The 117,854-nt window shown below is 45.3% G+C and overlaps 1 protein-coding gene across 10 annotated transcripts; it reads right to left on the reverse strand.

The window, feature by feature from the left end:
• Nucleotides 1-1,983: 1,983 nt before the first annotated feature.
• Nucleotides 1,984-117,036, reverse strand: LOC118638425 (BTG3 associated nuclear protein). 10 transcript variants are annotated; one of them, XM_036274236.1, is made up of 16 exons: nt 93,569-93,613; nt 92,563-92,658; nt 89,786-89,880; nt 88,228-88,366; nt 82,666-82,757; nt 79,075-79,274; nt 60,938-61,054; nt 59,313-59,405; nt 59,037-59,212; nt 44,183-44,422; nt 37,705-37,872; nt 35,135-35,265; nt 33,347-33,418; nt 30,382-30,420; nt 5,545-5,688; nt 1,984-2,343 (listed from the first exon to the last, which is right to left on the reverse strand). In XM_036274236.1, exons 4-16 carry the CDS (start codon nt 88,295-88,297, stop codon nt 2,272-2,274), a joined length of 1,614 nt encoding a protein of 537 aa, XP_036130129.1. In that variant the 5' UTR covers nt 88,298-88,366; nt 89,786-89,880; nt 92,563-92,658; nt 93,569-93,613; the 3' UTR covers nt 1,984-2,271. The 10 variants fall into 10 exon arrangements, with proteins under 10 accessions (XP_036130129.1, XP_036130132.1, XP_036130128.1 ...); XM_036274239.1 differs by lacking the exon at nt 89,786-89,880 and having other exon boundaries at nt 33,347-33,409; XM_036274235.1 differs by lacking the exon at nt 89,786-89,880.
• Nucleotides 117,037-117,854: the final 818 nt, after the last annotated feature.

Below are 117,854 nucleotides of genomic sequence, written 5' to 3' on the forward strand. Positions count from 1 at the left end.
GTGAGACAGTTTTATGCAGAGCACTCCGACGTATCTGTGTGTTTATTGTTCTAGGTGTTCACTCCTTCCTGCTCAGAACCTCCTCCTGGAATCTGTACTCTTCCTCTTGAAAATTCCTTACCACTTCCCTTTTTGAGGGACTCATCTGTAGGTTACACCCTCCTTCTTGTTGACTTTTAGTGAATTTACAGAGTTGTGCCAACATTAACACTCATTCTAAAACATTTTCAAAAAGAAACCCCATCTCCCCATTTCTCCATCCTCCAAGCCCTTGGCAACCACTGATCTGCGTTCTGTCTCTACAGATTTGCCTCTTCTGAACATTTCATAGGCCTGTCATATCCGGCTTCTTTCACTCAGAATGTTGTTTTCAAGGTTCATCCGTGTTATACCAGGTATCGGAGATTTATTTCTGCTTATGGCCGAATGACATTCCACAAATGGACCACATTTTATTTATCCATTCCTCTTTTGATGGACACCTGGTTCTCTCCATTTTTTGGCCATTGTGAATAGTGCCGCTATGAACATTCACATACAAGTTTACATGTGGACCTATGTTTCAATTCTCTTGCATGTACATCCAGGAATGGAACTATGGGGTCACATGATGATGGCTCCAGCATCCTTGACCCAATTCTGTGTAGAGAATTGTTCTCTCTCAACGCCTCATTGGTATTACCCTCTGCTTCTGACGTCCAGAGGTTGTTGAGAAGTCTGCCGTGATTCCTTCATTCCGCTATGGGTGGTCTGGCTTTCTTCTCTGGCTGCTTTCTGAATTATTTTTGTCTTTAATGTTCTGTGTGTATCCGGACATAGATTTATTTTATTTCTACTTGGGATCTATTCTGCTTCCCGAATCCTCTAAATGTTATCTTTCTTCGGTTCTCTCCACTCCTTCTATCTGCGATTCCAGATGAGTGTTAATGAGACGCCTGCTTCTTGTACCGTGACTGGTCTTTCTTCCCATATCCATCTCCTGGAGACCAACCTCTCTCAGGTTACTGTCCAGGGAGGTCCGGAGGCCTCATCTCATGATGCCCATCCTTGGAGAATGAATGGAGGCACGGGCTGTAGACACGCCGTCCCACTGTCGTGAGCTGCTCCCTACCCCCACCTTCACCCCTCAGCATGCCGTGGTGTAAACTGCCCAGCCTAGGAACCCCATGGGGTGGAGGGGAAGAGGCAGGACTGTTTGAAATGGCAACTTTTAATGCTTCCCAGGAAAAGCATTGAGCAGGCATAGTCTAAGTCTGTGAATATAATTTTGTTGTGAATTTCAAAAACCCCATTAATGTAATAGTCAAAACAGGCCTCACACACTGGCCATGTGAAACCACTTCTGCGCTTATGTTTGGAACTGTTTTTTAAGTTTAGAAGATGAGGCAGGCTCCTCTGGACACGACTTTCTCTAAGGAGCCCTGGAGCTGTAACCGTCTGGAGCTACGGGTTACTGGTGGGAACACCTCCGACACTGAAGCAGGCTCCCACTGTCTCGGGGTGCCTGTGTCCAAGAGGGGACGCTCCACCAGGCAGTGCTGTGTGTCTGGGGAGAGTGACACTCCAGGCCCGTTACAGGGGACTGACAGAAACAGCCACGCCCCTTCCTTTGCAAGAACCCCCCAACTACAGTCAGCACAGCTGAAGGGCTGATGGGGTGATCCTCGGGCACCCCGCGGGAGGGAGGCTGGCTTCAGCAAACCATCTCTTCACAGGAAGTAACATTGGAGCTGCTGTGGTCATAAATACATTTTATTTCATTAGAAATGCTTAATTACAGTGTTGAGAGCATTTCCCCCTAGAAAAGTAGGTAAGCAATATTTCCATCAAAATTATTAGTTGTCTTTGCAAATACCTATTTTCATTTCACTGAACAGAGCACACAGCAAAAGGCTTCTGCTACTCCTTTTTTTTTTCAATTTTCTTTTTTGTTATAAACACCATAGCAAATTAAAAAAAGCTGTTTAAACAGAGAAAAATATGGTAGTTCTTGATTTCCTGCGTGTACTTAACGCAGTCCACACTGCTTCCCCACGCTTTCTCGAGACACCAACAGTGCGGCTCAAACGAGGGGTCTTCTGGCAGGGGCGCGGCTGGCCATCTGTCCAGTGCTCCGCACCCTCCCCTGTGGACGAGGCTCCGGTGCACTTCCACAGAGCACGTGCAGTCACCGTGCGAAGCCGTGGGGCCAGGGCGCCTGCAGAAGTGGGTGGCTGGCTGGAGCCGGTGCCCCACCTTGGGTCCTGCCGTGGTTGGGTGGCCCACCCTGCATCACTGGATCTGGATGGCTCCGTGCTCGAGCTGCATTTCGGGCTGCAGGGTGGGCTGCAGGGTCTCGGCCGTCTGCAAGAGGGGAGAGAGGAGGGCTTTTCTATAAAAGTACCCACCAACTCGAGTCCAGGACACTCACTGGTCACAAAACACCAATCCATGCACAGAGCAAACACACACAGGAGAGCTGGAAGGAGCTGGGTCCTAAGTTCACCTGGCTTTGAGCGATGGCTCCCAGAACCAGAGCCGCTGCGCAGTAGCTATGAGTCCAGGCTGCGGGCCCTCCTTGCGGGGCCTCCTGCTTGCCCAGGTCCCAACTGACCCTCCCACACAAGCTGCAGGGCTCCTAAAGCCTGTGGTGCTGATTTCCTATTCCCACCCCTGCTTCTCGCTGGGGACACTCTCAAAGCGGTTAACACATCCTGCACCTGATATATGTGCCTAGAATTTCAGTTACCATTCTGCCTTTTCTTATGGCAACTGTTCCAATGTTCCATAAAAGCATTTTAGGGACAGCCACCTTTCTCCCCTTAAGGACATGAGTTCTAAACAATGAGTTACAAATATTAACAGGATTTCAAGTACATGTTCACAGCTTTAAGATATGTCAAAGGGAAAAATACAATCTTAAAATAAGTCACCAATCATCCATCTCAGCCATGCACGGACCTGGCCCCCAGGTGGAGATTTGGGGATCTTTAGGTCCCCTAAGTTGCCTGTCAAAGGCGATGTCACAAAGACCAGGCCCTCAGCGGTGGGCTCCCTGGAGGGGCCTGGCATGGAGACTGAGAAGAAAGAGACAAGAAAGCCACGAGCCCGGAAGGCGGCAGCGCCTGGGCGTGGGGCTGGCGCTACAACTCCGCCGCAGGGGGCTGCACTTCTGGGAGGCAAAGCAAACATCCAACGGCACTCGACAGAGCTTCCCTTCGGTTCAGGGAAAGGACCCGCACAGGCATCGTCTGCACAGTCTACAGAGCCCAGAGTGGCTGGGCAAGAGCAACAGAAAAGGGACCAACTGACAGACGGGTGGGGCTTCCCCACAGTTTCTGGACGAGGAAGGTGGATGGACAGTGCTGGTGGCTGCAGGCGGAGCGGGAGGAGGGAGGCTCTGGGCTGGGCAGTCAGCAAGCGTCTCATTCTCTGCTGTCGCTATCTGTCCTAACTGAATGGAACTCGAGACCTGACCAGGTGGCAAGGGGCTAATAGGACCACAAACATATAAGCCAGGAAGATGACCCACCACGCAGCCCCCAGACCTGAAGAAAGTGTACTGTGCGGCCTTTCTGAGCCCGCCCAGCAGCAGGGAGTGAACAGCCTTACACACGACCCTTTCACAAGAGCGGGGGTGCCAGGCACCATCACCCAGCGTGGGCCGAGGTGGCCCGCACGAGCTTTCTTCCAGGACAAGTTCATTTTCAAACCACAACAAAAGCTGGTCGGGGTGAATTCATCTTCCCACACGCACACACCCCTCCCGGGCTGCAGGCCAAGCCTCATCCTTCCCAGTCGGTCTCCAGGGTGCAGAGGCCTCTGTGGTCACTGCTGTGTGAAAGCCCAACACCACTCAGGGTGGATGTGCCTGGGCGTGGGAGCGGCTGGGGAGGGCTAAGGGGTGGGGACACACCTTCCCAAACTCTGGGCCAACTGGGCCAGAGTGAATCAGGAGAGTAAGAATTTAAGTCCTCAAGACTGCTGAGTTCACCCAGCTGGACACCTGGTCACCTTGGGCGACCTCCTGGGCTCCACCAGGCCCTGCTCCTCAGCAACCAGCTCACACGGCTGCAAGCGAACCCAACGAGAATCTCCTCTTCTCCAGGGGCAGTGGGAGCACCCAGCGCCTTGCACAGTGCAGAGCAGAGTATGGGAGGGAAGAACCACCTGGGAACGCGGGGCTGTAATTCTCAAGGTCAAAGGCTGGCGGCATGGAGACACGGGCTCATCCGTGCTGGGCCACGGAAAGGAGAGGAGCAGGCCCAGAGAGGACGAAGGCCCGTGCGGGGGGTGGGGCAGGAGCCGACACCTGGCAGGCTGGAACAGAGCCCGACAGGGTCCTGTGGGCAGGGGGCTCTGAGGCCGTCCTGGGCCAAGCCTGCTCAGATGCATGGCCTTCCCCTGCCTCACAATGGCGCTGGTCTGGATCTCAGCAGTAAAGTGAGCGAGCTGACCCACGGCCTGAGCAGTGTGCGAATGCAGGCACCCAGCACCAGCAGCCCGTGCTGTGCTCCAGCGATCTGCCCTCCAGGACCAATCCTGTGGCTGCTCTCCTAAAGCAGGGACACACACTGACTTTAGGACTGGTTGTTCTGAACACAGACGACTGACCATAGGGAACACACTCACTGTCCCCTGAAGGGGCTCCTGCCAGCTCCCTCTGCTAGTATGAGGGGTGCAGGGGCAGGCCTGGGTCCCTCACACCCAGGCGGACTCTAGAGAGGCCGCGGTGCTCACTCCACCAAGCACATTCACCATGGGCCAGCTCCACGAACACCTCAAATATCTACAGAAGCGAGCCTCTCATCTGCCATCTCAGGAAGTGCCCGAGCAGAGGGTGAACGCTGGAGTCTCTAGTGCTCCCAGGAGGCAGGGAGAAGGGGCCGCTCAGGGGAGATCCAGCAGAACCAGACGAGAGGCTCCGTGGGCAGCATCGGCATTCAATCAGACATGCTGAACGAGCACGTAACAAACACAGGTGGGCCTCACAGATGTGGCGTTCCCGACAAGGCCATCAGACTGCGATGCTGGAAGTATGGTGTGGGAAGCCGGAAACCCGGCCAAATGGTGCCCCCAGGCACCACAGCTAGCTGGGCCACCCTGCATTTCCACCTCAAAGCAGCAGGGGCCAGAGGCAGGTGCCCTGTCCACCTGGCCCTGGGAAACTGGTGGCGGCTGAGGGCCGGGCCTGCAGGAGTGCTGACCCTGGGCCGGGTGCCCACACAGAGGGGCAGCAAAGTCTCAGGTCAATGGGGACCCCTCATTTGTGAAGGAGAATTAAGCAGAATTTAATTTTTGCCTCTGAATTTATAGACAAACATTTGCACAAGACACAATAGCTCGAGAATCAGTTTAAGACGGGCACCTGGGCCAGGATCTAACTTCTCACCCACACGTTTTCAGGCACTTATAAAAATGTACCATTCCAAGTGAGTGCCTGCATTCAAAGAATGCATCTTTCAACGGTAATCACCTTCCTCCCAGAAGAACGTCAGAAGAAGAAAAACCCAAGCTGTGTTCACACCTGCAGAAGACCTGTCCACACAGAGAGGCAGGACCCACCTGAGCTGCCGTGGTGTGGTCAGTCACTGGGGCCAGCTGGACGTACTGGACCTGGATGTCGCTGCCCTGGAGAGGTGACCCATCCACCCCTGTAGCAGTAGGATCCGAAGAGGCCACAGCTATTAGCTGGGCCCCCTGCAGCACCTGGAAAGAAAGAGCAGACACCGTCAGCACCGTCATGGGCACGAGGGAGGAACTGAGTGCCATGCAGGCAGACCACCATGACCCGGCCTGCACTCCACACTGCAGTAACACCTGGCTGGCGGCTGTGTGTGTGCTGTGAGCATGTGTGAGTACATGCATGTGTGATCAGGCTGTTCCACAGCATCTGCAAGGGGCCTCCCTCAAACATCCACGTATTAGACAGAAAGGTGGCTTTTTAAGCCTTGTAGGAAAAAAGCCACCGGCTCGAGTTTCTGAAGAATGAGTGCGGGGACATGGCCAAGGGCATGCCTGAGAACACTGGGAGGGAGAGACGGCAGGGCAACGAAGCAGGCGGTTACAGCACGCGAAGACCTCCCAGAAATCACTGCTGCTTCAGGTTCACGGGGCAGGGAGACATGGAGGGCAGCTAGGAGGGACAGGAGAGAGCAGCATGTCCTCAACCTATAGGCAAGACCCATTTTCTGGCTCTTCTTGAAGCCCCCAGAGCATCTGCAAGTCAGGGGGAATGAAGAAGTCTCCCAAGAGTTGACCATCGGGCAGCCAGGGCACAGCAGAGCGTGGGGGTGTCCCCACAGCACACCACGGCCCTCGGCGCTCAGAGCTGAGACTCCCTCAGTCCCCTCTGCAGCCTGGAGGGCCTCTGCTGGTGTCAGTTTCCTCATGGCTCGGGAAAGATCACAGTTTCTAAGAAAGGGCAGCGAGACCCTGGAGGGCTCCTTAGGTCCCCTCCGGCAAGCACTCTCTATTCCACAAACTCCCAGCACGGACAGAAGGTCAAAGGACCCTAATCCAGAAAAACCATCTGGGACCTGAAAAGGGGACAGGAAGCTGTTTTAGGAGTCTCTGTCCATCAAATGGGAGGGGGGGGAGTGGTTTTATTTTTTGGCATGAAAGACAAAACCATCAAAGCCCATTCAGAAATCACATGTCAAATGTCACATTTCCTTAACCTGAGCAAACAGAATTGATGTCTCTGCTCCGACTGTTACAATCCACACAACGCCGCAAGGCCCCCCAGGACCAGTCGTGCAGGTGACTACGGTGGGGGCAAGGCTGTGAGAGGCTCACAGGGAAGGCCCGCCGACGCACACCCCAAGCCGAGCTGGCAGCCCCACTGCAGACTCACCCCCTCTCCACTGCCCGGGGCCTGGTGGCCTGCCCTGTGTCCAGCCTGGTTGACCTCTGCCTCCCTCTCCTCTGCTCTTCCTCCCCCTGCTTCCCTCTCTGCTGCTGACCTTCTTCCTCCAAGAAAAAGGGGACCCCCTGCTTCCCACCCGGCCCACTGTGGCTCTCTCTGGAGCCCTGGCCACCTGCGGTGCATCTTGCTCCCTTATCTGTCCCCAGTCGCCACCCTCCTCCCCCGCCCCTCTCCCCAAATCAGGACTAGAAGCTCCAGGGTGGCACAGGGTGGCGGTGGGCGGAGGTGTCTGGCACCGTAACTGACACTCAATAAATATCTGTTAAATAAATGAAAAGGAAGCTGACGGGATGAGAAAGACTAAGAATGAGAAACAGGTGAGAAAACAGGGGCCCGTCAGACGGGACTGCCGTGAAGGACGAAGGAGCATGCACACGCATCGGTATTTCCCCGCCGGCTCTCCTGGCGCCTGTCTAGGGGTTGACGTGGCTACTCCTGAGCCAGGCCCTTCCAGGGAAAGCTCAGGAGACTCGAATGGTGATTTTCAGGAGAAGACGTGAAGGGGTAGGAACAGTTCAGAAGATTCCTTGGTAAACGGGAATATAAAAAGGCATGTGAGGGACGACTTTCTTGGAAACACAACATCCCCTGACATGTGAGTGGAGCAGAGCGCAGAGGACAGGCCAGACGGGAAGGATGGGAGTAACAGACGTGATAGGAAATCCTCAAAAACCACACGGCACCTGCCCTTCCGGGGGTGAAAAAGGAAGAGGGGTACAGGCTATGACGCCATGGCTGCCCTAACTCAGCACCGGTTTCTGAGATACGGGACTAACCTTATAAAAACCTAGGCAATGTTTTCTAAATTGTTAGGTATTTTAATGTAGTCACAATTTTGTAATTGATGTATATTTTTAAAGATCCCTCTATAAGTGAATTTAAGGTCAAATCGTACAACCATATTTTAAGGAAACTTATAAAATCATGGAACTTATTTCCGAGAAGGTTCTGCCTGTACTCTGGTTTTGGCAACGAGCCACTACCCCCTACAAACAGGAGGCACTTTATGGTATCCTGAGAGAGACTTTTTCCCTGTCAGCATTGCCAATAAAGTGACTTTTCACATGATCTAGCTGATTACATCTTAAGAATTACAATGTCAGAAACCCCCGAATCTAAATGTGCAGAATTATAATAGCGAAGGTAGGCACGTTACCAGCCTGGCTGGTAAGTGAAAATAAAAATAGGAAAATGCTCTCCATTGGAAGTCATTCAAAATGCTATGCCTTTTAAATGTTTCCACATTGGTTTGGTTTTGCTAAGTGATGCAGAAATGAGTTAAACACTTAACATGCATACTGCTGGAGGAAAAGCCCTTCCAGCCACTCAGTTATCATTTTTCCCTTCCTCGTACCCCAGACCTTGCAGGTAAAACCTGCCCAGGGGGACCTCCCGCATGACAAGGCCTCAGCAGCGGCCCTATGCTGCCCCAGCTCCGACACCTTGACTCCAGCGCTGGGGGGAGGATGGGCAGCCCAGCACCTCAGCCTGCCCCCTCCCTATCACCCCCAGTCCCACCTTCTGAGGACAAACCTCACCTGGATGAATTCCCACTCATTTCCCCAAAACGAGCTTTCAGCTCCTGCTTCATTCTTCCTGCTCATTGCTGTTTGGTGCCTTTTCCAAACAGGCTCCGGAAAGTAGAAAAGCTACCTGGAACGCAGTGAGTTCTCAGGCCAAGAGCCAGCGGCACGACCTCCGGACGTGATCCTGTGGCTGCACTTAGAAGGGGGCTACCCAAAGGGCAGTGCATCGTCCATAAGGCTTTCAGGGCTGGGGTGCAGGCATGGGCTTGTGTCCCAGCTTCATTCAGAGGGTTCCTCTGTACATTTCTGAAGCATAGCCAATTATTTTCAGACAAAAGAAAAATGGCCCGGGGTATGGATACAAAGCAGCCTACTAAGGGGATCCTGGATCTAAGAGCGCTGCTTTGTGGGGCGCACACATCTGGTTTTCCTCTCTGCATTGCCAATTCTGAAACTCTGTTCAATACGCAACTGATAGCATGCAAAACTGGTGCAGAACCGAAAATAAATGTAAGAAGCCCAAGGACTGTTCAGTAATAGTTAGCTATAAAATCCCAAATCCAACCAAGAATCCACCCAGATGCAAAAAAAGAAAAAGAAGACCTACCCCTTCCAAATAAACCAACAAAAATCCCTCAATGCACTCACAAGATCTGCTTGTAACTGGGAACAGGACCATAATCCCAAGACCTCCCAGAAACAAATCATTTACTTGTTTTGTGTTTATGTTTAAATTGAACTCGTGGCTCAGTTGGTTGGACGTTGTCCCGTCCACCAAAAAAGGTTGCTGGTCAGAGCACATGCCTGGATTTCTGGCTCAATCCCCGGTAGGGGGGTACAGGAGGCAGCTGATCAATGTTTCCCTCTCACATTGATGTTTCTCTCTCTCCCTCTCCCTGTCTCTAAAAATATTTTTTAAAAAACCTTCAAACTGAAATTGTTAAGGTAATACAATCAACCAACCAGGCTTTCTCAAAAGTGTTAATTCAAGGAGTAGCTTTCTTGTGATAGAAGAATGAGGAGCTGAGAGGAAGACATTTGCCCTAAGGATGCTCCCAAACCCACTGGCCAGGAGATCTACCAGCCAGAAATCTTTTCTGTACATTTGTACAGCAAATGCCAGAAACAAATCATCATTCTTAAGCCTTTAACCCCTCCAACGGACCGCTGGTATGTTTCCCTAGGTTCCATTTTGAGTACTTTCATAAACCACATCGTCACGAGTAGATGGTCAGAAAGCAGAATGAACAGCAAGGCTCCTCTGGGATCGTTTCTCAACAAGATCCAGCACTGAGACCTCGCAGCCCTCAGGGTTCTAGCCAACTGATGCAACATTTTAGAAAAGCATCCTACACCTGGCAAGGCTACACTTGCAAGGCTAATAGGCTAGCGCTGGTCAGTGTGCTCAGTGGTTAGAGCCCCAACCCACCCACTGAAGGGTCGTGGGTTCAATTCCTGGTCAAGGGCATGTACCTAGGTTGCAGGTTGATCCCCAGCCCTGGTTGGGGCTTATGCGGGAGGCAACCAATTGATGTGTCTCTCTCACATTGATATTTCTCCCCCCCCCACCCCCGCCATCCCCTTCCTCCCACCCTAGATAAAAATCAATGGAAAAAATATCCTAGAGTGAGGATTAACACACAAAAAAGCTAACAGTCTAACAGCCATAAGCCAGATGTACAGCTCACAGCCCCGAGCCGATGGGAAAATGCCCCTGGGAACCAAGGTCCAGATTCTGTGCACACAAAGATGCCGTGTGGCAAGCAGTAATAAAAAGCAGGTTCTGCTGTATGTGCCGTGGCTCGTTCCAGCACTGGAGCATGAATATCAAACACAATCTAGGAGAAAGCAAAACAAAACTTAAAAAAAGAAATAAAGCAGAAACGGAAGTCTGGAGATACTTGGTATTCATCCCCCATCTTTCCAGATAGGCCAGCCTTCCTAGGAACAAATCTTAACAATGTGTCTTAAAACTTCCCAGCTGATTGAGGCTGGGGGTTGGGGCAGTTGAATAACTCAGCCAGAGTAAAATCCAAGGCCTCTACTTTTTCCCAGGGGTCCAGGCCTCTGACTGCTAGAAAAAAGGGGTGGACGGATGGGTGGGCAGTGGGTGAGACAGAACAAGAACAAATAGAAAAGGTTTATTTTAATTATGCGTGTTAAGTGATACATCATATCACTGTAGTGCCATTCAGACTGTGAAGTGTAACAATGTGCTAGCCTGCCAGCATCAAACCTCATGACTGCGATGAGCTGGGATGCCCAACCATGGAGGTGACCATCGCAAGCTGTCGTCCTGACTGATAATGAGAGCAAAGTGGCCACTACCTCACAGAACAGAGACTGTGCAAACACTGTGCTCAGGGCTACTTCCTCTCACTGTCCTGTGACAGGTCCTCATGGCTCTGACCATTTTTTGTTGTTGTTAATCCTTACCCAAGGATATTTTTCTATTGATTTTTAGACAGAGTAGAAGGGAAGGAAGGAGGGAGGAAAAGAGAAACATCGATGTGAAGGAGACACACTGATTGGTTGCCTCCCACATGACCCCAACTGGGGCTGGGGATCGAACTTGCAACCCCAGTACGTGCCCTTGACTGGGAATCAAACCCGAGACCCTTCAGTCCCCGGGCCGACACTCTGATCACAGAGCCAAAGTGGCCAGGGCTGACCATTTCTTTATTTAACTCAGAAAATTCACTGCACAGAACAGCAAAAATTATCGTTGTGTTCACTGTGATGGGGGAGAAAAACCTACAAAGATGTGATGCAACTTTCCTATTGAGTTCAATTCAGTAGGAAGCATTAATAATGTACCACTTTATAAATGTCTGTGCTTTATTGGGTGATATGAGTGTCAACTGATGTTCCCTCCTAATTGGAATGGGAAAAATGATTCAGTCTTCAAATTCTCACCTACAACCCAGATTGCATGAGTGGTCAGAAAGTAATTAGCAGACCACCGACCACCCTGCGAAAGACCAAGGGTGTCCTATGGCAGGTGCTCCCCCAGAGAAAACACAGAAAGGAGAACCCATGGGAACACTGAAGCAGAGGATGGAGTGATGTAGTCACAAGCCAAGAATTATCGGAGGCTGGAAGAGACAAGGAAGGATCTACCTGTAGAACCTCTGGAGGGAGTGCTACCCTGCTGACCATGATTTTGGACTTCTGGCCTCCAGAGCTGGGAGAAGATACATTTCTGGCTGTTTTAAGTGACCCAACAGAGGTCACTGGTCTAGGATGATGGCCCAGGAACAGTCTGCACTCGCTGACCTTCAGCTAGAATGCATACCCAGAGCCACCTGGTCAACTGTTTTTAATCAACAAAGATTCAGGCCTTTTGCTTCCTGAGAACATCCTGACGGCTCCTCTCCTCTCCCTAATCTTTGTCAGCTCCTCATAGGTGGGTCTTTCCAGATGAACTCAAAAGGGCAGCTTGCCCCTCCCCTCAGCCCTTTCAAAGGAGTAACCAACAGTCTTCTCCCAAATTGTTGGGCCTCAGGCTTCCTGGACACCCTAACAAGTGTGGGAGCAGGTCTGCGTTGGGTCCAGTGCAGGCAGGTCCTGAGCCCAGCACAGCCAGGACAAGAGTGATGCCACCTGGCAAGGCACACAGGTAAGAACACAGCAGGGGAGCTGCAGACAAGAGCAGCCAGAATGTTAAGCTGCTCCTGTTGCTTAAAGACCATCGTAAGAAAGCTGCCAAAATTCAGAAGACACAAGCTGACGGTCCCTTAAAAAAACAGATTCCAGCCCCGGCTGGGTGGCTTAGTCAGTTGAAGCATTATCCCGTACACCAAAAAGCTGTGGGTTCAATCCCCAGTCAGGGTACATATGGGAGGCGGCTGGCCGATGTTTCTCTCTCACATTGATATCTGTCTGTCTGTCTGTCTCCCTCCCTCCCTCCTTCCCTCCCTCTCTCTCTCCAAAAAAAAAACAAAACCAAAAAACAAAAAAACCAACAATCAACATATCTTTAGGTGAGGATTAAAATAAATAAATAACCAGATTCCAATTTCCCACTGAGAAGAACTGGCCACCTTCAGAATGGTTTCTAGTTAACCTGCAGGAGAAGGGGCACCTCTTTCTACATGCTCACAATGCGTCCCTTGCCCGAAGCAGTGCTGGGCAGGGGCAGCTCTCGTGACCACTCAGTCCCCTCACTAAGACCCACAATGCACACGGCCACTGGGACCCAACTGCACTTGGGCCAAGAACTCTCCACGGTGCACACGGCCACTGGGACCCAACTGCACCTGGGCCAAGAACTCTCCACGGTGCACACGGCCACTGGGATCCAACTCCACCTGGGCCAAGAACTCTCCACGGTGCACACGGCCACTGGGACCCAACTGCACCTGGGCCAAGAACTCTCCACGGTGCACACGGCCACTGGGATCCAACTCTACCTGCGCCAAGAACTCTCCACGGTGCACACGGCCACTGGGATCCAACTCCACCTGCACCAAGAACTCTCCACGGTGCACACGGCCACTGGGACCCAACTGCACCTGGGCCAAGAACTCTCCATGGTGCACACGGCCACTGGGACCCAACTCCACCTGCACCAAGAACTCTCCACGGTGCACACGGCCACTGGGACCCAACTGCACCTGGGCCAAGAACTCTCCATGGTGCACACGGCCACTGGGATCCAACTCCACCTGCGCCAAGAACTCTTCACAGTGCACACGGCCACTGGGATGCAACTTCACATGTGCCAAGAACTCTCCACGGTGCACACGGCCACTAGGATCCAACTCTACCTGCGCCAAGAACTCTCCATGGTGCACACGGCCACTGGGATCCAACTCTACCTGCGCCAAGAACTCTCCACGGTGCACACGGCCACTGGGATCCAACTCTACCTGCGCCAAGAACTCTCCACGGTGCACACGGCCACTGGGATCCAACTCTACCTGCGCCAAGAACTCTCCACGGTGCACACGGCCACTGGGATGCAACTTCACATGCGCCAAGAACTCTCCACGGTGCACACGGCCACTGGGATCCAACTCTACCTGCGCCAAGAACTCTCCATGGTGCACACGGCCACTGGGATCCAACTCTACCTGCGCCAAGAACTCTCCATGGTGCACACGGCCACTGGGATCCAACTCTACCTGCGCCAAGAACTCTCCACGGTGCACACGGCCACTGGGATCCAACTCTACCTGCGCCAAGAACTCTCCATGGTGCACACGGCCACTGGGATCCAACTCTACCTGCGCCAAGAACTCTCCACGGTGCACACGGCCACTGGGATCCAACTCTACCTGCGCCAAGAACTCTCCACGGTGCACACGGCCACTGGGATCCAACTCTACCTGCGCCAAGAACTCTCCACGGTGCACACGGCCACTGGGATCCAACTCTACCTGCGCCAAGAACTCTCCATGGTGCACACGGCCACTGGGACCCAACTCCACCTGGGCCAAGAACTCTCCACGGTGCACACGGCCACTGGGATCCAACTCTACCTGCGCCAAGAACTCTCCATGGTGCACACGGCCACTGGGACCCAACTCCACCTGGGCCAAGAACTCTCCACGGTGCACACGGCCACTGGGACCCAACTCCACCTGGGCCAAGAACTCTCCACGGTGCACACGGCCACTGGGACCCAACTCCACGTGGGCCAAGAACTCTCCAGGAGTGCTCAGAAAATTCCACGTTGAGGTCAGACAGTGAGATTACTGTCTGGTCACGGTCTCTAGGACCAAGTAGCCACAAATATTTTCAGGCCCAAACCCCTTTCTGCGTCCATTGCAGAGCTCAGTCACAACTTCCCAGATCCTCTCTAGGAATAGACAGGGTGCTCTGGACTAGATGTCTGTGACCCCTCCCCCCACAAAATCCATATGTTGAAGCCCTAATTCCCTGATGTGATGGTGTTCGGAGGTGGGCCTCTGGGAGGCGGTTAAGATCAGATGAAGCCAGGAGGGCGGGGCCCTATGACGGGATCAGTGCCCTGCTGAGAGAAGAGGGAGCACAGGCACCCTGTCCCTGCATGCACCAAGGAAAGCCACAGGAGGACACAACCAGGGAGAGGGGCCCGCGTAAGAACCCGGCTGTGCTGGCAGCCTGATGTCTGACTGCCAGCCCCCAGAGCTGTGAGGAAAAGCTGTCTATTATTTAAGCCCCCAGTCTATGGAGTTCTGTGACAACTGCCTGAACTCAGCAGAGGGAGACGGTATATAAACATCAACCTCTTCCTTCTCATGAGGTGGAACCAGTTTGGTGAGGCTAGGAGGGCACACCACTGTGAAAGAAAAACCCCACTAATGAACCCACAGACATCTCTAATAGATCAACCTTGGATTTAAAATCCACTGTTCACTTATGTAGGACTTGCAAATGAAGGGCCATTGTTATACAACAGTGTTATTTATCTTCAATGGTTCGCTGAGACTCAGTTGACATACTTTTTGAGTTCAGTATAAGAAGTCCATGGAGCCTCTCTCTGGGAGTGTTTTGAATATGGGGACTTCATGGTGCGCTCACCTCTGCCCCCTGACACTAAGACTATGTCTCTCACCTCTAGGGTTCAGAAGGAGGGAAATGTGAGAAAGGCAAGGCTGATGGCCTCCTCAGTGTGCCCGCCTCTGAAGGGCTCCCAGCTGTGAAGCAGGCCAGCACCCTGTCCTCTCTCCTGTGCGCCCTTCCGAGGGGACCAGGGGGCGTCCGCATGGTTGAAGTGCGACCTGCTGCTCATAAACGCACTTCGCCAACACAGGAAGCCTGGCTTGGATGTGACAGCGGCTTGCTCTCACTGCGTCGCCCACTCCACAGTCAGGTCACTGACACCAGGAGTCAGCAACGATGCAAACGTTTAACTTTAGGTGTGAAACATTTCTTTAAACTTTGTTCAAGTGAAAAACACTCGAAATGCAACACTTCACACTCAGCCAATGGCAGGCCACCTCTGGGAAAAAGAGTGTGGGCTGCTCAGGAAGAGGGGGTTCACACTTTACAGTGTGCTTCTATGTCATACCCAGTGTTGGGGTGTTCATGCCACCTATCACTCATGCACTGAAAATGAGAAACCACCACCACAATAATTCCAAATGAGAGAGACAGAAGAAAGGAGGGAGGAAGAGGAAGCTTCCCTTGGAAGGTGACTCCACCTCAGAAAACACCATTTTGCAGATAGGGAGTTTGAGCTACATTTTCAAGCTGTGCCGGGGTGAGGGTGCAGCCAGGCCACGGTCCAGGGCAGAATAGTGAAATGAAGGCCTGGAGCTCGGGGCTCCCTCCTCCTGAGTCCCCACTGGCCAAACCAAAGAGGAAAGCCAGTAAGCGAGGGAGCCTAGAGAAGACTGAGCCAAGAGAGCAAGGATTCATATGAGAGAGGCCAGTCACAGGCTGGGTATCCCTGCGTCCTGCTCCACCACCCGGCGTGTCTTTGGGGCATGGCCTGGCTGTGTTGATGGCAGCCAGTGTCAGGATCACACGTGCTATTCTGGTCATCAGGAGAGCCCCTGTCGATCACCATTCAGCCTGAACGTGAGCAGACAGGACCCGAGCCCTGGATGGTGGGCAGGACCACAGGGCAGTGAGTTTACATGGGAGCAGCGGGACTGGCTGTGGTCCCGGGATCTTGGCTGCACACTGGGCATTCAACACAGATGCCATCTTGTTTGTTATCATTAGTTCCACTTTGCCAGGGGGAAATGGGGCCTCAGAGGCTAACTTATGTGCCCAGGATCACAGGCCAGTAAAAATACAACCAAACAGAAGAGGCTTTGAATGCAGTTGTGGCAACTCCTTTGGGCTGCTCCCGTGGTACCACACGGCCTGAGCCAATCGAGTGTGTGACTGAGATGGGTTAGAAACAGTGAAAAGAATGGCTACACAGCACATCCTACGAGGAATCCTCAAGAGCCTCGTTTGACTTTGAAAATAATTTCCCTGTAAAACAAAGAAAATGATTTATGTGAAATCCCCTCTACTTCAGCCTTAGTCAAGAAGAGAAAACAGATACAGAGCCTTCACTCAGTTTCTTTTTGGCCAACTTGTCTCTTGGCTGAACACCTGCCAGTCGCAGATTATTCAGCCTCGGTGTATTCTCCAACTCTGGAGGGGCTTTTGGGAATTCAACTCAGGTGCCAATGGAGCATCATCCCGAATGGAAGATCATTCTCTCGAAGATGTGCCCACTGTTTACATCATAAGGACCGACTTTTAAGGAGCTACATTTTCTCATCCTATTTCAGTGAGCCATCCATTAACTGGCCCCATTTTACGCCACCTGTTTTCCACTGAATGCGATGAACCCACCAGTGGCCTGGGGTTGGTGGCCCATATCTGGGCGTGTGACCTAGGAGGGCTCATGTTTCACTGCTCGGGCACCGCCTGCCCCACTCCTGGGGAGGTGATGCCTCCATTCCCGGACAGTAGCATCAATAACTGGATCGCTGGCCCACACCATCCTATTCTAAGAGCTTCCATTTCCAAGTCATCTGTATAAATCATGTTCACCTTTCGCCAGCTGGAACACCATCCTCGGAGCTTAGACCAGCCTTCAGTAGTAAGCGCAGGGCGTATTTCGGTGGACTACACCTCACACCAAGTGCATGGCACAACCACAGTTAAGGGCACGGAGGACGATCTGCCGATTTTATACGCATGGACTGGTCAGAGCCCCTAGATTTGCACAAGGGAAAGCCAGGGCCTGAAGAGAATGAAATGTTTGAATAGGTACCTTCCAGTCCCAATGTCTCCGTCTATGAAGAAGTGAGACATCTGGAGCTAAGGCCAGAGTTCCAAGAGGCATTCCTGCTTCTGAGATGTCACCTCGCGCTCACCTTCTCTCCACAAGCCAGAATTTCAGAAGTTAAGTTCCTGGTACAGAAGCGGTAACTTTGCTTCCTTTCAACAGTAGCCACTGCTCTGACAGCTTATAGAATAGAATTCTTGAGTCTGAAGAGTCCTTTACACATTCCTCAGATGCTCTGCACGACCACGCAAACCAGGAGGCACACTGGCCTGGCCCCAGAGGTGGGCTCAGGCTGCCCACAAGTCAGGTGACAGCTCCTACCCGTGACACAGCAGGCCAGCTAGCAGGCAACACAGTTAAATGATTGTGATGGAAAAGTTTCAGAACAGCCCAAAGAAACCACCAAACTTCCTTATGCAAAACAAATTCTACAACTTGATCCCACTAAAAAGAAAACTGGAATTACTCAGGGGTCACAATTATTCAGCTATTGAGCTATAGATTTAAGTTCTCTTGGACACATTTCCAGGTTCTCACTCATGATTAAAATTACCGATGAATAGATACTACATTTTTAATGGCTTAAAAATGAAAGAGTGTTTCAAAATGTCTTCAATCAGCCTATGTATCTTATAATTAACTAAGTGCTAATTTGTAATAATTACTATTGTATTCATTCATTAATCATTATTGATATTTTGGTACTACCCCAGGTACTGCATGGAATAGAAATGAATAAAATTTGGATCTAACTGTATTAAAACTACTTAATTTAACCTTTTAAATACATATTTGACAATAACGAAATTGATTGAAAGATTCTGGAATTCTAAGGCCTGCCACCCATCCTTGACTGCCTGCAGACAGAAGACTGATGTGGAACTCAACCAAAGGGGCTCAGGGTGGCTGTGAGCACAGTGACCAGTGTGCAGTGTGTCCAAATCACTGGAAATTGTCGCTGGGGTTTTATTACACAGCTACTTTAGCCTATGCTAATAAGAGTCCCTTCAAGGCATCATTTCAACTACCTAAATACTGCAACTTCCTTCCTCACCGCTTAGGAGAGACCAAACAGCTACAGCACAGTGAGTTCTCGGATCTTCTGTGCCCACTAGCATCTGGTCTGTTTTGCTTCATATAACAAGACTCTGTTGGGGACCAAAAGGATTCCTGAGAAATTAGAGCCAGCAGCAGGAAATCCCGTGGGCCCCGTCCCGGCCAGCCGCCTCAGACAGGGTGACGAGCCACAGCGTCTCGCTCGGCCCAGAGCTGCTGGTGGGCCAGGTTCCTCAACCAGGCAGCAGGAGACCCACCGTCACTTCTGCGACTTTTCTAGGATGTTTTTGCAAGTAGTCAACTCCGCTCTGACCTTCAATGGCTTAATTATATTTCCAACCATTTCTGGTATGGAAAGCTTTTCTGTAGGGATGAACTCCCTGAGCTACCTAGGTTCTCTCCAAGATTTCTGTTTGTGTTTTGGCGTGCAATGCAAGAACATATTTCCTTGAAGGGAACATTTTTTATTAGAAGTGAAGTGATCAGTGTATACCATCTGGGAGGCTGATATGGTTCTCCCCAGTGTGACAAACCATTAAAGGTAGACTAAAGCTTCCCAGAAATAGAGGAGACATTTTACTGTTACAGCTGAAGGCACCCTACATGTGCATGCATGCACACACACATACATGTGCACACCCTATACACACACACTTTTCTCATGCACTCTAAAACAGTCCTACACATAAAATGTTGGATACTTCTCATTTCTTCAAATCTTTTTCCTAGCTGGGTTTAGAGGCCTCATTTCATGGAAAAAATTCTGAAAGTGACTGAAATTTACCTTAAAGCAAAGTATAAGGAGGCACACAAATGCCAAAGAAGTCACGAGAGGTTTAAACGTTTGAAGAATGCCCAAGCTGTTATTAGTTGGTTTTTGGTAAAGTTATCTCACCAATACACGGTGAGATTAGATTAACCTGCATTTATCACTGTGCTGCTTAACTTTGCTTGATACATAGGTATCCCTTCTGTGCTCGGGGTATTACAAAGGTGGGTTTACCAGCACACAATCTCCCTGATTACCAAGTGATCTGACATTGTTTAGCCTATAGACAGACAGTATATAAACTTTTCATACACATCTTAGGTGACGTTGGCTACAACTGTACGGAGAAGACCTATCGGTATCAAAGTGTGCCTCGAGCGCAGTGGCACTAAACCCTTCTGTGATTCATGACCTAAGACGCCTGACTACAGCTCAGGTCTTCCAAGATTTCCTTAGTGGCCAGAAATCTCCCCAAATACAGAGAAATAACTGGCCCATATTTGAGTGTTTCTATAGGTATAATATTGCCTAGCAGCAGAGTTTGGTACAAAGCGAGTGTTCACGTCTTACTAAACCTCAGTCTGTGGGGTTCAAATTCCACACGTGTGCAGCCTGGATCTGGAAGCACACTGTGCTTCTCCCTGGTTCTCGGCACACCGAGGTGCTTACTGATCACATACTGAAACAAGGCAGGAAACAGCTCCCACAGATTTGTCCCTTACTTTACTTTTTTTGTACACTTTCATAGTTTCAGTTACCTTGCACCCTACAAAATTCCTATAAGTTCGGCAACGAAAGCACTATCATTTCAGTCTCAACAGAAAGAGGCAAAGAAGGCAGCAAGTAGAGAAGACAGATTACAACACAGCTCAAGAACATTAAAAAATGCATTCGATCCCTTGGTGGTGGTGGGGATAACGATGGTGGTGGTAGCAATGATGGTGATAACAATAGTGATGATGATGTTCGAGACCTGGAGCTAGTTAGTCTAGAGCTTCAGGAGTCATGAGAGTTGGGTTCTGGGTCCACCCCGACTTCCCCTCCCCTCCACAATCCTGGAAGCTACTATTGTCCCATCCCATAGTTCCTGAATTTGTCTCATTTCCTCTACAGAATACTACCAAAGAGATTGTGACATAGGAGGAAGCACGTGCCCTGCTCCAGACAGGGAAGCCTGAGTCACTGCAGGCTGACGGCTAGCTCCCAGCAATGTTTTGGAAAGAAAGGCATCTTTCAGCATCTGAAGATAATTTTATATGATGGAGAAACTTCGTATGTTACATCGAGGTTAAAGGGACCTCTGACTTGTTCTTCTTGGTTGTGTTAGATCTTTAATAGCAACTTAATATTAACTAAAACAACGAATGCAAGCACCCTCTTGGGAACGGGTGCCTGTCCTTGGGTGTTGAAGAGCCCAGGGAGCAGAGAGGAGCGGCAGACATGGTGCTCCAAGAGGAATCTGAGGTCAGCCAGCAGTGGCTGCCAATTATCCAAAAACAGACTGCTTTTGGAGCACTGTTTCTCAGTCACATGAATAAATGTTTAGGTCTTTTGTTTTCTTAAACTCTCCAAAGAAAACAAGATGGATGGAAAGCATAAGAATCGCAGAAATTGTATAAATCTGTATTTTAAAAATCTAATTTTTTAAAAAAGCAAAATAATTTTTAAAAACTGTTTCGACAATTCAAAAATTACTTGGAGTGGTGAACACACAATACAATATACAGATGATGTATTATGGAAGTTTACACCTGAACTCTATGTAATTTTATTAATCAATGTCATCCCAATAAATTCAGTTGGGGTAAAAAAATACAATTTGCCCTGGCCAATTTGGCTCAGCAGTTAGAACGTTGACCTGCAGACCAAAGATTTGCGGGTTCAATTCCAGTCAAGGGCAGGTACCTCAGTTACTGTTCAGTCCCTGGCCCTGGTCAGGGTCATGCGGGAGACAAGAAATCAATGTGTCTCTCTCATATAGATGTGTATCTCTCTCTCTCTCTCTCTCCCTCTCTCTCTCTCTCTCTCTCTCTTCCTCCCTCCCTTTCTCCCACTCTATCTGAAGATAAATGAAAATATATCCTCGAGTGAGGATTTAAAAATAAATAAATAAACAAACAATCCAATAATTAACAATGTATAATTATGAAAATGTGACCAATTTCATCATTAGCCAAGATACCCCAATAAAGCACACAGTCAATCAATCAATCATGTAGTTTCTCGGTGTGGATTTTATGCCACACAGGTGGGCTGGTGTCTGCCTGAGGTCACGACACTAGTGTTGACAGACTAACCCCCCCACCCATCAGCCTGAACAGGGAAGGTCATTTCGGGGCTGCAGTGCAGGTTTGCCCAGTACGTGTCCCTGTGGAGATAGGTCCGTCCTCTAACTGCAGTGGTGCCTCGCCTTAGAATCACCGAACTCTGGTGCAGCCCGCGCTTCCTGCCTGCCTTCTGTGCACTCGGACAGGGCACGGGCCTGCCTTAAAGAAATGAGAGCCACAGGCAATCCCACGCCTCATCTTCCCAGTTCAAGATTCTGGCATAGATGTCCCACACCAGCCCTCCGGGAAAACAGTCACCATGGGGGCTTGCAGGGCCCACAGCCTCAGCTCTTAAATGCTGCTTACATCCCCTCTTGGAATCCTGCCCCCCTACTGAGAGGGCCCAGGCCACGTGGAAGCCTGCACAGAGGAGAACTCAGGGGCTCAGGCAGCAGCCCAGCTGAGCTCCTAGCTATAGGCCACACACTCCAACCCCAGGAGCAAGCTCCCTGCAGGGCAGCCTGCTGCACCTCCAAAAGAGCCCAGATGATCCCAGAGACACCAGTTGGGGCAGAACAATCACCTGCTGAGCCAAATAAACTCAGAATCATGAAAGATAATAAATGGTCATCATCTTCAGCCCTATGTTTGGGGGTGGTTTGTCTAAATACAGCAAGAGGTAACTGAAACAAGATAATTAACTGCCTATGTAGGGAAGTGTCCTTGTGCTTACAAGTTCTATGGTCAAGTTTTGACATCTGCAAGTTACTATCAGTTTAAAATATGACACACACACACACACACACACGCACGCATCCATCCATACTTGGACAAATGTATGGATTTCTGGTGTTTGTACTTTTATGCAATTGAATCGGGACTCATTCACGACTGGTTCTAATTCAGGCAGATTGAGGACTAGAATCCTCTGTATTGCAATGCCAATGTCAATTAATGTCTGCGATTTTTACGGACACGGTAACTTCTTGTTCAGCCATCATTTCCACTTACATGCCTATGTGGATCAAACCATTTTACTCAGTTCATTGGCAACTCAGATGCTCAAAGCAATCAACAAGTGTAGAGGTCACAAAGGCAGTACATACACTAAATGCAAAGTGCCTTGTCTATGTTTAACTGCACTTACCCAGTTGACCTTGCCTGAAATATTCGAATTAACCCCCAAGAGAAGGATTCGCATCCTTGTTAATGTGACTGAAATGCTCAGCTGGCAAAGGGCTGGGAACTAAGCCCACATGCCCGTTCACTCCTAAACAATGTTCTTAATTTGAGGAGTATTACACGATGCTCTAATTAAAACAACACACTTCCTATTTATGCAATCTAAACCCCCCAAGAAAACAATTATCTTTGGAGAAGTAAGGGGCGGGGGGAATAAAGCATTTCCATTTCAGCTCACTTAAATGAGTTACAGGACATGTCTGGTTTTGATAAGAAGTCATGTGACGTCATGTGGCTGGAGCTTCATGTCACTGGTGTATGACCTTGGAGCACTCCTGCACCCATTGGGGTGCTAAAGCCAGGCCCGGGCCCTATGTTGGCTCCAGAACGCCCCCACAGAGCAGGGCACACCTCACCGCTTCAAATCCACCATCTCCCCCACCTGTCACACAGATATAAACTTTAATACCTTATACGCTCACATTGTGACTTATTTTGTGGAAGTCAGTTCCACCCTGAGGATATTTTTAGAATAATGTCCTTTCTTTTTGGCCCCTTCTTTCCTCCACCACTCAAATTTAACCTAATCTCTGTACTTCCAGGTTTAATTCCATAATTGCAATGCTTTCTCCTAAACTGAACCAGACTGCTCGGTTGTTTCTCCAGCTGATTACATACTTCTGGAAAATTATTTTGAGTTGGTTGTGTGTTCAATTACATCAAATTAATCAGAACCAAAGCACGCACCTCTGCTATCTAAACTGAGTCTCCAAATATTCCCTATAAGAACTTAGGAACTTTTGATCCCAAAGTCATCATTTCAATTGGAAAACTGTAATGACAAGCTCGCAGTCAGCTGTTTGAGTTGCACGTGATTTCTCAGAGGCAGGTGTGTGCTGTGATTAACTACATCGGAGCCTGCCCCATTGTCTGTGCTCTCGAGGTTTACAAGCGTCATCCATCCGCTTCTTCTCACCTTCCTAAGGGTTAGCCCCTAAGCCCACAGTATGCTTCTGCCGGCACCTGGGGACACTGCTAACTGGGATCAAACTTAGATAACAGCCTTGAAATTATTTAATTACAGGACATAGTCCTAGCCATGTAAATAGAAAGCATCTGCAGAGCTAACATTTTAGTGTATTACTGCAAAGTGCACACACACAGCGGCAATGAGTTCGTGAAGCACTGCAAAATCAGGCCACGGGCGCTTTAAAGGCTCGGAGTGAAGCAGAAACCCTCTGTGGACAGAACAGAGTTGTGAGAGTTTCAGTGATGTCCAGGGGAAGGTGGGAATCTGGATGGGCTGGAATGCACGATCACTACTCCCATTTAGAACAGCAGGGGAGAAAGCCCCGCGTGCTGAAGTCTTGCTGTCCAGGGCGCTCTGGAAGAGCAGGGATCTGAAGAGTGCATGTGCCTCGCTAGGGCCAAACTCTGACTCGCCCCCACGGGAGTTCATCTCTGAGCTCTAACAAGGGCTCACATAACAGAGACCCCACAACATGCAGGCTTCGCATACCGAGGTGGCGTTACCTGTCCCACAGGTGAGGCAGGACGAGTACAGAGCTCACTGAGCAACCCCAGGCTCTGCGTGTCCTCCTCCCTGTCCTGAGGGGAGCCCTGCCTATCTCCCCCTCCTCACCTGAAAAGGCTCTCCTGGCAAACCACAAGGTGTGAGAGCACCGGGCCAACCGAGCACCTTCCTGAGCTCACCGAGCGAGCGCAGGAGCCCTGGACGCCAGGTCTGAGCGCTGCTCTGCTGTACTCTGGGGACTGTTTGTGGCGGGCCTCACTCTTGAGGCTCAAATCTAAATCTTAAAGGTTAAAAGGGGTTTCAGAGATCCTCTTAGTTTTCCCAGGAAGAGTTAGACTCTAAAGTAGCACTTTCTATGTCCACCAAGTGCCTTGGGCTCCTGTCGTCCCAGCCAACAGAGGCAGGAAGCACACGCGACTGCCAGCCCAGGCCACAGGCTCTGCTTCCTAACACACTGACTCACAGGAAAGGCCCTCGTGTCAGAAAACCAATGTGTTCTCGCTCCTCCGTAACATCTGCATGTTAATCCTCACTTTCCCCTAAAGAACAGCCAGTGTCACCAGGAGCAGAACCATTGGGCTGGCCCGGCACGGGAGGCAATGGGACTCCTGGACAGCGAAGTGCAAACCACCATGTGACTTTATGGGCCATGACCGAAGAAGTTCCAGCAAAAGGACAGCAACAGTTACATGGACACAGGCACGATTAATCAGAATTTGAGGGCTGCTCCCAAAACATATTTTTAATCTCATTATTCTTCATCAATGCTCAAAACCGGGCCAGATGCTAGTCATTTAAAAGTGTTTTTTTTTTTTAATGTCTTGCCAAAGTTAAAATGTCCACATAACTTTGCAAGTATTTTCTACATACAAAGGAGCAAGACCGAAAAAACATGGTCACCAAAGTCAACCCAAACTGGCTTTGCTGCCTTGACCTTCCAGGTGACCTGAGTGTTTTGTAGAACTGTTCTGTTCCTGTTGGACCCAACTCAACTTCCTGGTTCAAGGCAAGGAACCAATTCACCGAAACACATGAAAAGGCTGCCATGACCCAGATGTCCCTCCTGCCTAAGGGAGTTTGGTAAGACTGTGTCTGGCAGCTTTCCCCGGGGAATCAGAACAGGCACCCTCAGCCCTTTTCCAGCCCCGCATCCTGCATGGTTACACGCCAGCCAAGTCCAAACCTTGGCAGCACCGTAAACCGTAATCTGGGAGTTTTCATAACACAAACATAATGCCTCATGCCATTCCACGTGCTAACCGTTCCCTAAGATTATTAAAACATGTTTATATTATATTTGGCATTTCTTTAACAAATAATTTTAATTCATTTTTAAAAAGTCAAATCTAATCTAAACTGCTTCACAGTGATGAGGCTCAGATGATCTGCCTTCCTTGAAAGATCCATTCAGGGCCATAATTTTAACAAGAAAGGGAACATTTCCCAATTAATGCTTTAAGTATATAATTTTCTAAACAATGTTTCTAAAAATCACACACACACACACACACACACACTCTCTCTCTCCCTCTCCCGCCCCCTCTAAAACTAAAAGGATGTTTTCCGCCAGACTCTACATCTAGAATTTCAAAGGATCACAGTCCAGTGACATCCCTTAAGAACAGATTTTACTTTTTTAAGTGTATAAAAGTAAAAACTTCTCTCTTCAGAGCCTATTCATCACCCTCATGCCATGCCTGCATGGTCAGTTTCTGGAGGTTTGGACAAACGCACCCACTATCCCAGAGAGGTGGCGTGTGGACAACTGAGCATCTACCGGGGCCAACCAGATACCAGGCTGAGCACTGGTCAGCCTTCTGCACCTGGGGAAGCAGGTCTCATTTCAGTGCTGCGGAAACCCAAGCAGAAAGAAGTGAAGTCTCTGCCCCAAACCTGACGGAGTGGCAGCACCAAGGCTTGGACCCCAATTATGACTCTCCCACCAACCTGGCTCTCTTCCAAACAATATCCCACCCCAAAGCTGGGCCTCCTCTGTGGCCAAACAAGGGTCTCCGGAATTAGCACCATGGGAGTGCACAGATGTGGCCAGCAGGGTGAGAGCTCTGAATGGGTGCTTCACCTCTCACCCCTCGCGCCCATCCTAGAGCCTACCAGGGGCGGGGGACCCCTCAACCCTAACTTTCTCTGACAGAGAGTAAATGGGAGATTCAGGTGCATTTGGGCCACCATGGCTGCAGGGCCCTATGGAGAAAGGCCTCTGTTTCTGGCAGAAGCTAGTTCGACGTCCCAGGCTGCTCCCAGCAAGGCCTCCTAGCACAGAGCTGCGCAGCTGACTCTCCAGGACGGGGATCCTTCTCTCCTTAATCTTCCCCACAAGGATGACGTGAAGAAGACACATAGTGAATAATTAATTTAAAAATACTCACTGAGTAAGAAAGGAGATAGTTGCATGTAGTAGTATAAGAAGTCACCTACACTCCAATAGTACCTATGGTCAGAGAAATCAGCAGTTTGAATTCATTTACTAATGTGACTTTTAACACCACCACCATCTGGAACAAAGCCGCAAACGCATGTGACGATCTGAAGGACACACCTCAGGCCCGTGCATCTTTCTCCAAGGAAGTGCCCTTGTCCAGAACCCATGACCAGAATTAGTGACAGCATCTTAATTTCAACCCTATCAAAGTTGGCCATCTGGCTTCCCCAAAAACCAGATTAGATGAAGGACGAGGAGTGATCACTACCAGAAGAAAACAGAGGGACGAGAACAGGAAACAGCCGAGTATAGCACAGGGCCCGGTGCTGCCTCGAACATGCTCACAGCCGCAGTCATCCCTTGATATGCAGCTTCCAACTAAACCCCCGGTTCTCCAGTCTGCAAGTTGGTCATCTTTCCAGATCCTTCCTTCCCACATGTGGGGAGCACTAGGCACTGCTACCCTAAGCCCCCATGTCTGCAAAGTACCAGGCACTCACATGCTCTCATCAAACCCGAAGTGGACGCCCCAGGTGCCACACCCCTACCTGGGACAGGACTAGGATCTCTCAATATTTAATCTGAAGAAAATATACGACTCGAAAGAGGGTAGTCCACTGTCAGAACCATGTTACACGATTACGTAAACACAGTATAATAAACTCCACACAACACAAAGGTATCAGATCTCTCTCCAGGACATAAGTTCCCTGTGGACTTGACCTTACACTCCTAGCGGCAGCGGCGGCAGCGGCAGTGACTGGCACAGCACACACTTCCCTCCCGCCTCCTGCCAGGTAACAAAGGGAGAGGTGTTTTCACAGAAGCTCTGCACTGACTTAGAAAGCACTCAGCCAACACAGCAAGACCAGCAACACACACCTTCGAAGTAGAAATGAGAAAGCCCGTGATAAACATGGCTGTATCATGTTTATCATGACACGGGAACAGACGTGGGAAGGAGCTCAGTGGCCTCAGCATCAGGAAGAAAGTATCCCTAGTCACCAGCCCTGAGTGGTATTTAACTGCTCTGTAAGGGTGTTGAGTGTTGCTGCTTTATCAGCCTTAAATAGCACTTACACCCACTGAGTAAGAATTAACATGAAGCTCATGAGATACTTAGTGGATCTATGAACTCAAAAAGACATATGCAATTTTGCGTATATCATGCCATTTTTACCCAATTTTTAAATTATGTCAATAACACATAAATTTCTTTGTGCGCTTCCATAACTCAGGAGGATTTTCCATTTCCCAGAGTGGAGGTAGTTATTCAACACCCTTCTGCCCCATAAAACTACAGTGAACCTGATGTTGTCAGTCTTCAGTAGATCAACACCAACATTCACACCAGGACTGCGGACTGGAAGTAGCTGCCTGGAGTGTTATGGACGGAAGCTTCTAAGGCCATGTCTGGCTAAAGGGGAAAGAGCCCTTACTGCCCAGCGCGGAGAGACTGAGAGAGAGAGACTGGGGGAGGAGGCGAGAGATGAGAGGAGAGGTGCTCCTGCCTCCTGCACTGCTGTGTGTCTCAGACACTGCGTTGAGGGGGGTGTTTTGTATCTTTCAAAACATCATTCTGTTTCACAACTTGGTCTATTTAGAAGACAAAGCTATTATCAGAAGGATAACTTAATAAGAACAAGAACTGGATACATGATAAAATAACAACAACAAACCATTTCCACAATGGAAAACAAAGGATTAGCTAAACAAATGCTTAACAGAAAAGGGCAGCTGCTTCTTGTGCACACAGTTTATTTAAATCAGGAAACAGTTTCCTCTAGAAAAGAAAAAGGTTCCAGGCTCCAAAACTAACCCCAGTCACCATCAGCGTCAGTCCTGCCTTTCCTTAAGCTCTGTCTTTGACCGGAAGTCCCACAAGCGAGACCAACAAGGAGAATCAGGTGGAGGTGGGAAGGCAGCATGAGATTTTACAGGCAAAAAAACTCAGATGACTAATTAAATCATTACTTATGTGACACAGAAAGTAATCAATGCAGTAGGTCTATGTCTTTTGCAGTGAAGTTGCTGAGACAGTTCATGGGAACCTGGAGGAAGACATACTTGAACAGACATAAATCAGCAGTAAATCCCGACTGCTCGCATAAACAGGCCAAGGAGACAGGGACACGAACTTAGGCGAGGCAGCAGCACTGATGAGTGTGCAGAACGGGAGAGCACAGAAGACACTAAAACACTTGTTCGGGGAAGTTTCAGAAGGCGGCTCTTCGGCCGTGAACTCCAGCACTCCTTCCTGATCGATAGTTGTGGGCAGAGCTCGTGAGCGTGCTACACCTGTCCACAAAGGTGGGGTCCTCTGCCTGCAAGATTTGTTTGCAATGGTGCTGCCTGATTATACACCATGACACAACCGGAACAGAATATAACAACCTGATTATATTTCAAAATTCCTAGTGGAATTTTGCTCAGGAATAGAGGCAGAAACAACAGGAAAATTAAAAGCAACTGACTTACTTTTCTCATCAATTAAAGGGCAGCAACATTTTTTAAAAATCCTCACCCAAGGATATTTTTCCATTCATCTTCAGATAGAGTGGGAGGGAGGGAGAGAGAAAGAAAGAGAGAAACATCGATGTGAGAGAGACACATCGACTAGTTGCTTCCCGCATGATCCCAACCAGGGCTGGGGACCGAACTGTAACTGAGCTCTGTGCCCTTGACCAGAATCGAACCGCTGACTCGTTGGTCCACAGGCCAATGCTCTAACCACTGAGCCAAACCAGCCAGGGTGTGCAGCAACATTTTAATTAGGATCAAATTTCACTCCCGGTATGAATACAAATCACTAACTTGTCAAAAACGAAGAGATAAACTACTGATAGTAACCCATCTTCTCCTTCCTCAGCCCGGACATCTCTTGCCTGACCAAGAGAAACATCAAATTGAAGCTTCTGAGAACCGACTTCTAGTGAGCCTGGCCCACAACATGATCACCAAGACTGCTCAAAGAAACAATTGTGGGTTTTTGTTTTTGTTTTTTAATTTTGCATTTCTTTGGCTTTCTGGCTGTTTTCCACAGCGGCTATGTTATATTTATATATTAATACTGCTTCAGGACACTGATTGAAACCTCATGTGTATATTCAAGAAGAAACTTTCAAATCAAGAAACTCCAATTTAAACAAATGCTCTAAGGTCTGTTGCAATTCTCCCAAGGCGCTCTGGGGGTGCAAGACAAAATCCGAGGGGTGGAATCCTCTCACTTCCCAGCATCACGAGTTCTCCACGACCCGCTTGTGGCAGACATCAGGCCCTCACTGATGACAACGGGAAAACAGGTGTTTCCAAGGGGCGTGCGCTTGGTTTTGAGAATAACAAGTATTACTATCTTGACAGTAAATGAGTTCTGTGTTTATGGTTCATATGTTTTATTTAAAAAGGAAGATTATCCAGACTCTTTGTCATAATTATTCAGAAGTTACAAACATTACTTAAAAGAAACTCTTCAGAAGGACATGAACATTTTAATCCTCGAATTCACTAGCAATTTCACTAGATCTTAGAAAGCAAATCACTTCCTAGAAACCCTCAGTCAGCACACTTCACTCTGTAAAGGCAATTCATATCGTGTGCTCAGTGGCTGTCTCTGTCACTTTTTGTCCAAGATTAGGAGAAAGGCATGGATACTGACAGCAATATCCATGAACAAAACCTACCTTGTTCTAGTATATAGCTACTGTACAAACACGGTGATGAACAACATTCATGTCAGTTTATAGAAAACAATGCTAAACAGATGGGGATTTCATCCGTAAGACAAAGAGTTACCTGAAACCCCACGCTGCAGCCCGGAGCCCAACAGTTCACGTCCTTCAGGGCAGACATCCTTAGCCACCAGGAGTAAAGCCAGTGTTTCTCTGGGGCTCACCCCCCTTCGCCCCCTCCCTGTGGCAACGTGGTGTCCAGCAATCGCCCACAGCAAGCAGTATGCAGTGAAGACAGGTGAACACTTACCTGCCCGTCCTGTCCCACGTGGTGTATCTGTAGATTGCCCTGCAAAATGGATAAAAAAAAGAGATCAAGTACAAAAATGACTTCAAGACATAGCTGCAGAAACTTCTCCATGCCATTTGTGAATAACCAGCAAAACCATTAACACCAATTCTACAAAAACTCAACCCTTGTAGCAATAAAAACCCAAAACAAAATATTTAAGCTGAGTTTACAAGTTATTACTTTTTCTTATACAAAGAAACTTAAAAAAAAAAGTGTGTGTGTGTGTGTGTAGAGAGGAGAGGAGAGGGAGAGACAGAGAGAGAGAGAGAGAGAGAGAGAGAGAGAGAGAGAGAGAGAGAACCCCTCTGACCACAAATGCAAATATAATTTTTTTCTAACTTTCATTTTGAGACAAGTTTAGACTCACAAGAAGAATCAAAAGTGGTATAGAGAGAGGTGCATGTGGCCATCACCCAGCTTCCCTCCATGGGGACACCTTTCATAATAATAGTGCACTATCACAAACAGAACACTGGCAGGACACAATGGATTAACCAGACCACAGGCCCACTGGGATCTCACCAGTAGGAAATTAATTCACTTGTTTAAAAAACTAATACTTGCTTTAAGTTTGGTAGGTTCTGCTAAATGTCTCTTTGCAGACATCTTCATTTTGACAAAATAATTACTTAATTTTTAAATGAATAAGGTAAAGCTGTTTTGTGATAAGAAGATAAATGCATAGTGTAACTTATTACAAAGTAATCATTAGTACTATTAGCAATTTCTTCTCATTCACTGTATTCAATTCCTATTGGAAACAAACAAACAAAAAATACTGGATTATTTAGACAAGAGGGATCCAGTTATGAAAACTGAATAAAAGGGGCAAAACTGATTTAAAAAACTGATATTTAAGAAATAGTCTTATGATTTTTTTTAAGGAAAAACAGGATAAAAACAAATGTATGTTGATTATTTCCTTTTACTATTACATCAATTTTCCTTCTTTTCAAATGACTACCAGCAACTTAAGCATTCTGACTGAGCATACACACCTTCTAAGCTGACACCTTTCAGTTGTTGTTTGGCCTCCACTTGTCTGTGCCTTTAAAAACAAAGGCTCCCCGCCCCTCAGTGGGACACCCCCTTTAGTCTGCGGGTTTCCTGCACCACTCTGCACATTCCGTACAAACCACATTAGGGTGAGCTAACGGATTCCTCTCCCATCACCATCAGCTCCTTGACTTTGACAGTCAGGCCTTTCAGGACCATCTCCAAGTTCACTGCCTGTTGCTCTCCTTCCCCCGCCCGATGCTTTAGCCTCGCCAGCGCCCGTTCTCCCATTCAGTCATTTGGCCACATGACAATGAGTGAACTAATTATTCCTATGAATGCATCTAGCCTCTCCTTTGACCAGGTATTTATTCACTGCTCCTCTCATAGGGATTCACTCAGCCAGGTAGCCCTGTTCTCCCCTCAGAACCTCTGCTCTTCTCTTCCCTTTGCACGCTGAGCCCAGCCACAAACCTTGAGGGTCCACATGAAAGAACTTCCCCTGAAGGCATCCCAGAGCCCTCTCCCGAGTCCCCGCCCTCTGCACCAGCGAGTGCACGTCACTTCTGGCCCTCCTAGCACAATCGTCCTCTAACTCACATTGTCACCCAGTGGCACAGCCGCGCGGCAGCTGCAGGGCACCACGGCACGGCACAGGAGCTCGGGAGGCGACCCACTCCTGAGTCAGTGAGCAAATGATCGCCACCCCACCTCAGTCCCTAGAAAAGTCTAAGGGCACTAATGCCATATCTACTTAAAGAAAGCAGCCGAGGCTGCCACTAGAACGCGAGGAGAAATGTCCACAACACAGCTCTGGAAAGCCATCAGGCACCACTAGACTAGTCAAACGCTTCCCTCCAGAGGTTCTCCTGAAAGGCTCTTTGACAAGTCAGGACTTTCAGTTGCTGCTGGTTCTGTATCCACTCTCGCAGCTGGTGTGTAAGGAAACCGGACACAAATGTGACAACACACCATGGTGCAGGTCAGGCACAAAGCTGGCACTATCTTCCTGGCCTAGAAACAAGTAAGATCTTCAGCTCCCAGCCCACACGGCGAGGGGCATGCTGCTCCACACCACACTTGGTCAGCAGAGCACGTGTGCACTGCTCGGCAGTCATGGGACCAAGTCAGAGGGCCCCAAGCACACTAAGTCTGCTGATGCTATCCTGCACTGCAGGAAAGATCAACAGTGTCCCCAAAAGACAGGGCCACCAACCACCCATGCCCTATACAGGAAGGCTGAAAAGGCAAGGTCCTCCACGAAGGGCTCAGAGAACATCAGTGCCATGACCGGCTGGCCTCACCTTCCAACAACCCAGACGGTCTACCTAACCTTCGTGCCCAACCCCTGTGGCACATGACACGCATATGCAAGAGCACTTGTGCAGCTGGGGAGGACTCCTGCATTCCGCCCCTCACAGCTGAGAATCACTAGGAAGTAGAACGCCAAAGCACTGGGGGCTGCGATGAGAAGCCTGCTCTCACGAGCGTACTAAGGCAGCTGAGGCCATCTTGGAAGTGGCAGGAGTGGGCAGAAACATGAGAAGATGGCCTGAAAGCCCACGGGACACACACATGCTGTCTCACCAGATTCTCAACCAACACAGTATGGGCACTGGTCCTCCAGAGACAGAGTCGAAGCTCGTGGAGGTGAGGAGAGCCTGTGAGGTCTCAGTCGTGGGAGCAGGGCCACAGCTCCTGCTCTTCCCACTCCTGACACGCTGGGAAGCTCCCCAGGCAGGAAACAGGGCCAGAGCCATGCTGGGAGCTAGGTCTGTATCTCAAGATGGGAAGGGAAACGAGAGTCAGGTGGTCAATGCTGGATGTCATGTTGGCTGGGGACACTCACATCATTTGTCAAAGATCAGATACAGAAAGCCCATGGGCCTGGAGTGGGCCCTGGCAAGTGCTGGTGGTCACGACTCACCTCACTGTCCTGCGTGATCTGCACCTGCTCCCCTTGAGGCACCTGAGCGATGTGGAGGTGACCCTGTGGGATCCGCAGCGAGAGAAGACAACAAGAAGCATCAGAAGAAAATCAAAACCAGAGGAAACAAAAAATGCCTTCTGAAATTTTTGTTCTTGCTTTACCTTCTCACAATTCAAAAAAAAGACAACTAAATCCTGAATAGTGCAATATAATATGTGCATAGTATTAGCTACTAAATAGCCTCTTGACATTAAACTTTTAGTATATAACACACACAAAACATTTTGCAGTAATTCTTAAAGGAGCAATGGGGCCTAGGAAAATTCTGTAAAGTCTTTACATTTCCTTAAACCAAACAAATTTCAGAATGTGAAGGACATATAGAAATGAAGGGAAAGAGAATCTTCCAGAAAATTATAATAACTTTTATTTTTAATTGTACTATTAACTCAGAGGGATCAGGAACCTCATGGAGCTACCCACCAGGGTCTCCCAGCAGCCTAGGAATGCTGGATGGCTCCACAGCGGTGTGGGATTGTGGGGAGGGGAGTTATACATGTGCAACTACACCGAAAACAGGTCAGGTAATATTTTTTAAATCAAAGAAACACTTACATGACTATTGAAACAGCTGGAATAAACACTAATAGATAAATCAAAGCATCCAACTATACAATGCATTTATGTTTGTAGATACAGGTAAATAAATAACCCCTATAAATCTTAACTTTGCTCAGTGATATTGCTCAGTGATATGAATACCATGATCTTATTTAAAATGTTATCTTAATAAAAATGGAGCCTAAAGTAAACTACTGTAGAAATTTCTATTGATTTCATTTTACTCTATCTATGTGAACCCAGTATCCAAGTTATCTATTGCGGAATTCTTTCACAGAACTTTCTTACTAAGATAAGAGTAACTGCCTTTGTGACTGTCAAACAAAGAATTCATTATTTATAACTGCTTCATCTTCTCTGAAAGAAGAAAAACTTCATTTAAAAGTCCTCATCAGCACTTTCTGGAAGCCCACCCTTTCCAGGCAGTGTGCTGAGTGCAACCTCAAACTGAAGCCACTCAGATGGGATCACGGTTCCAGGAGAAGGCCCTGGTGATGCAGGCGTACAGCAAAGAGGCTGGGTGTGACTCAAACATCAACAGGATCCCAGGGGCACACTGAAAATGCCCCGTCCTCTAGCAAAGTTCCTGCCCCCCACACCTCGGCCACTGGACCATACAGGGTCTGGAGGAACTTCCACCTGGGCTGGCACCGTCACAGACAGAGCAATGAGGCTATGTGAGCTCACCGACAAGCTAAGTGCCCACACGAGCTCAGCACATGTCCACAGTCCAAAGGAAGTGCAACACAAAAACTAAGGCCACCAGCTTTTTCCATTGACCCCAGAAGGAAATTACTTCCTATTCCCCCAGTAAAAGGGTGCCTGTGTTTCCGAAATGAGAGCAAATCTATGACTCATCTATGACGCCTCCTGGGAGGACAGGCAGCAGCATGGACCCTTAAGCTGACAGTGACTGCTGGGTGCAGCACAGCAGGGGGGCATGAAAGGCCCTCCACAATGACATGGTCAACTCATAATCACCCTCATTATGAAACATAAGAGTTTGCACCCTAATTATTTCTACTTTAACATGAACTTTCCCCTCATCCCAAGCTATCCACGTGATCCAGAAACATAGGGAAAACTAGTCTTGGTCATCATGATCCCCACCACACCCTCCCCTCCAATTCCTTCATGGAGACAGACTGGCAGAAGGGTACATACTACTTGGACCTGTCCATCCTCTCCAATCTGGTGGATCTGGACCTGCTGGGCGTTGGCCAGGGCGTAGTGCAGGGCCTGTGGCGGGGGCTGTGGTATCTCACTGGTGGGTGGCGGCGTGCTCATCATGCTCTCTGTGGGAAAACAGACGGACTCAGCATCAGCCCAGCAGACAAGCCATATGTGGACATGTCCAGGCTGCCTCTGTTCCCCCATCCCTAACCCCCACACAAAAGAGAAAAGGAAATTCTTCATTCTGAAATCTAAGTCAACATGTCCCAATGGAGAGCACAGCACTTTGTAGAGCTCACTAGTAATCAGCGTTAGATAGAAGGAATCTAAAGAAATGACTGTTGCCCTGGCCGGTTTGGTTCAGCGGTTAGAGCGTCGGCCTGCGGTCCTGAGAGACCCGGGCTTGGTTCCCGCTAAGGGCGCGTACCTCGGTTGCAGTTTGTCCCCGGCCCTGGTTGGTTGTGCGGGTGGCAGCCACTTGATGTGTCCCTTTCACGTCGATGTTTCTCTCTCTCTCTCTCTGTTCCTCTCTCTCCCTCCCACTCTACCTGAACAAAAAATGGAAAAATGTCCTCGGGTGAGGATAAAAAAAAAAAAAGAAATGACTGTTCACTGACACAGACTATTCTCATTTACTAATTTAATGAAGTTCTTCAGGATATATCAACAAGCTGAAAAATAGGAACACATTTATATTAAATTCTTTTTTAAACCAGCAATAAGCAATATTTATTCTTGGATAATTGAACTACAGTAAAAATCTCTGCTCACTTATCTAGATACAATTCAAATAAAATTTTACTTTCTATGTTTAATCCAAAATGATACATTTGTTTTGATGATGTGTGTTGATTTTAATTGTAAAATCTCAATCAGAGAAATTTTCTTAAACACTTAGAACATTAATGGCTCAGAAAAAAATTTAATTATATATTTTGTTGCAGAAAATTATAATGTATCAATAAAAAACTTTTAAACATAAAAACATTATATTAGGATGCTATTCTATGAGAGAAGTGGAATAGTGATGTGAATGAAAGAAGAAAAGATATAAAATGTCTGGTTACTAACGATACACTTTCCATGTATTTTTTAAATAATGTTGGGCATCAAATTGACATGGTAAAGAGAATCCACTGCATATAGTTTTAAAAAGTAAGTAATATAGCAATATGCCAGAAATTACATCCTTCTAAATTATTTCAAAGTATAATAAAAAAATTTTAGGTGTCAACATTTTATTTTTTTTGTTAATTCTTAACCTGGGGATATTTTCCCATTGATTTTTAGATAGAATGAAAGGGAGGGAGGGAGGGAGAGAGAGTGAGAGAGAGAAAGGGGGTGTGGGGGGGAGAGAGAGAGAGAGAGATGTGAGAGGGACATGTTGATTGGTTGCCTCCTGCATGAGCCTGACTATGGCCAGAGATCAAACCTGTAATCCAGGTACATGCCCTTGACCAGGAATTGAACCCAAGAACCTTCGGTCTGGGGGCTGACACTCTAACTGCTGAGCCAAACAGGCTAGGACAGGTGTCAACATTTTAAAATGTCAACTTAAAAGACTACACTTTCAGGGATCATTTCTATAGTTTGTTAAAATGCCAACTTGAGCCCTGGCCAGTTTTTCTCAATGGTTAGAGCATTGGCCCTTGAACTAAAGGGTCTCGGGTTTGAGTCATGGTCAAGGGCACTTACCTGGGTTGCAAGTTGATCCGCAGCCTGGGTCCAGGTTGTTCGGAAGTCAACCAGTTGATATGTCTCTCTCACACTGATGTTTCTCTCTCTCTCCCTCTCCCTTCCACTTTCTCTAAAAATTAATGAAAATGAATCCTCGAGTGGGGATTAACAAAAATAAATATCAACTTGAAAATAACGCAAGGAAGAACACTTTTCACACATCTTTAAGAGGGTAGTGACCAAAACATTTAAAATCCACTCTGTTAGTTAATAAGAGCTATATAACTAGATTCCCAAATAATTTCTTCTCCAATGTTAATAAAAATCAACTGATTTTGCTGATTTTCAAAAATATAACCAAAAAGAACACCAGTGTCCAGGGTTCTAAAAAACCATAGAAGATAGGACTTGTGGGTATGATGGTCCCTAAACCTAAGATTCAGATTATTGATGTAATTTATACTATGACCAAGAACAGACCAAGCAAGACCTACGGCAAATGATGCAAGACAAGCGTGGTCATGAGGCCATGAGGCCAAGGGGCAGTGCTGAGGCGGCTCTGGAGCACAATGCCCACTGGAAGAGACTGAAGCAGAAAGGACAGGCCACCCAATGGGCCTCCTCCCTTACCCGGCCTGGCTCTTCTCTGTGCCCAGTGGAAAACCAGCTGCAAGAGCTGATTCCCTGCACTCTAAAATACAGGGCACTGAATAGATGCCCACCTAAGGTCATCAACTTACCAATGAGACCTGTGGAGGAAAATGCTGAATTATATTTTAAACAATAAAATGTAGCTGTAGATTCTGTGGGCGAGCAGCCTCATTCAGAACTGTCCCCCCAAGTCCCGCAACGCAAACTACTCCAGGCTGCTCCCCTAAGCGTACCTGATGCGCTATATGAGGACGAGGACGGCGTTCTCCGAGAGAAGCTCTTGACAGCCAGGCTCTGGCCTCGCTGTTTCCGCCGCCAGGCTGTCCGGCATTTGGAGTCTATGCTCTGTTTGATTCGGTACCAGTCTGATTCCGTGATTCCAAATTTATAGAAGAGGTGACCTGGAAGAAGACATCCCAAATAAAAGTACCATGAGATGAAGGCCTTCGTCTTGGGTCCTGGCTGGTTGGGAGCAACTTGAACACAAAAATGTGATTGGGACTGACAGCCTCCCCCACAGGCGTGCTGGTTATATGTTATAAACATTTATTTAACTTTTAAATAACTTTGACTGGATCTACCCACACCAGACGGAAAAAAGGCGACAAGCTAGGTGGTGAAGCTGTCACACACGAGCTTCCCAGATGCTCCACAAACTTGCTTCTCTCTTCTAACTTCCTGAATGTCAAAAATAAAATCAAGAATCCCAATAATTTAATCAAAACTGTTTTTCCAGACTCCAGCTCTGTTCACTCATGTCTTCCTGGCTGTCTCCCTTCCTTCCTTTTTTTTTCTTTTTTATCCTCACCCAAGGACATTTTTCCATTTTTTGTTCAGATAGAGTGGGAGGGAGGGAGGGAGGGAGGGAGGGAGGGAGGGAGAGAGAGAGAGAGAGAGAGAGAGAGAAACATCGACGTGAAAGGGACACATCGAGGGGCTGCCACCCGCACGACCCAACCAGGGCCGGGGACAAACTGCAACCGAGGTACATGCCCTTAGCGGGAACCGAACCCGAGTCTCTCTGGACCGCAGGCCAACACTCTAACCGCTGAGCCAAACTGGCCAGGGCTCCCTTCCTTCTTTGAGTCTTGGCTCAAATAGGACCTCAATAATCCTACCCTTAACCTGTCCCTTTGACCCCAAGGTTCCTATCACCTCCACTCCTGTCCTGGGTCTCTAACATTTTAGAGACTTTATATACATTTATTGTGTTTACTCTGTGTCCCTCACAGACACAGGGATCTTTGTTTTGTGCACCCGTGTATGCCAAGAACCAAGACTATCCGGGCCCACAGTAGATGCTTCAATACTCGATGACTAACTGGTGATTGCAGCTCCTCTGAAAACATTTCCATTGCTACTTGAGTCTGAGCCTGACTTATGGAACTTTCCATGTGTCTCCATCTGCCTCTCCGATCAGAATGGATACAGGTGATTTTTTATTCCCCTGAGCCTCGCACACCCAGATACATGGCATCACCTGCACTGAACTGCTGGCCACAGGGGCTGCGTCAGGCTTGAAGTGCAGCAGAGCATGCTGCGCTCAACAGAGCACCTTCCTGGCACCCACACTTGTTAACCTCTTACATCACAGAGAGCTCTCAATATGTGACTGAACAGCATTCAGAGACCCCCTATCAACAAGGAACCTGGTGATATGGGAGGCCACAGAGGAGTGGGTGGCAGACAGACACCCCTCACTGCCAGCCCTGCCCACCTCTCACTAGACCAGGCCACCTCGTTTTCTTCTATTTTTTATCCTTACCAGAGGACATTTTTGCATTTATCTTCAGATAGAGAGGGAGGGAGAGAAGGAGGAAGAGAGAGAGAGAAACATTGATGTAAGAGAGACACAGACGGGTTGCCAACCACACGACCCCAACAAGGGCTGGGGACAAACTGCAACTGAGGTACATGCCCTTAGCAGGAACCGAACCCGGGACTCTATGGTCTGCGGGCCAACACTCTAACTGCTGAACCAAACTGGCCAGGGCCACACCACCTCTTCTTTATGCCGAATCAACAGGAAGTAATGGTCACAAACATGGGAACCACAAGAAATGCTTCTGCAGGGTGACCTCCTCTCTAGCTGGCCCATGAAACTTCACTGATTAATGGAAAAACAAATGGGCAAAATTCAAAATTTGAATAATAAAAAGATTGAGCTGAAAAACATCCTGCTTTGACTATTAACAGCATTAAATTAGGACCATCAACTGAGAATTAACTTGATGCACAATTCCTAAAGTCTGTTCCTGTCAGGACAAAAACACCACAAATAATCAAAACAAAGAAAGTGTTTGTTCTCTTAAGTACTATATGAAGTATCAAAGTTTCTTTTGTCTTGAGAAGACATTTCTGGACTTCTTCTATGAGCATATGCTTAAGATATCTTTGACTCTAACTATAATGAAAACCACAATTTCTGTAGTCTAGGTTTTTTAAAAAATTGGGTTAAGGAGGGATAGGATTTATAGGATCAGAAAAAACAAAAATCTGAGGTAGTTTTAGCAGTACTTTGTAATCCTTGTGCATAAAAGGAAACACATAAATGAAGCAGCAGCAACTCTTTGCTTTCTGATTTTCATCTCTAAAATAATTACAGAATCATTTCTCAATACCTACTAAGTGATTGCTACATGCTGGGTATGGCTTTAGGTGCAGGGGGTGGCCTCACAAAGTTCTGGGCTAGTGACCAACTTTAGTGACAAGAAAACCCGGCCACTGCTGTAGTTGCATAAGAATCCAAATATTAACTGTAGTTGTGTAGTCACTGGAGAACTCAACTCCTGACTGTGGTCACAGGGCAATGTAACTATCAGAACTACAGTTATGCAGCCATAGGAGAACCCAACTCCCGACTGTAGTCACAGGGGAATGCAACTATCAGAACTACAGTTATGCAGCCACAGGAGAACCTAACTCCTGACTGTGGTCACAGGGGAACGTAACCATCAAAACTACAGTTACGCAGCCATAGGAGAACTGGCTGTGGTCTCCAAGACAAGAAAGGAAACAGCAATCATACACAGTATCAAAATATCTTCTTAGGTTATATGCTTCAATAAAGAGACGCATTCTACAAACCACCCTCCTATTCAACTCACACCTTCACACTCAAGGAAAAAAAACCTTCTGAATGCCTCAAGGGATTAATGAAATTACACACAATTTTAAAAACTTGTCAAGAATAGAAAATAATATACAAGACACACGAGGTATATAAATATAAGAAACAAGCAAAAACGTTAACATGTAAATGCAACTTTGTAAAAACCAATTTGCCAATTCAAAACCTGGCTTACATCCTTTGAAAGAAAAAAAATGCATTCATGTAGTTATACATTATCCATTTTTAAATTCTCCTAAGACATCATATTACATAATTCTTTCCAAAAGCAACTCAAGACTCAACTGGATGGCAAATGCCACCCTGATGACTGCCAAGAAAAACTAACTAATGAATCAGCAACACAAATGTTCCCTTACTGAGAGCCCTAGGGGAGGGAACAGGGGATGGATCCGAGCAAACCGGGCACCGTGCAGTCAGCTCTGCCCTCAGACACCCTGTGGCATCAGCGGGGCAGCTCCAGGAAGGAGCACCAATAGCAGAGGGTGCAGCTGCCCAACACTGCTGTTAGCACTTTTCCTAACGGGCCTTCATTTGAACTTAACTGATACTTCACACTTGTGGGGCATTTTATCTCTTAAGTTATTTGATGCTCGTAAGAAAACCTCATGAAATAAGAATGGCATTACCCTCACTTCAGTTGCAAGTTGAATTATCAGTTAGGAGTGAGACCTGGCTTTAAAATTTAAGCCTCCCAACGCCCACCCAAGTGGAGAAGAAATGGTCACAGCATAAACCCCAGGAGTGCTCCACTCTACCCCTCAACAACACCCAAGAGACCCACTGGGGGACACTTAGGGGACCAGGGAGATGACACCTGCCTCAGGCCACAGCCTCTGCTCGCTTGCCTCCCCTCCGCTAGGCTATCACCCTGGCTGCCCTGCCCAGGAGACACCGTGCAACTCTGAGGCCACTTCTGGTCCGCTGCTCCAGTGCCTGGGGTCCCTGGGGAGCTGCAAAGCCCTCTCCGCATCTCTGTGAGAGAGCTGTTCAGCGGGCAAGCCCCCTGGGCCACCCCCAGAAAGACGGCCCCTGTGAACTGGCCCCTGTCAGCTTTGATGGCAAGCTGCCTGGCCACCTCCTAAAGATCTGAAGAGTCCGTCACTGTGAACTGCCTCCGCACTTTCCAGAATGCCCATGGTTGACACGGGTGGTTTAAATCACAAAACCAGATTCCCAGCTCTCAAATAATGAGCCCCACAGAGGGGCTGAGACACACTGTGGGAACCAGAAACAGAGGAAATAAAATGAACAGAGTATGTAATCTCGCATCCTTGGTGGGTGGCATGGGGCTTATCAGTCACAAAGGAATGAAAAACACTATCTCTGCTAATGTAATCTCAAGTTCAAGGGGAAAAAGCAGAAAACTGAGTGCCAGCAATTTATTTCTTAAAATTACAGTCTTGACTTCTTAGTGACTGGCCTAGAAAAACAACAGAAATCTTCAGCTCTGAGTGAGGGGAAACTGGCCAGTGTGCTCCCTCAGGCGGTGGGCCCGCACGCTGCGCAGACACACCGCCGCGCACCCCGCGTACCCAGTGTCCCAGCCACAGGCTGTCGGGTCCCTCCCAGCACAGCGGCGTGACCTACAGGCAGGCCCCCAACTGTTCTGCGCCTCACAGGCCTTTTCTCACCACTAGTCCACACGGACCAAAGCTTCCTTCCACTCTCCATTCAAATGAGCACCTCAGCATCCCCAAAGACATGGGGTCCCCCCACTGAGAAACTGTGTGAGACACCACGTTTGACAACCAAAGTTCTAAAAAACCCAGGCCCTGTGTACTGTGCTGAAATGTCCCCCAAAACTCATGTCCTTCCCAGGACCTCAGAATGTGACCTCCCTTGGAAAGAGGGTCTTTGTAGATGTGATTAATTACATTAAGATGAGGTCATACCGGAGTACAGTGGTCTCTCAATCCAATATGACGAGTATCCTTATAAAGAGAAAAGAGACAGAAGACACAAGGAGAATATGGCCATGAGGACGGAGGCGCAAGAACAACATGCAGTGTGTGATGGAGACACAGGGAGAAGACAGCCAGGTGACAATGGAACACAGAGAAGATGGCCATGTGAAAACAGAGACACGGAGAACACAGCTGTCTGGGAGCACTGAAGGTGCCTGTGTCACCCAGAGTCTTCAGAGACAGCAGAGACTCAGAAGGGTGTGACAAGGTAGCCAATGCCCACTCGCCACTGTTTAAGCTCAGTGCTCAGTAGTTACATGCATTCATTTATTTGTTCCGTTTCTGAGTAACAATCAGCAATACAAATGAAACTGGGCCAAAAGGGGAAAAGGTCAACAAATACTTTTAACCTTTCAAAATTCCACCTGAGTTTTAACACTGAGAAGGCAGCGATTTGCAATGGTTCCCAAATGAGGGAGAGCTCAGAAGGCAGCCAGCTCCCCATGTGCAGGGAAACAGGACTTGCTTGTTCCCATGAGGCAGGGCCTTCCCCACACCACTCAGACTGACTGGGCACAGCATGTCCACTTGTCCCCATCCCATCCTCAAGAACTTCTGCCCTGAGTACCACCTGTCCAGCTTCCTCACCACCACTGTGGAGTGTTCTTTAAGCATCTGCCTAACAACTCGTGTATCACAGGCTGTACCCACATTCCAAGGCACCTCTCCAAATCAACAGCACCCCTTGCTGGCAGCCCTGTGACTCCCTACGGGAACAGTGACCCACCACCCACAGACCATCACACCTGCACAACTCTGGGCCCGATCCAGGCCACTCTCGGAGCCTGCACACGAGCCCCGCCCTCCGTCAGGGCATTTGCCTCCGACCGCTGCCACGTGGTGAACCTCCCTGTGACACACTCTTGAGGCTGCAGCTGCTCACACACATCTGACTGCACACCATGCAGCTGGGAACCGCTTCTTACTCATCTTTACATCCCAACTGCACCTCGCTGTGGGTTACGCTGTCACACACCGCCACGCGGTATCCTGTCACTGTGCAGACCCACGTATTCTAAGGTTGCATGCACATTTGTGCCATGCCCACAGATCTGAGTGGTGCCCTCTGCACTAGACAGCATGCTATAAAGCATGGGTTGTCAGACGGTCTCTGCTTGCTTTTGGAAGTCACGTTCATGGAACACAACCATGCCTATTTGTTTACATTTGGTCTATGGCTGCTTCAGGGCTGAGTAGTTAACAACACAGACTCTGTGCCTACAGCCTAACACATCAATGGCGTGTCCCTTAGGGAAAGTCTGCCAACTCCTGAGACACTGTTCATCTGAGAACTGCTTTACCCCCACCATGAGGACTAACGTCAGCTGGTTTCACAGCAGTTTCTCAGGACGCTACTCAGAGTGATTCTCAGGGTCTGAAAGGTCCACACTCCCAATGTCTTCCCCATGGGCTGGGCACCAGGCAACACTTACTAAAGGAAATGCTCAATGCAGAAACCCTCTCCTTATTCTGTGACTAGTTCTGACGCAAACATCCTCTCCGACCCAATAGTGGAGGCCCTGGCTCATCCAAGACACCCTACCTCGCAGAGCCCGCCCTCTAGCCAGGCCCTTCCTTAGGGAGGTGAGCAAAGAACAGGAAGCCCACACTTACACCGGATCCCATAGATGGTGAGGGGGTCAAGCTGCTTCTTGCCGTGCTTGCCCTGGCCCGAGAGGTTGGAGACAGCCTGCACCTCCCGGTGGAAGAGGTAGTCCAGTAGCGTCAGGGCCATCTTCTCGGCCGTGCGGCAGTTGGTGCTGATGTGCAGCATGTCGGAGGGGATGATGGCGCAGCGCACCCGCATCTCGGGGTTGTTCTCATCCCCGAGCCAGGTGCCGTTGGGGTAGTCCTCTGAAAGAGACAAGGGAAGCCTCAGACAAGCTCGCACACTCCAAAGGGCCCAGTGCTCAGCTCGAATACATGCAAGAAAGATCTGTGGAGGCTGGTTGGCAAATCGCTCCCCCAACTTCCCAAGTGTTGGCCAGGAGGGCTGGGGCAGCTTCTGGGGTCACAAAGCAGAGGTGTGGGGTCTTACATCTCATCAAGAACAGAAACAAGGACCTCATTCCCTAAGGACTGGCCTGGGAGTCAGTTGACCCATTTCAGGAAGATAAATGTAACATGTTGTAACAAGCAAATGTTTATCAGCCTTGGAGACTGGCTTTCACGGCGCTAAGCCCACTTGGTTAATGCACTTAAAAGCAGATAGAAGGCAGTGCACTGTGTTGCTGGCATGTTTGCCACCTACCCCATGGCCTGCCCAGAGCTCTCACAAGTCTGACAACAGGTGGATGCACAGGCCCCACAGTGCCGGAGGACAACACTGCCTGGACCCCACACACAGGCCTGTGTGTCTGCAAGAGGTGACATCAGACAAGCTCTAGCCTCAAACCCTGGATTCTCTTTACAACTCCAGCAGGGTAGAGAACTTTTAAAAAGACTGGTGTTTGTTTTCAACTTCACACTGCATCTAGAAGGGCAGCAAATTAGCGTGGTCTCAGAGTGCCAGCATCAGGGACTAGAGAGGGAGGCCACTCACAGAACACACTCGCAATACTGTGTTGGGAGGACTCTGTGACTCAAGTCTCCACTTGGAACTGCTCTGAGAAGGGGCCGCTTGGAAGCTGGGCACATCCTAAGTGAGACAAACTACTTACATGATGTAAGCTGTTGTTCTGACCTGCTGAGGAGCTGGGCAGCAGCCAGCTCAGCATGAAGAAAGGGCTCAGGGGACGCTAAGCTTCCCACACTCCTCTCCTCGCTGAGCCCTTCCACTGTCCTGCTGTGTGACCCTCACTCCCTCCCCCTCTCCCTTGACCTCCCAGCCGTGAACCTGCCAGTATACAGATCACCTCCTGCCCAGGGCACCATGGTCCCTCTCCTCTCCTCATGACATTTCCTTTCCGGACACTCATTCTCTCCTTAACACTGTGGAATGCGCCATTTGTGATTTTAAGATCTCAAAGGTTACTAATAGCAGAATGAACACCCCTAAGCCTTGCGTCTACATGCCCCAGTCTTTGTCTTTCTCAAAGGTCGCCTAAAATGCAAATAGCCAGAGCTCAACATTCATGTGTGGGAAGGACCCCACTCTCTCTCCCTTCAGCTAGACCACAGTGATCATCACGGGTCAGGCATGAGGCTGATGGAGAGACAGAGGAGGGAGGACAGGGAGGTGGCCAGCTCTCCCTCCCACCCAGAAGGAGAAGCACCACCACAACCCAAAAGAACTATTGATTCTGCCAGGAAACTCGCAGCTTTCCAAACAATCTCCTCTGACCCTAGTGTGGAAGCAAGTTAAGGTACAAGAGATAGCCTCAGTGCAAACTGCCGCTGAGGGAGGGGAGGGACGCGGACAGGGAGCGTGAGAACCTCTCTCTGGCTGGCCGGGGCCTCAGAGGGACACCAGCTTTCTGCTGAGTGTCCACGAGGTCTGTGGGCCATCAAGTCATGTCACAGCCACAGGCATCACTGCTTCACAACATCTCACTAACTTTGTTCTGAAACGACTGGATATTTACATTCCAGCTTCCATGTACAGAAGAGGTCCCCAGAAAGGGTGGCGGGCCTGCTTTGCTTTGCCAAGGCCTGGAGCAGAACAGAAAACCAAGCGGCTAGCTGTCTGTGACTCTTACATCCTGCCCCCTTCACAGGCAGCCTCTCCCAGCCACACTTCTGAATCATGAGATTTCCAGGAACATCAGGCAGGGCTTAGCAACCCTGGCAAGATGACCCCATCGCCACTGGGGCAGACCGGCAGCTGGGGTTAGGCTCCTGGCTTTGGCTAAGGCCAGAAAACAAATCACAAATCTAATTTTTGGAACTCAGACTGATAGATGAGTAAGTAGTATCATTTCTCAGAAACATTGATGGTTTGGAAGTGGAGAGGTGGGACCATGAGCACATGCTCACATGTATGCCTTTTTCTGAACGCCAGTCAGCTACTATTACCTTCAGCCAATCTACTGACAAACAGAATGAACACGTGACCTAAACGGGATGCAATGGGACTTCTAGAGGGGCTGTCTTGAGGTCACAGCTGGAATGCCAAAAGGGTTACCAACCTCTAAGGAATTTATTAATTTATCTACAAATACTTGGCTGGGCAACTCTAAGCCTGGCACTGAGTCTAATGCTAGGGATTTAGACCCTCAGTGAGTCTGGAATCACAGACTCAATTACACCAAACAGAGCAGAAGAACCACCCTCCATCTGCAGCAGTCAAGCCATGAAGCAAGAAGAGGGAGGGAAGTGGGAGGAGAAGGGAAGGAGCAGGAGGAAAGGAGGGGAGAGCGAGGGGATGAAGAAGGAGAAGGGGAGGAGAAGGGGGGGGCTGCTATAGAGAAAAGGACAGGTGCTGAAGCAGGAACAGGACAGTCTTCTGGGATCTGGAATCTATACTTTGGTTCAAGACATGGTTAGAGACAGTTATGAACTCAGAGGGACTGAATATTCAAACCAGAGTCCTCGGGACAGGATGCAGAGATGTGCCCCAGACACAGTGACCTAGAGGAGCACAGGAGGACTCGGAGCACTGAAGGACAAGGGGCTGGAAGGCCATCTATGCTTCTCCTCATCAGTGGGAGGCTCCTAAAAACAGACCCACCAAAACACACCACACTGAGTGCCAATCAGATCAAGCCTCTTGAAGACATTTAGCACCTCATGATCAAGGGTCTTGGAGGAGTGGAGGCTCGGATTAATGAGGAACGTGCTAGAATGCAGGATATATGAGATCCTCTCGGTGGCTGGCTGCCTCACCAGCTAAAATGACAAGGGGTCAGGCTTCTTCACACTTGGTTCAGAATCACCTCCTCACTGCTCTGGGCCAAGCTGTAAGTGAACACACTGAAATCCTTAGACACATCTCATGCACATCTGAGAAACGGGTCAGCCGGCAGAGCTGCCCATACTGAGCGGAAGAGCAGAGGGGAGGGTGGGTACAATAAACAGAGCAGTGGCAGCTGCAAGACAGGAAGTATCACACAGCAGGGAGGCAGAGCTGACCTCTTCAGATGGAGACCAGAGCCAGCCTCAGTAGCGACAGGACTGCAAGCAGCCACCATGGGCAGAACCACAGAAGAGGTTCCAGAAGAGGGAGTATTTCGCACCAACCTGGGCTGGGGAGGTCCATGTACTCTGGGAATGAAGTGGAGTGGGTGTGGCCAGAGCAGGAGGAACTGGGCAAAGGACTGAACAGGGAGTGACACAATCTGTGCTGAGAACCAGTGAATGGGAGACAGGGCAACAGAGAGCACAAGCGGCCACTTCTGGGCTACTGAGCAGTCCAGGAAGGACTCATGCACATGAGCATTGAATCTCAGGACAGGATCTATGGTGGGTGAAACCTCCCATGTTCAAGCACTGATGCTAAGTGACTGTGAACACAGTCATTCCAAAGGTGCTGAGAATCCCACGTGAGCCCACAGGGAAGGGTGGCAGCATCCTGAACTACTAGGGGTACTGAGCGATGCTACCCTGCCTCGCCGACGGCCATCGACACACAGCACACAGGCCAGTGCAAAGGCGGTGAGCGGGGGCTCTCAGCCTAACTAGCAGTGCTGCCAAAGATCCAGTGGTCTTTCCCAGGAATAACAAGTGCAGCGAGGGCTGCTCAGCAAGCTCCCCGTGTTTATATAACATATTTAAAGCAATGTAAACACTGGACGAGAGCTCAGTGTTGTTTTCCAAACAGCAAGTCAACACCTTGTCAAAGTGTTACTGAGACTGTATGTGTGGAATGGCAGCATGGCAGCCCTTCCTTCAGTCAAGGGCTGACAACTCGAGGTCTCTGTAAATGCACCATGAACCTTACTTCTCACTCCATCCCCGAGCACCAGCTTCCATCGAGCTGCCCTCCATCCCCATCCTCTCTTCACCAAAGCCGTGCCCTCTGCACCGTGCCGTGCAGGCCCTGCACAGCCTCTCGAATCACAGGCTGGGGACAGCAAGGTGGCTTCTGATGCTCACACACCTGTGCTAGGAGCACTTCACCTTGTCTAAAGCTGAACCAGCGGCGTGCAGGAGAAAAAGCCATCCTTCTTCCAAGTGTCACCCACTGAAAAGCCTCAAGGTTCCAGGAACAATTAAGAAAACATGCCCACAGGCAAGCATTGTGACTTTCCATTTACACAATCGTAGAAAACACATGTGTAAAGGCAGATATTTTCAAACTGATTCAAGAGGAAGAATTAACAACCTCACTTCATCTAGTCTACTTAATTCTTTTGAAGGCAAAATATGATGTTAAATTAACAAAAACAAATTACAAATGAAAGATAAGCTTCTTTCTATATAAAAACTAATAATCAGTAAAACTGATTAATCGGAACTTACTCAGGGTTCATAGACTAATCTCTGCTAATTGTGTTGCAAAGATACTATCAAAGGCCCCGTGTGAAAATTGCAGCAGTGCCCGCTCCGCTGAGGAAGTGACTGTCCAGGGCGGACATGGGACATGTGCACTGAGCGGGCTGCTTCCTCACTGGGCCCATCATAAGGAACGATGGCCCTACTTCCCCGCTGACACCTGCCTAAGAAATCTGGTCCACAGTGCTACGTAGATGGACTTCCGGAAATGTGACCAGAATATTCTGAAGGATAAACAATGTCCTTTAAAACTCCTACAGTAGTTGTTATTTTGGGGAATATTGTTCCCTTCCCCCCCAAAAGAAATTAGTCTAAAAATAAACTTTCTTTATGTTTCCCTCCCTTATCATTCCAGAAAACAATAGCTTAAATTTCTTTGGTAATAGAGGAAATTATCCAGAAATTTTATTTTCAATCAAGTATCTCACGATTTTAGAAGGCATTTTATAACTTATTTATAACCTACTCATTCCTGATTTCACATAAATGCCCTGTGGTCATCTCTTACGCAAGAAGTCTGAAGTAGGTGGTCAAGACATACAGACTGCAGCAACTCTGACCAACGCAGAAGAGAAAAATTATTGCCATGGGAACAGGGGACCCATCCCAGCGGGAAGAGGACCAGGGCTCCACCATCACCATTCATGGGGCTCAAGGGAGAGAGGCAGCACCTCCGAGCTCCCTGGCAAGAAGAGAGGCTCACTGGGGTCACTGGGTGAGCATTTCTCATCTGAGTCAAGCTGGGTGCACCTGCTGACTCAGCTCTGCTCCCTTGGAAATACTCAGCCCTAACTCACCTCCAACTCAGAGCCAGAGTCCAGTCTGGATCCCCGTTTCTCCCCAGTGACAATGAATCATGTCTTTCAAGTAGAAACAAGACAGAGTACCTGCCCACGTAAATATTTGAGAAATTTGAGAAATTCGCCTTTTGACAATTCAGAAAGGATATATTTATTTTACTAAAATTGCTTGGTCCAGTTTTGGCATCTGAAACAATAGAAAGATTCTAGTAGCTTTATTTGAAAACTACCAGTAGGAATGTAAGAAAAATAAACTTGCTTTCTACTCCAATCATTTAAATCTTCAATGAAATTAACTGGCATTTCTGAAAAACCTATTTACAATGAAATCTCTTCAGCAGTAACTTGAATTTCCTTACCATTAAAACAGTTCAAAATACACATATTTGTTTGAGGTTCCATTTAGTGCCAGGAAATTGCAATGAACAGGAGAAAGCACCGAGATGAAAAGGAGGACCACAGACATTCTCATAGTCAAGCTAAAAACCAAGAAACACACCAGCTGCTGTTAGGCTTCACACACACCCGAGATCATGATGTCCATTCCTACCAACAACGTCAGTCAGCCTTGGTTTCCAGCCACACTGCTATCCCCAGAGCCTGGACTTAAGCAAATCTCTCTTCCAAGGATAAGAGTGATCACATGGGGCAAAAATCAAGACAATATTTACTCAGCACCTACCAGGTACCAGGACTTCGCATGCATCATTGCAACTCAGGGGCTCTCTGCTAAGCAAATGTGTACAGCTAAACTGACTCCATATGACGTATCCTCACCTCTCCAAAGCAAACAGCAACACCCACATCTGCGCACACCTTGTGCACGAATGACCTCAGAAGGTGCAAGGCTGGGTGGTCTAAATGCCATCTAGCACCTACTGAGCCTAACCTTCGACCTCAGCTCTTTCCAAAGACGATGTGGTTTGGCCTGTAGTATCCCACCCACCAGCCACATGAAAGATCTCAAGAGTCATGGCGTCCCATGGTGTCAGCGGCTCTGATGGGGAAAGGGCAAGGGAGCCAGTGTCCACTTCCTACTTCCCACAAATGTACTGCTTGGACGCCTACGGATTCCCATTACGCTGCCTCTGTTCCCAGATGCCCCCACACCCTTGCTGAGAGCTGCCTGCCGCAGGTAGTCCGCTAGCTATTACTAAGACTATATTCAGTTCCTTGTAGCCATGAGAGGTAACTAACGACCTATATCAGTCTCTACCTAAAGGATAATGAAGAAAGCAATACTTTATGATTCACTAAAGGCTTAAGGGTGGTTCAAAGACTTGGAGCATAGTGCCAACTCCATAACACAACAAACTTCGCATCAGTCTAGTTCCTCAAGGTCAGCTTCCACCATCTCCAGGCAAGTCTTCGGAGAACAGATTCATGGTCATGAGCTGGTGTCAGGTTGTATTTTCAATCTATATCCCAAACTAAGGCTTTTGTAAAGGCCTGCCCAAACTGTTTATGAAGTTCAAAAGCAACATACTGCATAAAATAAAAAAAATAGTTCCAAATATGAATGGTAATACAGAATAAATCCACATAGAATTTGCTGAACAGGAAACCTCAGGCCAGTGTCCTGAAACCTTTCAGGCTGCATTACTGTATACATACATCATGCTCAAAGTGCTTCCAGACCCAGACGTGAATTCACTGTAACTGAAAATAATTAGTTTCTTCCACACAAGGTGCAGGGTAAGAATCCTGTGTATGATACATGAAATGTTTTATTGTTGTACTACTTACAATTAATCTGTCCCACAAAGAATCACTGTTGGGGCCCGGGTGGTGTGGCTCAGGGGTTGAGTGTCGACCCATGCACCAAGAGGTCACCAGTTTGATTCCCGGTCGGGGCACAAGCCCAGGTTGTGGGCCTGATCCCCAGTGGGGGGCATGCAGGAGGTGGCCAATCAATGTTCTCTTTGATCGATGTTTCTCTCTCCCTCCCTCCTCCCTTTCTCTCTCTCTAAAAATCAATAAAGAAAAAAAAATTTTTTTAAATCATGTGTTGGATGCTAAGGGCTATTTTTATTTATATAAAAATAAAGCTACACTTGCCCTTGCCGGTTTGGCTCAGCGGTTGGAGCATCGGCTCGCAGTCCAGAGAGACCCGGGTTCAGTTCCCACTAAGGGCACGTACCTCGGTTGCAGTTTATCCCCGGCACTCGATGTGTCCCTTTCACGTCGATGTTTCTCTCTCTCTCTCTCTCTCTCTCTTTCTCTCTCCCCCTCTCCCTCTCCCTCCCTCCCTCCCACTCTATCTGAACAAAAATGGAAAAATGTCCTCAGGTGAGGATAAAAAAATTAAAAAAATAAAGCTACACTTTTCAGATATCAACTCTGGCAATCTGCTAGCTAAATTTCTACAATGTCACATATAGATGCTTCAAAAAGATCTTCATCCCAACCGTGTACCAGTGGAATACTTGGGATGGGGAAGGGGGCCAGAACGATTAAAGGGGAAGGCATGGTGTGTCCTAAACCACGAGAATGGCTACAAGCAGAGAAGACAACTGTGCAGTCCAGGCGGCCTTCAAATAGGTCGTCCTTTCTGTGACGTCAGGATTTTACTATTACATGAAACAAAATGTGAGAATCCTGGAAATCTGTACGATTGGCATTCCCCAAACTACACATTACAGTGATTTCAACTTAGAATGGTACATTCTGCTGTTTTCTTTTAAAATGCTTTTCTGGTATGGGCTATTTTTGCTTTCTTTTTTTGAGTGGGATGTTTTATATCAACAATTCTATTACAGAGATTTTACCAGTAATGCTTAAATATTTTTTTTTAAATCCTCACCCGAGGATATTTTTCCATTTATCATCAGATACAGTGGAAGAGAGGTAGAAAGAGAGAGAGAAACATCCATGTGAGAGACACATGAACTGGTTGCCTCCCATACGACCCAACCAGGGCCAGGGATGAACCACAACCAAGGTATGTGCTCTTGACCAAAATCGAACCCTCGACTCATTGGTCCTCGGGCCAATGCTCTGACCACTGGGCTAAACCGGCCAGGGCTGCTCAAACATTTCTTAAAGTGAAAAAACTATTCAACCATCACTGAAGGAGTTGGTGCCCTGGCCACAAGCCCAAGTTCTCTGAAATTGGGTACCCTGATGACCTGATGGCTAACGACCACTACCGGGAAGAAAAGGAAGACCTAAATTATAGTCTCAGTGTATCCTGACCTCACGATTCATGTCCTGCCCCAGCTTCCCTCTGCCAGTCCCCTGTATTTCTGCAGGCTGAGGTGGGGGCAGTTTAAATTACTGAATAATTCTTCTGCTCTTACATTTCTTCACTATCAACGAACTCATCAGAGTCATAATTATGATCACTTCTCTGAAACATTTCTTTAAAAGACCTCAGAGTCTACGCCAGGTCCATGGGGCAAAGGGGCGGAGAAAGCTGGGGCCTGACTCGCTCTACGACTTCCCCGGGAGAGCATCAATGTCACTGAGCAGGACTGGCGGTCGGAGTTAAGGGACAGGACATCTCATAGAGCAAGCTGACATGTGCCATCTGAAAAGACACAGATCAGTATGATATTTCATTTTTTTCTGACATTTCCAATGTTCAGATCTTTCCTGTTTCCCAAAGGAGTCGGGGATTAGAAGACTCAGAAGCCTGCTCTGGGCAAGTCCTGTCTCCACTCAGACAGCTATGCACACCTCGATGCCAAACTACAGCCAGCATGTGCAGTGTGTGCGTGGGAAGAATTTTAAGATGACCCCCTGACCTCTGCCCGTGATTATGTCACGGGACAAAAAGAATCCCACAAGTATCATAGAAGTCACTGATTAGTTGGCCTTAGGATGGGGGAGAGTCTCCAGGTGGGCCTGACCAATCACGTGACCCCTGTGAAAGCAGAATTTTCTCTGCTGGTGGCAGAGGGGGACAACGGAGACGTTAGAGGGTCATGGGGACTTAACATGAGAGAAGATCTCCACCGTAAAATGAAGGGGCCATGGGGCAAGAAGCAGAGCACAGTCTTTGGCCAATGGCCCACGGAAAATAGCGACATCAGTCCTATAACTGTAAGAGCCCAATCCTGCCAACACCCTAAATGAACCTGGAAGCAGGTCTTCCCAGCACCGCCAGATACAAGCCCAGCGCTGCCGACACCTTGGCTTAGGCCTTGTGAGCCTCAGAGCAGAGACGTCTGCCCTGCAGAGCTCTGAGATAAGAAACAGTGCTGTCAGACTCGCTGCACTGTTGGTAATGTGTCATGCAGCATGCAAAACACAGATGCTTCTGTGAATTTAAAAAGAAACAATTAGAAAAGGTGACAAAGGAGGCCTCTAAGTCTTTGCCCTGATGCACCTGGGCTCGAAAGCTGCAGGACTGCGTGTCCATGGTGCCTTCCGGGGTGTGGGGCTGATCAGAGCCACAGGAACTACTAGGAAATGTGTTGGGTCAAACATTCAGACATGGAGCACGCGGTATTTAAGAGTTATTCCCAAAATAGTATTAAATCTATTCAAGCCAATTGCTGGACTGTCCTTTCCCAGCTTTAAGTTCACCAACAAGTTTTTTAAACCGTAGTACTCAATCCATGCTTGAGCTGCTCCCAAACCCCAGTGTTCACATACCTCTCCTCTGACCCTTACTCCAAGGTGCTCGACTCATGCTTCCAGCGTTTCAGTGTATTATCACCTCCACCACGCCCCTCTCCTACACCAGACAATCTCTGGTGCAAACGTCATTAGCTCTGGAGTGAAAGGACAAGCCTGGGAAGAAGGGCCTCGGCTTTTAAAAATGATGAGTAAGGTGCAGGACCAGAAGAGTCTGAAGGCTGGGGAGGAACTAGGGCCAGGAATGAGCCGAATGAGGCTTTTCAAATGAGTCCTACTGGGCTAGTCCTCCCAGCACTGCATCACATGGCACTTAGATTCTGGCACCGATTTCCGAGCCCTTATAAATTAAGACGTTTACATTCTGACTGTGAACCTCATTCATGCGTGACATCTCCAGTGAGTCCGTAACACCCTACCCCTCCGACCAACCCGTAAAAACCGATAGGCACAGTTAACTTTATACCTGTGGTCCAAACACACGCTTATTGGGGAGTGATGGGACATCTCTAAGCTGTACACCAATGGATAATTAAAGTTCTTAAACTGGCAATTCAAAAGGGTTGAGTTACATACGGGATAATGATACAGGAAAAGGGAAAACCCAAAAGGTTTTTGGTACTGGAGTCGATTCTTTTTCCACCAGGGACGGAGGGCCAAGACCCGGACCCCTGCTGGGAGGTCAAATACTCAACTGCAGGGCGGGGCCAGACGGGCTTCTTTCCCGGTGAACTCCTCCCGCTTAGCAGGGACATTGTCCTGAGCTGGACCAGAACTAAGCAAGTGTTGAAGAGCACCCCTTGGCATAAAGGAGTGGGAACTGCTGGGCACAGACAGGAATGTCCCTTATCAGTGTCACATTCTGTCCCTCCTGAGACACTGAAATGACACCCCCTCCCAGGCACTGCTCTGGCCGGCGCTGCGGCCCCTTTCTCTGATTTAGGGTAGTGGTCATGCTCCAACAGCCACCTGCATTCTTATGCCAGTTTCTCTTTACCAACTTGATTCTATTTTGGTCACTAACCTGTCTATAATCCTATTCTTAGCAGCCAAATTATGATCGCTAATAAAATGTTTTAATGTTATCACACACAAAATGTATGCAAAAAAAGTTTATATAAAATAAATTATGGAAATAAATACTCAAGAAATGTTTTTGGCTAAATTTCTCTCTTCATGTATGCATGGCTGATGTTTTGTGAACACAGCAATATGTTCCCTGGCACCACGAGCACCCTGAAGAACAGGTCTGTTTCCCATCGCTGTCACTGACCGCCCCTCACAAATGAACTGCTTCTCCAAGAGCACATTTCGCCACCTCCCACTGAGCACATCACAGCTATTTACCATGTGAATCAGCTTACTGACTGGGCTGAGGAACATTCATGAGGTCAATCTCCAGTGTTAATTCAATTATACCTGAAGTGCAACCCTTCCCACTAAAATTAAATATGCAACATTTTATACACAGAATCAGTCAAGTTTTCTAAGAATTATCAAATGCATAAATAGGAGGAATTGAAACTCTTCATAAAGAATCTAACTGAATTCCTTAATTAATCAACAGATTCCATTTTGGGGTCCATTTTGCTCATTTGTTTCTCTAACTCAATTGCTAGCTTAGTCTTTGAAGGACTGACTGTACCCAATACACTTTCCCTACTTAACACAAAGAGAAGTACACCAAGACCAAAACCTCCAAGACAGGAGCAAGAACTAAGAGTAATTTCACTGTTCACTGCTCTCAACAGTTAGCACTTCTTTCTTATTCTAATGGAGTTCGTGCCAGGACAGATGAAGACAGATAGAATGGCCTAAGTAAAACACTAGGATAAAATGATACAGTGCCTCTGCAGTCTAAATAAAGTAACTCCAAGTCTGACATAAAACAGCATGTCAATTCATGCAAACCATTTGGAATTCTTCAGAAGTAACCATTTTGATACCTGTGGTTCTCTAAAACTTCAGGCACTTAAATATTTTTATAAGAAGATAAGAACAATCTGTCTTGTTGCAGCTCTGGGCTCTTATCAGAAACTAAAATGACTCAATCTATAGCCCTTGAGCACTTTGCATATTAATAATGTTTCTCTAATATAAACTAGCTGACTTGACATTCTCTCCCGTTGAGCAAGCTGCTCTAGTCTTGAGGGAGGACATGGCAGGAGACAGCTAATCCGATTCTCAGTGCATTCATAAATCTCACAGAAATATTTAACAGATGATGCCACTACAGGTCGGTAGTAAATCTGATACAAGAGACATTATGGATTAGCTTTTTCCAACATCACATACACAGCAGTGACTTAAAAACGACTCCATCCGTCCGTCTCTGTATCATCTTCTCCAAACCACTGTGCCATCTAAGGCTGCTTAGTCCAAGTTCTCGTAACATGGAAACTGCTGGGGGAAACATCCCCAAGGACAGCGTCAGTGAAACATATTTATTATAAAATGTTTCCTCCTAATGGACTGGTAAAACAGAATGGTCCTGACTTATAACCTCTTCTTCAAAATACATTTTTAAATCAGAAAGATTTCTCTAATTTGCCCCAATCCTAACAACCTGTATTGTACATCAAAGTCACGTTTGATAGAAACAATCAGTTTTAAATGTGGTTACTTTGCTCAAAGACTTTGCTGAACAAAAATGTTTTACACAAAGTGTATCACCTGACATTTAAAGGACTTAGACGCATATAAAAAAAAAATCTGTACTTTTTCTTATAAATATTAATAATATTAATAAGCTCAAATTTTTATTCCTTTTTGTATGTTCATTTTAGTTTCAGTCTGTGGTTCCCCAAAAATATATTTCACATTAATCACATCTCAGTAAGAAACAAATTTAAAAGATGAAATTTTTTGCTTTTATGATAACCTCACACTCTCCCCAAATTATCAAATGTTATGTTCCTTAGCTGTTTGTTTAGTTTAAACCAAACAAACATGAGGCCTAAAGTGCGTAGCAGACCTGGTGAGCATTCACCTAAAATTCACACGGAAAAAGAGTAAGATGTTTTCTCTGCCAATTGTTGCAAATATGATTTCATGCAATATCCATGAGGATAAAACCAGCAGCAGCGCTCTTTCCCGCAAATGTAATGTGTAAAAAAAACTAGTTGCGAGTCAATGGGGGGAAAAAAGGAGAAACATCTGTAACAAAAATAAATTAATGAAAAATAAATTAAATTAAAAAAACAAAAAACTAGTTGCCCTGACCCAGCAATTTCTAAGGCTGATAGGTATCAATCAACCCAAGAAAAATGAAAACATGCAGCCACACAAAAAGCGGTACACAAATGTTCACAGTATCACTATGCAAAAGAGTCAAAAAGCAGAAACCACCAAGTGTCCATCAACAGATGAATGGATAAACAAGATGCGGTCTATCCATACGGTAGAATATTACTCAGCCATAAAAAGGAATGATAAACCGATGTCTGCTGCCAACATGGACAGAATTATATGATTCCATTTCTATGAAATGTCCACCATAGGCAAATCCACAGAGACAGACGCAGATCAGTGGCTGCCAGGGGCTGGGAGGAGGGAGAATTGGGAGTGATTACTGTGGGGTTTCTTTTCGGGGTGATGACAATACTCTGGAATTAGACAGTGGTGATGGTTGCATAACTGTGCATATACTAAAAACCACTTTAAGTGCATGATTTAAAATGATGAGTGTTATGGTATATAAATGAGAGCTCACTTTTCAAAAAAAGGTTGCCCCTAGTCTTCTCCTCTCCCCACACACACTCCTAGCAATTTATGTTAGAAAAGTTTGGGGGGAAAACATTGTGTTTAATGTTTCAGATATGGTAACAAGTCTTTTTAAGTTGTTCAGATTGTTTAGTAGAAAAATCTACCTCGTGTTTTTAGGGAAAATCAATGACTCAGACATAGAAGCAGAAAACAAGTACTTACTATTAAACAAATCACGGATTTTTGAACTCAATAACAATGCTACATTTGTCTGGGTTCTCTACTTTCTCTCCATGCTGTGATAAGTCCTGCTTGGGGAGCATTAAGCAAGCTCCCAAAGGCACGGCAAAGGTACCAGGTGGCAAGAATCCTTTGAAGGGTACACCAGGCCAGCCGCACTGACCGAAGGACAGGAGAGTGCATCTCAGACCTTGGCAGGAAAGAGGAAGGAGGAAGAGAAACCCCAGCATGGGTGAAACGGGGTCACTTAAAGGCTAATGGCTACGCTGTGCAGTTCCCTCTCAATTTCATTGGAAGAGGCAACGAAGCTCGTGGCACGGACCCAACCTCTGAGAGTCTACGTCAGGTCCTCGTTGGAGAGACGTGACAGACCTACTGTCCAAGATAATGAGCCAACTCCTAGTTATACCACTAGTTACAAAAAGTACCACTGTCCATCACCAGGAAGCCTCCAGAACTTGGTTAAATCAGTAAAACTGACTGAAAATGATATGTACATCTGCATGAATGTGGAAAGAGTTCTACCATGGAAAGGAAAAGAGCAAGTTACAAAATCATAAAGTAATGTGTGTGTTAACATAGAAAAAAGCCCCATGACATTTATAGAGATCTCTGGACGTGAAATTTTCCAGGTTATTTTCACTTTCTTCATCATTTTTACATGTTACCACTTTTTAAAAACAGTAAACATGTATTACTTTTCTGGAAAGGGGCTGGGGTTGCACCTGATGCTGCTCAGGCAAAGGGAAGGAGAGGCTCTGCGGGCGCACCTTCTGAGTTCAGGGTGATGAGGGTGACGTTGTTCCCGATGTTCTGACTTCCCGACTGTCCACAGGTGGAAACGGAGTCACTGGCCTCGGACCCGCTCTCCCCGTCCTCGTTGTGGCTGTCTTCTTGCCCCGGCACCTTCACCACAATGGTGTTCTGCCGACGCCCTGGAACCGCGCTGAGCGGGGAAACAAAAACAGCAGCAGTGTTGTGAGAGCAGCGCCCCCGGCGGTGGAGCCCAGCACCAGCCGCTGCACATCCTTCTTTCCTCCCCTCACCAGGGACTAACTCCGCTCAGAGCAGCCAGGCCCAAGTCTTCCCATGCAGCTCCTTCCACCAAGATTGACAGCAAATGGATAACAGGAAATAGTCTGGGGTTGGAAGAAACTGTGTAACATTTTAGAAGTTTAAATAAGTGTTTATATCATGAAGTAAAATCACAGCTCTCTGTGACTCAAGGCCTAAGTGCTGTTTTCTGATCACAGAGGTGTTCCTACCTCTTACGTAATTACTCTTACATTCACAGAAGAGTAATTTTTAAGGCTATGTCAAAGGAAATTAAGAGGAAGCATAGCTAGAGACTTCTACTGATCCAATCCACTCCATACCGCTGGACATTCTAGAAATGACTCAGCCTTTGAAAATGCAGGTATCACTCCCAATGATTCCCACTGACAAAAACCACTAAGTGGGTTTAAAAAGCCAGTCAAGTATCTCCGATGGAATATTCTCACCACCATCAGGGGTCCTGTACAGAGTGATAAGATATTGCCAGAAAAACGGAACCAATCCAGCTCCAAAGAGTACTAAAAAAAAGAAAGATTATCCAGAAACATGCTACTTGCCTTTTTAACAACCCTTTCAACGTCCCTTCATGCGGACTGCTAAGCACTGAGAAAGAGGAGAGAAGCCGTTTCCCTGTTCACACACCAATACCATTTCAGACCCTGGCCCTATCGGAGAAGGGAGCTACACCTTCTTGATTCCACGGAGGCCTGTCCAGGCTGACCTGGCTCCCGGAGGCTCAGCCTCTGAGGGCTGACCTCCACCTGAGCCACGTGACAGGCACACCCGACCCTGCCTCTTCTCCACCGGCCAGACCTCCTCAGCCTCTGAGCACCTAGACAGCGGACTTCACCTTGTCCCCTGCACCCCAGCACGCACGCCCTCAGCAGCACAGCTGGGCTCCCAGAGACCTGGGCTATGACAACAAAGAAAACAGGACACAGCTGGAGGAGGAACAACCTGCAAAGGAGACTGAGAGAAAAGGCAAAACCGAACATTGTGAAGACAGGGGTAGGAAACAAAAAGCAAAAGAGCCCTCCTGGAGGCATGTTATCAGGAAGAGCTGAGCCTCGACCGCTAGGCAGGGCCACCTGGAGCTTACTTCACTGTCACGCAAGGGTGGTGACAATGCCTTATATACACTCCCATCTCTGATGAAGGTTACATTCAAAATGTCTCCAAAGGAAAAGGTATGAGAAAAAAAGCTATCACCTCAAAATGTCGCCTCCACTTAGCAAATTTACATGAGGATGTCTGTTGACCTGACATACTACTAGACAGACAGACAGACAGATGTGAGTAAGCCATGAGCAGGTAAGAAGATAAGGGCTTGACTGGCACAGCATAATGTCCCGATACCACATGCTACACTGGACACAAGAATCCCAAATGTGGTCTCTCCCTTAACCTCTCTCTTATCCAGTTCGTCCAACAGGACCTCGGTCTGCAGCGTGGCACCACCCTCCCCACTGCAAAGACCTGTGGGCAATGCCTATTGTGCAACCCGTGTGAGAACAGAAATGCCCGAGTGTGTCCGGCTTGGAATGCTGCTCTGTCCTCAAGGGGACTCATCGTGGTGGTATTGGCAGTGAAAGGTGGGGGTAGTGTGGCTACTGACTTGCTAATGATATTTTCCAGGGAATCCGGTGCCCTGTTGCTCAAGGGGTCTTCCATCTTGGCTACAATGGCGTTCTGCCGATCACTGTTGAGTATTACTGTAGTCTGGGGGACGACGCTAGGGAACAAAAGAATCACAAAGAAAAAGAAGACCTTAAAACGACAACATTCATTGTAAGAGTGCATAAGAGTAATTCAATACAGTCTCCTCCCAATGATGGAGGGAGGCGGCCCCAGGCAGAAATCACATTTAAAGTAATAAACAATTTACATTGGACAAAGAATACACTGGAGATGGGGGGTTTTCAATAGAGAATTTAGCCTTCCCCATTATTGGTATTCTCAGTCTGCACAACGGGATAGTATGGAAAGATGTACTTAACCCTTTATACAGAATAGACCAAAATGGCACAAATTGTGCTTAGATAATAAGGCTTCTAAAGTAGCGTGATTCCTGAAAAACGGCTTAACGTTTTTACTCATCTCATCCCAACGGTTCCTACAGGACAATTCTAGGCTTTTGTAACCACTATACTTATCAATACCATCCCAAAATGTTAGCGCTGCTCTGGAAAGAAAGGGCAAACACAGTACAGGGACAGCAGGTGGGCCGCAGGGCGCTGGCCACCTCCAGGTTCCACTGGGACAGTGCGGGAACCATGACCCAAGGGCCTTGGGGCTTCATTTTGAAGGAAAGAGATCACAGGAGCCCTCACCGGGCACCTTCTTAGAGGTGGCACTGTGTGTTCACCAGCAGCCAACAGCCCATCTGGAGGAGCACACTCACTGAGACGTCTCAGGCACTGACCTTCTAGCCCTCAGTGCTTATGGCCCCAGGAGATTTTACAGTCTGCTTCGTTGTGGGGGTCGGAGTGCCACAAGGAGCACTTGAAACACAGGTAACATACCTAAAGAGTGCCATTCTTGGATCTCACTCTCCAAAACACAACCCTGGGGAAGCACTGCCTTTACACGAGAAGACTCACGTAACCAACAGTGCATGTGAAAATCTAGCCCACCATTGGCCACACGGCTGGCTCAGCCCCCTCCCAAAATAAGGGCACAAAAGACTCTGCTTCCTGCCCAAGTAAATTGCAGGAGCATGGGCCGTTCTTAAAAAATAAGAGCATGATCCACTGCACTTCACTCAAAGGTATTGTTTTATCAATTATTCTACTTGTTCTTTGGTTACACCTAAAGTCACTGCCAACCCAAGGACCTTGCAAGCAACCTAGGTGACCTTTGACTTGGTCAGTACAGGCTGACAATTTCATGCTTCTTGTATACCAAAGGAGGGAAAAAAAAGTTTCATGCATTTGGTATTTTCCAAAGTGTATTCCTTGGAACACTAGCATCCCCCACGATCCTCCCCCCCACCCACACACACACACCCATTCCCATTCCCTCTCATTTCTTGAGCAATTAAATAAATTCTGCTGAGTAGACAGTATTTCCCTAATGGACATTATCACATTAAAGGTCTGAGAAGTCCCACAGGAAATACATTGATTAAAATTTATTTATGCCCATCCGGCAAAGTTGTTTTGACTAAATATACCTTTTTCCCCTGAAGATTCTTAAGATCAGGGAAACAATGTTCTGAGGTAACCAGCTTCAGACTGGAATGAACATAGCCCTAGGGGTAGCCTAAGGCATCCAGGAGGCTCCTGGGTGTGGATAGCTCTCAGCATCTCAATGTCAAGACCCCCACCTTCCAAGATGAACTACTGCCTAAAAATGATTCTCCTTGAGAGAGCACCTCTGGTCAATTTGTTTCACTTTGGGGGAAAAATTAATTACCTTTCACTCTAATTATACTCAGGTGCACGATCCATCCAGATAATGAACACCTGAGGTGCAAACACAGGGCCAGTCTGAAACGCGGCAATGCCTCTAATGACCAACTAGAAAACCCTTTGTTGAGTTATTGTTGTTCCACAAGTCTTTGCTTTCAACAAAACTGACAGGATCCAGTTAAATATTCAGCTCACAGATCATCAAAAATAATTTTTGATGATAGACCACAACAATTTTGGGCATGTAACTTGAAGACCTGAGGAACTCTTTGCTCTCCCACATATTTATTTATGAGAACAACATTTCTCAGAACTTAAAACTATAAAAATTAGAAAGAGAAATAAGAGCAATGCTGAACCCTGTCTCACTGTAACGCAGTAAGTCACAGATTCTGGAATTAACTAAAACTAAATCCACACCCATCTCAAGGACGCAGTCACAATACTGGATTATTAAGAATGCACTATAAGCAAAAGGAATACAGTTATGTCATTTTGTTCCACTGTGCACTGATAATTGTAACAAACTTCTTTAATCCTGGGGACTTACTTTTACAGGAAATACATATTTAGCTTCAAGACTCTGTCCACTTTTCAGTTACTAAGGAGGGTGACAGCGGAACTGAAAGGATAACATTTTGTGACAGAAGAGAAACGGGAATGGAAGTTCAAAAAGCAAAGGAACGAGGTGAAATGTGGCCGTCTAAAAGCCCGCTCACAGGATTTTTTAAATGGATGATGGTTTTAGAGTAAAATATTCAAAGAGCAATGAATCGGTTTCCTTTTTAAAATATATTATAATATGCCAGAAATTACAGCCTTTCAACTAATGCAATTTATGTCAACCTCAAACTGTACAAAAGAATATTTCGTTTTTCAAAAATTATGGAACATGCATATCACAGTAAGAAGAATAAAGTAGTTATCTAAGGGTTGATATGAAAAAATTATCACACTGTGAAGTTTCTTGACTAGGCTGAATTACAGTCCCCAGTCAATCAATCAGACACTAATCTGGGTGCTGCTATGAAGGGATTTTGCAGTTGTGATTAAAAATCCTAATTGGCCCTGGCCGGTTTGGCTCAGCGGTTGGAGCGTCGGCCTGCGGTACAGAGAGACCCGGGTTCGGTTCCCGCTAAGGGCATGTACCTCGGTTGCAGTTTGTCCCCGGCCCTGGTTGGTCATGCGGGTGGCAGCCACTCGATGTGTCCCTTTCACATCGATGTTTCTCTCTCTCTTCCTCTCTCTCCCTCCCACTCTACCTGAACAAAAAATGGAAAAATGTCCTCGGGTGAGGATTATAAAAATAAAAAATAAAAAAAAAATCCTAATCGGCTGAAGTTATTCAAAAGAAAGATAATGCTGTGTGGGCCTGGCCTAATCAGATGAAACCTAGAAAGGAGGTTTAGGCTTTCCCTGACCTTGGAGACTCCAAACAGCTCCTGCCAGCTGACCATGACCTGCCCTTCCTGTCCACCTGCCCTACAGACTTCAGATGCGCTTGGCTGCCCCCACACTACCTAAGCCAATCCTGTGTGATAAATCCCTCATGGGGTGCTGTATTACTGTGTCTGCCTGCCTTTCTCTCTCTCTTTCTCTGTCTCTCTCTCAGACACAAGTGTCTCCTACTGGTTCTGCTTCTTCCTGTGTCCCCAGGGGTGACATTCTATAACCTGTAGTACAATATAAAGAATAGGAAAGTGACTCTGGAACAATGCTGCTAGCGAGGCTCCAGGCCTCATTCAGATTTCACCAGTTTCTGCATGCACGAACGTGTGTCATGTGTGGTTCTATGCATCTGATATCATGTGCAGATCCGTGTACTGCTCCATCGCCACGGAGTGACCATGTGCTGCCCCTTTAGACATACCCACCCTCCCATCACACCCCATCCCTTTGAAACCACTAACCTGTTCTAATCATCCGACATTTGGGGAAAGTTACAAACATGGAATCATAGAGCACATGGTCTTTGGAGACTGGCTTTTTGCACTCAGTACGTCCAAGGTCATCCAAGTGGCAGCACGTATCAACAGTTCACTCATTGTTGGTGCTGCACAGTTTTCTATGGCATGGATGTTTGTTTACCAGAGGACCAGTTTGTTTAACCTTTCACCCGTAGAAAATATCTGGACTGCCTGCAGGTTTTGGTCATTACAAATAAAACACGGACACTCGTGCAGAGGTTGTTGTGTGGTCATAAGTTTTCACTTCTCTGGGACAAATGCCTAAGAATGTGATTATTGGGCCATATGGCAAGTACATGTTTAGCTTTATAAAACACTGCCAAACTGTGCTCCAGAGTGCCTGCACCATTTTACACTCCCACCAGCAGGGGATGAGGGATCCAGTTTCTCTACATCCTCACCAACATTTGGTGGTGTCGCTATTTTTCACTTAACCATTCTGATAGGTGTGAAGTGATATCTCATTGCGGTTTGAATTTGCACTTCCCTGATGACTAATGATACTGAGTTTCTAAATAATAATGCGCTTATTTGCCCTCCTGAATCTCCTCTTTGGTAAAATAGCTCTTGCATTTTTTACCCATTTTGTAATTGGATTGTTTATTTACTGCCGAGTTTGAGAGTTCTTTATTCTAGAGACCAACCCTTTGTCAGATAAGCAGTTTGCAAATATTTTCTCCTAGACTGTAGCTTGTCTTATCATCTTCCTGGCAGGTCTTTCACAGAGCGTAAGTTTCTCATTTTGATCAAGTCCAATTTATCTTTTTATGCTTTCGGTGTCAAGTCTAAGAAGTCTGCTTAACACCCAAGGGCTTTCTCCTGTGTCTTCATCTAAAGGGTTTCCAGTTTTACTTTTGACATGTAAATCTGTGACCCATTCTAAATTCATCTCTGAGGCTGACATCGATGTTCATTCATTTTGCCTGTTGATACCCAATTCCTTCAGCACCAGTTGTTAAAAGTCTGTCCTCCCTCCATTAAACTTTTTTTGCACCTTTGTCGAAAACTAGTTGGGCATATTTGTGTGGATCTATTTCTGGGCTCTCTATTCTGTTCCACTGATCAATTTATCTATTCCTTGATCATTTTGTTTTTTAAAAACTTTTTTTTTTTAATTTTAAAAACAAATGTTTTTATTGATTTTTTAGAGAGAGAGGAAGGGAGAGAAGCATCGATGTGATAGAGAAACATCAATCAGCTGCCTCCTGCACGCCTCCCGCTGGGGATAAAGCCTGAAACCCAGTTATGTGCTCTGACAGGGAATCGAACTGGGGACCTTTCAGTCCATGAGAGAACACTCAATTCACTGAGCTACACCAGCCTAGCTAAACACTTTCCTATGTGTTCAATTTATTCTTCTGTAATCTTAAATCATTATCTATACCTTTACCTATAACTGTATATTTGTTCTTTAAGCTCTGGTTAAATAAAAACTTAATCAAAATTAAGGAAAAGAGAAATAGCTAGACCCTCAGACTGTCCTGATTGTTTTAATTATAAGATTATGCTAATAACACAAGTGAATACTCTTGCCTAAAGATAGCATCACAAGTAAAACACACCCTGGAGCTTGGCCCGATGACCTGTGATGGGTGAAACAAGGACCATTCATCCCTGTGGACAGTGTCTGTGAGTGCAGGACCCCCCCAGACTCCAGCAGCGGCAGTCCCGGCAACAGGATTACCCCAAGGGCTCTGTGTAAAAGGAGTCATTCCATCCTGGAAGCCTGAGGGGACACTGCACGGACAGGTCAATAACCTGCCCAAGCCCACACAGCTGGTACGTGGCAAAGTTAGATTTGAGCCCAAATCCTCATGCAGCACAGTCAACATTCTTAACTAAAATCAGTGAAGCAAGAATCTACAGCCCCTTACTTCTGAAATATCAGAATGTCCTGGGGAAGCTAGGGCCCACCTCCAGACAGCTTTGGACCTTTTTTTTTAATCTTCACCCAAGGATATTTTACTATTTTGTCTTCAGATAGAGTGGGAGAGAAGGAGAAAGGGGAGGAGAGAGAGAAACATTGATGTGAGAGGAACACATTGACTGGTTGCCTCCTACATAACCTCGAACAGGACCGGGGACTGAACTACAACCGAGGTATGTGCCCTTGACTAGAATTGAACCCGCGACTCATTGGTCCACAGGCCTACACACTAACAGCTGAGCCAAACCAGCCAGGGCAGGAATTAAAAAAAAAAAAAAAATCCCCAAGGTGATTCTGATGGATGCCCCTGGTTTTAAAACAACAAAATTACACACAACCTTGTACAAGAGGCACAAATGTGTTCTGTTCACTATTTTCCCAAAGCATTCAGTACCTTCTCATCTATCATACAGTTCCACTGTTAGAGTTTAGTTTGCTACGTGGTTGTCCATGTACAGGGGTCTTTTTGTCTGTTTTGTACTGGTACGTAACAACTGCTAAGGTGAATGCCAGTACACGGTCAAGCCTGTGTGTTTAAGACACAAATGGATTCAGTAATAAGTCTCATATCTAGATGCAAGCCTCTGGCTGTTGCCTCTAGATTCCTTGGTCTCATGCTGCTAGTCCGAATGCTAAAATAAAACAGGTTCAGAATCACAAGCCAGCACAGAAACCTACGAACACAATGCCAGAGGAAGGCCTAGAATGGATGCTGTCTTCCACTGAAATTTCTGAAGATACTAAACTGAGGGTGAATCCTGTGGTCTTACCTGTGAGAGCCCAGCATGTACCACAGGGCCTGGTCGATATTAGATACAGTGAACAACCAACATTCACATTATTCATTTTTTAGACCTCACAGGGTTGTGGAGGATCAAGGAATACTAAACACCTATATACATGATGGGGACCCTGAGAAAATTCATTTGATGTGAACCCCGAGAAGGAATTTATCTGTTAAAAATGGACTCCCTGTGGTCAACCAAGGGCCCTGATTTGATAAACAATAGAGCCTAGGGGCCATTTCCTGACAAGGGCTTCACAGGTACTCTGTCTACCAGGACCCTCGGCTCCTCGCTGTGCCCTGTCTGTTTACACCATATGAGTCCATCACTGCAGGGAAATCCAGCTTCTGACTTTCAGTGCAGTTCAACTGCATGCCTCATTTACATAGAGCCTCATTTACATAGAACCTCATTAACATAAAACGGACCTAACTGAGAGCCTGGGCGGAGACTTTTTCTAAAACTCGACCTTCCCTTGGTCTCAGTGGAACATAATTTAGGTTGCTACCTGAGTCTGTGTCTCCTGGGCTACAGCTCCTTTTGGTTAAATAAATGCTTTTTATTCTTTATTACAATCTAAAATTGAATTCTTTATTTTTATTTTTTGGTTTTTATTGATCTCATTCACAGAAACCCTAGCTTACTACTTTTATTCTCATTTTACTGACGTTTAGAAAAGGTAAGAATTAGCCCCAAGTTCTCACCATTGATAGGTGATAGAGCCTGGATCTGAAACCAGATATGCCTCATACTCTGAGCCACTGGTTGGTTAAGAGCAGGAATGATCCTATTTCAATTACTGCTACAACTTACCCTTTCAGTGCTTAAGCATTTTAGATGTTGTTTTTAAATTCATTTTGTGTCTTCAGCTTTCAGAGTTGTCACGGCAAACATTTTCCAAGCTTCACTTAGGAAGTGGCCGACTTCTCATCAGTTTCAAGAAATTGCTTCATGACAGTGTTAGAAGTACCTGTATTCTTATTTTAAAATGTCAACTTTTCTGCCCCCCTTGGTCATCAGTCACAGAAAATGGACTATCATTGGAATGTATACTTAGGGACTTTATTCAAATCTATGCAAAAAAAAAGATCAACATAATAAAAGACTTGAAAATGTAGGATGTAAACTATTTTCCACAAGTTTGTGTTTCCCACTTGTTATTACAAAAGAAAAACTAAAAACAAGCTGGATGAAAGCAGCTCCTTCATCTGAACCAGAGAACTTGGAGCCCAGATGGTGGTCCAGTGCAGGCAGAGATGGCAGGAATTTGGGGGTGACACCAGGACAGATCAGCCAACACTTGAGAGGAGTGCAGAGAGCCCAACACAGAACACATGCAGACTGGGACAGAGAGAGAAGGGTGGGATGGACCAGAGATTGCACCCAAGTGCCCTACAGATCTGTGTATGCTTAGAGTAGTTCATAAGAACTTAACACAGAATGGACTTATAAAAGGATTCTGAATGTACACACACACACTGAATGTACACAATTATTATTGTGTACTAACAGAGAAACAGATAACCCCTTAGAACCAGAAGAGTCAAATAGTTTCATAGGTAGAGCCAGCTCCACTGACCTGGAAACACCACGTTGGTTCAGGTTTGAAGATCAGTGGGATGGGCCAATATCAGAACAAGTCTGCCATGGAAAAGGCTAGAGGTGAGAAGCCACGCCTATTTTCTCCATCCCTACCCAAGAGTTTCAGTGCACTGGGATTCAACCAAAGAAATGCTTCTTAGGTTCCCTTGCAGAATGGGGTCCCCTGGGAGAATCAGGTTTGTATAAGCAGCATAGTCATTCCTTATTTTCAATTTCTCAACATCAAGGAAAACTCCCACAAGCACCGAAAGCATTTAATCTAAGCAACAAGCTCATCCAGGAAATAAACCAACTGCCACCAAGTCCAAAGCATCACCAATAGTGACATGTGTGCAGATGTTCACTGAACAAACATCTAGGGCTGAGGGGACATGGGCGTGTTACATGAAACAATCAAGAATGTCACAATTGCCCTAGCCGGTTTGGCTCAGCGGTTAGAGCATCAGCTTGCGGTCCAGAGAGACTCAGGTTTATTTCCCATTATGGGCACGTACCTCAGTTGCAGTTTGTTCCTGGCCCTGGTTGGGTCGTGCGGGTGGCAACCACTCAATGTGTCCCTTTCACGTCGATGTTTCTCTCTCTTTCTCTCTCTTCCTCTCTCTCCCTCCCACTCCATCTGAACAAAAAAATGAAAAAATATCCTCGGGTAAGGATAAAAAAAAAAAAAGAATGTCACAATTATGTTCTCTGCCTAAACCTCATCTTACGCATGTGGGTACTAAGAGCACATGCCATTTTAGGAGAAACTAATCCTCCAAAGACAAGTTTAATTAACTTAAAATGCCCAAAGGCTAACTCCTCTGACCCCTCCCTCCATCACCAACTCCAGGCGCAGCAGAAATGCCCTACCTTGAGTTCTTTGTATTAACCCAAACTAGGAGCAAACCTTACCTTGAAGGCTTAGGTAAGACTAAAACTTGACACAAATAACTTCCCACTTGTTCCCTGTGTGAGGCAGTCAAGTTAGGTGATATTTCTATCCACACAGTGACCTCCAACTTTGTTTTTTATGGCCAAGGTGGGAGGAGTTCCATCAGAATATTTGAAAATTATTTGAGAAAGTTTTTGCCTCCTCCCCACCTACAATTAAGCCTCACTACGCTATATTCTGCTGACCAATGGTCCCTCTGTAACTCAAAATAATTATTCATCAAGTTGAATTTTGGAAATCTGATATAATATTAACTTTCTAATTTTTGTGAATTATCTCAAAGAAAACTTCTCAACAAAAGCAAGACAGCAAGAATCTCAAGTAATTTCATCTGCTTTCTACTTATAAGAAAACACACTGACAGATTCTTCTAAAACCCCACAGATGTTTGTCCCCTAAGCACATACTCTCCCGCTGACTTTCACAGTTATACTCCCGCATACCACACAAGAACCTGGGTCACGATAAAGAAATTTTTCAGTTCAGTGTAATGTACTTACAAAAATAGAATTGTTTACCAGTCTTAGAGTTTCAACAAGGGCAAAAAAAAAAGTGGGAGGGTGGGGGGGCATCCTCAGTTAAACAATAAAGTCAGATACTTTGAGACCCTCAAGCCCAAGACACTCAGACAGGCTGGAGTCCACCATGAGCCCCTGCCCCTTTCATCGGGGACCTATCTCTGGGAGCCACTACACAGCCAGGCTACAGTACCTGGTGGCCCTCCGTGCAAAGGCAGCCCTGGGACAAGTGCTCATGGGTGGGATGTAAACAGGACAGAGGTGTGTCCTCCCAGGCCAGCATTTTAAGAACAGAATGTTCCTTCTCCAATCTTTCCTTTCCCAGACTAAGGGCTCTGAGGCCTCAGGAATGACTGAGCACAGATGCAAGGCAACAGCACCTGTGCCACACGGAGAGCTGTGGGAGGCCCAGAAGTACCCACACTGCTCCATGTGCATGAGCAAGACGCAGTCTTCAATGGTGTCAACAATCAAGTATCGGGGATTCTTTATCACATGGTTCATGTTACCTAATCAACACACCAAGCATTCAGCCCGGCCAGTGTGGCTCAGTGGTTGAGCATGGACCCATGCACCAAGAAGTCACCGGTTTGATTCCCGGTCAGGGATCCCAAGTGGGGGTGGGCAGGAGGTGGCCAATCAATGTCCTCTCTCATCGATGTTTCTATTTCTCTCTCCCTCTCCCTTCCTCTCTCTCTAAAATCAATAAAAGAAAAAGAATTAAAATAAAAATACACCAAGCATTCAAATAAAACATTTACAAAAATTTTTTCTAAAAGGTTTATTTCTATTGCTTATAGTTAAAAATTAAAAAGTCATAATGACCAGGATCCAAAAAATACTCTTAGGGACAGGAATAAATTATCATTAAAAATTTCTTTCCAATAGCTAATGAGATGAGTAAAATATAGTATAAAATCAACCCCTCCCACAATAACCAACCGCACCAAAGAAATGAAGACAACCTAACGCAACAAACTTCAAAAACCACCTGCTGAAGAAAGAAGATTCTGGAGCAGACAGGCTCTGGAAAGCTCAGGTTCTGATCTGTACCTCACCCCACCCCACAGAAGCCATGCTTGTACATTAACACATTTCTGTAAATTCAAACTAATGGTCCCAAATCAGAAGGGCATGCGGATTAGGAATGCATATCTTTTCTTCTTTCCAAGGAGCTATGGAAACTACAATAAGAAACAAATGCACAGGGAGGGAAGCGGGACGACAGGCGGACTCCCAGGTAGGAACAGGTACTCACACTGTCCCTGACAGAAGAGCCGGAGACCTGCAGTGACAGCCACAGGAACATGCCCTGTGGGGACCTCTGAACACTCAGAAGACACCAGGTGCCCCGACTGTGTCTCTAATGCCATTTCTCAATAAAAGGAGAAACGGCTTACTCTAGGACAGTGGTTCTCAACCTTCTTAATGCTGCGACCATTTAATACAGTTCCTCATGTTGTGGCGACCCCCAACCATAAAATTATTTTCGTTGCTACTTCATAACCGTAATTTTGATACTGTTATGTCTTAGGCAACCCCTGTGAAAGGGTCGTTCGACCCCCAGAGTGGTTGTGACCCACAGGTTGAGAACCGCTGCTCTAGGACTAGGGCAGCTACGAGATGAGCCTGCAGTGTCTTGTGGTGCCAGAAAGCAAGGAAGTGCTCAGACCAGAAGTAATCCCACAATGTTGGGGTAGTGAGTAGGGGTGTTCAAAGACCACAGGAGCCACCTGAAAGCGCTCCTAATGGCCAAAGCTGAAACAATTTGCAAAACAAAATAAAGTAATGCAGATGCTTCTCAGTTTATGATGGGAGTATATCCCAATAAACCCAATGTAAATTGAAAACACTGTTAAAGTTGAAACTGCATTTAATGCACCTAACCTACCGAACAGCATAGCTTAGCCCACCCCACCTTAAATGTGCTCTGAACACTCACATTAGCCTGCAGCTGGGCAGATCACCTACCGCAGTGAATACACCGTGGAGTATCAGCTGTTGACCCTGGTGCCCACGTGAATGACTGCAACCTGTGGCTCCCTGCCTCTGCCCAGCGTCACGAGTATCATACTGCGTATCACTAGCCCAGGAAAAGGTCGGAACTCAAAATTCTAAGTATGGTTTCTACTGAATGTGTATCGTTTTTGCGCCATTATAAAGTTGAATCATCATAAGTTGAGGATTATCTGTAGTGGATTCTAGCCCAAACTATAAATATCCATGAGTCCATGATATAAATGATTGACTAAACTACTAAATGGGGGAAAAAGACTACTCTCCCACACAGAAGAATAGAGTGTGCATAGATGCTCTACCATCCAGGAGGTGGGACATGACTCCCACTTCCCAAGTGAGGACACCAAGCTTACAGACATCCTTCCAATGAGCACAGGCTGGAAGGGACAGGGGGACAATAGCAACTGTGCAGTGGAGAAGCCTGACAAACACTCCTCCGCTGGTGATCCACGTCAACACCAAAAGCAGTAAGTCATGGTGATGGCACACACCCTTGATGAAATGCAATCAATCAGAAGGGCACGTCACCTCTACGGTCCTCCTCCCAAAAACGCACAGTCCATGTCTAATCACGAGAAAAGCATCAGATAACTCCCAACTGAGGGACATTCTATAAAACACCTGACCACCATTCCTCAAAAAGTCATAAAAACAAGAAAAGCCTAAAAAACTATCATAGACCAAAGGCACACAAGGAGACAAGGCAGCTAAATGTCATGTGGGCCTGCAGGCATTTAAAAGATAATATGAGCCCGACCGGTGTGGCTCAGTGGTTGAGCAATGATCCATGCACCAAGAGGTCACCGGTTTGATTCCCAGTCAGGGCCCATGCCCAGGTTGTGGGTCGGATCACCAGTGGGGGACATGCAGGAGGCTGCCAATCGATGTTCTCTCTCATCAATGTTTCTATCTCTCTCTTCTTCTCCCTTCCTCTCTCTTTAAAATCAATAAAGAAAAAATATATATATTTTTTTAATTAAAAAAAAAAAAAAAGATAATATGGGAGCCCTAGCTGGTTTGACTCAGTGGTTGGAGCGTTGGCCTGTGGACCAAACAGTCATGGGTTCAATTCTGGTCAAGGGCATGTACCTCGGTTACAGTTCAGTCCCAGGCTCTGGTCGGGGTCATGCCCCTCTAAGGTCGATGTTTCTCTCTCTCTCCCCCTTCCTCCCTCCCACTCTATTTGAAGATAAATGGAAAAATATATTCGGGTGAGGATTTAAAAAATAAATAAAACTGTTTAAAAAATAAATAAATAAATAAATAAATAAATAAATAAATAAATAAAGGATAATATGGGATATTATAAAAAATATTATGCTAATGTATTCCAGAATTTAGATGAAAAGGGAAAATCCCTTGAGAGGTACAAATTAAACAACACTGACTCAAGAAAATCTACATTTATTAAAGTTCTGTATTTATTAAAGAAATTGAATCCATAACTAAAACCTAAGCACAGATAGCTTCACTGGAAAACCCTATCAAACAGTTAAAGAAGAAATAAAACTCAAACTATAGAAGACTGACAATCCCCAGAACAGGGGGTGGTGGGGGAGAGATAAACCACAGAACTTACATGCATGCATGCATGAACAATGGACATGGACAACAAAATTGGGGACCGGGTGGAAAGGGAGAGGGACGGGGGAACCAGTGGGGGGTTTTTTTTTACTCCCATTTTTTTACTCCCATTTTTACTACACATTTTTACTACAATGATTAAGTTTTAGCGTCAAAGAAAAAGATTTCCTTCCTTCCTTCCTCCCTCCCTCCCTCACTCCCTCCCTTCCTTCTACTTATTTTAAAAATCTCATTCAGGTGTGGAATCTGAAAATCTGGATCCAAAATGCATCTGGGATTGGCAGCAGTCCACTGCCTTCTGTGCTCCAGGGATTAAAGAGAATAACTCTCAGAGCTGATAGCATGGTCTAGTCCAGGCCAGTTTCCTTTAGAAATAATCAACAGGTGAGTAGATTTCAGTATGCAGAGAGGGGTCCAAAGGTGGGCCCCGCAGCTGAGGGGCTGCACCAGCTCCTTGCAGGGGCTGTCTCTGGGCCTCGCGCAGCCTCTCCAAAGGAAAGAGTGGGTGGTATTTCAGTGAACAGCTTCTCATCCACTATCCAGAGGCCTCATTATAACTGAAAAGACATTTAGGGTGTCTGCTTTTGGGCTGTGAGATTACACTGAGACTTCCCAGCAAATCATTCACAACAAATGCAGGTGGGCCTACGGAATCTTGAGTAATTTTTAAAAGCATATGATTTGGACATTAAAAAATCTAGGAATTATATAGTTCTAACCTTTATTTTAAATATCTGAGGCCCAAAATAAATAATATGTAGAAGTACCTTATTACTCAGAATATTAACCATATTTTAATTGTTTTAGGAGACTTTTCCTTTCTGTGTTCTGCTACCCACATTTAAAACACACCATTCTTGCCCTGGTCAGTGTGGCTCAGTGACTGGAGCATCGGCACACACACCAAAGGGTCAGAGGTTCGATTCCTGGTCAAGGGCCCATACCCGGGTTGCAGGTTCAATCCCTGGCCCCGGTTGGGGTTTGTGTGGGAGGCAACCAATCGATGTCTCTCTTTCATGTCGATCTCTCTCTCTCTCTCTCTCTCCTCCCTCCCTCTCTTTCACGCTCTCTAAAAATCAGTGGGAAAAAAAATCCTCAGGTGAGGATTAATAAAAGATGAATAAATAATACAATTCTCATTTACTTATGTGTTTACAAATTAACAACTTTCTAATTTAAATATACATTTTTTTCAGTGATATACTGGGATTAAATTCTTATCCTTTAATTCCTTATTAGCAGCTTTCAATTGTTGGAAATATTTTTCTCATTTTCAGAATTTAACCAGAGAGAAATGTCAGATTTAGTATCTTCTTTAAAAATCCACCTACATCCTATTTAAAACTATACCTATGAGAAAATGGAGGAATGCTTTTTCCTTCTAATAATCTTATATTAACTTTTATTAGTAATGGTTGTATTAATAATATTAAACCTCATTCCAATATACATAAGTGTATTCTATAATAGGTTGGCTTTACCTCACTAATACAATTCTTTAAAACCAGAAAACCTAACTAGATTACATATCTGAATTAGTATTAGAACATTTTATTTTACCACTTGTTATACACAGAGAAAACCATGGCAAGTCTCTAAATGATAACACCTTCTCCGCCGCAGAGGGAAACATGGTGGAATTTCTGACCAGGAAAGTTGCTAGTGGTTCTTCCCAGTAGCCCTGCAATCACTGTAATGCTGAAGAAAGCCAGAAAGATGCCGGCTCCCTGCAGCCTGGAAATGCCTGTACCCAAGTGAGCAGCTCAAGCAACTCAAAACCCAAAGGACTGTGGCACACCAGTCAGGAAGGACAACCTCAACAGAAGTGGAGCCAACCTCTCTCCTGCCGGCCTGCACAAGTGAATAGGAGCAGTTTTGTCATTAGAACAGCAAGAGAAGCTCATGGCCATGGAGCTAGCCTAAGTCACCTTCTTCTAGGCTTTTTAAAGCTGACGAAACTGGGAATCAACACAACTATATGACTTGGCCCAGGTCATCCTAGCAGTTACAAACCAGGGTAACTGTGACAGGCAGAGGCCTGTTCTCTTAATACACCCCTCTTGACACAGAAGGACTCCCAAAACAAGTCACCCTGGAGGTCCAAACCACAGCTGCAATAGCTCTTCAGTCCCTGGACACTCACCCTCAACCACCTGACCCTGGTGAAACCATCACAAATAATCGAAAGCTGGAATATGAATAGACAGATATTGTCAACACTTCCTCTGACTTATCTCCTGAAGATTACCTCTTCCAAACACAGGTAAAGAAGTAATACCCCACCAAGTGGGACCATCCTCAGAATATGCAAGCTTCTTACTAGGGCAGGAAGCATGTCATTCATTCTTTTCTCACCCCTTAGAGCAGGGGTGGGGAACGTCTGGCCGCAGGGCCTTACAAGGCCTGAGAAATCAATACCAGCTAATATCACACACCTCACCAAATTAGCCTGACCAAATATAGCAGACTAATTTTTACGTTAATAATTTTGTATGGCCTGAGAATGATGTTAGAAATATCCAAATGACCCTTGGCAGAAAAAAGGTTCCCCACCCCTGCTATAGCAATGGTTCTCAATGGAGGGGCCTAGGGAGGGGTTTGAAATCCAATGAGACATACCTGGTTATCAGAACTAAGAAATACCAATGAGATTTGGTGGGTATAGTCCAAGGACATTAGGATATCCTTCAATGCAGGGGACAGTCTAAACTAACAAAAATATCTTCCTGTACAAAGTTCAAGTGTCCCAGTCACACAAGTGAAAAAACATGCTTCTAATTCTCTGAGTCCAGAATTTTACTCCATTCTACATTTATACACAAAATATTTTTGGATAGTTGTAAAACTTGAATTTACCAGGAAAAAAAATTAAATTTTGCTTTATTTGAAATTTCATCAAAATTGCTCGTGCCCTGGCCGGTTTGGCTCAGCGGTTAGAGGGTTGGCCTGCGGTCCACAGAGACCCGGGTTCGGTTCCCGCTAAGGGCATGTACTTCGGCTGCAGTTTGTCCCCGGCCCTGGTCAGGTCGTGTGGGTGGCGGCCACTCGATGTGTCCCTTTCACGTCGATGTTTCTCTCTCTCTCTCTTCCTCTCTCTCCCTCACACTATATCTGAACAAAATATCAAAAAATGTCCTCGGGTGAGGATAAAAAAAAAAAAAATTGCTCGTTATTTTATACTACTCCATCACCAACTATCATGGGTCACCAGGACTCAGCCTGGGAGGTTGGGCATCTGGCCTATCCGCTGCCTCCTTAGGTAACTAATCCAACCATTCATATTGAGATACATGTTTTTTGTTATACACTGCTATTTGTTATATCCTTGTTTCTCCTTCCACTGCACCTAAGACACTGTATTCAAATTATAATTATAAATTATATTTTCTAAATATTGCGTTTTAGAATAAGAGGGCATTATAAAAAAAATTATTCTTAAAAAAAGCATTGGGTCTGATAGGTTTGAGAGTCACTGCCCGCACAGAGGACATGCTCAACACATGCTTGCTGGGAGCAAACACATGGGTGATCTGTTAGGACAAAACATAAGCTGGGGCAAAAGGCCCTGTCTCACAGCAACGCCATGGACTGCCCAGTTCCCCTCTGGGGAAGGAGATCCCCAGAGTCCCTGACCCCAGTTGCAGGTCAGGTGTAGGGGCCATGCTGTGTCTCAAACACACCAGGACACTTCTGAGAGTTAAAGGAGGCATTATTAATTATGCCCACCCAGCAGGTGTCATCCACAGCTGTCCCAGACAAACCACAACAGGTGGCCACCTTGAAACCGAGGCATGTTTGTGAGCATCCCAAAACCAACCAGGCACCTCTCCTCAAGCCCACATTCCCATGAAAAGTCTACAAAGGCCCCAATGCTGCTTCTGTCCCCAGAGCACATGAGCAGGGCAGAGCCCAGCTGACCCTGGCAGCAAAGCCAGCTACTGTCCTTCCTTCTCACTGTGGCTGCCATTCCTCTGTATCTACCATGACGCCACCCCACCCCTCAGCATCCCAGTGCCCTCCCTCCTCACCAACACACAGGGCAGGAGGCAGTAGTCTGTCCACAGAACCACAACAGAAGAGCCCTCAGTAAAAATGCTTTAAGCTCTCATCAAGTAAAAAACCAATTTTGCCTCTGCCACAAATATGGCTTCTTTGTAGCCAGCTATGAGAGAGCACAAAAAGGCCAATAGGACTAAAGGAACTGCTGCCCAGAGCCTGAGCTGTAGCTCAACTCGGGAGCTCAAGCAGGTGACAGGGTGCTGTGGACTAACGAACATACAAACAGGTCAAAGACTTTGAGGCATCTATCCAATCTAACCAAATTCTTCATAAAGATTCAATTCAAACGACACATACACTACTACACATCCCACTAAGATAAGGATCTAAATTTTTTTTTCAGCAAAATGAAAACTACAGATGTGAATGAAAAGTTTTATATACTCAAGTAAAATTTATAAATACTAATATGGAGAAAAAATATCAACAAACTTGCCAGATAGGGGGGAAAAAAGAAAAGAAAGAAGAAACAGTCTGCCTGGTGGCTCAGTGAATTGAGCGCTGTCCCATGGACTGAGAGGTCCTGGTTCGATTCCCCGTCAGGGCACATGCCCAGGTTGTGGGCTCAACCCCCAGTGGGGGACATGGAGGCAGCCAATCGATGTGTCTCTGTCACATCAGTGTTTCTATCTCTCTTCCCTTCCTCTCTCTCTAAAAAAAAAAAAAAATCATTAAAAACACACAAAAAAAGGAAAAGAAACAAACGCACATCTTCAAAGATCTGATGGGTTACCTCCAAAGAAAAGATGCACCAGTATGGTTTATGTGAGAAAAAAAATGTGAGGATGACTCTGAGCCGGTCCAGTGGGGTGCCATGTGTTTAGTTTGGGTCTAAGGGAAACAGGTGCCGTGAAGTTGCGGAGGCAGCTGCCCTCGTGTGCACTACAACGTGGGTAACCACACGGGGCACCTGGTGAGGAGGTGCCCACAGCCCACAGGTCTGTTCTTACCATCGCACTTTGTTGCACGTCTGTGTTGCGCCGAGAGGGGAACCCGCCACCATGGGGACTTGGATGGGGCTGTGCTGCTTGTTTGTGACCAGATCCAGCTTTTCTTCCAATGATTTACAAGTAGCCTCGAGAGCTTGCAGCTTGGCTTCAATGCTATCCAATCGTAAGCATATTGTCTGGTTAATGGAATACAGGAATGACTGGAAGTGAAAAAAAGAAAAACTTCAGAAGGGATATCTTGAACTTTAAAGAGAAAGTTCCAAGGAACACCAAACGGCTATTTCCTTATTGAATCCTATTACTCCAAAAGGACAATTCCTGCACTTCAGCTCTTTGGTTATAAGCCAGAAACATTTGAGTAAACACGTTCAACCTCTTGTATGTAAAACGTAACTACCGCCCTGGCCAGTTTGACTCAGTGGCTAGAGTTTCGGACCGAGGACGGGAGGGTTGTGAGTTGAATTCCCAGTCAAGGACGGGCGCATACCTTTGTTGCAGTTACATGCCTGGCTCTGGTCGGGTCATGCAGGAGGCAACCAGTCGATGTGTCTCTCTTGCATCAATATCTCCCCCCGCCCCCCTCTCTCCTACCCTCCCTTTCCATCTCCCTCCCTCCCTCAATCTGAAAAACTCAATGGAAAAATATCTTCCGGTGAGGATGTTTTAAAAAGTGACTACTTAAATCATGGTTTTACTTCTATGTGTAGTTGTGATCCTTAGTAACGCTTAAGTCCATATGATAAAAATGTACATAGTCTTTAGAATGTTCATCTATTAAACAGCAAATTTATACATAAAACTAGTCACATCTTTCTAACTATTAAAAACACATTTACATGTAACATCAAAACAGCATGGAAACCACTGGTCCTACACATTCACATTATCCCCACTGCCCTGAGGTTGAAATTTGGTCAAGTTATGAACGGTATGCCTGCCACCTACTGGTCGACATGAAGAACAGCCTCACACTCGATTATCATTTGAGCCAAGTCCAATTGACCATAGTAAGCAGAGACATTCGTGACTCCAGACCCCAAAAACGGATCAAATACACACACCAGACAGGAAAGCTCTTCACTTCCCACAACTGCCATTCCTGCCCTGAGTCAACAGGAAAACAGATAGAAGCATGTTTTCAGGTAAGACTTCCACTGTGCAGCGAACACCCTAAGCTGATCTCACCAGCTGATAGAAGGATTCAGGTGCTAGTTAGGAGCAATTCCGTAAAGCATCCAATAGCTCAACTCAGTAGGAAGGCTGGCTTGAGAGTCAACAGCTGAAAATAATGAAGAATCTGCCTTTCATCTTTCTCTCTGCTTGTCTGCCCACAGTAAAAGGTGGGCTCTGTTAGACTCACAGGACATGCCATCTAACTGCTGCTGGTCTGCAACATTATCTAGGGCTGCTCTCCTTCTAGCTTCTAATCTGAAGCAGAAGAGCAAAATTAGAGCAATATCACATCATGCAGCTGGCATCAGCCTGGGAGAAGAAAAGAATGGATACTCTTATTCAGTGCATTTTCAACAGAATGAGCTTATCTTGTGAAGAAGTTAAAAGCATTTGTCTGACTACCTAGTAGATGTGGCAGTAAGGGCAGCAATGCAGTAAACAAAACCCACACACTGTCCAAACAACTCTGTCTCAAGCAATCGCGTCCCCAGATGAGTCTCATCATGAATGCTAAACATAAAGCAAAGGGCTAATCTCCATGTCCTCTGCTGACTGCCTTCAGGAGAATTGGACATTGAAGCAAGTATGGGCCAGGGGACCAGGCAGAGACACACCCACTGCAGACATTCCATCACCTGGGATCTACAAAGAGGTAACTGGTCCACCCCAATGTAAGTCACCATTAGAACTACTCATTGGTGGCTGCATTCTCACAATAAAATCACTTTTAACACCAATATTCCTTATCATTTGCAAACATCAAACATTTGGCTCTTGAATTCTTAAAATAGAGTCAAGCCTTATTAATTCTAAATTACAAATGATTCTGCCTGGGGTTTGGGAAAAATTCACTGTTATGTACTAATAAAATAATTATCAAACAAATTAATAATACAAAAGAAGACAGAGAATCATATTTTTCAATGACTTTTACACAAATGATATTAGCCATAAACATTCAAATCTATTTATTGAATAGTTCTTGGCAATTTAGTGAGCATACTTTTTCAAACAGTACACACATGGCAATATTCAAACCATATCCCAAAGTCTAACTCACTGACAGTGGAACTAGGTCTGAAGCAAAGCCACTTAACATTTTTTACTTTATACATTTCTGTATTGTTTACATTTATAATGAATATCTCTCTGGTAGTGTCACTAATTTACTTGTAATTTGGTGTTACTAATGCAGCTGCCTTCTATCCATTAGTACAAAACATAAATTTAACTGTGAATATACTTTTAAATCACCTACATATTTAAGCTTACACTGCTTCCCCTTGTTAACAAAATTGTTACATTTTGGGGGCCATGGATGTTTCTAAACAGACACCCTGTATAAATAGAGGGATTATAGAAAAAGCTACTATGGTTCTCATCTGCATTTCTTTCTTAAACTTTTCACATGTGCTGATATTTATTTCCATGACTCCGTAAACACTAAACCAAAAAAGTAAATCCAAAATCACCGACTGACTGACTCAGTGGTTTCCAAGACCACATTTAGTAAACTTTAAAATTTAGGTGACTTAAATGGTAGCTACAGAAGTACTTTGTAGTCACTAGTGGGAAATAGTAGCCACACAAATTGTTCTCTTTCCTTCGTCCACAACAGGTCTGTGGTTCTACAGGGAGATGCCTCATGTGGCAGCAATCTCAATCTAAACAGTGTTGGTTCTTCATAATCTTTAAAGGGGGGAAGTGGCTTTATGTACTATATAGGGGGCAGAACAGTGACTCCAAAAACAATACATCTACATCCTAACCCTCAGAATTTATAAATGTGGTCATATTTGGAAAAGGGTCTCTGTAAATGTAATGAAGTCAAGGATCTACAGGTGAGATCTTCTTGGACTAGAGTGACCCCTCAATTCAATAACAATACCCTTACAAGAGAAGAGAAAGGGAAACAGAAACAGGGAGGAGGCCATGTGAGGACAGAGGCAGACTGGAGTGATGCAGTCACAAGCCAAGGACCATCTGTGGCCACCAGAAGCCAGATGAGGCAGGAAAGACCCTCCCCTGAGGCCTCTGGAGGGAATGCAGTCCTGCCCACACCTTGCTTCCAGACTTCTGATCTTCAAAGCTGTGAGAGGATAGATTTCTATTGTTTTAGGCTCCGCAGTTTTTTTTTGTTTGTTTGTTTTATTAAAAAATAATTTTTCTTTATTGATTTTAGAGAGAGAAGAAGGGAGAGGAAGAGAGAAACATCAATGAAAGAGAACATCGATTGGCCGCCTCCTGCATGCCCCCCACTGGGGATCGGGCCCACAGCCTGGGCATGTGCCCTGACCAGGAACTGAATCGGCAGCCTCTTGGTGCGTGGGTCGGTGCTCAATCACGGAGTCATACCGGCCAGGCCCCAGTTTTTGACAGCCCTAGGAAACTAAGATATAACTAATAAAATATTTTTACCTTTATAGAGGGGTCCTGGCAGTTGATCTCTAACCGTTGACGTTTCAATGCTGGTTCATCTTCGTCGGTCACTACATGATTCTCCAATACAACTGAAAACCAAAGGCAGAAACAAAGACTTAAACTTTACTATGAAATACTGTACAGACTGTTTTAATATAAAGATAGGAAACCATTCTGATACCTTAAGATTAAATGAGAAATGGTACAATCTGTTTCATATTTTACCTTTTTATAATTTTAACTTAAAACTCTCAGAGAGAAAACAGGATCTCTCCTTAATCTCAAGAAAAACTGAGATACTGGACAAACAATTTCCCTAATGTGCACTGGGTTGAGCCTAACTCCAAAACTACAGGTGTCTCATTCAATGTTCTATTAAGCTACCCTGCTTGCATTTCAGCATAATAAAAACCAAATCAATAATAATGATATTTTCCCAACTTTAAAGTCTTGTCTGTTGGCTACTTCATTTCAAATTGAAAACCTTTCTGGTTATTACATCTTCTTAGGTGTTGATCATCACACAGTCCCAAACTGAGCACACTGAGTTACATAGAAAGCTACTCCACGTTGCTGCTGACATCAATGCCTCCCATCAGCAACTTGCAGCTGATCTTCATGGCTTCCCCACAGACAAGAGGCTCGGCTCCCATTCAAGGCCTGCCACAACATGGTCCCAACCGCCTTCCCTGCATAGAAAATTAGCTACAAAAACAATATTAAAGAGAGCCACAAAATCAGAGACCAAACTATCCACAATCGCATCATTCTGCAAACCAAGTTTCTCTGTTCCTTACCGCTTGCTCTAGACCTAGTCAATAGCTAAACATTTTCCTATCAGCAATTATAGATAGAATTTCATATTCATCATTTCTTATTGAACATACTATGAGTACTTTTCCATTTTCCATTTTTTTCCTTCTCCTCTCCTTGCCTGAAATTACCAATGATAGCTCCTGATGTATTTCTTCTCACCTCTTCCTACAAGTTCACACATGGACACAAACGTATTACATATCTACCAGAGGGCCTAGGCCATCTTACATCAATAGAACTGTCTGCATCTTTCATCTTTACTTAGCAATGTAATGTGAACAGCCCTCCCAGTTCCTGGCTTTAACTCACTTTTTAACAGTAGTAACAGTTTGTGAATCTACGATACAGAAATGAGTACCAGTGTATGAGAATGTATATTATATAAATATACATATAGAACATGCATATTATAATATTGTGTATGTATACATGTGGACACAGAAGTGTGCTTATTGTAGCACTTGTGGGAGAGTGCCCACCCATGGACAATACACTATGGTGCTTGCACACTTTGGCATATCATAAGTCTTCCTTTCAAATGCTCCCCATGCTACATTCGAGCAGGATAAACTCTGTGAACAGACAATGCCTGCCTCACTTGGACAGTGCTGTCTGACCACGTCCCAGCTCTTCCCCCTCCGATCTTCCCTGTACCCACAGCTGCCCAACCACCTCCATGCAAGAAAATCTATGCCCCTTCCACCCAGACCCACACGGATGCTGGAACTAATGCCTGCTCGTGTTGTGACACCAGCAGTGGCACAATGACTAACCCCAAATGCAGACCCCCCCCCAAGCCCTCTCACAAGGCTGTCCACAGATGTGGACACAGCACATCTGGCTGGCATTCGATTTCTTATCTGCTAAGGGAAGGTCAGGGGCAAGCACAGGGGAAGCCAAGTGCACAGGTCACTATGGCCCAGCCCCCACCTCAATCAAAGCACCTCTATCTACTTCAATAGGCTATATATGTGAAGTTCCAAATAAGATGTCGAGTTTTGCCCTGGCTGGTTTGGTTCAGCGGTTAGAGCGTCGGCCTGCGGTCCAGAGAGACCTGGGTTTGGTTCCTGCTAAGGGCATGTACCTCGGCTGCGGTTTGTCCCCGGCCCTGGTTGGTCATGCGGGTGGCAGCTACTCGATGTGTCCCTTTCACATCAATGTTTCTTTCTCTCTCTCTCTCTCTCTCTCTCTTCCTCTCTCTCTCCCTCCCATTCTATCTGAACAAAAAATGTCCTCGGGTGAGGATAAAAAAAAAAAAAAAAATGTCGAGTTTTTTTAAAAAACATGTCAATGACTTTATGCCTATACATACTAAATGATTTCATCTCAAAACTCGTAAGTGTAAAGATACTGCATAGCCCTATGACTCTAACACGAACCTTTCATGGTGTCTAGGCAAGAGTAGTAAAGTGATCTCCCAGAGATGATTACCCAAAGCTCCTCTGCAGAAACCAGCCAAGAACCAGCAATAACAAAGGGCATCCTGTCTACTAAGATCCTTGCATTATCCACTGTGGATCCTGTGTGGCAGGAAATGCCTCAACCACCTCCAAAGAAATAGATGAAAATGAATGCTCATTTAATTAAGTAAAAGTGGGGGAGCCCTGGCTGGTTTGGCTCAGCGGTTAAAGCATCAGGCTATGGACCAAAGAGTCACAGGTTCAATTCTGGTCAAGGGCACGTACCTCAGTTACATTCCGGTCCCTGGTCGGAGTCATGCAGGAGGCAACCAATCGATGTGTCTCTCTCACATAGATGTTTCTTTCTCTCTCTCTCCCCCTCCCTCCCTCCCTCCCTCCCACTGTACCTGAAGATAAATGGGAAAGTATCCTTGGGTGAGGATTTAAAATAAATAAATAAATTCTTTTAAAGGGGAGAAATCCATGCCTATTAGCGTTTGTGGTTAGCAAAACACAGGTTCTCAGAACCTTAGTCACAGCCTATTTACCTCTGTAAGAAACTGGTCATTATACTGGGACTAGGAGGACAGAGAGAAACCCTGCGATCATTATTCTAATCATTTTAATTTACTGAACAGAAAACAAGGTCACAGATGTTAAGCGACTTTCCCAGGGACACAGATGGCTCCTGTAACTACAGAGAGAAGGCTCCATGCCCCTGGCGGTGTGAAGCACCGAGGCTGGAAGCAAAGGGCAGTGCAGCAGAAGTGTAAAAGGAGATGTGTCCATGGCAGACGTCACAGGCTCCAGCATTCAGCAGCAACTTCCCGTTGGCTACGGGACTGCAAGATCTTTTCCTCTTTGTCCTTTGCTGCGTTGCTTTTTATAATTTTGTGTGCATTACTTTCAGAATTAGAGTAAAGAACTCAATATTCATGTTAAAGCCGTCACAATCTACTGGAATGCTAGGTCTGGTGACGGTTACATGCAGACAGGTGAAGTAAGTGCAACTGCATGGTGAGTACATGTAAAACCAGAACCTAAACGTTGTTTTTCATGGAAATCAGAACAAAATGGAAGGACATATATGCCAACAATTTAAAAGCATTTCTATTGCTAGGATTATGGAAAATGTTTCTTCTACTTGTTTAACTGTACTTTTAAATTTCACAAAGGTCGTATTTTAGAGATGGGGGAAAAATAATCTCGATCTTAAAACCATTCTGAATGCAAACATGTGTAATACACCATGGTATTTGCTGGGTGTGTGCAAGTTCTTTTGGAAATTGCAGGCTTTCTGCCTATGAAGGCCTCAGAAAGCTCTGCACACAGGTTTTCATTAAATAGTCAATAAACTGTAGTCCCCAGTTATTTAAGGAACAGAGATGGAACAAAACAAGATCAGAAATGACTGTTCTAACTAAGCCTTCTTTGGACTACCATCTACAAAGAGGGAATTTATGTAGGAAGTTAGCTAAAAGAATTTTATAGTTCTAAAAATGCTTAAATTTTATGTAACTGGAACGTTTTTCTTTTATAACATTGTAGTGTATACTTTCTTTTTCTTTTTTTTATCCTTATCCAAGGACATTTTTTTTCATTTTTTTGTTCAGATAGAGTAGGAGAGAGAGGAAGAGAGAGAGAGAGAAAAAAACATCGACGTGAAAGGTACACATCGAGTGGCTGCCACCTGCATGACCCAACCAGAGCCGGGGACAAACTGCAACAGAGGTAAGTGGGAACTGAACCTGGGTCTCTCTGGACCGCAGGCCAACGCTCTAACCGCTGAGCCAAACCTGCCAGGGCTGCAGGGTGTACTTTCTAAAGAAACAATTGTTCACCTACCAAAATACAGATACATTTATTTATTTATTTATTTATTTATTTTATCCTCACCCGAGGACATTTTTCCATTTTTTGTTCAGGTAGAGTGGGAGGGAGAGAGAGGAACAGAGAGAGAGAGAGAAACATCGATGTGAACGGAACACATCGAAAAATACAGATACTTTTAAATTGCTATATGCAGTGATGGTCCTGCTTCTTTTTTAAGTTCAAAGGTAGCTAAGGTGTGGTGCTAATGAGGTAGAGGCTACAAGTTCTAGCTCTAGACAAAGTGTCAGTTTTTATAGAGAAAATCGTAGTGGAATAGCTATACTCACATCCCCAACTTTGTTCAGGAATTTGTTAAGGTTCTAGATTTTGCCAGTTAACAAGTGATAGTGCTTCTTACTAAAAAATCAGAAGCAGCTTTTGGCTCTCTGGAAAAGTGCCTTCATTTCTTTGACTGCTCGTTTAATTCCAAAAGTATTCCGTATCATCACTAATTTCCTAAGGAAGTTTTTTTCAATTAACATATCAAATAAATCATATAAGATAGACATCATGCTTTCTTATTAAATTTCTAAAAATTCTCTTTTCTATGGAAAAATAATTCAGCATTTCAATTCTACTATTCTAAAAAGCAAAAAGAGGCAACAGACACAGTGACAATTATGTGTACTTGTGACTACAAACTTAGACATGTAAAACTTTAAGGTCAAAAAAGAGGAGGAAACTTACTAAAACATCTTTTTATAAAGTAAAAGTGTAGACAAAGTTTTTTCAAAGGTGAAGTTCTTGAAACCTACAGTTTCCTTTATAAAGAGTCTTCTTTAAACAAATATTTAGTTCAGGTTTCAAAGTGGACATATACCTTTAACATCATTAAGGCTAAGTACCAGCCTTAGCAAATGTGTAGGGAAAAAAGTTATTCTCACTCAGCTGATGGAAAAATAACTTAGTAAAACATTTCTGGGAAATCTATCAGTGTCTTATCAAAACTGTGAACATACATAGCAATTCTACTGGGAATTTACCATAAAACACTATTTGCCATGATATACATGCAGAGATCTTTATTGCATGGGTTTATATGAAAGAAAAACAGTGCCAAAAATGTAAATGCCATCCACAAGGGAGAAGGTCCATAAATGAGGGGACACCTATAAATGAAATACTATGTAGTTGTCAAAAAATGCAGTCAATTTGTACATACTGACATGGCGAGATTCCCATGACTGTTAGAACGGTGAATTTTGAAAGGGGGAAATTGTAGGAAAGAAGCTGTCACAGAAGCCCCTGTGGGTGGGGGCAGGAGAGGGAGGCAGAGTCTCTAAGTGCCTGTGCACATCAGAGGGGGGAAGAGTAGACAGAGCGCTGGAGGGCTACCCATCTGGGAATGGGTCTTTCATACAGTGCATGCATCACTTTTTCTCTTGCTTTCTTCAAAAAGTTAAAGAAAACTTCTGGAAGCACTTTGGATTTTTACACAACAGAGAGAATAATGTCCATCTACTCTCTGTACCTGGGTGATGGGGACTCAGGTCTTCTACTGCAATCTGCACCACGTCCGCCAGATCCTGTTCTGACATCATCCAGAATGAGAGGAGAGGGAACAGTCAACGAACAAGAATCAAACTCAAGCAGGACTAGGATTCTGTCACCTACAAAATAAACACAATAGCAGAGAGGGAGATTAATGATCATGACCTGTGAAATAAAAATTGCTAACCAGACCCCACCCATGTGGCTCAGTGGATTAAGATTTAAGCATCGACCTATGGACTGAAAGGTCTGGGTTCTATTTCCGGTCTGGGCACACGCCCAGGTTGTGGGCTCAATTAGGAGGCAGCCAATGGATGTTTCTCTCTCAAGTCAATGTTTCTATCTCTCTCCCTTCCTCTCTCTAAAAAAAAAAATAATAAAAACATATTTTTAAAAAATCACAAAAGCTTAAGATTTAAAAAAACTGCTAATCATGTATATTCAAGAGGACATCAGGCCCTGGCCAGGCAGTCAGTTGACTGGGGCATCGTCCTGTGCACCAAGGTCAGTGGTTCAACTCCACGTCAGCACATCACATACCTAGTTTGCAGGTTTGATCTGTCAGGGGGTGTCCGAAAAGCAGCTGATTGATGTTTCTCCCCATTTCTCCCCCCTCACCCCTTCCTCCCTAAGATCAATAAACATATACACACATTCTCGGGTGAGGATAATAAAAATGGGGGGGGGGGGAGAACATCAGATGTCCATGAATTTTTTTAATATAGGGTTCTTCTTGCCCCAGACTACCAAAAGACTAAAGTTCTTTGAGAATTGAGAAACAGCCCAAAAACTGCTCATTGCGTCTGTCTAGCCCCTACCTGAGAGCCTCTCACTTTACCAATCTACTCCTCACACCACCTCCAAAGTCACCTTCCTAAAATGGCTTAGACATGTCATCTCCAAGACAAAAGTCCAGTGGTCCACTACTGCCCACAGAATACACCCTGTCCTCCACCTGCTCCCCATGGGGTCTCAGCTCCTGCTGCACACACAACACCCCAGAAAACCTGTTCACACTGTTGTCTCCACCAGTGACACAATTCTCACCTCCCAAATTGTACCCAAATGGGCTCTCTGACCAAGGCTATGCGCATACTCCATTTCTGCTACTCAAAGCCGCCCTCCCTGAGCTCCTCTGTTTTGCTTCCCCTTGGTTTCCAGCAGACCTGAACCGCAGGACAGCCCCACTGCTCGCCTGGGAGCACCGCTATCCTGTCCACACAGGACCTTCGGGGCTGGGCCACCCCTGGTGTGAGTTGTCATCCGTGAGCCTAGCACTGTGTCTGGAACAGAGTCAGTTACTTCTTCCTAATCCTGAAACACTGATTAGACCGAGAGAGACCTTATTTTCCAAACCAAAAATGAGGCCATATCCTTCTAAATATGATCTATCGATCAGGGATCTAAAGTTAGTACTTGAAAACAGGATGTCCTGAAGAACTCAGGAATCAATATCACCATAATATTTTTATCATATTGTACTTTATATTACTGGTTTATAAGTAAATATTCATAAAAGAAATTATGTCTTTTCCCACCTGGACTACACGCTCCCCGAGGGCAGAGGCCATGCACTCGGCTCCGCGGCACAGCCCCTCCCTTCAGTGAGAACTACTCTCCCCGGTCACAGCTCCTGTGGGGCAGGGGGAGGGCATCGAGTTTCAAGTCGGGATCTCCTGACAGCAACTTTTTATGGTAAGTTCCAACAGCATTAAATTAATTTGCAGGTTTCACACATGTTCTTAAATCCTATAAATAATGTGGTCCTCTTCTCTTTTATCCAGATTTAAATTCTACAGCTTAAACAGGGGCAGCTCCAGAATTTCGTAGGGAAGACAATTTGCAGGAGGAACCAGTCTTCTCTCTTAAATCTTCCTTTATAGAGTAAATTATATGATCAAACATTATGATTATTAAGATGGCAAAGGTGTTTTTATTCCCAGCTTACACACGTCACACAAGACTGAATGAGGTTGAGAAAACAACAACTGTTTAACAAAAAAGAAACTGATAAGACACAATCTGGATGGGGGGAAAAGGGACCTCAGAGGAACTTCGACTGAGTCCTTTAATAGTCCAACCATGGAAAGATAGCAGTAACAAAGATTTTTAATCTCCCCAAATACCCCCATAAAAACATATGGAGCAGCTAGGGATAGCAAAACCAAAATCCAGGTCAATGTCTGTATCAGAATTGAGTAGTAAGGTCTTCCCAACAAATCCCCAAATACAAGCAAGTGGGGGCACACCACTGACAGCCACAGGACCATCATGATAGAAGTGCATATGAAGCAGGAAGCAGAGAGAAGTGATGAGTCAACTTGAAAAGAGCCGCTGAAATCAGGACATGAACACAGTCCCACAGGAGACGAATGCAAGAGGTCTGCAGTAAAGCCTGGAACCTAGAACATGCTGGGCCCCATGAACTCTTAGAAATAATCATCCAAAGCTTCCTTGAGGCCAAACACACTGAAAAGAAATGACTGGGGACGAAATACAAAATAAATAGGATGGGAAAACAGTGACTGAGGCAAATGAAAACCTAAAGGTGGGAGAGAAACACCAAGCCAGCAGTCCAGAAAATGAGCTTCTACATTTTTTTAAAACTTCCTAAAAAACACAGAAAATAGAGCTCTAGAACACTGAAATTAGAAAAACTATTCTAAAGCAAGCCTCCCTTGTAAATATTCAGGAAAATTAATTCCACCTAAAAATGAACAATAAAAAATACCGAGGTCCAACTGATACAAAGATAATATATTTTAAAAGATGGCCTGGCTGGTTTGGCTCAGTGGTTAAGAGTATCGACCCACGGACCAGAGAGTCCCGGGTTCAGTTCCCACTAAGGGCACATACCTCACTTGCAGTTTGTCCTGGGCCCCGGTTGGGGTTGTGTGGGTGGCAACCAGTCAATGTGTCTCTCTCACATCAATATTTCTCTCTTTCTCTTCCCCCCTCTCTCCCTCCTGTTCTATCTGAAGATAAATGCAAAAATGTCCTCAAGTGAGGATAAAAATAAATAGAGAGAGTAAAGAGCAAAATAACATCACTACAACCAGTGAAAGCATGCTACAAAGACATGTCCTCAAGAGAGATAAAAATGCTATCCTAATATTTCAAAACAAGTTAAAATACATGAAGGAAATGATATGATATTAACAACCATAAACCATGATGAGAAAAGCTCAAAAATGAAGTGATGGAATTCAGAAAGATTAGAAACAAAAGAAAAATAATTTTGGGCCTGGCTGGTGTGGCTCAGTGGATTGAGCGTTGTCCCATGGTCTAAGAGGTCCGGGTTAGATTCCCAGTCAAATTCCCAGTCAGGGCACATGCCCAGGCTCCAGGCTCAATCCCCAGTAAGGAGCATGCAGGAGGCAGCCGATCAATATATATCCCTCACATCAATGTATCTCTTTCTCTCAAAAACAAACAAACAAAAATATTTTAAAAGAAAAATAATTTTCAAAATGAAAACTAGAAGGAATCCAAGAGTAAATAAACACAAATTACATCTTCAAAAAAAAAAAGAGAGCGAAAAGGAGGAAATTTTTAAGAATAAAAAAGAAATGAAAAGAGTTCAAGGAAAAGTAGCATAGTGACAAAGATGATCCAACATATATATAACAGGAGACTCTAAGGAAGAAACCCAAAGCAACATTCACTCAGTGTAGTATACTGTACTGCAAGAGTATCGGGAAACAGGGAAAAGAGCTGTCCTGCACTTCTGGTGGGAGTATAATAACCCTAAAGAGCAACAAGCAATACAGCCATCAAAATGCTGCTGGCCACAGCCCTGACCATGCCATTCCCCATTCAGGAATCCTTCCAGCACACAGATTCATACACCTATCTGTGCAAAGATCTACATACCAAAACAAAAACACACAACTAAGGCATTGATTTTAGCAGCAAAAGAATGGATGCAACCTAAATGTGTCAACAACAACAAAAAAAGTAGGGCACAGCCAAACAATGGAATTTCAAAGAACTGTAAAAAGGACAACTCCCAAGATGCAGCATTACATGAATATAAATGGGGCAGAATGCACACAACATGCTTTAAAAAAATATGTGTATATATATATACTAGATATGCACAGAATATCCCTAGCACATAAGGGTAAAAAGGAAATTATTTCTCACTTTTCACCCTTGTATACTTACTTGCATTTTTTATCATGTTCATGTATTATCTTTTCAAAAATTGAAGGAAAACACACTACTTTTTAAAGATGGCTAAACAACTAAATATTTAGGCATAATACAACTAAATATTTACACGTAAACTGTGGGGGAAAGTCTCAGTTCCAACCTCAGTTATATCCAGTAATATTCTCTGAACCTGGTGCCTGTGCTGAACACTGGGAGTTTCTTCAACCTTCATCCTCAGCAACTGCTCCAGGAGAACCTGTCAGGATAAGGAAACAGGTGTCGTGCTAAATCTGTGTCCTCTGAAGATGACCTCTAAGTACAGATTAACTGGTGGTCAGCTGAAGATCAAAGCTACTCATGCCATAAACTTGGTCTTTTTTCCAAATTCAGAACCAAAGCAAAGATTATTAAAGGAATACAATGAACTTTGTAATGAAGGTGGTAGTCCTCAGATAATACCACTCAAATGATATTTGACTTGATAGATTTAAAACATTTTAGAGTCACAGGCTTCTTGCTTTCGGAATCTAATGTAAAAAATAAAACAGAGAGACGGACCCTTTCCCTGGAAAGAGCACAGACAGATAAAAGTCTGCCTAGTTTCACAGGCTTCAGCAATACCAGTGAAGAGCCCTAATTTCTAGGGCCATGTGGCCACCAGAGGAAAGCTCCCCGCCTCTCCTACAACACACTGGCTACCTGACCAAGTTCGAGCCAATGAGACATGAGCTCAGACATGGTGCATGGTGCTCTAGCACCTCATCAAAGGAACTCTGGCCATGGGCATGGCCTTCCTTCTAGTCCTCCTGCTGCTGCTGGACTCAGGGATGAGGATGGGACAGGAGCTAGAATGATGGAGCAAAAAACAAGAAGGAAGTAGCCTGGGGTCCTCGCATCTGTGGAGCTTCCACACGTTCTTGACTTCCTGCTCGACTTCCTCATAAGAAAGGAAAATAACCAACTTCCTGCTTTAAAACAGTCACATGCAGCCAAGCTTAACCTAAGTGATACGCCCTGAAGCCCATTCACGATGGCCCTAGATCCACAGCTCTCAGGTTAAATACCTCTCATAAAGGTCTAGTGGAAAGTTTTCAAGAGCCTAATTCAAGCCTTTTCCTTATTTCTGAAAGCTCTGCAAGTGGCTCAAGAAAATACTCCAAACTCACCACAAAATCCTGAATCCTCTTCCAAATGAGGACACCATACGTTATCCAAGTTGTTTACTTAAAACGATTCTGCGGCCAGGATAAAGAGTCATTTAAAATTCTGCTAACAGTGAAGGCTTGAATAGAAAAAACTAGGGCAACAAGCCCAAGAAAACTGGAACAAAGCAATACATGCGGTTGCCATTTTGGCAAATAAAATTTGCCATTTCTCAGAAGTCCTGGAGACAGTCCAGTCTTAATATAATAAAACAACTGGACTGAGATTAATGTTCAATAATGTCTTTAATGGCAATGACTAGTTAGAACCCTGCTTTAAAACGACGTATTTTGGACTCTATCACATGACCCACCCTGAAGCCCATTCATGACCCATGGCTTCCAGGTAAAACACATGTCTCTCAGAAAAGGCCAGAGGAAAGTTTTCAAGGGCCCAATTCGAGATTTTTCCTGGTTTCTAAAAGCTCTGCGAGCGGCTTAAGAAAATACTCTTAACTCGCCACAAAGTCCTGAATCCTAACCCCTCAAGTGGCTGAGGAGAGCATCTTCTAGGGTGCGCATGAAAAAGGAGCCCATCAAGCAAACCAACAACCCAAGTGCTCGATCTTGGGAGTAGTATATGATGGCACACCCTGCTGTAAAACACTGCAGACATGGATGTCAGTGAGACTGGTTTGATTACATAAACCACAATGGAAAGGTCTCCAAAATATAATATTAACAGAAAGGAATATAAAAGAAAAATTGCAAAATAGTATGTATATGATCCCTATCCTGTTTTCTGAAAGTTGCATGTATGTGTAGTCACATGTCCACGTGTGTGTAAATGCACACCAGATGGTCTGAAATGATACATACTGAACTTAACGTTACCCATGAGGGAAGGAATAGAGACATGCGCTGACCTTCATGCTTGATCCTTCTGGACTGAATTTTCTATAAACCCATATTCATCTATCGCCTGTGAAACTGTTTTTCTAAAACAAAGTAATAAACTCTGGCCAGTTTGGCTCAGCGGTTGGAATGTCAGCCTGTGGACCAAAAGGTCTTGGGTTCGATTCCCAGTCAAGGGCACGAACCTGGGTTACAGGTTTGATCCCTGGCCCCGGTAGGGGTCATGCGGGAGGCAAGTAATCGATGTGTCTCTCTCACATTGGTGTCTCGTTCTCTCCCCCCACCCACCCCCACTCCCCCTTCCACTCTATCTGAAAAAGCAATGGAAAAATATCCTCAGGTGAGGATTAAATCAATCCATCAATCAATCAAAGTAATCAATATATAGCCTACAACTTGTGTGCCTCCATCACACACGGCTGTGGCCACTGACACAGATGTGCCCGAGGCTGCGGGCACAAAACAGCCCTCCCCCCCTTTGCAACACTTCTGTTCTCCTGGACCAGTGTCATACTTTCTCCTCTCCCTTCCAAATCCCAGCTCCTCCTTCCCTCAGTGAGCCAGAGATCTTGCTTTCTCTTCCTCATCAGTTCCCTTGAGCTTGGCCTTGCCACCTGTGGCTGCTATGGGCACCATCTGGCCTCACTCCTGTCCACAGGCATGCCCTCCCCTCTTCACGGCCAGGGCCCCTGCACTTCAGCAGTTGTCTCTGTCCCTCATCATCTGCCTCCCAGTTCGTTCCCAATATATACATTGCACTGCTACTTCCCCACCTCCCTCCCCTCCATCTCCATTCCTCTGCTCCCCTTCAGAGCAGAATTCCCCACTGAGTTGCCTGTGCATGCGGTCTCCATTTCCTCCCCTCACGTTCTCTCTAGAGCCAGTCCAATCAGACTCCGGCTTTTCCATCAGTCAAATGACCCTCATCTAGCCTGCCCACTGCAGCAGCTGCCCAGGGCCCACTCCCTCACCTTCCTGGCCTAGCTCCGCTCTCCTGGCCTTGTCTTGCAGGCGTTCTTTGAAGGTTTGCATCATCTGCCTGATGTGGAGGGCCCAGAGCCCGGTGTGGGACCTCTCCTCAATCATCCTGAAATACCGTCTTGTGCTGATGGCACAGATACACCCTTCAACTCAGACCTCACACATGAACTCCAGATCCACGAAGCAAACAGCCTGCTGGACAGCTCCCCTGGGTGTCTAGTCCCAACTGTATTATGCCAAACTGAACCCAATACCCACCCCACAACCAACCTGCTCCTCCCAGACTTTCCATCTCAATTTATGGTAACACCCAGTTGCTTAAACCAAAAACCTTCAGTCCTTGGTTTTTCTCTCTCATGTCCCATCTGTGGGCAAATTCTCTCATGATATATACACTGGCCTTTGCAGGGGCCTCCCTGCTCTGCTTTTACCCCATAATTATTCCCAATATCTGGTTAAAAAGCTCTCCCGATCATGTAATAACATACGTTAGGCCGTCTCTCTTCTGTTCAGAGCCCACCGAAGGCTTCCTGCTTACTCAGGATGGCTTTCCCAGCACCCCGAAGCCAGCTGCGCACCAGCCAGCACATCCCTCAGTGCCCCTCAGGTGCTCCTCGCTGCTCCTCACTCGCCCATCCAAAGAGGCCTCCCCAGCGCAGCAGGTACACACCCAGCTCGGGGCCCTTACACTCTGACACCGCCTGCCCCTCCACCACCTACTGCTTCTTCCATGATGTGGAATTACGCCCATTCAGTTACACCCACCTCCCTGCTCCCCTCTGCTGTTTATCGAAAAACACTGTCTAACTTACTACATGTGTAAAATGTTCACTTTGTTTACATTTGTCTCCCCTACCAGATCAGCTCCATCAGGGCAGGAATCTTCATTTTGCTTACGGCCAGCACGGCGCTGGCACACGCTGGCCCTCAGTGAACACACGCGATGAATCTGGTGGAAGAGCCCACTGTGGTTACACAGCAATGGAGGACTGGGAAGGTCAGCATTTCTACGTAAAAACCACGGACTACCACCTTCAAAGTTCGGTGTCTATGTTTTGATTTCAAGAGGAATGCACCATAATTAAGTCACAAACCTATTTGGTTGATGACTGTGGGCTTCATGTGAATGACACTTTCAGGTGCTGTCAGCAACAGACACAGCAGCTGTTCACCAGATGAAATACAGAGCTGCCAATGTAGTCATTTTTAAAGAAACTTTAAATTGGGGCACCCATACAATAAAGTCACAAGGCCATTAAAACAGGAATAAAAGCAAGGTTCCTGTAATTGAGCAACCCACTTAGCTTCAGCAGGAAAGGTTAACAAAGACACTACAGACTATCAGCTCTCGTTACATGAAAATGGCAGCAAGGAAAAACAACCAAACAAAGCCTCACTGTATGGGCACTGGGATATTCTCAGTCACTTTGAAAATGATATCACCTCATTAGGGATATCACAACATATGGGACTTTTTTCCCATCCATTTTTGGGAAGTCTTCATAGAGCGTTTCTTATATCAACCCTTGAATGAAGCCCGGATGCTGAATCTGATATGGAAAAGGTGATTTCCACGGGAGGCAGAACAATGCAGCCACGTGCAGAACCTCCCAGGGCACTGACCTGCTCTACTAGAATTATTTACCAGCCACCAGACACATGCAGAGTGATTAAAGAGACTCAGTCCACAAGGCATGAGCAAAAAGTTTGGCATATTCCTTATCTTAGAGGGGCCTTAGAAGTCATCTAGTGCTAACCTAACTTCACTTTATAGATGACAAAAATATAAATTGAATGCATTGCTCCGAAGGTTAGAAGTGTCTAGGAACAAGTACAAGAGAGAGAATATCCTAAATACAGGTCTTAGAGTACAATGACACAGAAAAAGACGCTAGGAGCAGGATAGGAATGATGCGGAAGGACCATCACCAAGGTCCTACAGCAGGCTCTAGCTCCCTGGAGCCTTAAAATTAACCTTGTGCTTATATAGGTATATGGTGGTGTGGACTTCACATTCCGTTCCCCCCCCGCCCCGCCCCACCCCACCTGAATGTCAAATCCACAATGCCATAAAAATCAGAACAGTAAATTTCCAATCCCATTTAAGAAAGTGACTAAGTAGTACCTACTTAAAAAGCTAAATCTCCAGAAACAGGAAAACCTCCAAGAAACTAAAGATCATTCAATTCTCTAGTCAAATCCTTTTGAATATAAGCATAGTAATAAAATAATTAAGAGCCAGTATGAAGTAAGCAAAGAAACCATTTTTTATTAAACTGAGATATGGGGGAAAGACTCAATTTTGCCTATTTTTCTCCCAAAATCAGTATGGGGTGGGAAGGAAAATATGCAAAGCATGAAATGGGGAAGAAAGAGAAATTTGACTAAATGACTGGTCAGATACTAAACAAACTAGGAAATTAGGAAGCAGCAAAAATACTTCTTCCTGTGGTTCCCACTTAGGAAAATTCAGGCCACATCGTTTCTTCTGTCTCCCCCACCTACCCACCCACCCACCCAGACGTTTAAGCTTAAAATTAGGAAAAGAAGGTCAAAGTAGCCTCAGAGGGCAGGTCCTTCCTCCTTACAATCAATATGTTTGATTAAATTTGTCATTTTTATTCATGCTTTCCAAAATATATAAACCTCCTCAGATATAAACCATAAATGCAGAAAATAGAAGAAGCTGGATTTAAGCTAACCCCACAGCACCCAATGTTATAATCCAGACTCAATGGTCTGAGGACCCCCCTTATCTTAAAATTAGTGAGGCCCCAAAACTTTGTGCTTGGATAGGTATATCTATCAACAGTTATCACATTTGAAATTAGAACAGAAAATGTTTAAATATTTCTTTATTCATTTAAAAATTATAAAAACCAACACATTACATATTAACATACAAAACATTTTCATAAAAAATAACTATAGTTTGCCAAAACAACAAAAGCAGCAAAATCTTGAGGGGGCATAGTTTGGCATTTTTACACATCTCTTTAATGTCAGACTTAATGGAAAACAACTGGATTCTCACATCTGCATCAGCTTTCAATCTGTTGCGATAGATTTTTCTGGTTGTTGCACAGGAAGAAAACCCAGCCTCACACAGAGGTGCTGCTGGGAAAGGGAAAAGTATGTATTTTAATAGCCTTCAGATAATTGTAGATATTCTTCTTTAATACAATACCAAAACACAAATTTTTTATTTTCCCAAAAGTTTGTTACAATGTAGAATCTAAAATTATATCAGTGAACTTTGTACTTTATTACTTTAAATCCATTGATCTGTCTTGCCCTTTCTTTTTCTTTTTTGGTTAATCATCACCTGACAATATTTTTTCCATTGATTTTTACAGAGTGGAAAGGGGGGAGGATGAGAAGAGGAGAGAGAGAGATCATAGATGTGAGAGACACATCAATTGGTTGCCTCCTTCTCTTGCCCTTACCAGGGCCAGGATTGAACCTGCAACCCAGGTATGTGCCCTTCACCAGGAACAGAACTCCCAGGCCCTTCGGTGCGCAGGCTGAGCCACACCAGCCAGGCAGTCTGCCTTGCCCTTTAAATGGATCTTTATGCAGGTGTGATTTTATACCATCGTGCATTTGTCATCTGGAAAATGCAGATTCACTGGGTTATGCAGATCTTCCAAATGTTGTTTATTATATACTATCAAAAGCATCACATTCATTAATATGAGCACTAATCTCATCAGAAAGTCTTTAAGTATTAGGAAGCTATCAGGCTCATAGTGGTAGATACAAGCTTTCTGAAATTCTAATTTCACTTGAAAGTTCAAAATGCATCACTGGCAATAGTGTTAGTTGACTTCCTTCAAGTGGCAAGATAATTTGGTTCGTTTAGTAGAAAAGTTGGTAGTTTGTCAATTATTCTTTTCTGGTGTTCCATGAAAAAAAAAGTAGCTAGTTCAGCTCGTAACTCAAATAATTGCAGAAGGGCTAGTCCTCAAGGGAATCCTCTAACTCCAAAACGCAGCATAAGTGCTTTCTGCAAATATGCTGTCTTGTCACAAAGAGTATTAAAAAGAGGTGTACTTGAGTTGAGATTTACTCTGCTTCATCATGGACATTCGTAGGTGAAAAAGGCTTTCTAAAACTGCATGGCAATAAAAAATTCAATGGTACAACTGCAGCTTGGGGCCTCAGCCTCAATAGTGCTAAAGCAGCAGCAGTTTTACCACCATTGACCCTGTACCTTCAGTGCAAATCAACATGAAAAAAAGGCAGTGACCCCCTTACAATCATTATGAAAACTGCTTTGACCTCACAGACGTCTGGGAAAGTCTCAAGAACACCCCTGAGGTTCTGTGGACCACACTTTGACAACCATGGCTTTCAGGTACTTCTCTAGAAAGAAAACTTAAGAACCATGTATAAATTAATGTAAATTCCAGATAAATCCTGCTATAAAATATAAACTATAAATGCATTTAAAAGCAACTTTTACTTGGTTTACCAACTGCCAAAGATAAATACAAATATACTGCAGAAGCCTGCATATATGTTGCAACAAAAATTTTGGTTCTTACATATATAACACTTATATTTTAATTCTTCCCTGATAGCTACTAAATTACTTACATTGTAAAGTATTTGTTCTGATCAAATAAAATACCACCTCTGCCAAAGATGCAGACGTCTAATAATGTACAACTGACTATAGGCTCAACACCTTACCCTTATTTCTTAGCTCCAAGAGAAACTTTAATGTCTCTGAAACTCTTTTACACAATTCATATTAAGTGCTCTTACTGCATTCATTCATACACTATTCAAAAAATAAAAAATAAACATTGGGCACACACTGCACATACATTTACCTAAACATATGCTACAAGGGGGGAGATGAGTACTAATGTGATTAAGTCAAAGTAGGAACACTTGGGATCTACTGCTTCGCCACGGCTGAAAACGGCACTAGGAGAACACAGACTGAGGCAGCTACCCCAGCCCTGGAAGATCAAGGAAGGCTGTCCAGAACTGGGGGAGATCTGAGGAAGTCAGGAGGGGACGGGCAAAGCGAAGGAATCGGAGGTGCAGGTCTATTGGTCGGTAGTCTTGAAAAGTCCACGGAACAAAACAAAGTAGCAGAGATCTGCTCTCGATTAACTGAGACTAAGGAGACCTGCAAGATTCAGTGAAGTACAGGGGATGGAGTGGAGTTCAGCCATAAAAAAATCTCAGGGGGAATTTAAAAATGGACGGTATCTTTAGTGACATTGAATTATTGTTCACTTTTTTTGGTGTGGTTTTGTAAAAGAATGTCCTTGCTCTCGGACATGAGTGTTGAAGCATTTAGGGGTGAAATAAGGTGAGGTGATCTCTGCAACTTACTTTCAAATGCAGGGGGAAAAAACCATACAGACAAAGCAATGTGTCAAACATTAACTTTGTGAATCTGGATGGAGGATATATACCTGTATATTCATTGTGCTCTTCTAGCAACTTTTCTCTAGATTAAAGTTAGGAGGAGGTGGCACAAAATCACTGATTTAGTAAAACAGGCTCACGCTAGGTCAAGCAGACCTTGGAGAGCTCTATGCTGGCAAACACTGTCCCACGTCATGGTAGTGCACATTGTTAATGGGGAGAAACTGGGTGTGGGGTACAATCTGTACTATCTCTGCTGTTATCTGTAAATCTCAAATTATTCCAAAATAAAAGGTTTTAAAATAAGTAAATTTTTAGAAAAAACAAAAATAATAAAACTCTCCAATCCACTTTGCCTGCCACCAGCCACCAGCCACCATCATCGCATCCCTCCTGTGCCAAACTCCTAGAATATGTTCTGGAGTCCAAGCCCATCCGCAAACATTGTCTCTTCCCACTCCCTTCTGAATCCCAAACAAAAAATCTGGTTTCCAAATTCGTTGTCAGACTGGAACTTTTTTCCAAGAGGACAGACAAGAGCCCTGTAAACAATTCCTGACTGCCTTCTGACACCAGCCTTTCTTCTTCACTCAGACCACCATCCATGTCCTCCGCCCTCTCCTGGATCCTTGCTCCAGGGTCCACCTGAGACCTCTGCCTTCCTCAGAAAGCTCTGTCCTTTGCACAGCATGTTCATCCACCTGGTTCCATGTCAGGTGGGCCACTCCAGTTGCAGTGAAGTGACTAACAGACACTGAGGGCACCAGTGAGGCCCCTTCCAGGCTTTCAGGAAACAGAGCAGCACAAGGGAAGGCACTGTCTCCCAGAGGGTGCTGGCAGGCACGCACTTTGATTACGGACTGGCACCCATCTCTCCCAAGTCTGTCTGCCACCTTGAACTCGCACCAATGCTTCCTCTAGTCCAGCATTTCAAACCACCCTATACCCATTAGACAACAGACAATAAAATATATTCCAACATTTCCAAAGTTGAACTCTTCTCTTGTTCCTGTTAGTTCTTTTCCCCAAAAATATTGTTCAAGGAGATACCACAATATCCCAGCCCCTCCAAGAAAGAACCCTGCAGACTGTTTTTTTAAACTCTCACTGCTCTGTTACCCTTAAGTATCCAACTATCACCAGACCCTGTGGTTTCTTCATGCTTATTGATTCCAACCTGACTTTCTCTTCCCCTCGCCCACCGCACCTGGTCTGCTGAGTGTCTCATCAACCATGAACTGGCCTCTTCCCCAGTCCCTGCCTGGTCTCTCTGATGTGTAGGAATCATCTTTCTGGGACACACTCTAAAGTTGAGTCCACTGATCCGGCAGGCTGCGTGTCTCCTTGGTTCCTCCCAAAGCCACACATGGCTCAGGCAGGAAGCCAATCCCCTCATCCAACCTGTAAATTCCAGAGTGTTTTTTCCAGAGGGCTCATCTCTCAGAGCCCAGCTCAGTACCTTCCATGGCACTCCTCTGCTGACGGCATCACGTCTGAACTCCTCCATCCAGGTTTCAAGTCTTCCCCAGACTGACTCCCCACTGCCTGCCTATACACAATCTCATCTCATTCACTCAACTCAACAAATGCATTCTAAGCCAATGGTTGGCAAACTGTGACCCACAGGCCAAACCTGTCCCTCTACCTGTTTCTGTACAGCACCTGAGCCAAATCAAAAGAAGAACAATATTTCAAAACATCAAATCATATAAAACTCAACTTTCAATGTCCACACATGATGTTTTATTGGAATGCAGCCAAGCCCAGCTGACTGCATACTGTCTGTGGCTGCTTTGGGCTGTAATGGCTCCTCTAGTGGCTGAAAGTCTCACTTGAATGTAAAAACAATTGCTCTATGCTTTGGATCATCACCACCACAAGCACCATGCTGGGCACACAGGAGCCATTCACAAATACTTGTTTAGTGGATAAAGTAATGGCCTTCATGTTCCAATGGTCCTGCGAGTACAGATAACACTGAAACTCATGCTTTGAGTCCCTGCCAGCTCTTTCAATCCTTCAGTTGCAAGGACAGTAGGAATCTTGGTGCTAATCATGGTCTCATTAAAAAATGCAAAAGAAAACATTAAATACAATGGTGGGCAAAAGCAGGTTTACAGTTGTAATACAAATAAACACAATAATAAACTGTTTACATACTCACAACTGCAAACCTACTTTTGCCCACCCCTGTATTTGGAGATCACAGTTGATGCTGTCTCCTACACTTTTACTGCATTTGTACCTCTGTTCCAATTAACATGAAAAACATTCAGAGATGTGAAAATGAATCTGATGACATAGGTCAATTTTTGTGCCTATACAGAAAAAAGTTATGTTTCAGAGAGATATTATATTGATTTTGATGATCATATACCTAAATCCAACTACAGTTCACTTTATATTCAGATACTGAATTGCAGGTAAAATTTTAAAGTAATTTTCCCACTGACATATGTGCTTTTTTTTTATCCTCACCTAAGGATATGCTTAGAGAGAGGAAGGAAGGGAGAGGAGGAAGGGGAGGGAGGGGAAAGAGAGAGGAACATTAATGTGAGAGAGAAATATCAATCGGTTGTCTTCTCTATGTGGCCCAACCAGGAATCAAACCAGCAACCTTCCGGTGCACAGGATGAAGCTCAACCAACTGAACCACTCCAGCTGGGTGACATATATTATAAGAAATACTGACACTAAGATAGTAAGAATTCATACTGAACATTGCAAATTGTCTAAAATCATCTAACAGAATTTAAAATTTTCAATACATTTTTTTCTGAATAACAAATAAAACACCAAAATTAAAATACTATGGTAATTAAAACACAATTTACAATAAAAAAGTACAAGAGAAAAGTCACTTCTCTGGAAAGAACAAGAGGGTGTCTTAAACCTAATGACTATCAAGGACAGCTACTGGGACAGGGGTCTGTGGGGCTCCACAAACTCAGTGGGCCTGCATGTGGTAAAGGCAGGTTCCTCACAGAAGTGCGAAGTTATCATGGGTTCTTACACGTGTAACAAGTGTATACTTTACAACCACAGCCAAGCTTTTAATTAGCAACTTGTACTGATTTAAAACACCTATAAGCTCCTGTCCAATTCTAGATGTCTAAAATTCTATAATGTAAGTTTATCACAGACAAAATTCAGACTATATGCAAACTTCTATCAATTAAATCAGCATCACCTGAGGTTGATAAGCATAAAAAGATACAGGACCTGGCAGGTAAAGTTGATGATAACAGTAATTATAGGAGCTACCATTCACTAAACCTTAAGCACTATATTAAACATTATCTCATTTAATCTTCCCAACCTTTGATGTAGGTGTGTCCACATTTTACAGAGATAGACCCATCCCTAATGCTCCCCTTATCTGAAACATACATCATGAATATTTATTAAGGGAACATGAGACTAGAGAGCAGTGAAGAACTGGGGTGGGGAGGAAGGAAGCAGGACATGCTCCCACTTTAACACATTTTGTGTCCGGTTAACTAAACCCACATGTCAACCATCACCACATGTTCTCATTTCCCTTCCCTGGAGTTTGGGCCTGTGCATCCCTCCATCTCTCAGCTCCCTCCAGAAACCGAAATCCTTTTATCACCCATCTGCTCCTCCTGTTTATTGCTTCATGATGCAAAGTTTAGGGAGGGAGGTGGTCAACAGTCCAGGAATGTCCTCTCTCCTTTGTCCACTTTACAATTTTACAGAAACTAAAGCAAACAACCAGCATGCCAAAATGTTAAGGAAATGTATAATCCTAACCAACAACATAAAAACAAAAGAAAATTAACTCCCAACTTGAGCAGTCAATAGAACATGTAACAAACAAAAAATAGTAACAATGGCAGGTGGCAGATGCAGGGACCATTCCAGAGGTTTCTGACCCATCAGGCACACACAACTCCTCAGAGGCAGAGTGGATAAGCAAGGAGAACTAGTTAACATGATCTAAAACAGAAAATGGACAAAAGCACCAGGAGGCTCACTGAGATCACTTGGCAGACACTGGCTGACCACGCAAAACCCTGGCAGACACATCCACAATAGTGTCATCATGGGGGCCAAATATTCTTGGGAAAAAATATATTCAAAGTTCATAAAAGAGTCTCCTTTTCTTTCACTATAAAAGACATTATTAAAATAATTAGTTAAATATGAATTAGATTTGTTGCTAATAGAGCTGCATCAATGATAAATTATTTTGATTATTGTACTATGGTTACATAAGAGAACGTCCTTGTTTTTAAGAATTAGACACAAGTATTTAAAAGTAAAGAAATATATTTTAAATTGTTCAGAAAAAAATATTTATGTACACACACACATGAGTTGTAGCGGGGAGGAGAGAGGATAAAGCAAATATAAAAATACTAACATCTGAGAATGTAGAAGGCTATACCATAATTCTTTGTACAATTCTTGCAACTTCTAAGCCTGAAGAAAACCCAATTCCTATAAAGAGATGTTAAGGCTTTTTCTGGGGGGGAAAAAAAGGCAGTAAGGATGGATAGAAGCATTTTCATTTGAAGGTGACTTTGCCAATGCTAATTATACTTCTGAGATGCTGCCACTGACAATTTCTTTCCAAGTAGACTTTTCTCGAAATAAACTAAAAGTTTCTGACCTACAACTCTCAGTGCCTTCACTAGATAAATGAGATGGTTCAGTGGATCCCTCCAGAACATGGATGCTAGAGGCAACTAGAAGAGTAATCCCTAAAATGAAAGCACTTTGAACAGCGCTTGGTACCAGCTGAAGTGTGCCTTTCTATCATCCTACTGTTTAATGATGTCCGCAGAATCTAAAGAATCTTAAAACTGCCTCTTGAGACTGGGGAATAAAGAAATTAGAAACTATTATTGAAGAATATTAATCTTGACCTCCTGAGAGGTGCCTCCACTATCACAGGGTCATTCAATAACCTAGAGGTCTGGATTGGCTCTTCGTGCTCCACCTCCTGTTAGCTGTAAAGAGATTTCTGATTCAGATTATAGTGGATTCACAGACATCCCAATAAAGCAAAGCAGGCTTACTGAGCTCCTGAATGATCCCGGGAGAACCCATGAAGCAAATCAAACTGAATGTTTTATTAACAGCTATGTGTGGAGGGAACCCCCTAGCAGTATGTATTTGCTTTCATCTTACTATACTCCCTTGAGCTTCCTTTCCTCTCCCTAACATAGTATGTTTGCATTTTATACAAATTTAAAATAACAATAAATATTAAGCCATTTTGCAAAAAAAAAAAAGTGAAATTAGTTACACCCTGCAAATCTTTTTTTTTTCATCCTCACCCGAGGACATTTTTCCATTTTTTTGTTCAGGTAGAGTAGGAGGGAGAGAGGGAGAGAGAGGAAGAAAGGAAGAAAGGAAGAGAGGAAGAGAGGAGGAGGAGGAGAGAGAGAGAGAGAGAGAGAGAGAGAGAGAGAGAGAAACAGCAACGTGAAAGGACACATCGAGTGGCTGCCACCCACATGACCAACCAGGGCCGGGGACAAACTGCAACCGAGGTACGCACCCTTCGCAGAAACCGAACCCAGGTCTCTCTGGACCACAGGCTGACACTCTAACCGCTGAGCCAAACCAGCCAGGGCACATCCTGCAAATCTTAAAATGTTTAATTTCAAAACCAGAAGGCCAATTAATTGAAAACTCTGCCCCGACAGCTGAAACTTTTAAATGGTTAACAGGACACTCAGCCTTCTTTGTCTGTCAGTCTAAACACGTGGGGTATAAATTACTTGACATCTTCAGAGAAGTGTTCCGGGCATAAAACGCAGCCTAACATAGCACTTTTTAAAAAAGTATCTTTATTGTTGTATTACAGATTTCCCCACCACCACCACCCATTGATACCCTCCTCCCCACTCCCATCAACCAGTGCCTTCACCACACTTTTGTCTGTGACCCCTGGTTATACATATATGCATGTAAGTTCTTTGGTTTATTTCTCCCCACCCCCCTCACCTTCCCTCTGAAGTCTGTCAGTCTGTTCCCTTCTTCCATGTCTCTGGATCTGTTTTGTTTGTCAACTGCCATTTGACTCAGTGATCTCACTTCTAGGAATATATCCTAAGAAGCCTGAAACACCAATCAGAAAGAATATATGCACCCCTATGTTCATAGCAGTGCTATTTACAATAGCTAAGATCTGGAAACAGCCCACATGTCCATCAGTAGACGAGTGGACAAAAAGTGGTACACATACACAATGGAATACTATGCAGCAGTAAGAAAGAAAGATCTCTTACCCTTTGACACAACTGAAAGGGACCTAGAGAGTATTATGCTAAGCAAAATAAGGTAGTCGGAGAAAGACAAGTATCACATAATCTCACTGATTTGTGGTATATAATGAACGACATAAGCTAACATAACACTTTGCTCCCAAGGCCCATCCCTGGCCCCCATTGACAAGAGTCCCCAGGAGGGGGTCTTGAAAACCAAATATTCCATCCTGGCCAACCACCTACCAACGGAATTGCAGAGCTGCCCTTCGTGGTGACAGCAGGAACCACAGCCTGAGTCCTCCCCATTTCATCTAGTAAGATTGAGATGGCTGTGTCCCTGGCCACGTTCAGGGAATATGTCGTTCACACCAATAAGGAAGTGCAAGCAGCCCACCCACATACTATGTTTTCACTGCTAGTTTACCCAAACCCACTTCTAATCCAGAAATGTTAACCTTTGCCTCAAGTTATTTGATTTTCCACCTTGAGGGAAAAAAGAAAAATCACTAGAGACCACAAGCAGCACCTTTTAAAGCACACAATGTAAATCTTTATTACTAAAAGGTTTGTCAGTACAGGGCTCTTGCCCACAGTCACAGAGGCCACAGCCTGAATGGCTCAATGCAGGCCCAGGTTTCCTGATAGCACACTGGCCAGAAGAGCCAGGCCTCCACCCCTCCTGGGCCCGTCTGCCCAGCTTTCACTTTTGGTGCCTTATTTATGCTCAACTATTTAAAATGCGAATACAAAACAACTCAGGACATGGTTGTCAATTTCCATACATTCAATTCCACTTATCAACTTTTTCAGTGATTTAACTAAAAAACCTGTTTTCTTATCTTCACCTCCTCTGGCCCTTTCAGACAGATTTTATTCTTCCATGCTTGTGCCTTGTAAGCAGTCCGACTTTGTGTGTTACTTGTCTAGGGCACTCAGTCACTCATACCACCATCCCCACTCCCCAATGTGAGGCTTCCTAAGGGGACAAAGGAATCCTTTAGCACACCATGGAGGTAGATGGTCTAAAACATTTAATCAGAGAGTTCTTAACTATGGGTAAATGTGAAAGATGCAGAGAAGTTAATTCAAAATAGGAACCAATTTCATATGACCTTTCAGTATTTTGGGCAAATTATCTGTTTGTGGCTTAAGAAGTTAATGGTTCGAAGATATTTTAATTTAAAAATATCCATGTTTCAAGCAATGGGAGGATCTGGGTGCTGATGCCAAGGTCCACTTCCTCTGAGAAACTAACTTTGGAGCACTATGACATGGATGCCCAACCTTACACTGCACCAGGGGGTATAAGGAGGGGTCAAGAGTATTCCTCCTGCTCCTTGCCTTCTCGGGCTGAGGACAGATGTCGTCTCTTCCGAAGAGACAGGCTGAGCACACCCCTGGACAGTGGACAGACAGAGCCAAAGGCAAGGCAGAGGGCATGAGATGAGTAGCTGAAGCTCTCATTTTTAAGTGCTTCCACATCCGGCACAAGACAAAAGTGGGAAACCTAAGAGTTAAGTATTTTTAAAACTATTTGCAAAGGCAGAAATGACTGCTAAGATTCTCTTTCAGTGATATGCTAAATGAGCTCAAAAACTGTCTATGAATAAGAAAACAAGTATAGCTTTTTAAGAGCAAACTGCAACCATGTGATCCCACTCAATATTTGCTCTCAAAGTTCCTAAAACTCCTCACACACCCCCAAAAATGATCATTTCAGAATAGTTCAGAACACTTCTGATGAACAATTCATTATGTGATTTTGTTTTTATGATCACCATATATGTGAAGTCAGAGAACACAATAACGATCTTTATTTACCTCTGGTATAGGGAGGACTTTTAAAGCTTTTATCTGAGACATTCTCATTGAAACCCTTAATGTGTATCCTCCCCCCCGCCCCCCAGTCTTTTCTTCAAAATGAGAAAATGTTTATTGCTTCCAGATTTAAACAGTTACAAGTGGTAAAGCTACATAGGCATTTTAAAGTCAGTCTTGCACTGTCATGTAACATACTTAATTGTACAGCTAATATTTTCAGGATGCACACACTATAATGAAGTTCACAAGGAAAAATTAAGGCTACTAAGCTCTAACAAGTGTTATCAATACACCATTGATGCAAACTATTCTAGAACCTGTGCCTAGCACACCTAAATAACCAATCCACAAAACAAGGCTTGTGGTTCGTTATCTCTTATTTCCTTGGCAACCATCTACACAGGAAGTATTTCTTCAGCACCAAAGTGAATATGCAACACCTGGCAATCTTTTTAAATGCAAATTCTGAGTCTTTCCTTGTCTTTCAAGACTGGACACTTCTACTCATGGCCACATTCCATCTAGAACAGAGAATAACTAGAAACAACCTAAATTACCAATAATAAAAGAATTGCTAAGCAAGTTGATACATCCACTCAAAGAAATGTTATACTCATTCATTAGATTATCATAACTATAGAAACAGGGAAAATAACTGTCATCTATTTAAGTAAAAGTCACTGATAATGTAATGTACATACGTAGACAAATTATTTTAAAGTGTCTTCTGCAGATAAAAACTGGAGAAGTATTCTCAGACATATAACGTATTAATGTGGTAGGATTAGAGGGTTGTTTTTTCCCCCAGAATTTTATTTTATGTTGGTGTGCTGTTTTACAATAATAGAATAAAAATATTTGGGAAAAGTAAAAGTTTTTAAGAAAAAAAAAAACAAAAAACTGTGCACTTTATCCTGAAAAGCAATCTGGGGAAAAAGCAAATGCACTTAATTCAAAACAGTGGATCAGCCCTGGCCGGTCTGGCTCAGCGGTTAGAGCGTCGGCCCGTGAACCAGAGGGTCCTGGGTTCGGTTCCCACTAAGGGCACATACCTCAGTTGCAGTTCTTCCCCAGCCCCAGTTGGGGTCATGTGGGTGGCAGTCAATGTGTCTCTCTCACATTGATGTTTCTCCCTCTCCCTCCTGCTCTATCTGAAGATAAATGAAAAAAAAGTCCTTGGGTGAGGATAAAAAAATAAAATGTAATCATAAAAAAACACTGGATCAGAAAAGATCCCCAGAGTACTATCTGGTGGGAATACCACCAAAAATCAGAAAAAAGTTATTAAGTTTATCATTTTTTCCAATCACATCAAAACCTGAAGTTTATGTTGCAAAGTATTATTCATAGTCAACTTTAAACCTCAACGGAAGAGAAAGAAGTGTGGACATGTTAGAAACCATTCCTATTTGCCTTTTATGTATTTTCTGACAGCCTTTGTAAGGTTTTACTTCAGCTGATATTAACAATTACACCAACTAGGTGATGCCCCAAGAATTCGGGGTATATTCTCAGCATGAAAATTAACTTTCTCAAAAACCTCTGGAACTGCCTTCTCTTAGTAAAATAAAGCAAACAAACAAAACAAAAATAAAACCTTTTATTGGATTTGTCACAACATTGCTTGTTTTGGAAGAAAAATATCAGTTCACAAAACTGGGACTTACTATTAGCCCAGTTGTTTTTCATTAACTTCTGGGAAAACCAGTAGACATAAATCACTTCTCCATAATACAGCTTATGAAGTAATAAATTACTCAGAACCTCAGAAAATTCAGTGACTGGCTGATAACTTAAATAGCTTTAGAAAATATATTCATACCATTTCTTTGGTTCCCCACATGCTGACTGTGGCGATAACTTTGTTTGCCATTATTTCATACATGTTAATAAAGTACATGTATATAAGCTGTCTGCTTCCCAAGAGATGTGAGCCTTAGTTTCCAAATCTGTAGCAATCTAATTGTTTGTGAGGATCACATGCCATGATGTCTGTAAAGTGCTTAACTGAGGCACCCAGTAAGCACTAAGCAGGGGAGAGCTAGTACCCTGTGGTGGATAAGCACAGTAGCCCCGAAGCCTCACTGTCTGCTTTGAAGAGCAGCTCCATTACTTACAAGTCACTTCAACTTCTTGGGCCTGTATCTTCACCTATCAAATAATAGTGCCTACCTCACAGGACTGCTGTAAAGAACAGATGAATCTGCATATGTAGAGTGCTTGGGACAGTTCCTGGCGTATATTTAATGTGCACTACACATTTGCTACTATACTTTCTCCTGAATATTATGCCTGCAATTTGGATAAACTGCAGCAAGAGGTTTAACTGTCTTTAGATAACTTGACCTATCATGAAACTCTGACATGACTGATGCAAAGACAACCTTCCCACTGGCATAGCTGAAGTTAATTAGTATGATTTCTTCCTTGGTTATTTTAAAAGAAAAAGGGTGAAAGAGAGAAAACATTTGTAAATATCAGTATAAAATTACACTTTAAAGTGGTAATGATCAATGGGGGAGTTTTTGGAAACTGTGGGGATATTTTTTGGTTGCCAAAGTAATGGAGAAGAGATGATACTGGCAATTGTTGTGGGGAGGGGTCACTGTACATCCTGTAATGCTTGGGTTGATCCTTCATAACAAAAAATTATCTGGCATCCCTCATGCCTTTCAAATGCCCAGAAGACATTTCATGTTAATAAAAAATCTGTTTTTAATTATCTAGCCTAGAATCTAACTATATTTTAAATGTAAACACAAAGACTTTTTGTTTTGTTCTTACACTGCTTCTCCAAATAATAAAATAACGAGGCTCCTTGTAAAATATTGAAATATTACAGAAACATTGTAGAAAATATTATTTAGGAAAAGTCAATCTTCCATATTGTCACCTGTTATGGACTGAATTGTGCCCCCCCCCCCCGCCCCAAATTCATGTTGAAACCTTAGCCCCAGTACCTCAAAATGTAACCACACTGGGAAACAGGACCTTTTAAGAGGTGGTTAAGTTAAAATGAGCCATTGAGGTGGGCCCTAATCCGTCTGACTGGTATCTTTATAAGAAAACAACATTTTCACAGAGAGACAACAGACATGTATGTATAAAGGAAAGACCATGGAAGAACAGAGCAAGGTGGCCATCTATAAACCAAGGAGAAAGGCCTGAGAAGGAACCAAACCTGCTGACATCTTGATATCAGATTTCTAGTCTCCAAGAACTGAGAAAATAAATGTGTTGCCTAAGCAAAACAAAAAAAAACAAAAACAAAAAAAAAACTGGACACTTCTTCTGTAAAGCACCTGTCCGCTTTTTGGTGAATATCCCTCAATTTGAGTTTTCTCATGATTAGACTGAAGGCAGCATTTCTGTCTCAGTGCATCATACCTGGGTTACATGATATCATTATGTCTTATTACTGGTGATGTTAAGGTGGTATATGCCGGGTTTTTTCACTGTGATGTTACTATTTTTCCCTTTGCAATTTATAAATATCTTAGGGGACATTGTTTGGGACTGTGTAAATATCAAATTGGAGATTTAAGGAGATGAGACAATGGAATGAAGAGTGGGATCTGCATTAAATCCTGAAACAGAAAAAGGATCTTAGTGGAAAAGTGATGAAACTCAATAAGGTCTATAATTTAGTTAATATACTGTGCCAGTGTTAATTTTCTGGTTTTCCTAGGGATATCTGATTATGTAAGATGCCAGCACTGGGGAAATGGGTGAAGGGAATAGAGAAGCTCTCTAAACAATGTTTGCAACTTTTTTGTAAGTCTAAAATTACTTCAAAATTAAGTTTTCAAACTGCAGATTCTGATCCCATATGTCTGGGCAGAGCCTGAGAGTCTGCATTTCTCTATACTGCCCAGTGATGGTGATGCTGCTGGCCTGTTGACACTTCACTGGCAAGGTCTTGGCAGACACAGCTGATGTGCTTCACTGTGCATAACTTTCAAAGGACAATCGACTAAAATGTATCAAGATTACACTTCGACTACAGTGATCACTGCTTAACTAGAGGCATTCCTTAATCTTTGGCACACTGAAATGTGCTAAGTACAATGATATAGTGAGAAGCCTCCTGAAGAATCTGAAATCATAATCTTTGCTCCAAGACCCAACTATGGCTGGCCTTCCCCAGCTGAGCCTGGCACCCCCTCCCAGGCTGCAGAGCCAGGAGAACCTCCATAAGGAACTCACACCATCTGCCCACTCTTGCAATAGGGAAGCAATCACAGGGATCATGACTGGCCCCAGGTCCCACTGATGGTGGGCATCATCACCTAGGTGACTGGGAGGCAGGAAAGAGGAGCAAAGTAATGAGAACAGGTTCTGAAATTCCTGCTCATAGTAAGGAACTGGCAGAGACACACGTGATCTCTACTCATCCCATTAAAATGACTTTAACAGCATGTAAAAAACCCACAAGAAAGAAATAAGATGGAAGACAAGAGAGTCTGCAAATTTCTGGCAGACTAAGAGGATATAATGAGGGCAAAGGAAACAGCGATGTGGAACACACAAGAGTGGGTACAACCAAAGGAGGGCTCTAAGTCTGCAGCATTCTGGGACCCAAAACCCAGGACCTTCAGCAGAGGGGGAGGTCTGCGCCTGGACACGGAAGACAGTCCTGATACAGAAGAGCTGCACAAGGGGCCCCTAGACCAAGTGGAGTGTCCCCAGTCAAAGGGGTCTTCCTTATGCTGAAAGGCCAAGAAAATCTCTCAGCCATCTGACATTCGAGGTCCAAGCACATTAATAAGGTCCCAATCCATCAGAGGGAAACCCACATATTTTTAAAACCAGCCCCAAAGACTTGGATCTGCCAGCTTCCTCTTGCTTTAGACAACAATTACCAATAATTGTGGAGTACTTGCATACAAGGCAAGAAGGCAGTATTTTTAAAAAGACGACAGTGGCACCAGATGAAACAAGAAATCAGAAAAACAAAAGAAGGACTGAAAAAATCCTGATTAGTATCCTCAGTGCCAAGATAATGCATTAAAAAACAATAAGCTACTATGAAAAAGGAACAGAATAAATATACTCTTGGAAATTAACATTTCAATTATGGAAATAAGCCTTCTCCCAGAAATAAGAATAAAACAACATAGGAAGAAGATAAAGACAAGAGATTCAGGGGCAGGGGGTCCAGATGTCCATCATCAAACTAACAGAAACTTGAAAAAGAGTAAAAGAACAGAAAGAATTCTCAAATAAATGATACAAGAGCCCTGGCCAGTTTGGCTCAGCGGTTAGAGCGTCGGCCTGCGGTCCAGAGAGACCTGGGTTCGGTTCCCGCTAAGGGCACGTACCTCGGTTGCAGTTTGTCCCCGGCCCTGGTTGGTCGTGCGGGTGGCAGCCACTCGATGTGTCCCTTCACGTCGATGTTTCTCTCTCTCTCTCCCTTACTCTCTCTCCCTCCCACTCTATCTGTACAAAAAACGGAAAAATATCCTCTGGTGAGGATAAATAAATAAATAAATAAATAAATAAATAAATAAATAAATGATACAAGAGACTTCCCCAGAGCTGAAGGACAAGCCCCCAGGATCAAAGAGCACATCCTTTGGCACTCTGGAAATGTCCTAAAACCAAAGTTACCCAAAAGGAATAAGATTACTTGGCCAAAGGTTCTCATTGAAATGAAGAAAGCCAAGATTAAAATATGGAGTCCTGAACAAACCCAGATATATAACAAAGGAAAATATCAAGACAATACTTTTGCTGGCAGAGTAGTCAATCCAGATAAGAGAAAGAAGACAGGGCTGAACAGATCTGACACTATCCTTGAGAATTTATAACAATGTAAGGAGTCAATGGAAGCAAAGAAAAAGAAAGGCCATTACAAGCAATAGAAAAAACAAAGTTGTAATAGAAGGAAAATGCATGATCTGCCTGTGAAGCAAACAATATTTACATAGTTATAAACAATTTGAGTTAACTGAACACAGTGAGTTCAGGGGAGAGAAGAGGTGGGATATGCTAGGAAGAACTAAGTCTTACTATCGTAACAAAGTCAAAAACGTGTAAAATTAATACCAGCTTATCATTCAGAGAAGCAACAAAAAGATGTAAAAGTCTCTGAGGAGTGGACTGAAGTGTGGGGCAAGGGATTGTTGCTTTTAAGTTTTTCATTGACATTTCATTATGCACATTTCTTAAAAATACTAAATATATGTATGTTTAATTTTTTAAGAACATTCAAACTTTGGCTCTGTGTGTCTTTGGCAAGTCACTTAACCTTTGTGGGTCTGTCACCTCATCCATAAAACAGGACAGTCTCTACCTCATTGGGTCATTGATGAAACACTGGAAATAATCGGCAGTCCCAACCACAGCACATGACCCCATAAATGGCAGCTGTTTGTTTGTTTTTTAAACATAAAGCCAATGATGGCAGAATACATGACAAGAACATATTTTAACTGCAAGACAAAGGGAAAACGGAACTGAACATAAAGAATTTTACAGAGTTTTTCGTGTTTTTCTTTTACCATTGGATATTTGTACCCCGCGGAGGGGGTTGTCCTAAAAGCTGAATGTTAAACGATCTAATCATCTATTTTACAACTCTGCCCTTAGAAACGACTCTCTCTTCTCATTCACGGGTTTACTTCAGTGCTAGTTTTACCAACGCAGTCAGGCTTTGGAGTCCATTTCTTGGAGGGCATTTGGGAAGAACAGGTAACTCCAAATAGAGAACAATCACCTGTTTTACTTCCTGACTCGAAACTGGGCCCTCCCTGGTCAGGGCACGCAAGCGCTCTATCCTTGGAAGTCGCTCTGTCGACAGTTCTTCCGGGATTATTTATGTCACCAATATCAAGACCATCCCCACCATCTTATCAGAGACAAATCAGTCCTCTATTAAGGCAATAGATCCAATTCACCCCCACAATGGAGGTGGCATGTACATCGACTTTATGCAGACAGGGATTGTGGGGGGCATTTTCGATGAGAAAACTAAGGTCCCATTTCAAAAGGATTAAACCTCAGAAATAGCAAAAAAAAAAAAAAAATTAATTAAAATAAAAAATAGATAGATAGATAGATAGATGGGTGGGGGAACCCGGAAATCCTCATCCATCAAGGTCGGGAGAACTGGATCGGAATTTCTCAAGTCTCAAGCTGCCTGTTCCTAAAAAGGCACCCAATGCCCCGAGCTCCCTCTGTGAAACCCTAAGCAAAACCAAGAGGATGCGGTCCGTGTTCCGACTCTCGGGCTCCACTTCGCACTGGTTAACTCGGGATGCCACCGAGTCGGAGGTCGGCTGACGGGAACTACCACACCGCTGGGTCTGTGGGCGCGTGTGCAGGTTCCCGTGGCCCAGAGGTGAGACCCTGCCTGCCCCCTCCAGCAGCTGCGCCGTCCGTCTGCAGGGCGGCCCCCGGGATGTCTGGGCGCACCTCTCGCAAGGCTGCTCCCCAAGTTTCAAGGCAGCTGCCACCCGCACTGTCCTACCCAGCGCACCGTACGGCAGGGGGTTGGGGGGGGCTGTGCAAGTGCAAAAGGAAACTAATGAAAACAGAGGAACAGTCTTCTCGGGGAAGAAAACGAGCCTGCGCTCGGCCCTTTGACCCAGCCCCCCAGTCTCGGAATGCTGGGGGTACAGCGCCATGCACCCAACGGGAGGACGCGGGGGCCGGACGGGGCGCAGAAACCGGGGGGCCGACAGGACAGAGGGAGCGCCCAGAGGGGCTGAGGGGAGCGGCGGGGGTTAAAGAGGTGCCGGCAGGCCTGAAGCAGGCAGCGGTGCCCGGGGGCGCTGAGGACGAGGGGGCGTCCGGAGGGGCTGACAAGGCTGAGGGGAACGCGGGGAGAGAGGGGTGCCCGCAGGGCAAAGGGGGGAGGCGGGGCCCGGGGGCGCTGAAGGGGCTACCGGACGGAGGCAGCGGGCCGTTGGCGGGCCGGGCAGGGCGTCCCGGGTGGGGGCGGCGGGCGCGGGCACCGCGGCCGGAGGAGGGCGAAGGGAGGAGGGAGGAGGGGAGATCTCGCTCTCGCTCTCGCCCCGCGGGAAGGGGGAGGTGGAGACGCGACCGGCTGCGGGAGCTGCAATTACCGTGTGGGCTGCGGAATTCTCGTGGTGTTTGTCGGGGAGATGCGATAATGGCGTCCGTCCTCGCGAGAGAAGCCGCTGATCTGCGCAGGCGCTGCGAGTCGCTCCCCGCGGCCCTCCGCCCTGCACCCTCTGCGCAGGCTCCCCGGACGGGGCGCGCTGGGAGCGAGGGCGGGGCCAGAAGCCGGGCCCGCCGCTCTAGGCCTGCCGCGCACGCTATCTCCCGCGCCGATGACCGCCGAGCATGCGCACGCGTCCTGCTCCCGCGCCACAATGTGAACCCCGAAGAGTTCTTACTTCTCTATGGTGCGCCTGAGCTTCTCGCTAGCGGGTTAGAAGTCATGTTGGTGGGCTGTTGGAGGAATTTGCATTTTTCTTTGAGATTGAATGAATAGGAATGAGCTCCCCCGCCAATGACTACATATCCCGGAGGGCCCTGCGCGAACCGCGAGCAGTGCATTCTAGGACTCGTAGTCCTGGCCTCTGCGCCATGCTTGCCGGTACTGGTAGTCTCTTCATACTCCGGTCGCCCGGCCCGCGCTTGGGCTGTTGGGACTTGTAGTTCATATGATCCGGCCCGCTGTGCCCTGAGTGTGCTGGCTTCCGCTCTGGCAGGGTTTCCTCCGAAAATTGGTGGTAATCAAGGGTTCCCAGTGTTATGAATACAATCTTGAGTGCACCAGTGTGGAAAAAATATATTAATTATATGTGGTGTATTTTTACATGTGATTAATATATTATATGATATGTGCCAATGTAAATGTAAACTATATAAATATAGTATGAATGTGGCTGTAATATATTTATATAGTATAACTGTGCGTTAATGGGTACTTGTAGGGGAAAAAAAACAACAAATTATGGACAATTCCCAGGAATGTTATTCCTGCTTACTGA

This window comes from Molossus molossus, unplaced genomic scaffold (genome assembly GCF_014108415.1).
Source record: "Molossus molossus isolate mMolMol1 unplaced genomic scaffold, mMolMol1.p scaffold_m16_p_21, whole genome shotgun sequence".
In the NCBI taxonomy this organism is placed as follows: domain Eukaryota; kingdom Metazoa; phylum Chordata; class Mammalia; order Chiroptera; family Molossidae; genus Molossus; species Molossus molossus.

Coding starts and splice junctions, on each gene's coding strand:
- LOC118638425 (XM_036274238.1), bottom strand. CDS start 88,297: ATGATGTCAGAACAGGATCTGGCGGACGTGGTGCAGATTGCAGTAGAA. Junction 61,055..79,074: donor ACGTGCAACAAAGTGCGATG/GTAAGAACAGAC, acceptor TTTGTTCCCTAG/CGTCGTCCCCCAGACTACAG. Junction 37,873..44,182: donor CACCATCTATGGGATCCGGT/GTAAGTGTGGGC, acceptor GTCTTCTTCCAG/GTCACCTCTTCTATAAATTT.